The sequence below is a fragment of the Indicator indicator genome, chromosome 28 (assembly GCF_027791375.1).
Source record: "Indicator indicator isolate 239-I01 chromosome 28, UM_Iind_1.1, whole genome shotgun sequence".
Classification (NCBI taxonomy): domain Eukaryota; kingdom Metazoa; phylum Chordata; class Aves; order Piciformes; family Indicatoridae; genus Indicator; species Indicator indicator.
The window spans coordinates 9,861,449-10,000,387 of NC_072037.1; the positions used below are offsets into that span (position 1 = coordinate 9,861,449).

The 138,939-nt window shown below is 48.2% G+C and overlaps 8 protein-coding genes across 8 annotated transcripts in view; 1 reads left to right on the top strand and 7 right to left on the bottom strand.

Annotated features, from left to right (window-relative positions):
- Positions 1-476: 476 nt before the first annotated feature.
- On the bottom strand, positions 477-2,217 carry DNLZ (DNL-type zinc finger). The gene is made up of 3 exons (XM_054393245.1): positions 1,777-2,217; positions 1,341-1,480; positions 477-725 (listed from the first exon to the last, which is right to left on the bottom strand). The coding sequence occupies exons 1-3, from the start codon at positions 2,215-2,217 to the stop codon at positions 554-556; spliced, it is 753 nt and encodes a 250-aa protein (XP_054249220.1). The 3' UTR covers positions 477-553.
- A 422-nt stretch (positions 2,218-2,639) lies between these two features.
- Positions 2,640-10,918, bottom strand: CARD9 (caspase recruitment domain family member 9). Its single transcript, XM_054393487.1, has 12 exons — positions 10,735-10,918; positions 9,252-9,389; positions 8,534-8,859; positions 7,946-8,125; positions 7,593-7,742; positions 7,027-7,152; positions 6,715-6,906; positions 5,961-6,002; positions 5,307-5,352; positions 3,824-3,894; positions 3,437-3,525; position 2,640 (listed from the first exon to the last, which is right to left on the bottom strand). Coding segments are annotated over exons 1-12 (1,545 nt in total).
- A 4,075-nt stretch (positions 10,919-14,993) lies between these two features.
- Positions 14,994-32,000, bottom strand: SNAPC4 (small nuclear RNA activating complex polypeptide 4). The gene is made up of 22 exons (XM_054393246.1): positions 31,805-32,000; positions 30,810-30,850; positions 29,917-30,075; positions 29,245-29,370; positions 28,297-28,375; positions 27,620-27,701; positions 26,489-26,593; positions 25,967-26,039; positions 25,542-25,706; positions 25,161-25,308; positions 24,649-24,755; positions 24,042-24,136; positions 22,857-22,951; positions 21,819-21,904; positions 21,231-21,629; positions 20,801-20,890; positions 20,327-20,555; positions 20,149-20,219; positions 19,737-19,835; positions 19,467-19,494; positions 16,348-18,437; positions 14,994-15,113 (listed from the first exon to the last, which is right to left on the bottom strand). The coding sequence occupies exons 1-22, from the start codon at positions 31,998-32,000 to the stop codon at positions 14,994-14,996; spliced, it is 4,683 nt and encodes a 1,560-aa protein (XP_054249221.1).
- Positions 32,001-32,746: 746 nt separating this feature from the next.
- Positions 32,747-36,920, bottom strand: ENTR1 (endosome associated trafficking regulator 1). Its single transcript, XM_054393248.1, has 7 exons — positions 36,807-36,920; positions 36,433-36,714; positions 35,887-35,960; positions 34,991-35,102; positions 34,041-34,103; positions 33,186-33,325; positions 32,747-32,840 (listed from the first exon to the last, which is right to left on the bottom strand). Exons 1-7 carry the CDS (start codon positions 36,918-36,920, stop codon positions 32,747-32,749), a joined length of 879 nt encoding a protein of 292 aa, XP_054249223.1.
- Positions 36,921-37,208: 288 nt separating this feature from the next.
- PMPCA (peptidase, mitochondrial processing subunit alpha) lies at positions 37,209-43,681 on the top strand. The gene is made up of 13 exons (XM_054393335.1): positions 37,209-37,261; positions 37,389-37,591; positions 37,765-37,844; positions 38,124-38,206; positions 38,474-38,568; positions 38,712-38,812; positions 39,292-39,555; positions 39,878-39,970; positions 40,216-40,334; positions 40,813-40,903; positions 41,025-41,087; positions 41,311-41,455; positions 42,179-43,681. The coding sequence occupies exons 1-13, from the start codon at positions 37,209-37,211 to the stop codon at positions 42,346-42,348; spliced, it is 1,560 nt and encodes a 519-aa protein (XP_054249310.1). The 3' UTR covers positions 42,349-43,681.
- A 1,444-nt stretch (positions 43,682-45,125) lies between these two features.
- On the bottom strand, positions 45,126-53,464 carry INPP5E (inositol polyphosphate-5-phosphatase E). Its single transcript, XM_054393472.1, has 10 exons — positions 52,605-53,464; positions 50,985-51,108; positions 49,804-49,901; positions 48,607-48,731; positions 48,330-48,449; positions 47,853-47,960; positions 47,155-47,316; positions 46,454-46,569; positions 45,865-46,001; positions 45,126-45,258 (listed from the first exon to the last, which is right to left on the bottom strand). The coding sequence occupies exons 1-10, from the start codon at positions 53,462-53,464 to the stop codon at positions 45,126-45,128; spliced, it is 1,983 nt and encodes a 660-aa protein (XP_054249447.1).
- A 2,684-nt stretch (positions 53,465-56,148) lies between these two features.
- SEC16A (SEC16 homolog A, endoplasmic reticulum export factor) lies at positions 56,149-84,015 on the bottom strand. The gene is made up of 31 exons (XM_054393200.1): positions 80,260-84,015; positions 79,255-79,397; positions 75,891-75,976; positions 74,830-74,956; positions 73,505-73,703; positions 71,963-72,140; positions 71,085-71,227; positions 70,248-70,309; positions 69,876-70,014; positions 69,377-69,619; positions 68,960-69,057; positions 68,221-68,302; positions 67,915-68,032; positions 67,561-67,672; positions 67,195-67,300; positions 66,828-66,968; positions 66,610-66,723; positions 65,663-65,867; positions 65,222-65,470; positions 64,502-64,590; positions 63,341-63,388; positions 62,977-63,135; positions 62,665-62,739; positions 62,113-62,169; positions 61,332-61,467; positions 60,913-61,050; positions 60,235-60,335; positions 59,805-59,879; positions 59,104-59,163; positions 58,131-58,205; positions 56,149-57,667 (listed from the first exon to the last, which is right to left on the bottom strand). The coding sequence occupies exons 1-31, from the start codon at positions 84,013-84,015 to the stop codon at positions 57,599-57,601; spliced, it is 7,383 nt and encodes a 2,460-aa protein (XP_054249175.1). The 3' UTR covers positions 56,149-57,598.
- Positions 84,016-95,433: 11,418 nt separating this feature from the next.
- The window catches only part of NOTCH1 (notch receptor 1), a 44,772-nt gene continuing 1,266 nt past the window's right edge, over positions 95,434-138,939 (bottom strand). The window contains exons 2-34 of the mRNA XM_054393592.1: positions 138,067-138,148; positions 119,814-120,076; positions 119,131-119,469; positions 115,579-115,701; positions 115,171-115,404; positions 114,873-115,028; positions 114,585-114,770; positions 114,027-114,140; positions 113,330-113,443; positions 111,952-112,185; positions 111,542-111,652; positions 110,623-110,815; positions 110,235-110,380; positions 109,920-110,033; positions 108,819-108,938; positions 108,347-108,499; positions 107,615-107,843; positions 107,247-107,448; positions 106,945-107,098; positions 106,546-106,730; positions 106,235-106,367; positions 105,662-105,919; positions 105,440-105,552; positions 103,878-104,449; positions 102,488-102,916; positions 101,569-101,717; positions 100,627-100,846; positions 100,187-100,277; positions 99,752-99,917; positions 98,551-98,846; positions 97,706-97,853; positions 97,498-97,595; positions 95,434-97,063 (exon numbers count right to left, since the gene is read on the bottom strand). Of these exons, the coding sequence (XP_054249567.1) occupies positions 95,585-97,063; positions 97,498-97,595; positions 97,706-97,853; positions 98,551-98,846; positions 99,752-99,917; positions 100,187-100,277; positions 100,627-100,846; positions 101,569-101,717; positions 102,488-102,916; positions 103,878-104,449; positions 105,440-105,552; positions 105,662-105,919; positions 106,235-106,367; positions 106,546-106,730; positions 106,945-107,098; positions 107,247-107,448; positions 107,615-107,843; positions 108,347-108,499; positions 108,819-108,938; positions 109,920-110,033; positions 110,235-110,380; positions 110,623-110,815; positions 111,542-111,652; positions 111,952-112,185; positions 113,330-113,443; positions 114,027-114,140; positions 114,585-114,770; positions 114,873-115,028; positions 115,171-115,404; positions 115,579-115,701; positions 119,131-119,469; positions 119,814-120,076; positions 138,067-138,148 (7,604 nt within the window). The 3' untranslated portion in view covers positions 95,434-95,584. The remainder of the gene's footprint in view (positions 97,064-97,497; positions 97,596-97,705; positions 97,854-98,550; positions 98,847-99,751; positions 99,918-100,186; positions 100,278-100,626; positions 100,847-101,568; positions 101,718-102,487; positions 102,917-103,877; positions 104,450-105,439; positions 105,553-105,661; positions 105,920-106,234; positions 106,368-106,545; positions 106,731-106,944; positions 107,099-107,246; positions 107,449-107,614; positions 107,844-108,346; positions 108,500-108,818; positions 108,939-109,919; positions 110,034-110,234; positions 110,381-110,622; positions 110,816-111,541; positions 111,653-111,951; positions 112,186-113,329; positions 113,444-114,026; positions 114,141-114,584; positions 114,771-114,872; positions 115,029-115,170; positions 115,405-115,578; positions 115,702-119,130; positions 119,470-119,813; positions 120,077-138,066; positions 138,149-138,939) is intronic.

Here is a 138,939-nt window from a genome sequence, read left to right on the forward strand (position 1 = left end):
TGCTCGCAGACTCATCGCCCCGAGCGGGATTCCCAGGCATGGGGGCTGATGCCCTCACAGGGACTTTCAGCCCTGGCACAAGGGGCACAGAAGCAAAACTCTGGAAGGTGGCAAAGGAAACAAGAGCAGCAAGTGAGTGCAGTTAGAGCTGCTGATCTGACCCTCTCTTGGCTTTGCAGACTCAGCTGTTCCCCCACAGGTCCCAATTCCACAGTCTCTGGAACCAGCTGCACCCCTGACCCACCTGGGCCAGGCCAAGAGACATCACTAAAGCCTCCAGCTGCAGCTACACTTCCCTGGACTAAAGCAGACAAAGAATTACTGCCTCCTTTCTCAGCAGAGACCACCACCAGGATCCTGCCACTGAGACTCACCTCAAAGTCAGCAAAACAAGTACCAGAAAAAAATATCCACATTCCATCTCCAAAAACATCAGCAAGACAGAGACACATAACAGGGAAAGACCAACACCCAAGTTTATTTTAAACACAGACTGTTGAAATCATGGAATAAAGGTTAGAAGTCTCTCCTGCCATCAGCAGAATGACACAAATCAGGTCTGTCCCTTGCTGCTAGTCTCTGGAGGCAGTTCCCCACTTTGTCCCTCTGAGGACTGACCTTGAGACCCGGTATCTGCCGAGCTTTCCAGAAGCAGTTCCACAGCTTCCTCACCAACCACACGTCTCACCTTCTCCCCTTTGGCAGCCAGGATCTCCTCAATATTCCTTAACAGTGATGTAGAAACCAACAGTGACACCAGAGCAAAGGCCAGAGTGCAGTCCAGCACAGGCTCACTCTCATGTTTTATTCCCAGGATTAACTCTGCACAGTGAATCACAACTGAGCATCACCACATTAGGAAGCTGATAAAACCACCCCAACCTTCTGGGACTATTTGCATCCATTAGGATGAGTAATTCAGCAATTATTGCTAAAAGGTTCTTAAAGGTATGTTAGGGAGCTAAAAATCACTGAGGTTCAGCAGCAGATGGATCTACAAGTTTGAAATGCTTAGTTAGGAGAACCTAGTGGTGATCTGGTAAAACCTGAGGGACAGAAGAACCCCAGAGGCAGTAATTCACCTGCTGGCACCAACAGGGATGTCTCATCACAGCTTCTGCTGCAGCTTCACACCATTTATTCAGACGCCAGGTAATGATGATCAGATTAGAGGAGATTATAAAACTCTTTTTGTGTGCTTTACTGAACAAAACTGAACTGTACCCAGCAAAAACTTTGTTATTATCTGAACTGCGTTTTAAAAGCATCACAGAAATAATCTATCAGCTCAGGAGGAGCCAAATTCCCTTCCTGACCACCAGCGCTGCTGGCACACTCACCTCTTGCCCTCCAGGTCTGAGAACCAGCCCAGGTTATCGGCTATGACGTGGTGATTCCCGCAGCCGGGACACTTCACTATCACCACCCCGTTATGATAGGCCAGCTTGGAGATTGTTTTGGCTGATCGGGTCTGGCAGACCTACAAGGCAAACAAAATGGTTTTATGACCACAGGAACTGAAGCTTTTTAAGAGGTAAAAAAATATATATTTACCCGATTAAAACGTTTTTTTGCCCCTCCCTCACCTCTATCACACGCGGATGATCGCATTGTAATTCCTTGCGGCTTCTGTACGAACGCGCTCCACGGTTCGGCTCCGGCAGGGACCTCTCCGGGATCGGGGCCTGTTCTCTTTGCCAAAGCCCGCAGCGGCCGGCGCGGGCCCGGCCCTCACCCACCGCCACGGCCTCACCCTCCCTGCCCACCCCAGCTCACCTTGCAGGTGTACACCAGCCCATAGTGCGTGGACTTCACCTGCCCCGCGGAGGCGGCACTGCAGGCCGGACGGCGAAGCTGTGAGTGGGTCGAGGAGCGGCGCGGCCGCCATGGCTGCGCGGTGCGGAGCAGAGCCCAGGCCAGAGCTCGCGCCGCACGCTGCATGGCGCCGGCGCAGGCGCACCGAGCGGCAGGCGTTGAGGCCGCGGCCACCATGTTGAGTGTGGGCATATGGCCACGGCTGGTGACAGCAGACCGCCGCAGCGAGTGAGGGTAAGCGGCCGCAACAGGTGAGGGCGGCGGCCATGTCGAGTGAGGGCAACCGCCCACCCCTCCACCGGGAACTCGGCCTTGCGGTCGGTGGCAGCAGCAGCTCCTTCCCCAGCGTCGTAGCAGGGATCTGACTTTGAAGAGTAGCTCACCCTGGGCCTCATCAGCCATGAAGCAAGCGTGAAGCCTCAGGGCTTTAGGGGCACAACTCTTTCATCCTGTTTAATATTTAATCCTAGGGTTTTTTTTTTTTTATATATTTAAACCTGTTTTAATCCACACCTCTCACATCTCTGCCTTTCAAAGAGAGACACGGATGAAGGGATGTCAGATCTTAAAAAAAAAAAAAAACCAGCATCCCATTGAAAACATTAACTTGCCATAAATGTTTGGTTAGATGATTTTAAAAATCTGAAATAGTCCATTGAAAGAGAAATCCAGAGGGTATGGCACCCCCTAGACCAGGCTGGGGTAGCCCTCACAGCTCACTCCTGTTCTCAGCAGCCTTCGGTATCGGTGTTGTCACTGCCAGTGGTGTTCTCCCAGTCTGCCTCATGGTGCTGGTCCTTCGGTACCCTTCTCATTGCTCTTTTTCTGAAAAAGAAGATTAGACGTTAAATTTTTAGAGGTCTTCTGCAAGCAGGTGGTATTTGAATGCTTTGTGGAGTTCAGTGGGGAGGTTCAGTACTTGTCAATCCACTCAGTGTTTTTTATTGAACATCACACATCCAACATTAAGCAAGCACAGGTTAAAAATGGGTCTAAACTGATAAAGGCATCCTTACATTTCTTGAAGTGTGGTGTGGGGCTGATACTCAGTTAAAGAAGCTGAAAAATCCTACCCAAAATCCTTTCTTTAATAAAAAAATAGTATTGGCAACTATCACAAGCATAGTTTACAGTGTCATTAAGAGCACTTCTATTTACTGCTAGAACTAAGGTCCCTGGTTGACAAGTTTTCATAAAGGCAGTGACTTCACCAGGCACTTGAAGAAAAGACCTTCAAAACAAGCATCTGAAGAGGGCAGAGGGTAGAAATCTACTACCACTTAAGTCATGGGAGCATGGACGTGAATGCCAGCAGTATGTCAGATGGACAGTGAGTGTCATACAGGTTTTGCTCCCGTGAGGGAAATCTATCACATTCATCAAATTAGAAATACTTTAGTCCAGAGCTTATGGGATCATTGCTATCTTGGCTACCTCTGGTACTAAACCAGGAGTCTCAACCAGTTCAGCACGAAGCATGAGAACCTCTGAGGGTAAGGTCTGGAATGAATTTATGCCCTCCATGAATCAAGCTTGGGGACAGGGGATGGACAGAAAAGGAGAAATACAACAAGTTCATCAGTCAAGTCACATGAGTATCTTTAAAGTTAGTTCTGTTTACTAAAGTCCAGACCTTCGGTAGCGCTCAAAGCAGTCCTTCATCCTCCTCCTCTCCTTTTCTGCCAGATCCTCGTTGGCTAAGCCACACTCCTTGGAAGTGGGGAAGAAAAAAAAACATCCACACAAACATTAAACTGGAAACTCCATACCCAGAGATCAAGGCCAGAAAGTAATCAGCAGATATTTCTAAGCACAGATGGAGAAATTGCCACCATGAAGTGTTTCTGCTGTTCAGAGCTCACCCTTTTGGGGGGGGTGAATTTTGCACAAAGTGCTCAGATTTTCAAAACTCTGCAGCTGTTTACAGGCTTCTCAAACCATCACTAACAAGAACATAAAGATCACAAGCCCCAGTCAAAGTAAAGAAGAGCCTACAAGATGGTCTTACACTGGGTGACTTTGGAGGCAGACTGTTCTCTCCAGCGTTAAATTGCTGGGGTTGTCCTTCAGGATAATCTTCAGAAAGAAGGAAAAATCACAGCTTTAGTCACAGTTGCCATTGCAAAGTAACTTCCCCCCACCTCCGCCAATCCCTCAAACAGCAACAGTTGTCTTGTACAGCTACCCAGCACTACACAGAGACAACAGCAGAACTGAAACCAAGCCCAAAACCTTCAGGATTCATTCACAGGACTGAGTCACTTCTCATTTCATTTGAACACTGCATCTTGCTCAAGACAATGAAGTTTCCCCATCAGACTCAGAAAGAGGCAGCAACTTTCTAATTTCTGCTTATGCAGGAGCAAAATGAACCTCTGCAAAGCAGCACCTCTGCTTAGCATCATTAAAAAGAGACATGTTAGAGCTTATCATGAGAAATCAAGTTCATCATTATTTTAACCATAATTTGTCCCTGCTCCCCAAAAACTAAGTTGTCCATATCACATCGGCCTGTGTTTTAGTGAAACTCCTTGTGCAGTGATCAGGTATTGAGAGACATATTTTGGATTGAGTGAAGTAGAATTAAAAAAGGCTTTTTGGATCAGTATTGTTTAGCTTTTGTGAAAAATTTCCCATCTTAACATGTGAAAAGATCATTTCAATCTTGCATGAGATCAAAGCAGAAAACTGTGTCTGGTGTGCCAGTTTCTTTCATTTCTCAACATGTTCTGAAAGAGAATTTCAAGTTCTTAGAGGAGCCTGTTCATTGCTTTTTCCCCACACTACTGAATCATTTCCACTGAGGATGCCACAGAAGCAGAACCAGTGACAGCATTAGCTACAAGGTTCTGCTTTTGTGAAAACAGCCTGCAACATAAAAGAGAAGAGGGGAGGGACAGATCCCTGGAGAAAGCCACATGGTCCAGCTGAAATGGAAGGATGTTTGCTCTGTTCTAGGCTCTGACATAAATGCAAGAGGAGTGAGGAGTGAAAAAAGGCACCCAAGAGCTATTTCTCAAAGGCAGCAGGTGCTTTTTCCTGGACAAGTTCAGCAGACAGATTACCTCAAGAAAAAGCCTGAAGGTCCCAGGGATGGTCTAATGATACCACTTCTCCCAGGTCATTCAGTTGCATGAAAGACCCTTTCAGAGATCACAGCAGTGAAAAAAGCCTGTGGAGCTTTTTATCTCAGAAAAGCTTTCCAGGCATTCACTGTTCCCAGCAGCTGAGGACATGTTTTTATAGATGAGGAAGCTGCTGGTACAGCAGAATGCCTTGATTTATGGGTACCTACTGTGAGTCACCTCAAGGAGGTCTTACTCAGTGCCAAGCACACCCCACTGAGAAGCATCACTCCCAAACCAAGTCCCCACTTGGACTGCCTGTTCTTCACTAGAAATAAAACCCAGGAATGACTTTTCCTGTCCTTTTGAAGCACTGAATCATCCTCTCACAAATTTTACTCCACCTTTTCCCAAGCAAAGCCTTACTTTTAGTTGGTTGTGTATCTTCATCTGGATGACCATGAAGAGTAAGCTATGGGACAAAAACAAAGCAAGAATGTGAGAGCTACCCCTTATTGTGAGTGAGCAGAAACAGATGGAAGAATATCAGAAAGAGGACATGCATAGACCTGACCTTTCCCTAGTGCACCTTGGTGTGACCAAACAAGAGACTGAGCCAGAAGTTACAGATCTCCTCACAGATTTATCCTCCATGGATAGATCCTGTTCCTTTGGCCTCATTTATACTTCTAGCCTCCAGACAGTGTGACAATCACTTCCATGCTGAAGCTATGAACTAAGTGAAAACCAATTTTACTACAGATGTCCCTGGGGTGAGACTTATTTAAGTCTCTTCTCCCACAAGGCAGACAATTAGAAGCAACTCAAAATAAATCAAGTCCCCTGAGGTGCTTTGACTCAACAAATCTTGCTGATTGAGGCCATAACTGTGTCCTACCCTTGAAATCTCAGGACACAGGGAGATTCAGTCACTGGTCTGTTTTGCTGCCTCTGTACTTTTTGGTATGACAGAAATTGAGCCTGAGCCATGGAATGAAAACTGCTGTTGCTTGGGAAACCGTGAGCAATGTGCAACCATCCCAGCAAAAAACTAAAAGGTAAACAGGGCACCCTACTCACCTCTTGGGAATCTCTGGAAGAGGTATCATCCAGGTCAGAGGTCTGAAATAAAACCAGCATAAATTGTTGGAACTGGAACAGGTTGCCCAAGGAGGTGGTGGAGGCCCCATCCCTGAAGATATTCAAAGTCAGGCTTCATGGGGCTCTGAGCAACCTGATCTACTGAGGATGTCCCTGCTCACTGCAGGAGGGGTCTGGACTAGGTGACCTCTAGAAGTCCCTTCCAACCCAGTGCATTCTATGATTCTAAATTAGTTGTTCTTTATAAGCAAGGAAGTGGTACTAAGGGAATATACAGCAGACTGAAAGCTCCACAAAACAGAGAAGTGTGGACTTCCTCTCTCCTACACTCCTGTCTGACCACTTGGAGAAAGTACACCAGATGCCACCCTGATTAAAAGGGCCTGTGTATGGAATTTTCTTTCCAGAAACTTCAGCACTCTTAACCTCTGCTCCCATTTCATCCAAATGGCTCACACTTGGTCTCTAAATAGAGTTCACTCTTTGGGGCTTGAGGACCCCCTCATCATCTCTGGACATGCTTTAAACACAAAAGGTCTCAACTTGCATCATCCATGCCTGGAACCAGGGTGATGTAACAGGAACCATCACATCTATCATTATTCTGAACTCAGCATTTGCAAGGAAATGGTCACCCACACAGCTGCCTGCTGACTTCAAACTGAACAGCCAAGCTCTGGCTCCATCCTCAGCTTCCCAACCCACCACACAGAGGACAGCTCCACAGACATACCGGAGTAGGTAGCTCCAGCTGCAACCTTTTCAGTTTGGCTTCAGTAGCCAGTAGCTGACTCTCCTTCTGGAAGAGCTGCAGCTGCAGTTCATCACATCGCTCCCCCAGCTCCCGGATCTGCTTGCGGTGAGCGTCCCTCTCCACCAGGCTCTTGGAGTACTGTGTGTAGAACTGCTCTCGAGTCAGGAGTGCCTGGCGGGAGGGACAGCATGGTGGCATGTCACACAGCAGTACATTCAGGGTAACAGTACCTGCCCCCTTCAGACAGCAGAGCAGGGATTAGCAGCAGCTCCAAAAGGAGCTTTTTATCACCTGGTCTCTTTCTGAAGCCACTTCCTCCATCTGCTGTAAGACAGCTTCGATTCGCCTTTTGTACATCTGGGAGTCCTTCCTCAGAGAGGTGCACTGTAGTTCAAGCATCTCTTTTTCCTCTGCATACTGTTGAGACAAGGTCAAAAGCACTCTGAGCTTTTAGGCAGAGTCTGAGCTAGACTCTCACCACTCACACCACAGATTACTAGGGCCAGACCTCCACGCAGTGTCAACATTTGGCCAGACTGTCCAGTTGGGGAAAAGCCAACCAGAAGGTTGGTCAACATCACTAAGGAGCACTGCTGACATGATGGATTTATGTGTACCTGAGCTGTCAATAACGATAAAAGCTCCCTCTACCCTCCAGGCTGAAGCAGGGACTGTTAACTAACACGGCCTTTAACAGGTAACAGTTAATGCCACAGGCAGAGAATGCTAGGACATTAAGGAGCCTTTTTTCAACAAACTAACACAGACATTAGAGTAGGAGCAACAAGGATGGCTGCTGAGCTGCTCCCCTGCTCCACTGGCAAGACACTGCAGGTTTTCCCCTCTGCTTATCTTACTTTGTCCTGGAACACCTCAGCTCGCTGCAGCTGCTTGCGAAGGCTGTAAATGGTGTTCAGCAGCTCCCGGCGCTCTTCCAGCATCTGGCTGCAGTCATTCTCCAAAGTCTCACTGGAGAGGCTCTTCTCCAAATTCTGTTCCCTGGCAACCTGCTGGACAGGACAAAAAAAAGTGAGATACAGCAGCCATCTAACTGCATAGTAAGTCTCTTCTCACAGACCTACAAGCTCTATTAGACACAGGAGGAGGTGGCCAGGAACAACCCACACGGTCTTGAGTGCAGCCTCATCGCTGCCCTGGCTGCTACAGATAATTGCTTCTCAGGAGTCCACTTCCAACCACTCTCACCAACCTGGAGAGTGTTCTCCAGCTCCTGATTCTTGGCCAAGAGCAACTGCTTCTCCTGCTGGATCTCCCACACCACCTCATGGCTCGGGCGCTGCTCCATGGCGTGTTTCAGTTTCATGCTGTGCTTACGCTCCAGCCGGCAGTCATCCTCAGCCTTCATCAGGCTGTGCTTCAGGCGATCGATCTGCAGGAAGGTTCAGAGCTCATCAGGATCAGAGAGAAAGCTCTGGCAGCAAAAGCAGCTCTTCCTCCCTTCCCCAGACAAAACATGAGACAAGTTTCTCTCCAGCCTTGTCTTCCTCAGGATGCTGTGGTGACCAGAGTCCTGCCTGTGTGCTAAATGGATACATGCTGCTCTTGTGAGGGAGCCCAGTCTTGAATGAGAGGAAGACTTAAATCTCTACAGCATAACTTGTGACACATGGGGCCTGCTGAGCTAGGCACCACCAAGACATGCCACCAGCTAGAGAAGATGCATAGAACCTCATGCTGGACTGGCGCAGACCACGCTGAGCAAAGACAAGTCTGGTGCACAGCACAGCCTTCCAGGGATCAGACAGGAAGAGGGAAGCTTTGGAAAAGGTTGCCTAACCTCCAGCACCAGGTCGCGGTTCTTTATGAGGGCAGCGCTCTTCTCCTCGCTCTGCTTGGCATAGCTCATTGCCAGGCTGTAGTTCTCGTCCTTGCACTTCCGCAGCTCTTTGCTCAGGCTGTCCCTCTCCTCTTTCATCTTCTGTGCCCTCTCCTGGTGCTTGTGGAGCAGGCTGTCCCTCACCCACATCTCTCTGATGGTGTCCTCTTTGCTGTGCAGCCACTCGGTGAGGTCCTGCACCTTCCGCCGCTCCTCCTGCACCGTGCTCTGCAGCTTCATGATCTCGTTCATCAGGAGCTGGCTCAGGCTGGACTCCCCAGCAGTGTCTGTTTGGTGGGCAGGTGTCAGCCCCTGCTGTCCTGTCTGCTCCCCAGCAGCACCTACAGGAGGGGCTCCCACCCACCTATCACTGCAGCTCAGGACCATGACATGCCATGCACAAGCACACAAACCCTGAAGGGGTCTGATCAGCTTCCCCCCTGCTCTGTACCCTTTCATGTCACAGTTTCCCCTGACAGAGCAGGCAGAAGGAACTGATCCTTCTGCTTCTTCCACCCTTCTAGCTCCAGTCTGTGATGCCAGCAGGGCCATTCTGTCCAGAACCCTTCAAACCACACAGAGTAACCTCCTGACTCTGCTCACCAGAGTTGGGGAGAGGCAAAAGGGGAGGTGAATCCCACCTTAATTTGCACAGCACACCAAAGAGCAGAAGCATTACCTATAATCGTAGAGAAAACCCTACTGGGCTCCTTGCCAGTTATTTTCTTGTACAGTTGTGGATAATAAAGCTCAAGACTTTCCAGAAATGCCTCAAACCCCTTGTGTCCTGTTCGCTGAAGAATGTCCAGAAGAACGCCTGAAACAACAGCAACAGGATGAATATTCTGTGAGTTTATTGCTTTCCCTGTTTCTAACATGACAAAAAAATTGCTCCACTTTTTCCACATGCAGATTAAAGTCCCTGGGATTAAATCCCCCCAGCTAATCCTAACCACCCATTACTACACAGAAACATTTTAACCATGAAAGAACAGTTAAAACTTAACCCTTGTACCTAGCACCTACTCAAAAAGGAGATCTCAGAAGAGCACTTTCTGTTACCCTGCTGATAATTACACAAAAGGGGAGTTAAAACAAAGCACCATGGCAGTTTCTGCAGCTCAAGGCTCCTCTTCCATATACCAAAGGCAAACATAGGGAAAAAAGGAGCACTGGTGTAAGAACTCTGCACAAAACTAGAGAGGCAGCAGGGACAAGCCTAAGAGAGCCTGGACTAAAAAGACTTTGAGCTCAGTTTCCTACTTTGGCTAGAAATACTCTGTACCAAATCAAGGCCAGGGGGGTTGCTTTTTTTCTGTGCTGCAGTTTCACAATCTGGAAAACAGGGGAAATAATATTTATTCTTTTTTTCTTCCTCTCTCAATGACCCTCAGTAATTTATCTGTAAGAGTTAATCCAATCCAAAAGATGTACTAATAGCAGAACGCAGTCTTCATTCTCTCTGTCTGGAAGAAGCCCAGGACTGTAAAGAACAGTCACAAAGAGTTTACTTCATGTGCTGCCAGCATTCCCTCAAACCCCAGAAGATAGGAACAAGGGACAATAAATGTGAATTCAGCCTGGAAATCTCCCTCTGCAAAATTACTACACTAGAAAAGCCTTGTGGGGGAAAGCCAAGCAACTCCTACCCTTATTGTAATCAAGAGGTGCAGGGCACCAAAAGGCTGCATACCCTCTGTGCCCAAGGATGCACTGACAGCTTGAACGTAGAAGATTTCAACTCAACATGAGGAGAAACTTCTTTACAGCAAGGGTGATGGAGCACTGGAGCAGCCTGCCCAGAGAGGCTGGGGAATCTCCAACTCTGGAGACTTTCAAACCCCACCTGGACACATTCCTGTGTGGACTACCCTCAGTGATCCTGCTCTGGCAGGAGGATTGATGACCTCTTGAGGTCCCTTCCAACCTCTAATGTGCTGTGATACTGTGATCTCCATTCCTCTTCTCCCCACAGTGATGTGCTAGAGAAAGGGGAGGGGACAGGGGCTGCACAGCAATGCCTCCACCATTTGTGTAATGCTGTGGTAGCCTAGGAGCGATGCGTTCCTTCGGGCCCAGTCCCTTAGCACTCTTCCAGACTGTTCCCAGGAGGTGACAGAGCACGAGAGCATCTAAGGAGCCAGGAGGTGCTCTTCACTCACCTGCCTTCCGTTTGCGCATGACCAGGCTGGGGTCGTTGAGAACCTGCTCCTCGTCGTCGTGGCTGATGACCTTGCACTGGCGAAGGTAGGGCGTCAGGCGGCAAGGGTCGATCACAGAGATCAGCTTCACACGGAACTTCTCCAGGTCATTCCAGCAGGCCTCATCCTTATCTTCCTCCAACATGCTGGAAGGTGAGAAGCGTCGATGAGCAGTGTTGTTCTGCCTTGAAAAACAAAAGTGGAACTGCAGCGAGCAGACTCCAAGCCTCTAAAGCTGTAGGGGATGTGTGAAACCAGGAGTGAACAGGCTGGGAATGCAAAAGTGTCCTTTAGATACAGGAATGCATCTCCCATGCAGGCTTTCACTCAGTGCTTGCAAGTCACCTGCAGAACATGACAGTTGTACCTGATAGAGCAGTGAGGAACCAGACTGCAGGTCTCAGCAGCCATGAGGCTGGTGCCAGTGCTGCTGACACATGTGCAGGAGAGCTAGAAGAAATCCTGAGAAGGCAGAAGTCACCAAAGCTTGATGATTTCCCTCCAACCAGCTGAACATCTCTCAGATCTCATTGCAAGAAGAAAGTGAAACTATTTAGCAACAGGCCCCCTGGTGATTGACAAGTCATTGAGAACCCCATGAACAGAGAGAAATCCAACTAACTCAAGATTCCCAAAGCCTTCCCCAAGGAAGTGCTGTCAAATCTCAGACATCACCATGGACTCTCCAGATGCTCAACTATGCTTAGAATTAACTCTTTAATCCCTGTAAACAACACAAAAAGGGGTGGGACACAACACAGGGTAAGCTGACAGCAAACCAGAGCTTTCCAACTTGAAACTAAACATCCTCTGAAGAAGTGAAAACCTCTTTGAAGTTTTCCTCACCAGCTGGAGATTCTGCTTTACAAACAGGTCATACTCTTCCTCCTTCATCTCTCATGGTTCCAGTGATCCCTGTCTTCCCTCTGACCACACAGTCACCAAATCCAACACCCACAAAAGGTTCTGTGAACCCCCACCAATGGTGACAGCTGCTGGTTTTCTGTATGCAGTAACTTTATCCACATGCAAAGATGGAGCTGTCACTTCCAGTGGCTCAGGAAGGCTGTCAAAAACCTTAAGCAGTCACATTTTTTGTCACCTTGTTAAAGGACCAGGAGAGTGGGAACAGAGTTCTGAGCATGGCTGGAATTTCACACACATCTTACTGCCTCTCTCTCCAAGGTCATCTTAAACCTTCATTGTTTTTCTGCTCCAGCACAGAGAAAGACTCCAAACACCTTCAGCACACACTTGTTACCCATCACACTGACAGGTCACTTTAATGACCTGGAATGACATAGAATAATTATTGCTTATCATGGAGGAAATCCTCTGCCTGACATCAAACCAGGCCCAGCAGGTTAGAAGAAATGCATTCCCCTATTGATAAACACCACATCCCTACCTCAGAGCTGTAAAAGAAAGATATTTTCTCTCTTAATATAAACCATTCTGCATTACAAGGACTGACCTGAGCCTGTGCAGTCAGAACTCTCCTGGTTTCCTCTCCTGGTCTAGCAACACTTGTCTGTGTCCTGTCTCTGAGCAAACTTGTCTTGGATGCAGCTTCCCTCTGTCTAGCACAAAGATCATTCCAGGAGCAAAACTGATTTGAGAAAGAGAAAAGGGGGAACTACTCAGCTGTACTCTGACAGGGAAGGGGTGGAAAAAAACCCAAATGTTTAAAAAGGGGAAGCAAGGACAGAGCAGTTGCATTGCAAGTCAGCAGCATCACACAGAGTGATATTTAGGTTTGTTCTTGCTTTGTTTTCCAATCAGTACAACTCAAGCCACACCTAGGGTCCAGAAAGTTTTTCTTTGTGTAGTAGGCAGAGTAAAAAGACTAAAGGTCACAGCATAGGTCTGGCCAGCTGATTTCAGGGAACAAGTCACTCAAGTGAGAGACTCCTCAAGTGGCCTTTTAGCTGTTAACATCTTTACAGAGGAAAGCAGGTGGCAACAAGAACACTCTCTTGGTTTAGAGCTCAACTGAAAAGGATGATTTCTATAACGATGCCTCTAATTTTGGATGTCCTTAAGCTTCAAGCATAATTGTGACAACTCAGTATTTTGAGGGAAAGGGATTCAAGTCTTGGCAAAGCAAGGAACATAACCCACGATTCCCAAATTACAGGCTGTGGCTCTAACAGTAATTAAAGGAGCAGCAGAGCAAGCAGCATTGTGATGATGTGAAGCATCAACATCATACCTTTGACTGCCTCCCCGCCTTCCCACAGTCCTAGAACTGGAGCTGCAACAAAAACTCACCAACAGTCTTAAAGCAGACTTTAAAAAGTCTCAGGAACATACACTCTCTGATACCATGGCAGCATGACAGATTTTCTCATCAGCTTCCCACTCTCCTCTTTGTTCTGCTTTCTAAGTTTCTGGAGAGTTTCTCCATGTTATCATTAGGAGAGGGGCAGAGATGCTCAGATATGCTTTAAGCCTCTGCTTCTTGTTAGGCGTTACATTAGCTTTAGATAAAAAAGGTACAGTACCTCTGTTAGCTATGCCCTTGCTGAAGGTAATCAGAATGTCTGCTAATTGACCAATCTAGCCTCAGGAGTTTTTTGTTCTGCAGTGACAGCTCACTTTAATCCTGAAAAAGAGCAAAGACAGCTGCTTCTTACAGTTGCACAAAGTTTCTCCATAAGCTGTGAGATTACTAGGGCACCTCTTGAACAGCATTTGTAAAGGGCAACAACCATCTAGAGCACAGACCACATTTACTACCCATGCCTCATGCCAACAGCCCTGTGGTGAAGAGCACAGAACTGCATGGCAGAGCTTCTGCCACCTCTGACTTCCTTGGGAAGACATTATCTGCACTGGCATATGGAATGGAGAGCACTCTGCAAGAGGAAAGCCACTGCAAAATCCTTCCTTCTGCTCCATACTGTCTTGACACTCAGTCACAGCAATGTTGGTGCTCACTTGTCCCCCTGGTCCCAGCTCTGCCTGAACTTCGGAGTGCTCTGAACTCCCCACCTCTGCCATCAGGAAGCTCTGCCAATGCAGTGGGATGAAGCTTTCTGCAGCACTTGCCCACTAGATTTTATCAGCTTTGACTCAGCTAGTCTTGCACCTCTCTGTAAGAGAGAAATTGCTGGGTTATGAAGGAAGAAATACGTTTGGAAGTGATTTGCTAATGTCTATATGGGGCAGGCTGTGGAAGGCTCAAAGAATCCAAGCCTAATTCAATGCATTAGCCACATGCATATTCATTTTCCACACTCTCCCTAGTTTTCAGGCAGCTTGCAAACTTCATTTTTCTCATTAGCAATCCCACTCAGACACACATTTATTAAAAGCACTATTTACCAGGCAGAAAAAACCACACCCCAACACCACATAATTTTTAAGTGAGAAAAATAAAACATCTGTATTTCAACAAATACTCAAGACTCATTTTGATACAAAATTAAGCTGCTGCTTATTCAGCAGCATCCAGACAGTTAGCTATGGAGCAAAACCACTGTCACAGCACTGAAAAAAACCCCAACAAACCCCCCCAGTAAACAATGTATTCTGAATGTGGATAAACATTGACATAAATAGGGGCTGACACAAAAAGGAAATAAATAACTATCATTGCTGCTTCCCCCACATCTCAGACACCTTCCTCCAGGGCAGCCATGGCAGGTCCTAGTTTGAAAGAAGTTTGGTCTGTGCCTGAAAGATTTTCCTCCAGCCATTTTTGATTCACTGTTTGCAGCTTGTCTCAAGGTGCAGACACTTTGTCAGGTGATTGGAAAACCAGTCCAGCTATTTTCCTCTCTTCCTCAGGTCTGGCTGGGTCAGTTTGATGGAAGTGTTAAAAGTGAGTAGTGCAAAGAGTTCTCCTAACTGCTGTGTAGGAAGGCAGAGCTCATCCAAGGGACTCCTGTAACAAAGCACAAATAACTCCTGCTAGCCACAGCACTTTCATGGACCAAAAGGCTACCAGATGTTTGACCTTCAAGCCTTTTGTAATATACTTTTGTCACACAGACATCAACTTTCCCTCCCCCTGGAAGTCCGAGTGTTAGGCTTAGTCTATGATTAATGGGTGACTGCAGAACTCTGTCTCCTAAGGGAACAAAAGTGAGATAATTTCAGTCCTTTCCCTAGAGTCATGATTCACTGTCTAAGCTGTACCACAGACAAATGTTTCAGGTTCTCTTCTCAGGCAAGAAACAGAGGATTCACTGAGTAGCTACTAACACATTTCCTTCTCAGATCCTCCTCCTCTTCCTGAAGCGAGCACTTCTCCTGATCTGTGGAGCACTGCCATCAGCCACATCAGTGCAGGAGGCCAAGGCAGACTGTGCAGCATTCTCTTCAGCTCCCAAGCCCTGCAAGACAAGCAGATCATAAACACCATAACTGCAAAAGAACCCCTTCAGCCAGCTTTTCATTTTAAGAGAACTCAGAAAAATTTCCAAAACTTTCCATTTACCTTCAAAGTTAAGCATGGGGTGACATTGTCACAGTGAGCACAGAACACCCTGAAGTTTCCAGAGCTAAACCCTCAGCCAACATTGCCATTTCTTTCTGTTTCTGCTACCAAAGCAGAGCAATTCCTGCAGTAGTTTTCTGTCTGGGCACAACCATTCATTAGAGAGGTCGTGTGACACTTTAGTTTCCACTGCTGGAGCCAGACAGTGCCCCAGACAATGCAGGTCAGCACAAACTTCTGATTTCTCACAACACATACCCCTAGCACAAACATTTTACTGAAAAGCAGCAGGAGAACAACCTGGCTATGGTGTTAATAAAAGGAGTGGGAGAGAATCTGGTGGCAGATGACACAGGACAGAGGCAGGCAGTGAAGAACTGCTGGTGATTTTGGATAGTTCAGACTACACTGAACTTGCTACAAATGTAAAAGTCAAGAGCCAGAACAAAAGATAAATGCTGGCTTACTATGGGAAAGTTCTGACTTTCTAGGCAGCTCTGCCATCTTTCTGTACAAACAGCCATTTACCTTCTTTATTCATCTTCATGAGTGTTTGGTTTGTTTATTTTGGAGCCACAATGAATTGAAACGCAAGGCTGAGCTTACACAACCCTCCTGGCATGTTCTGCAGAAACAGTGCTGGGCAGTACTGGATTTAGCTTGAAAATCAGGGAGTGTTTTAGGTTGACCTTATGGCTCACATTTTTCCTCATACTCCAGTAATTTCTAGTCATATGGGATGAAGACATCAAATGGCAATAGGGGCAAACATAATTCCCTTGGTATTATTTGGAACTAAAGGACACATCTGATAAAAAATAAGGGCCTGATTTCAAAAACCCCAGAGTCCCTGCAGCAGATTCTAAAGTGTAGGAGGAAAGGAGCTTTGATAGCCACTTCTAGGAAGTATCATGTCAAGTTTAATGTGCTACATAAAGCACAGACATTTACCCTTGAGAAGACTCAGGGCTTCCAGCTGAGCTTTTCACTTCCCCAGTTGCAAAACTGCCTACTCAACAAGAGCACATTTCTGCCAACACTTCAGAACAGTGGGGAGTTCACCCCGGATTCCAGTGCAGCATTTAGCTGGCAGTAACTTTCTACTTTTAGCCTCTGCACCTCTGCTTTACCTGATGCAGTAAATCAGTGTCTTTGCTTCCAGGCGCATCACCAGCTGTCCTATCTGACTGTTCACCTGTGGATTCATTCCCATCACTCTCTTCCTCAGGCACTTCCTTCTCACTCTGCCACTCTTCTTCATCACTCTCTTCATATTGCTTCCTGCTGGTGGACAGAGTTGTTGTGACTTTTGGAGGAGGCAGAGTTGCCAGCACAGCTGGGAGTGTAAAGGCTGCTAGGAATCTGGCTTTCAGCAGGAGGTAAGCAGGGTTATCACCGAGTTTCTGCTGCACCAGTTCTCCAATAGCCTGTAAATCAACCCCAGTGCCCTCAGCCTGACTGGCACCAGAAGGCAGCAGATGTGCTGCTTGCTCTTCTAGAGCTGCTTTCTGCAGAAGCAGCTTCGAGAGGGTTTTTAAGTTGCACAGAAAAGGTGGCAGGTAAGGCAACCTGGTTTGCAGTGATGGTACCTGGACACCTTGTTTCCCACTCAGCCACTCCTTCACTAGCCCCTCAGGTTCCAAGGAAATCAGGCTGAAGTCAAGCAGATTCTTTTCTGCACTGGAAGTGGTTGGCTGGGCTGGACCATCAGCAGGCTGCGTGCTCGGAGGTTTGGAGGCAATAGGTCTGTTTTTCACTGCTTGTGCAGCAAAGCCATCAGAATTCCTTGGGACACTGTTACAGGGAACTGGATTTCCTGGCTGAAGCCTGATCCCTTTTGTGACGATGCTTGGATTTGAAGTGGTACTGGAGTCATGGCTCTTTCCCAAGCTAGTGAGACTCGAGGCACCTTGGGAATCAATCCCTTGAGTGCTGGCAGGTAGCTGTGGTTGTGGCAGCAGCACAGCACACAGGCTTGGTGCATCAGCTGGAGGAGCAGTCTGAGCTGCAGAGGAGTCAGAAGCCTTGGAGAAGCCACCTGAACACACAGGGGCTGCAGAAGAAGCAGTGGCTGTTGTGGCACATCCAGGACTGGCTGAGGTCACAGGCAAGACAGCTGTGGCATGGTTAGCTGTCCTTGCCAAAGGTACTCCTGCTGCTGACTGGGCACTGGGTGCTTCAGTCTCTGCACTGCTGGGCTGAGGCAGATTCACTCCTGCTGGCACAGGAGGCGCTGCTGAGCTTGAAACGTTGCCGTTGGAAATCACAGCGGTCTGACTTGGACTTCTGACAGCAGCAGCTGGCAGTCCTTGGGGAACACCCACCACAGTCTGTACAGCAGTGGGGAGCAAAGCCTGCGGCGTCACTACCCACGTGAAGGGCAGGATGCTGTTGGGAATCAAATGTGAAGCAGTCTGGGGAGTCACAATAGCAGGCAGTAGGCTGACTGCTCTCTGCTGTGGACCATTGCTGCTCAGCTCGCAGGTAACTGGTGCAGAAAGAGACAATTTGTTGGTGCCAGAATCAATGCCAACAGGCAGCACTGTAATCTGATGTGGCACAAAAGCTTGGTTTTGCAACACTACTGAAGCTGAGCTACCAGCCAGGACCTGACCATTGCACCCTCCCTGATTTGGTAGCTTCTCTGATGCAGCTGGATTCACCCCTCCTTTAGCGCTACTTTCCAAAGCTTGCTCTTGTATTTCCTTACTGGATTGTACTTCTGTTCCTTGCAAGGAACCAGGTTTTTTCCCAGTTTCTGGTACTGATGAGGAATGGTTTTCAAGCACAGCAGTAGTAGAAGTTGAACCTGCAACAGAAGTAAATGCTGGCAGTGGAGCTGGTGCACACTGTACTTGGCTATTTGTACAACCAACTGCTGCAGGTTTGCTCCCTGCTTGTGCAGAAGGAATGATCTGCTGTGGTGGGCTCTGGATTATCAGAGGCCCTGAAACCAGCACCTGTGGAGCAACAAATACTGTCCTCTCCATAGCTTTCTTAGCCCGGGATTCCCTGAGCCGCTTCTCCCTCAGCAATTCTGAGACTGTTTTAGGCTTCTGCCTTTGCACTTGGGCTGGAAGAGCTCCCTGTGTGGCAGGAGTGCTGCTCTCAGAAGCAGCAGCTGAAGACTCCCTCACTTTTAAGGCAACAGGTCTCCTGACAGCGTTCCTTGGTATGCCCCTTTGGGAGCTCCTCTGAGTACAAGGTTGGGATGAATTGCCTATGGACAAAGGGAAATAAGATTAAGGACAATTAAAAAGACTGAACAGTATTTCCCAAAGCTTTTCCTTAGCTACTTAAGCATCAAGTACCCTGCTTGGGAAGCAGCAAAATTCCTGTTTGTGAGAGTACCTACAATGCTATAGCCTTGATTTAATCAAGCCCAGCCCTGACATCCTTCAGGTAACTGATACAGCAAGCTTGCCACTTGTTCAGTAACGATGGAATTTCCCCCAGAAATCACACAAGGGCTGTAAGTGCACCTTAAAAGTGCACAGGAGAAACTGTCCATGGACACCTTCACACCAGCCAGGATGACAGGATCTGGGCTTTTGGTTGGAGAGAGGCTGAGAGAGTTGGGGCTACTCAGCCTGGAGAAAAGAAAGCTCCAAGGAGACCTCATAGCAGCCTTCCAGTACCTGAAGGCGGTTACAAGAAAGCTGGGAAAGGACTTTTTACAAGGGCTTGTAGTGATAGGACAAGAAGGAATGGACTGAAGCTTGAGAAGGAGAGATTTAGACTGGAGATTTGAAAGAAATTCTTTAGAGGGAAGTTGGTGAGTCACTGGAACAGGTTGCCCAGGAAGACTGTGGATGTCTCCTCCCTGGAGGTGTTCAAGGCCAGGCTGAATGAGGCCTTCAGCAACCTGCACTAGTGGAAGGTGTCCCTGCCCATGGCAGAGGGGCTGGAACCAGATGATCTTTAAGGTACCTTCCAACCTAAACCATTCTATGAATCTATATTCACTACAACCAGCACCTTGCTGGAGAAACATCTAGCAGCAACAGTCTACAGAACTGGTGGCCCAGTGCCACTGGTCCCCCAGCCCTTCAGTATTTTTTCCAGTCCTTACCAAAGGGTAACATGTTTAGCCAATAACTGAAAGATCCAAGAACTAGGCAAAAGGAATATGACAAATGTAGTTTTGTTCTCCTTCAAGTTCTCCTTCAGTTACACTGGTCATTAATGTAATGGTGAAGAGTTAAGCAAAAGCTCTGGCACATCACAAAATAAATGTTCTGGTAGGTACCTGAAGAAGTCTCCATATTTTGGGAAGCCTGCCAAAAAAATTATATTAAATTATACTTCTGAGATATCTAAAGATCATTAAACCAGGACAGATGTGAATTAAACCCACATCTGCCAACATCCCATACCAGTGGCCAGCATTTGATTGTACTTCTGAGCCAAAAGAAACTGGTGCCACAGGTGTACAAAGACCACTGGCCACACAGTTAAAAATCTCTACTTTACTCAAGCCTTCAGTGGGAAAAGCTTGGAAAGAGACCATGGACAATACCTGCTGAGGTCTTCTTGCATTAGCCCGAAGCAGCTCTGCCTGCCTCATCTTTCTCTCACGGATGATCTTCATGCAGCCATTGGTATCAATCTGAAAGAGCTGCAAGATGAGAATTGCATTAAAATTTAATTGAGAACAAAAATGTTCTGGTAGGGCCAGTGACAATGTAAGATGGATGAGGAAGGCTTCACATGCAAAATTCTGGGGACATTTTTACATTTAAAGTCCTGCCAGAATTAGATTTTGGATGCAGGATTTATGGAAGAACCACCATCCAAAAGCCACGAGGTCAGATTAATCCAGCAATTAGAGGATTTGTTTAGGAAATAAAAGTAAACCATTTATTTAAGCATCAAAAATACTGAAATAAAGATTACCACAGTCTGAAAGCAGCTAATGCTATTAAACCTACCTGAATGAGAAGTGTGAAGAGGGGAGTGCTCACAAGACTAACTGACTTAATCTTTTCTTGGATAGCATCAGCTAGAAAAAGAAATCCAACATTAGAATCAGCTGGGCATTCACTGAGAGGGTGTCAGAAAGCAAGGACAAAAAGTAGAAGAGTCCTGTCCCTGCTGGGTCACCTCTACCTTTTGTCTGACGAAAAGCCAGCTTCCCAGTTTGCAAGGTGCAGGGCAGGAGCACATTGCCCACCCAAGGTGTCACTGCCATGAGAAGCTTTCTGTCCAGGTTCATCCTTCTCAGTCGCTCTCTCTCTTGCCGAAAAGCCTTCTCCGTGATGTTCTGCAGCCCCTGAGGCTTCTGGCCAGGTGTGCAACCTCCAGACAGCTTTGTTAGACTGGCAGGAGGTTTTAGTATCTTTGATTGCTGTGCATGAACAAATAGACAATGAAGAGTTCCAGTTAGGAAGGTTCTACTATAAATTAGTCCCAGGACAAAATATTCATGGCAGAGTTATGAAATAAATAAATGAAGATGATGAGCTTTTCCCCTTGAGACTACAGTGCAAGAAGATTTGTGATTCTATCAGAAAGCACTTCCCACTAAACACAGCCTGGCAGTGCTCACGTCACTAAAGTAGACAAGATAGAACAGCCACTTACAAGTTTCCTCTGGAAGCATGTGTTATGTCTCAAGACTCTCCTCACATCCTCCAGGGTAACCCGCAGCACTTGCTTCCCACATCTCGAAGCCTTAGAACAAAAGCATACAAGAAAAGATGAAAGAGACACCACAATTCACTGGACTACTCTGCTTTATGAAGCTCTGCACAAGTTTTTCCTCTTTGACTCTATGTGCAGGAAAGAACACTGCTATCTTCTAGGCAAGGCATGGGGAGCTAGAAATTTCTGCTTAATGCCACAGTTCAGCTTCCAACAGCTCCACCCAATGGCATAGTGAGAAAGCAGCCCAGAGAGGCATAAAAGAGATTTTGCCATCTCCTCATCACATACTCTCTTTACTGCACTTTCAGGCTGCTCCTGATCTAAGCTCTAGTCCCACCAAGAACAGAGTGAGAATCCCAGGCTTCACCTTGCTCAGGACTTCTGCTGGATTCTTCACAATGACATCTGTTGAATGTGGCCGTGCAATGCCCCTCAGGAGGGTGTTTAGCTCTGATGATTTACCAGCAATGCTGTCCTTGTCTCCATCACATGCTGCTCTTGGAACTACACTGCTGCTGCTCTGTGCCTCAGCACTCACAGGAGAGAAAAGAGATGGAGTTTGGTATCTTCCTTTGTTTGACTCCTGCGTATCTGTCCGTGTGGGTACCCACAAATCAATGCTGGGAAACGCAGATTTCTCCTCCTTGCTTGTTGTCTCCTCCTCTGAGCTGTCTGATAAGTCCAGTTCAATGTCTTCACTGCTGCTTTCTGAAGAGCTGGAACTCTCTTCCACGTGCTGACGCTTTGTTGGCCTGTGTTTTTTCTTCTCAAAGAAAGCACAGACAAGTTTTAACCAGCATTCACCCCTGACTTATCTATCTCCCCAAACAGTTAGTTAAAAAGTCCCATGGAGCAGTATCCTATCAGTAAGGTGTGATAGGATTTTGGTTGCTTTTCCTTTAGAGAACCTTAATTCTAGACATGAGATTGTGATACTGAAGGATCTTGTAAATACCTTAGAGCCAATCATGAGCTTCCACTTGCTTAGACACTGGGAGCCAGTCCGATGTGGCAGTTCAGAAGCTATTTTACTCCAGCGACCTAAAGAGGATGCAGAGCAGAGCACATCTATGAATGCAACAAGGCCTTGCCAGTGCAGAACATTATTCACACATTAGGCCTTTCCTTGTACAAGACAGTTACTATGTGAATGGATCCCAAAGCCTTATTACTCATTAGTCTTTTTCAATCAGACTTTGTGCTTTTACACACTCAGCTCAAAGTTAGAAACTACCAGAAAATGAACCAATGATAAAAACTAGAGCAGAACCACACATGCCCTTGCAGCAGTAAGAGAGCTCTTAGAAGAAAGCCTAAACTGATGTGGAAAAGCTTCTGTTTGTTAAGGGAAGTTGTCTCAGTGTCCTGGGTTAACACAGCCTGCTCTCACAACCAAGCCCCCAGTCCCACACACATAGGGAAGGGAAAGTAGCACAAAGAAAACAACCCTGGGTTGAGATAAGGTGTTCAAGGAGTTCACACTATAAAATTACTTTAGCAGAAGCCAGCAATAAAAGAGTTCCTCCCAGCCAAGCATGTGGCAGCCAGCACTGAGGAAAAGCCCAACACCCCAAAACTGGAAACCAGAAGCAGCAACAGGAAGTCTCTTGTTACAATTTGAACTTCTAGCCCCAGGATACTTTACTCCAGCCAGCACTGCATGACAGCAGCATGGTATTGAACACATCAGCAGATTCAACTCAACCCATGACACTCAGATGAACTAAGAGAACTCTCACAGACTCTTTAGAGGGAACTTGCCCCTCTGACGCCTTCCTAACACAGCTGCAGAACTCTTTACCACACACTCCCTCAATAACTGAATGTCCAGGCACAGACTACACACTACAAGGAAGGCTGCAATCATGAGGAAGAAGCAGAGCCTGCTAGTATCAGCTGCATGGCTTAAAATGAAAGAGGAGTAAAATTAAATGATGAATTCTTCAATAACACTTCTCCAAGCTGCTAAAGATCAAGGCACAGAAACACTTACCCAGGCCATGCTTCTGAACCAGTTCAATTAGCTGCTCCTCTTCCCTTAAGCTCCACTTTCCTTTCTTCACATCATAGTGCAATGCTTTTAAGTATCTTCAAATGAAAAAACATTAAAGAACACTCACTTCTACTTGTAAAGCTCCACTCATCACTGCATACTCTGAAGCTGAACAAAACCAGCATTCCTTTGCAGTCTTTCTTGTGTACAGGGTCCCAGCCCTGCTCCCTTAATTCAACCCAGCTACAGTCACTTTGCTCTCAAAAGTATCAGGCCAGATGATTAAGAACTACAACAAGCAGCTGGACAGCAGGTCACTGAAGTGAGGCCATACTGTACTTGGGAGTCTTCTGAAGTTGAGTCCAAGGCTGAAAACTGCTCAGCAGCTCATTATGCTGTTCAGTGACAAGAAGTGACTGTGAAGATCATTTTCACAGATGCACAGACAATACCCGGATGCCAACCTTCCCTCCCTACATGCACTTGCTCCCCTTTAATGACCCTTCTGCTTTATTTTGAACAACATCCTTCCCAACTTCTGCTAACCCAGAGGCAACTACACTGAGGGAATAGCACTCCAAAGGCAGCAAAGCACATTTTTTGGTCAAACTCAATTTCATCTCTTTCACTTGTGCAACTACAAATGCAGGGTTACAAGGAGGGTCACAAAAATTATCAAGGGGTTGAAATACCTCTGCTATGAGGACAGGCTGAGGGAGCTGGGGTTGTTTAGCCTGGAGCAGAGGTTCCAGGGAGGCCTAGTAGCAGCCTGCCAGTACCTGAAGGGGGTCTACAGGAAGGATGGAGAGAGGCTGGTTACAAAAGAACCTGTTAGGAACAAGTTCTGCCCCCTGAGGGTTGCTCAGGGAGGTGGTTGAGGCCTCATCCTTGGAGATACTCAGGGTGAGGCTTGCCAGAGCTTTGGGCAACCTGATCTAATGGAGGACATCCCAGTTGAGTGCAGAGGGGGTTGGACTGGATGACCTTTGGTGGTCCCTTCCAACCCAACCCATTCTCTATGATTCTATGACAATGTTTGTGACTAGATCTAGACCATAACACCACTTTTTGCAAAGCGGTTCTTAAAGTGAGGCTGGTGTAAGCAGATCAGATGTGTTTGCAGCATCAGGTGCCTCCTGGCTCTGTGTAACAAACATGAAAGCCTGCTGCAGTCGGGGGACTCACCGATCTCTGCACTGAGCATCGCTCCTCCCCGGCACCTCTGTCCGGATTTTGTACCAGTCACGCTCTCCATACTTCTTCACTGCAGCCAACAGCATCTGTGTGGATCAAAGCAGAGGCTGAAATTCTCATCACTCAATCCTAACAGGCCTGTGGCAGAATCAGTTGTATTTGTTTCCACTGTGCTGTAAATCTCTCAGCAGAAGCACTCAGGAGCTTCTAAGCCCTCTAGAGGAGGGTAGATTCAGACTGGACGTTAGGAAGAAATTCTTCCCCATGAGGGTGGTGAGACACTGGAACAGGTTGCCCCGGGAGGTGGTGGAAGCCTCATCCCTGGATGTTTTTAAGGGCCAGGCTGGATGGGGCTCTGTGCAACCTGATCTAGTGGAGAGTGTCCCTGCCCATGGCAGGGGGGTTGGAACTAGATGATCCTTGGCGTCCCTTCCAATCCTGACAATTTTTGTTATTCTGTAAACTGCCCACCTTGGTCCATTTTACATCCCTTTGTGCCACTGTTAAGCTCAGATATATATAGCCATGCAGCAACCCAACAGTTTCACCTCCCCACTTTGGCACCCTGCACTTCTAGGCATCAGACAAGAGAGCTTACAGCATCTTCCTCTGGGGTCCAGGGACCCTTCTTCAAACTGGGGTCGACACTCTTTGTCCATCGATAAATCAGCTGAGCAGAATCTCTTCCTTCCATGTAATAAGCAACTAGAAAATGCAAGGGTGTGTTTTAAAGTTTCTTCCTTCAGTTTGTAACTGTGGCATTTGCAAACAGTGGATGGCCATAAACAGCATTTACATCTCAGCCTGAATACTTAACAGTGGTACACAGAAAGAATGGGAAGAGCAAGGCATACACAATGGGTTGCTGTTTATCATTGTCCATATGAGACACAATGACCCAGCAATCCACTTCCACCAGCAGGGAACTAGGAAAGGTTTCAGCTCCCCTACACATCTAAAAGGTTCAATGTTTGTTGACTCATGGGTGTTAGACTCACAGGTTTGGATTTAGGACTTGAGACACTTAGTGACATGGGAGAATGAAAAGAACCAAACCATCACGGGTGAATGGAAGACATGAAGACATTTTTTCACTTGCAGGTCACTTACTTTTCTTGTATGGGATATGACTTCCTACTCTCATCTCTTGAACAAGCTCTAAAAGCATCTGATCTTCACTTCTGGTCCATTCTTTCCTTTTCAAATCTTTGTTGTAGACTTGATACTTCTGCAGGCACTGGAAAGGTGTCCTGTTTGTCTTAATACAATCAAAACAGAGCTACTCAGATCACTGGGTATTTATGAGGCTAAAAAGCAAGAGAGCAAGGCTAAAGGGTCAAGTATTTTTTGGTATTGTCCTTGAAGTCTTCTCAGAAAGGCATTAACTAACAAGAAATTAACATTAATGTGTTCTCTGAAAATTGACATTGGACACCATGAAGCCAGTTAAGTGACTTCTCACCTCTAGTGTCTGAGCTCAGAAGACCTTACCCCCAGCTCCTGGGCTATTGTCTGCCAGTCCAGATAGTGGTGTTTAGAAGCTATATTCTTCAGCTTCTGTATTTCCTCCTCAGTCCATTCCTTTTTGTTGATGCTTGGATGCTCCCAATTTTGCCAAAATTTCCTCAGCTCATCTGAACTACGTTGTCCATCAAACTAAAAGAAGCATCAAACATCTGGTTGGTCTTATAGATGGGACTGAACATTCCAATTATGTCTTATTGCACTCTTCCAAAATTAAATTAACCTGTGACATCAAATTTTCAGTACTTCTGTGCTTGCCACGTTGAGATCACACAACAGTCAATTTCAAGACATGCAAGATAGGAACAGTGGGTGCAAAACAAACCAGAGCAGGTAATCCTCAAGAGAGGAGACACAGCAGCAGTAATAAACCAGCTGACCTCCCAACTTACATGGATGTTTGAAATTTTCTCCCAGTCATGCTCATCAAATCTGCTTCCCAACAAGTCACTTTCTGGGAGTTTGCTAAAGCAGAAGGTACAAAGAGAAAGAAAGAACCCCATTAAATGGTTCATTCAGCAGTGACTTTGTCTTCTTGATCTTTCTTCATCTTATTCCTCCCACCTGCTACTGATTTCCAAAAGAGCTGAACACTCACTACCTAAACACAGCAGGCTCTTTAACGTAGTGACTTTGCCCCAAACCATTTTACTTCTTGAAGGAGTACCCTACAGGACAATGCTGGTTTAGAAGAAACAATTCATGCAGCATCAAAACACATTGCTCTAGACATGTGAAAGAGCAAAAGCTCAGTGGAGATGAGTTTGAACAGCAATTCATTTTCTGCAAGTCAATATAAATTAAGTTTTCTCCAATGTCCTATCTAGAAGGGCTTGAGAAAGCAGAGAATTTGAAGAGGTAAATGCCAAGAATAAACTCATTTTCAACAAGAAGATAAATGGAAGACATCTCACTTAATTGCCTCTATTTCTTTCTCCACTTCTTTGATTTGCTTTTCCAAGATCTGTTTCTCTGTTTCAGTCTTGACTTTCTCCAGTTTCTGATTCCAGTAACTCATCCTGTTCAAAGACATTTTTATTGTTACTTAACATGACTAGATGGGAATGAGGTCAGTGGCAGCAGAATATACCTGGCAAAGATGATTTCCCCATCAGCACTGTTCCTCACACTTATTTCCACACTACACAAAACTGTTGTTGTTCTATGGTTTCCCACATGGCACACTCATTGTCCTGGTTTTGCCCCTTCAAAGCAAATCAGTGACCCAGAAGAGGTCTCAGATTAATCATTTTGGTATTTACAGAGAGAACCGATGGCTGCTGCAACAACAACAAAGCCAGGCCATAGCAGCTCCAGGCAGAAAAATCTCTCACTGGACACACCATTATCACAGAACCATTAACCCAGCACTGCCAGGTCATCACTAAACCACGTCCCTCAGCATCACGTCTACACAGCTTCTCAATCCCTCCAGGGATGGGGACTCCACCACTTCCCTGTTCCAGGGCTTGACAACCCTTTCAATGAAGAAATTTTTCCTAATGTCCAACCTAAAAATAGCACAATTTCAGCTTCAAGCCCTGTAGGCTATTTAAAGTTCTAACACTGTGTCAGCAGGGAGAAACAGATGGCCACAGAATGCCACAATACAAACCCCAATCTCTCCACTTGCCAGATGCCTGCAAAACAATGATCAAGCAGTTACAACCCAACCTGAATGCTGTAACCTCTTGCTTATGGACAGAAAATTGCAGGCACCCTTTGGAGCATTGCAGGAACCCTTTGGTTCCACGTGCACACACAGATAATACAGATGTCAAGAGAGAACAAAAGATGCTGCTATCTCCAACAGTGTCATCCTCTGCACTGGTGTCCACAGGACAGGGATGTTTGAGATCACTGCTGTGATGCACAGAGCAGCTCTCCCTGGCCCAACACTGACAGTCAAAGTACCTCTGCTATGTTTTGTAACCTTAGTGATTCTCAATCAACACAAGAGCTCACTGAAGGAAGTTGGAATCTCCCCATATATCCTTTCCTTCCTTTATAACATTCTCATCAGGAGATTTTTGCACAGGACTTACTTCAGTAACTTTGGCTGAAGCAGGCGCTGCAAGCGGTCACTCACGACTGATTTCTGCAGCAGTGTCTTCTCCCTGCTTTTCCCTAGCCAAAACAAAGCAAGGGAGCATCAGATCAGTGCAAAAACCACTGTCAAAAAAACGACCCACTGTTTGCAACACCACTATTAAAGCACCCCCCAGGTCTTCAGTACCAGTTCATCAGCTACACAATTTTGCTGGGCAAAGCATCCACCAGAGGGGAGGTAAATTGATCCTCCTCTCCACCACAACGACTAATGTCAGGTCTGACTTGGCAAGTTGCAACTTCTTGCTCAGTTCTAGTTACAAAGTGATGAAAATAAAGCTCATCACCCTGGTGTTTATAAGCATCCAGAGCTGTAAGTGTCCCTCAAACCTCTCTCATCTGAGCACTACCCTTGCACAAGTTCATTTAGTTTTGGAGTGCTCACTGGAGTTGTGCAGCGATGCACCAAAACAAATGCAAATCATTAATCACTCACTGAATTTACAGAGCATCCCATTTACTTTGAACTTTTTTTTTTTCCTGTGTGTGGAATCAAGTATGAACTACCAGAAGTGTTGATGTTTAAGTGCAAACGGGAGGAAGGAATTAACAATATGAACATGTGTTTGTTACAGCTCTTACAGAACGCTGAACAGCACATATTGTAACTCACATTTTGTTGAAATCAGTTGCTCAAAGGATTTTATCCCCTGAGCTGCCTTTTCCTTGGTGTCTTCATTGGAAGGAGGGCCCTAGAGAAGGTTAGAAACATTGGAAGAGTCAGACAGGCAGAAAAGTTCTTCTTAGAACTCTAGTGTGGCCTGCTACAAAAAAAAAAGACTGGCAGCTGAAACTTGTGCCAACTGTCACACCCAAACTGCTCAGCTACCCTTTTAAGCACCGGCTCACAGATCATCAGAAGACAAATACACAAAGAAAACAAATACAAACAGCTCCCTCAGGCAGGTGAATTTGTCCATGGTTACACAGCACTCTCAGCTCAGAGCCAGCTCTGCTCACAGTAACTCATGTGGTTGGTTGAAGAAGCATTTTGAACGTGGTGGGGACACACTTTATGCACAGTGGTAACTACTTACGATGTGCTACCAACTGGAGTAGGATCTGACAGAAAAACTACCAGTCATTGCTTGAGTGTTATATTAATGTATGTATGGTGACAGCTGGAACAGAAGGCATCTCCCTTTGCTAGTGACCCTTTAAAAATACATGACAAAAAGTAGTGATAGCTTCCTCTGAAAACTCTCTTTCAAGGGCAATCAGATTTCAATGAGTACTTTAAACAACTGCATAGAATTGAATCATGGAGATGAAGACAAACAATGAAAGTTAAATTGAAAACCAGAATGATCAAGTGCCCCACGGCTGGAACAGCTCTCCTCAGAACTCACCTGCAGATGTCACAGCCAGACATGGAATGAACAAACCTTTCCAAAAGAGGGTGAGCAAGCAACAAGTGAGGGGAAAGGAAAAAAACAGATTTCCAACTCAGGAGTGAGGCCCACAGTTACACAGCAGAAAGACAACACAGCTTTAACACACTTACAATTTAAGTTTATCATTGAGAGACATATCAGGATGCAACTGAGTTATATTTACTTACAATTCCTGTTGTTTTATCCTTAAAATATGGTTTCATAAAATGACCCAAAAATATATTTGCTGGTAGATTTCTACCATCTCCTGCTTTTGCTATTTTTGGACCACTCAGCTCACACATGAGTTCCTTCTGCAAGACAAGAATTCATTAACCAGTATTAGCATCTCCTTCAAATTCTTCATTGCAGAGAGCAGTGGCTAAGCCACCACAAACATCCCAGGCAGGGTTCAAATCTGCAGCACCAGACTGTACATCACTGTACGTGTTAAAGACAGAATTTGGAACTCCCTAAGTTTATACAATAACACTGCAGTCAAAAAAAAAAAAAAACCAAAAAACACTACCTTGCTACAATGAGCTAAATGATAAGCTATAAAATACCTCAGTGGGAGCATTTTTGGTGATAACAAGGCATGGAACTATCAGTCAAACCACATGAAGGGCCAGACAGTTGACACTGAAGTGCCACAAAGAAAATGAACCTGGTTCCTGGCCAAGCAAGCTGAGTATTGACTGCACCAGCACAGGAACAAGGGACTATGGCTGCTGCAGCTGATTCCACTGGTACCAGTGACGGGTTAGGAATGTCCTGGAAAGTTTTACTGGGCAGGAGAAGATGGCAGATGGCAATCCAGAAAAGCAGAGAAATAAACATTTTACCTCTGTTTCACTCACCTGCTGCTCTCTGTTTTGTGCAATGAGAAGCTCAACCTCCCCAAGCTTTTCCTGGATGACTTCCTGGTAGACGTGGTTCATCTGCAGGCATGTTTCTGGATCCTGTGGCAGGCTACTTTCAGTATCATCATCACTACTCTCATCTTCCCTCTCCATTTCCTTGAAGCAAATAAGGCATTTTAGGGGGAAGGCGGGAACTGCTTGCTTTAGTTGCCTTAGGCACCTGCTTCTAATTTTGTAACTCAACACTGCCATTACCTTACAAAACTCAATTTCAAAACATCTGGAGGATCCTAATTGCTTGTCTTCCCCCAGCAGTTGTTCTGAACACTCCCAGAGGCTGTTCCAGGCCTTGTCCAGCTCCCCTTCACCCTGTTCATTAGTTCAGTGTGCAGCTATTTGAACCAAAGTATGACTCCAAACCTTGCCGATGCCTAGTCTTGTGCCATCAACTTCAAAACTAAGTAAACTGCAAAGAAGCAGCAGCACTGACACTGCAGCCTTTACACTGGAGTCACAGAAGTAATTTTCCCCTCATACACAAACCCAATATTCTACAGGTATGAAAAATAAAAGATTTATTGATCACAAGCTGATGATTTGTTTCTCATGTGCAATTTCTCAGTGACCTCCCCAGAAGGTGAAATTTCCAGTGACAGAAAACAACAAGCAGTAGAACACAGGGCCTCTGATTTTCACATGAAGTCTCTTATTTGAAGTGAGTAACAGTCCTGGGCAGGAATAACTAAATCTCGAGATCTGTATTAATCCCTCCTAGGCTATGGAGCCAAGTCAGCTGCCTAGATTTCTCCAGAAGAGAGTGAAATTCCCCTTCCTCCTGCTCCCTTCAATAGACAAATGAAAAGATGTGCTTAAAAAGAGAAAATGGTTACCATTTCAGCAGGAGAATCTGAGTCATCATCTTCATCATCATCTGTTAGACAACACAAATACAAAGATGCTGACTGCAGGAAGATTAAAAAACAAGCTTCAAACCCAATTAAAGCACACAGAATAAAGCACAAGAGCATCCCAAGCATGACCATTAGAGTTTTTTGATACTGCCAACAATGTCAAGTAAAAATGAGATTTAGTTACACTCTATGCATGCACTTTTTACTATTTTTTTGTCGTTCTAGGGAAGATAAAAAGAGCAGCTCCTGACAACTACAGATCAATGCAACTACATCTTGGTCCTTCACATCATGGCTCTAGGGAGTACAGCCAGGTAAACATTTCAACCCAACAGAACCCAGGAATTTTGTAAGCACCTAGCAGCCGTTCCACCCTCTTCAGCAATATTTGGTTTTGCATTCAGTATGGCTACAGATTTCTAGTATATTTTTCAGACTTGCATAGTCAACACACAGGTAGGCGTTTGTGACAGCAACCACAGGTACAGAACCTGAACTATTACCATCTCCTCTTTGCTTTAAAAAAAATAATTTTAGGAGACACAGGCCGGCTGCAAGATGGAGCGGCTCACACAGCAGAGTTTGTGTTGTCCATACAAACGGCGTGGAAAAGGCTATCTGGGGAGCTGCTACATTTCATGAGTCAGCTCAGTACCACCTGTCCTGACTAGAAACCTCCATCAGGAGGCGTGACAGCTCTCTCCGCCTTCCCGCTAGCCTGTCCTGCGTTTCATAATGAAAATATGCAAGACACCGGTGCAGGATGTTTCTCCCGCTTGCTAAGGAAGCCCTGAGAAGATGCCTCGCCTCTAGTCCGCCAAAATTCATTCTCAGTCCCGCCTGTGCGCAGCCGACTGGCACAAACGGCAGGCTTAACACGAAACCGACGGGAGCCTCTCCCCGCCACACCAGACGAGCCTCAAAGCACCGGCAAAGGTTAGAGAAGGACGAGCCCGCGCCGCGCCGCGCCGTACCTGTGCCGGAGCTGAGGCTGCAGTCGGACACGGCCATCTCGATGTTGGCGCCGCCGGGCTCCAGGCTCCGTTCCAGCTCCTCTATCTCCCGACGGATTTTCTCCCGCTCCGCATTCAGGTCGAGGGCGGCGGGGGACAGCGAGGCTTCCATGGCGGGCGGAGAGCGGGCCCCGGCCGGGCCCGTCCAGCGGGACATGGCAGGACCGCGGCCTCAAGCGCTGGGCCTGGGCCGCGCAGCCCGCCGCTGAGGCCCGCCCCAATCCCTCCGCCCAATCACTGCCGGGCTCCGTCCCGCCCTCAGTCCAATCACTGGAGAGCTCAGCCCCTTCCTCCCTCCAGCCCGCCGGGCTGCTGTGCCAGCTGAGCCCCCTCACACGTGACACCACCCAGCCAATCAGGCGCCCCAGCGGTGCCACGGACGAGCACTCCCCGGTGCCTGTTCCCTTCCCATCCGACACCGCACACCGGCCGCGCGGTCACCTCCGCAAGAACGGTTACACAGCGGCCTGGAGCGGGTACAAACCTCCTCCCCAGGCCGAGCCCCACGAGGACACACCCCGCCCCATAAACACCTCAACCCTTTTTCTGTCCGCGACGAGAAGAGGAATGTGAGGAGGGCCCTAGCCAGAACCCTGGTGGAGTTCCAGGCAAAACTCGGGGTGCTTGGTGAGGTTTCCCAGCCAGAATGTGGGGCTCTCACGGGAACACGAGGTGTGAGGGGAGATGGGTGCGAGGTCCCAGGTGAGCAGAAGGGACATACTGTGATCGATTCGGGTTTTAGTGGCTCTTTGGCTGTGGCTGTGTAGTGGGGGGAGAGCAGAAGCCGATTCTGCAGCAGCACTGAAAGCTTCCCACGTCGTAAAGAGACTCAATATTAGAAACTAACTTTTTAGTAGTGGTTTCTGCATAAAAGCAAAGTTCTCCCTCTGAGACCATTTTGAGTCACTGTCCATCCTCTGACACTTCAGAAATTCTGTCTATTGATTTAAGGAGATCAGCGATGAGCTGCAGCGATTCTGCTCCAGAGACGAGCTGCCTGCAATGTGGGAGAGACAGCATTAGACTGAGGAGAGGATGAGGGAGGCCTTCATCATGAAGGTGTGGATGGTGTTTGCCCATGCAACATGATTTTTCAAGTTTATCTGAAGATTTCAAAGTGAAAAAGAGTCTTAGAGAAGTATAAGAGACTTGGAGCATCTAAGTACAATGGCTTTACCTTAAGGGTAAAACTAAGGCAGTACCTATTTATTTGGGGGAAACATGGATGAGCTGATCTGGCACACAGAAGACCCAAATTTCAATCCTAAAAAATCCAGTGGGGACATTCAGGTGTGAGCTCAGTGATTAGACAAGCATCTGGACACTCATCTTAAACACTCACTTAATGGAGGACTGGGAGTTCGTTATCACTGTGAGAAGGTTCTGGAGGGCCAGGTCTGCATTTCGTTTCACTGCAGCCAGACTCGCCGACTGGCCCAACCTCAGGGCCTCATTTTCTGTCTTGTAGTTCTTCAGCTGAACCTAGAGAGGGAAAAACAGAAACTTCATCTGAAAATAGCTGCACCACTCCAGTAGACAGAAAACAGTGAATGAATATATTTGTACACCAATTTATTAGGTAAAACAACTCATGACCAGATCCTATTACAAGCCTGCCTAGAGAGAAGCTCTTCGCAGCTCTGCAGAGCTGTCCTGGACAAAGACCTACAACTTAGAAGGCTTGACTTAAACTGAAAATGGATGCAGTGTTCTCATGACAGCCTGGCTGCCCTCAAGTCTGCTTGCTTCACAGAACCAATCCAGTGTTGGAGCAGGATGGAATGTGCAGATGGAAGCCTGACACCAACACTATCACCTAACACCCCAGAGGCTCTGCTGAGCTATCTGTAGTATCTCTCAAGCTTCTCCCTCTTCTCCATCAGGCACTTTCCTGCAGCTTAACACCTGTTTCCCCTGTTGAATCATTCCATTCACAGGTCCCCACTGCCAAACAGCATTTGAACACCACATGAAACTTCAGCAGCATTGTACATGAAGCACCACATGGTGCAGAGCTGAAGTTAACAGCCTGTATGGAGCTGAAATCTTCTAGTCTAAAACACCCTTCTGGAGCATTCACTAGGAAAGATGAGGTGTAGTTAAAATTCTCCAGTATCCTTTTTTGCAGGCTCCATTTCCAGATGTAGACTTTCAACCCTGGTACATTCAGCAAGGCCCTGAGGACACTGCTTCGTACCTGAAGGAGCGCGTTCTCCTGTTTCAGTTTTGCAGCACTGTTCTCTGCTTTAACAGCTCGTTTCTGCAATAGAGTAAAGATAAGTTACACCACAGCAGAGCTCAGGGCACAGCAGGCAGCTTGAGCTTCACAGGAACACCTCATTCCAGCACGTAACTTGAAGTGAAATGGGTGTTACACCACCTCGTCTTCTGAATGCTTTATAAGACAGTGTGTCGGTGTGAGCTGAAATTCCCCCCCCACCGACAATAACCAGGCTAGCCCAGTCTGGAAGCAAATGAAGGCTGTATTTACAAGCAGAGTCTAAAATCTACGATGAAATGCAATGAATATGTACAAATATACAAAATTCACAACATTCACAAATATATACAATCAACAGAAAAAGCACAACCGATCTCCCTTTGCTTCCCCCCAAGGGGACCCTCCCAAAGGGGCCTCTCTCTCTCCCAGGAGCTTCCCCCCAGACCTCCCTGGACAGAGAAGCAGAGTTTGTTAAGCAGAAAGTTGTTAACTTAGCTGCCAAGGTCAGTGTGTTATCTTCAGCCAGAAGAGAAGAAGAAACAGCAGCCAGACAGCCCAGCAACTGCCCCCACTGCCGAACGCAGAATGTGCAGAGTGCCTACTTTGTTTTGGGTAATAGTTCTTAAACATTTCTATCTATCCAATGGAAGTGTTTAGAACAATTGTTATTTTGCTTTCTTACACCCAATAGTGACTTATTTACATTCTTTCACTTTCTCTGTTCTGAACTTTGCAAGGAAAAATTAAAAAGACAGTTTCAAACCATCACAGACAGTGACAGTGCCCCAGTCATGTCTCATGAGCTATTTCCTCCTAGTTTTTCCTCACAAGGGTTAAGGAATCACTTCAGCTTCTCTCCCTTTCTGGGGGAAAGAAGGAAAAGGAACCACACAGCTCCCACTAGTATGGCAAACACCCACACTTACAGTCATGAGCTGCAGATTTTGTTCCACGTGCTGCACCATTGCTTCCAGATCCTGTGCTTCTTTCTCTTCTTTAATTTTGTTTTCCTCGAGTTTTTTTTGCAGCTTCTTCATTCTTAAGAACAAACAAACAAACAAATCAAGGGACATTGTCCAGTAAGCACTTGTAACAGGAAAAAAAAACCTAAAGAAAAATTAAGAAACTTTTTTTTGTGTGTGTGTTATAAGAAAAATTAAGTCTTCCCACAGAACTACACTTCCAGGCTGTGGCTCAGGGGATTTCTCTGTTCAACATCCATTACTATTAATGGGAACAATACAGCTGAAGGCAGAAGGGCCCGGCCCTACAGAAACCAGGGTTGTGTACAGTCAACCTAGAGAAGGGTAATTCTGAAACAAAGAGTTACCCCATCCCCATGGAAATACCAGTTTGTCTCACTGGGAGAAACAGCAGAGTGCAGAGGATTAGAGGATTCAGAGGGGAACTTAAGAAATTGCCAGTGTGGCTTCTAGAGCCTCAGTCTCCCCATATCAAATTGCTCACCAGCAATAATAAAAACTTTTTTTTTTTTTTACTTTAAAGAAGAGTGATTTAAATTATTTTCCTAATCTGAAGCTTTATGGAAATGCATCCTGTCAAGCCCTACCCTTTCCCTAACCACCTAAGCTGCACAAAGCATAAACCACACAAACACACTAAACAGATATCAGCTTGCTACTTACTTTCCAAGCCTTTTTCAAGAACAAAACCAAGTTTGTTAAAGCTTTGTAACAAACAGAACAGATTTCAACTACATTTTTTCTCTTCTTTAAAGCTGTTGATTCTTCCCAGTGAGCACCTCTTCCAAGACAACTCCTTGCTTATGTGGTTACTTTCCCCCATACCGTGGCTTACGCACTTGTCTGCTTGAGTTTCAGAGAAAATCTGAAGCTTATTGATCTTGCTTCTCAAACTGGCATTCTCTTCTTTTAGCTAAAAAATTAAAAATTCTCATTAAGTAACAAGAAAAAAATATTCAGCTTTAACTCGAGTGCTGTCTTGCACTACTATATTCATGCATACTTTCACACCGAGGTTTTTTCCCTCTTGTCTTCACTTACCCTGGTGGGGACAGAAACACGGCACCAAAGCGTCAGTACAGAGATGGTCTAATCAAATACTGTTAATTCTAAACTAATAAGACCTCAAGGGGCAAAAGTATGAGGAAGCCACCTGGATCATGCCAAAAGCAGTTGGACAGTTGAGGTGCTAGATCTGACTCATGCTGCAGAGCAGCTTTTCAAACCTACTTCTCTTTCTCAAGCTGTTCTAACAACCTTTCCTGACAGCACACTTTGCTATCAACCTGACGCAGGAGCTTGGAGACCGCCTGACAGCAGGCAGAGCCCGCAGGGCGTTAGTGCCCGCCCTGAGAAAGGTGCCGAGAGGTCGCCAAGATGCTCACCTCCTCGTAGCTGGGCTGCCGCCGGGAGTGAAAGCCCGGCCCTGGGGGAGCTCCAAGAAAGGCCACGGTCAGGTCCTCGCTGCCCCCCAGCCCCAAGCTCTCAGAGAAGAAGGAGCCGGCAGAGGGTGAGGCGGGACCTACAGCGGCGAGATGGGCCTGCTCCACGGCCAAGGGCTGGTAGCTCTCGCTCCACTCATCCTCTTCCTCGTCGTCTTCCGCCTCACCGGGAGGCACTGGATCCGGGAATAGGCTGGGGCCGAGGCTGGCGCCGGGCGGTGCAGCCTGCGGACGGGACGGGAGAGCAGAGCTGAGGTGTGCATGGGGCGGACGCTTCAGTGACGTGGGGCTCAGATGCGTCTCCACCTCGGCCCTACCTGGCAGGCGCCGACCACTTCCTCACCGCTGCGGGCCTTGCTGCGGACGAATTCGCGGAAGGAGAAGGGGTTGGGCTCGTCCGGGCTCGCAGCAGGCAGCTCTCCTGCCGCCATGACCGTCCGAATTTACACCCCCAGCACCACCGACAGCCGGACAGGTCCCGCTCTGAGGCAGGGTCCCGCCTGCCCTTACAACGGACCAGTGAGCGAGAGGCCACTACGGCCGCACCCAATCGCGGCTGCCTCCCAGTCCTGCCTTCCAAGTCCCGCCTCCCACTCCTGCCTTCCAGTCCCGCCTCCCAGTCCCGCCTCCCTTCCCAGGGGTCACCGCGGCCATGCAGTGGCTGCCGCCGCACACGTGATCCCGCGGGGGCGGTACTGAGGCTCCCGGGTAGCGGCAAGATGGCGGCCGCCATGGCGTGGCTGCGGAGGGGCGCCTGGGCCCCGGCTCGGCGGTGAGAGCTCCCTCTCCCACCGTGGGGGAAATTGGGCGGGGAGGGGATGCAGCGCCCCGTACCGATGGTGGGGCAGGTGCTGCCGGGGTGTCTGGCCTCGCTGATCGCCTCTCCCGCTGTCCTGCAGGTGCGGGCTGGCAGCCGGCCGGAGCTACAGCGGCGGCGGCGCTTACCCCAACGTGTCGCTGACCTGCCCGCTGCCAGGCGTGCCCAAGGCGGTTTTTGCGGCAGCGGAGGGCCGGGAGCAGTTCGAGACGCGGGTGACGGTGCTGGAGAATGGACTGCGTGTTGCCTCCCAGAACAAGTTCGGGCAGTTCTGCACCGTGGGCAGTGAGTATCCGTGCATGGCAAAGAGGGGTTCTGGAAGGGCACCGGTCCTAAGCTGGCCTGGCTAGGAATGTGGCGGTGACACTTCACCTCCCTGGGAGCCGGAGGCCTTCTCTGTGTGTAAGGACTGGAGTGCAGGTAAAAGACACGCTGATTTCTTGTCTTCTTAATGCTAGTTCTTATCAATTCGGGATCAAGACACGAAGCAAAATACCTCAGTGGCATCTCTCACTTCTTGGAAAAGCTGGCCTTCTCTGTGAGTATCCTACTTGGCACAGCAAGGCCCTGGGGGCTGTGTGAAACAGAAATTTGAGCAGTTAAGGAACCGAGAGCAGCTGAGCCACACTGTGATCTGATCTGTTTAAATAGATGGTGGTAGTGTTCCTAGTTAATTATTGTGACTTAAATTACATTTTGAAACTGTTGTGCTTTCATTTCTAACCTTTGTCAGTGTAAGCAAACCATTTATAGAATGTAGAACATGCTTGTTCTGGGCTACACCGAAAGATTACAAAAAGATTATCTTCTTTCTTAGTCCACAGCTCAGTTTGGCAGCAAAGATGAAATTCTCCTCACGTTAGAAAAGCATGGGGGCATTTGTGACTGCCAGGCATCGAGGTACAGTGCTCCTTCCCTTGCTGTTACCTGAGTGGTTTTAACATTGACAGATTTTGAGTTGATTTTTCTGGTGTTTGGCAGTAAAAGCCACTTTGTGCTTCTAAGGAAGACAAACCCATTTGTGGTGGCTGCTAAAAAAACTATCTGAAAGGGTTATAAAAGTTCTGTTTGCTTCCAGAACCATTTAGTAAGAGTCAAGAACTTTTGTATTTCCTGAATGATCACAGAAATGAGATCTCAGTGCAGATTCCTCTGCTTGTGCTGCAGGGACACCATCATGTATGCTGTATCTGCTGATGCCAAAGGCCTGGACACGGTGGTCAACTTGCTGGCTGATGTAGCACTGCAGCCCAGGTTATCAGGTCTGGTACATCAGCCTCTGCCTCAAAAATAGACTCCTGACACATCTTGCTATTAGATTTCAAAGTTCTTCAGTAGGCTGTGCTCATTGAGATGGGGTATTTTGTGTGGTGGTTGTCATCTCTTGCTTTCTCTGTCGCTACAGACGAGGAGATCGAGATGACTCGCACAGCTATTCGGTTTGAGCTGGAAGACTTGAATATGAGACCTGACCCAGAGCCTCTGCTCACAGAAATGATCCACGCGGTAAAACACAGAGTTCTACCTTGGGTGCATGCCCTCTATGACACATGCTGCCTTCTCTTCCTCAGTTCTTCCTCACCCTCAGGGTTTATATTCCACTGTTCTAAAACCAGATTTTTCTGTTATTCAATTAGATTCCAGTGGTGGGAGAGGGAATTTTGCTGTCTTGTTGTTTTGAAGTCCTACACACATGAAAGATTTTTAACTTCAACTGTCTAGAACTTACCTTTGTTGACAGCTGGAGAAACCTGGTCTGGTGGAAGGTGTCCCTCCCCATGGCAGAGTTGGGTTGGAACTAGATGGTGTTTAAGGTCCCTTCCAACCCAAACCATTCTGTGATTCTATGAACATGTTGAGTTAATTTCACACGTCTCATTCATGCTCACCCTTCCCTCTCTTACATGTCTCAAGCAGGCAGAGAAGGTTTAGATGGAGGAGGGTGAAGTAATATTTGTTACTTTAACATCTCCTTTTCTTTTTAGGCAGCCTACAGAGAGAACACAGTGGGGCTGAACAGGTTCTGCCCCGTGGAAAACACTGACAGGATCGATCGTGGAGTCCTGCATTCCTACCTGCGCAACTACTACACTCCGGACAGGATGGTGCTTGCTGGGGTGGGAATCGAGCACGAGCAGTTGGTGGAGTGTGCAAGGAAACATCTGCTTGGAGTGGAGCCAGTGTGGGGCAGTGGACAGACCAAGGACGTGGACAAATCTGTGGCTCAGTACACCGGAGGCATTGTCAAGGTAAAAGGGAGGGGGCTTTGTGCCTCTTTGTTGGTGCAGCAGGTTTGGGCTTTGGCTGCTTTCTTTATAGACTTTGCTTTTCTGTTCAGGAATATGAGCCCCAGCTGGCCATGTTGCTCTGGGCAACCTGATCTAGTTGAGGATGCCCCTCCTTACTGCAGAGGGAGTTAGACCAGATGACTTTTAGAGGTCCTTTACAACCCAGACCATTCTATGATTTTATGACAGTTGTTTGGGTGACAAGTTAATTATTGGGAATGCATCAAGCTGGATACAGTGGAGGTGAAAACTGGTCCTACTCATTTGTCTGCCCTTCCCACAGGTTGAAAAAGATATGTCAGATGTGAGTCTGGGCCCTACTCCCATCCCAGAGCTCACCCACATCATGATTGGGTTAGAAAGCTGCTCGTTTTTAGTAAGTATCAATCTAAAATGCTGTGTTTTGGGTCCCCTGTACTTGAAGAATCCCAGAGCATTGTATCTCAAATATTGGCACTGATGCTGCATGTACAGACAAGCAGCTTTTCACTGGCACTCTGATGAAGGTGCTGACCTTCACACTCTTCTTGTGCCATGTTTCGGATTCTTCTCCTTTTTTTACTCATCCCAGACCACTGAGTGTTCTGCTATTAACTGATTGGATTTTTTGTTGTAATTCAGGAGGAAGATTTCATTCCCTTTGCAGTATTAAACATGATGATGGGAGGTGGTGGCTCTTTTTCAGCTGGAGGGCCTGGCAAGGGCATGTTCACACGCCTCTATCTCAATGTGCTCAACAGGTTGGTTTGGCTTTCTATTTAAGGGATAGCAGAAAGTCGTCTTAAGAAGGTTCACATTGAAGCCTTCATCTTTTGATAGCAAGCAATGGCCCCAGGTTGTTGAAAGGTGTAAGATTCATCAGTGGGCATTTTGAGAGGGTAAAAGAGCAGGAATCCTGTGTTCCTCCACTAGCCCAACACATCCTTTAATCAGGGATATCTTTCCACCTTGAGGTAATCCATAAGACTAACAGAACGGGCAGTAGGTACCAGTGATACAGCTCCATATTGTTTTGGGTTTGGTCTCAAGAATGCAAGTGGAGGGAAGGAAGCAGATGGCACATACATAGGAATGGTCACAGGCAGGAATTGATGATTCTCATTGGCATTGCTTAGTGTCCTGGAGGTGTTCTTGGAGGGGACTTGCTGTCCGTGTTTGGTTAAATTTGACATTCAGTTCAGCTTTTACAATGTTTAAATACTCTTTGTGTACTCACAGGCACCACTGGATGTATAATGCAACCTCTTACCACCACAGTTATGAGGATACAGGTCTCCTGTGTATACATGCCAGTGCAGATCCAAAACAGGTACAGAGTCCTGCGTTCAGGCAGGAGTCCTTCAAGACTAATCACATCCCTTGTTACCAGACAGCAGTGGTAACAGAATAAGCATTGTTCTCATCTTCTTTCAATGACCTGTCTGTCCTAGGTTCGAGAGATGGTGGAAATCATCACCAGAGAATTCATTCTCATGGCAGGAGCAGTAGGAGAGGTCAGCAGCATAACCTGCAGAAGGTCTTTGAGCTGAAATATTGCATTGCACTGGCAATGAATTTTTGTAGATGAGTATGTTACGTGTTTCTGTAACAGAACACAGTCGTTTCAGCCACACCTTCACCAAGAGGAAGGTGTTTGCAGAATTCTTGGGTGGTATCTTGTGTTAGAGAGCAGCAGCCAGGCTTCTTTGAACATCTGTGTTTGCTGCTCATGTACAGGTAGAACTTGAGCGAGCGAAGACGCAGCTGAAGTCCATGCTCATGATGAACCTCGAGGCTCGGCCAGTGATCTTTGAAGATGTGGGAAGGCAAGTGTTGGCCACAAACACAAGGAAGCTACCTCATGAGCTCTGTGCTCTGATCAGTGAGTAGATGATGCTTTTCCTCCTTGCCTTGAACTGTAGGTACAATGGGGTGGGAGGAGCAACCTGCAACCTCTTCCTGTAACACAGATGAAGTACCTTAAATAGCCTGGGGCTGTTACAGAGAGATATTTCAAACTGCTAGTGCAGTGCTTTATTTTTTTGCCAGTAGGAAGAAGTATGATAAAGAAGGTCTAGAGTTAGTGATTGGTTTTCTGAGCATCTGGAGAACAGGTCTGGTGAGAAATGCTGAGGGAAGTGGGCTGTTTAGTCTGCAGAAAAGAAGGCTGAGGGGAGACCTCATTGCTCTTTACAGCTCCCTGAAAGGAGGTTGGAGCCAGGTATGGGCTGATCTCTTATTCCAAAGAACAAGTGATAGGACAAAAGGAAATGGCCTCAAGTTGCACCAGGGGAAGTTTAGGTTGGGCATTAGAAGAAACTTCACTGAAAGGGTTCTCAAACACTGGAACAGGCTGCCCAGGGAGGTGGTTGAAGCCCCATCTCCGGAGGTGTTTAAAAGCCACAGAGATGTGGTGCTGAGGAACATGGTTTAATAGCAGTCTTGGTAGAGTTAGAGCATGGTTGGACTCAATGATCTTAAATTTTTTTTTCCCAACCAAAACAATTCTGTGATTGTATGATAATAAAGCTTCTTCTTGCTGTTTCAAATGTAGTTGCTACAGCTCTGGTTTGTTGGTTTTGGTTTTTTTTTTTTGTCCCTGCAGGTCAGGTGAAACCTACTGATATCAAGAGGGTGGTCACTAAGATGCTTCACAAAAAACCAGCTGTGGCTGCCCTGGGTGACTTAACAGACCTGCCCAGCTACGAACACATCCAGGCAGCGCTTTCCAGCAAGGACGGGCGGCTGCCTCGGCTGTACCGGCTCTTCCGGTAGAGCAGCACATCCTGCACACCTTGGACAGACTTGGCTTCTTTTTTTAAGATGTTTTGGAGGTGATAATATTGCTACAAGCCCTTCCCCTCCCCACCTGTCTTTCCATACATCCTGTGCAAACGTGGAGCTATGCTACGGCTGAACAAAGCTGCTTCAGGACTCTGGACCGTGAAGAGGACTTAAAATGCCAACCTGGTTCTGGATGAGGACTTTGACCCTCTGAGTAGGTTACAAGGGAGGATGGGTGGATACAGCTTTCTCTTGGCACTGAGAAAGGACAGGGCCAGCCAAAACACCCACCATAAAACTGAAAGCATGTAGCTGAGGTCAGTCACTGCTGTGTGTTACCACTTCATCGTGTCAGCAGTAGGAGTGGAGCTGTCACACTGGAAGTCCTGGTGTGCGTCCATCCTGAGGAATGTGGTGGCCTCTTAAAATCTTGGCTTATATAGCTGAATTCAAAGGATATTTCTAGTTGTTACCAAGGTGAACAAAGACTTGCTCAAAGCACATGAAGAAAACACTAGTTATTATCCATGTGAAGCTAGGCAACAAGCTTCCTGCAGTCCAGGTCTTGTTACAAGCATCATGGATCTGTTTCATCAGTGTAATTTATCATCTGTAGCACTGTACTAGAAGTCACATGTCTGGAAATAGCCTCATAATTTAGCCAGAGCTCAGAGAAAAGTAAACCTATAGCATGACTTAAGATTCTGTGGACTTCATCTACTCTAGAATGGAAATGATCCTCTTCTTCAGGTTTTTCACTTGCAAGTGAACTATGCTAAAGAATAAAAGTTCATCTACTCCAGAACTTATAAACAAAGAAAGTTACTAAAGTAGTTGCTGCTGCTGTACCTTACATTCATCCACACTTTCTTTGTTGTCACTCAGATGAACTTAAGACCTTGAAAAAAGAAGATGGTCACACTTTGATGTTCCTCAGCTAGAAGTGAGGATCCACAAAATGACAACATGTAGAAATGTTATGATCTGGAAAGTGACTGACCCCATGTTACAGAAGGACACAAAGCAAAGTGCCATAGACAAGAAATGGAGACCCAAAAGAGGAACAAAAAATTTGATTTAAATAATCCCTTTACATATGGGCTTAAAAAATGTAGACATCTGCATTGCAGCCCTTGATGTGCAGTGTAAGAAGCAAGCAAACTGGGAGCAGAACTCTTGAGGCAGCTGTTACCTGCTTTACTCCACACCTTTCCTCATGCAATGAGGAGAAAATGCATTGCATTGCTTCTTATGGAACCCGTGGTCTGGAAGAGTCCTGTGCAGTTGTGTATGTTTGTAAGAAAATAAAAGAGACCTCTGAATGACTGGAACAAGTAGTAAGAGTTCTGAAATGCATCAGCTAACAGCTGAGTTTCTTGAACTGGCAGGTGAAATGTGCTTTGTTTCATGTAAGTGATCCCAAAGAACTCTATCCCACTTCCAGCTGAAGACAAATGGCTCAGGTCACCCCAACACTTAGCATGTACCACCCAAAGAACTCTCCAGTAACAGCTAGGTCTCATTTCAGGTATTGCATTAATTTATTTTTTTCTTTATTCCTTTAAAAAGAAAGGAAATCCAAATACCTGATGGCTACAGACAGGTCAGTGCCAGAAACATTTGTACCGCAGAACAGAAGCTCTGTCTTGGACAGGTTGCATAGTTAGCAGCACTTCCTCAGAGTTTGCACTGTGGTTTAGGTACTAAGGTGATTAAAGATCCAGCCAATCTGTGCCTATGAAGAGTTTTTAACTGTTTAGCTGTACTTGACATTTTCCCAGTGCCACACTGTGTAGTATGTTTAGCCTTAAGATGATACTACCTTAAAAACAGCACGGTACTCACAGTTGATTGAATTGGAAAAATAAACCCCAAAGGAATTTACTATCATCAGAGGTAATGGAACTGAGCTGATGTGCTGCAGTGTCTCTGCATACTTCCCTAGTACTCCCTTTGGTGAAGCATTACACAGTGGCTGTACTTGGGCCATTATTCCCAACTCCAATGTCCTGCTGCTGAAGGCAGGTGGTGGTTTACCACCCCTGGGGAGGGTGGGTGAGTTAAGGAAGGGATTGTTTCAAACAGTCTCAACAGCCAAATACATGGTGTGAGAGATTAACATTTACCCCCTTAGTAACAGAAGGCCTGTAAAATAATTCTTGAAAGGCAATGTTTCTACACTTCCAACGTACAGTAGTACTTTCACACACAGCTTGCTGTAGAGGACCAAAAAAAGCCCAACAGGGGAGCACCATCCTTGCACACAACTGCTGAAGTCCCCTAACTGGTCCCTCTTACACATTTTACACAGTATTGGAACACTTGGCTACAGGTAAGGAAGAAAAAAACTCAACCCCACAACATACATAAGCAAACCAAATCAAACAGATAGACAAAAACGTTCACCTTTCTGCAGGCTTTGCTCAGGTCCCTGATCATGCCAGTTCCAGAAGCTGTGTCCCCTGGGTGGAGTCATCTTAGAACCAAGAGACTGCATCTGATGGCTTCCAAAGATAGTATAGTTAAAAATAAATCCACTTAACATCTGTTGAGATGGATGTCCTAAATAAGGGACTCTGTTTTCTTCAGCAAAAGCACTTGAGCTACATGGATTAGCTTATGCAGATGAATCCAGGCTGAGGTTTAAGACATTCTTCACAAGCCACAGCAACTGCCAGAGGTTCTTAAGCAGACAATTCCCTGCAGAGTTTGCCATGGCCTGAAATCCTCTTTTGGGGGGCACCTCCAACACAAGCAGAGTTCTCAGCTCAGGAAATGCTACAGATGCTGCTGGATCTTTGGTCCTTTTGCTCTCGCCGTTTCTGAAGCTCCCTTGTAATCCGTCTCTTTATTCCAATTAAATAGAGTTCTCTGTCAAACTGCCCTGCAGCAAGTGGAATGCTACAATACAAACACAAGCAGTTAGAACAGGGCACAAAAACCTTCTTCTTTGCCCAGTATTTCCCAACTAGAGCCAGACACCTAGTTTTTAATTTCTTAATGCATTCAGATACTGTTGTGGGAGAAAATAGGCAAAACAAAGTTGCTCTTCACAGCAACAAGGGTTTTTTTAAGGAGGAGCTGGGGACCTGGCAGCAGGGATTTCAGGTATGAAGTGGACAGTTTAAGTTTTCTTACTGCTTTCACCGCTGAGATGAGGGAGAGAGGTTGTGAAGTCTCCTTCTCTGGAGGCTTTCAAAACATAACTGGATGTGGCTTGCCCTAGGTGATCCTGCTTTGGCAGGGAGGTGTTGGACTTCATCTCTAGAGGTCCCTTACAACCCCTAACATTCTCTGATTCTGTGATCTCTAGAGATCCCTTCCAAACTCTAACATTCTATGATATTTTAGAGAGCATATATTGGGTAAAAACCGAACAGGCTGCAGAGAGCTACACAGGATAAACTAATTCAGAGACTGCCCTGAGAGGACAAACCCCAAGCAGGGGCATAGCCTCAGGATGACAGGAGCACGCGCAATCATAGAGTGAGACAAGCAGGTACTAACTTGTCTCTGCCAGGCCTCACTTTGACACGGAAGAGGGCGAACACAGGCCGGTGGTCGGAGGTTTTGATGACAGGACACGAGGAGTACCTGACAGCCTGGATGTCATCTTTGTACCGACTGCGGTACACAACTCGATCCTGGGGGGCAGAAAGACAGGGACACTGGTGGAACTCCCTTTGCACACCCACCCTGGAAAGAAGCACTGGTTCACAAGAGACAAATCTATTCATTTCTCACACTCCAGTCAGCAGAATTCAGCGTCTAGGACATGATGAATGTGAGTCTGATGCCATAGTGGTTCTGTGCCCACCTCTGTGCACAGGGTAGAATGCACTGCCCAGGATGTAATGCAAGCAAAATGAGATTAACAGCCCGTGCCAAACTCTTCCTGTGCTCACAGATCCAGCAATCCTTTCTTCCAAACCAGTTCAACACACCCATTGCCTTTAAGCAACCAATCTCAGCACGACTCTATCTCACACAGACCAGCTCTGGAAGGCAGCTTTTTCTCAGAAGTGAGGACACCTTGTGGAGGCAGCTGTCAGGCTGAGCAGCCTTTAGGAGCACCCTGCTCTATAGCATCCCTTACCGTGTAGGAAGGAGTCCTTTGTTTGGAAGTGGTGTCATAGCTGTCCTTTCCTATGTCAAACTTGTATGAAGGACGGAAATGAATGTCAGCCTCTTGGAATCCTTTGAAAATAGAGCCTGCAAGGGGAGGGGAAAACAGCATGAAAAAAAAATCCCTCCTTTCTAAGAACCAAGCATACCTTCTGCTTTTATTCATCACTGTTTAACTAATGCTGGCTAGAAACAACAGCCATGTACATACATGACTAGAAAAACCTGGGCTTGGGCTCCAGAAAGGAAGGAAGCTCAAGTTCTTACACAGTCAGGATAAAATTAGTCAGTGGCTGTTTAATTATTGGCTACTAAAACAAAGAACACTTGGTGCATGCACATCTTATCCAACTGAAGCTCATGATGGTCTGCAAATGCTAGTTACATATAAATGCCCAAGACACTGTGAAGGAAATGCTGCCCAGTTTATAGAGGAGTCAGATGAAAAAGCAGGAAATTACTTGGGAGCTTACACTAACTATAGCAAAATGCTACAGCAAAATGTCCCTTGTAGAGACTCCCACTGTACTTGACAATTGCTGACTTCCCTTTTTTAGAGAACTTAAGAGAAAGCAGGAAAGGTCTCCAGGAAATAGGGATTTGGCTGCGATGATTTCTGTGTGTAGAGATCTTTGTTCTTGGTGGCTAAGGTGAAAAGTAGCTGTCCCTCACCTCTGCTCATTTCACTAGTGAGTTGGTCATAGGCCAGGAGCCTGGACACATCTGTTCCTGGGTTCTGGTTCAAGATGGAATCCACAGTCTCCCGATCCTTATTGAGTCGGAAGTTGAAGTCACCAAACCAGAACACTTCATCAAACCGAGTTGTGACATCATCTGCAAATTGAAACCAGAAGTGTCAGCGTAAAGGTGAACAACCTGAAAAGTTCTCAAAGCAAAAAAGGGATCTCAGCCTTCTCTTCCTTGAATCTCCTTTTGAGGAACATGAAAGTTTATGTTGCAGCTACATGCTTATTAAAATGAAACTCACTTAATTCTTTCCAGGTAAGAGCTGTATGATGCATAGCTTGCTGAAAGTGCTGCTAGGTATGTGCAAGGAACAGGCATCAATTCTTTCCTTTTTACTACCAGGAGATACTATACTTCATAGAATCCTAGAATGGCTTAGTTTGGAAGGGACCTCAAAGATCATCTACTCTCTACTAGACTTGGCTGCTCAAGGCCTCATCCAACCTGGCCTTGAACATCCCAGGGAAAGGGCATCCACAACCTCCCTGGGCAACCTATTCCTGATACTGTAGAACTTCCTAAGATCCAGTCTAACCCTACTTCCCCTCAGCTTCAAACCATGCCCTCTTGTCCTATTGCTAGGCACCCTATGGGCTCCCACACAAGCATGGTTTCACACTTACTGGAACTGGACCGATAAGGGTTTGTGTCTGGAACGTTCTTGGGGAGTGTAAGGGCTTGAATGGTTTTATTGTAGTCCAGTTTCCTCTCATTCACCTTACTGTCCCCAGCTGAAAGACAGAAATCCCATCACTGCCAATGATGCATCATTTTCATTCCGTTACCACTTCTGGTTAGCACAGGACATCAGACATTTTCCACATGTAAAATGTAACACTCTGACCCAGGAAGCAAACTGAAAAAGACTGGCAGGAAGTATGGCAAAGGAGATCCAACTGTGCAGAGTTCATTTCTGTTTTCTAAACACAGCTCTTTTGCAAGTTTGCTATAAAAAAAATAATTCTCCCTTATTGTTCTCAGCTCAGCAAGTCCTGAGCTTTGACTTCAGTCTGTTCTGCTCCTCTGCAGCTTGTTTTTTATCTTTGTTAAGCAACCCCCCTCCTCCTCCCTCAATCAGGACAAGGTTGTAAATGTCTCACATGTAAAGTGGGAGGTGATGAAGAGAAAGGAGGTCCCAAAAAACGTGAAGCAGATTCCCAGAGCTCCTTTGGTTTTGATCTGGGATACAATCCGAGTTGTCACCGTGGCATACTCCACTTCTGGAAGGAGAGAAAGAAGCTGCTTTTACCCCAAAGCGTTCAGAGACAGCAAGCAGGGAAGTCAGGCAAAGGGCAGCCCTGGAGAACAGGACAAGACACCCAATAGCAGCAGCCCCTTCACACCTCCCCACTCTCCAGCTCTCACTGGACCACACACCTGAGCAGAACCAGATCAGGTCCCTGCGGATGAAGACTGACATGTACAGCACCCCATGCGCAGCGGAGTAGAGCATGACGTAGTGGGGGCCCAGCGTCTCTTGCAGGCGGATCTCCCACTCCCTTCTGCAGGGAAGAACAACAGCTGGATCACAAGGACAGCACAAGGGACAACAACCAGGAGAGGAAATCAGTGTGGTGAAAAGAGTGATCTCTCTGATAAAGAAAATCAACCTCCAGTGCCACAGCAATGCTGCAGTGGAGGCTGGTCAGTTTGATGTGCAGCTCCACGTGTGCCGTGCAGCCAGCTCTGCGTGGTGGTGAGACAGTGTGACTGCAAATCTGAGAGGCCCCCTGGGAAAACACCCTAAAAAAGCAGTGGAGGCCACAAAAATTATCTGAGGGCTGGAATCCCTCTGCTGTGAGGACAGACTGAGAAAGCTGGGGTTGTTCAGCCTGGGGAAGAGAAGGCTCCAGGGTGACCTTCTGGTGGTCTTTCAGTACTTAAAGGGGCTGATCAGAACACTGGGGACAGACTTTTTAGCAGGGCCTGTTGTGACAGGACAAGGAGTGATGGTTTGAATCTAAAAGAGGGAGATTCAGACTAGAGAGAAGGAAGAAATTTTTGATGCTGAGGGTGGTGAAACACTGGCCCAGGTTTCTCAGAGGGGTGTCCTATCCCTGAAACCATTCCAGGCCAGGTTGTCTGGGCCTCTGAACCACCTGCTCTATCTGCAGATGTCCCTGCTGACTGCAGAGGGGTTGGACTAGATGCCCTTTAAAGGTCTGTTCCAACCTAAACCAGTCTGTGATTCAATGAGGCTTTAAGCTGCTCCTCTGGGGTTGGCCAATCTCGGACAGACTTGAAATTTGCAGCAATGCACCACTGATGAGCACGAGGCTACTATGGCTCACAGCCAGCCCAGGAGACAGCTCACAGGCAGCTCACAGAAATCAGGCCAGAGTTTTGCTATTAGCTGCCTGGACAACAGGACCAAGTTCTCTATTTACAGACTTTTGTGACATTTTCCTCTAAAAACCATCTCCCACACATGCTCATGCAATGGAATTGAACCTTATGAAATGAGCTGCTTATGGAAAACATTAAGAACGTGATGGAGACTATTTCCAGACTAATTAAACCCAAAGTAATTAGTTAACAATAAAAGAGGATGGTTCATTACATTGTTTTTGCTACCTGTCTGGACAGCCTTCTTGAACCCCAATGACATACATGTCCTGGGCATAGTCAGGATCTGTTGGTAATAAGAAGTCATCCAGGTTTACTGGAAGTTCCTGTTATTAAAAAAAAAAAAAAAAAAACAAAAAAGGCAAACCACAATATTAGTTATGTAAAAATGTACTAGAAAAGACCAAGAAAAGTCCAGGTTAAGCTACCAATTCCATAGCACATGCAAACAATTCAGGCTTCAAACAGCAGGCTAAATGATAGCACTAAAACTTTTCCTTCCCAGAGGCAGACTTTGACTGCTGTGGCTCCAGCAGTAACCAAGATTCCACAACTCAGCACTGTGATGTTTGTAATTCTCTGTGACTTTTACCAAGCTCATAGACTATTCACTGAACACCCCAAGGGTTGCTTGTGTTCCTCCAAGCACAGCTTCTAAATCACCTGGTGGAATGAATCTGGAATCCCCAGGCTGTGTAAAGACATAGGCAGGAGGCTGTGTTCCTTATCAGAGGCATAAACACTAAATTGTCAGCTACCTTCTTATGAAAAGAAGACCTTATTGTGGCCTTCCAGGTATCTTAAGGGGACCTACAAGAAAACTGGTGAGGGACTTTTTAGGATGTCAGGTAGTGATAGGAGGAAATGGAACAAAACTAGAAGTGAGTAGATTCAGATTGGATGTTAGGAAAAAGTTCTTCCCCATGAGGGTGGTGAGACACTGGCACAGGTTGCTCAGGGAGGTGGTGGAAGCCTCATCCCTGGAGGTTTTTAAGGCCAGTCTGGATGTGGCTCTGAGCAACCTGCTGTAGTGTGAGGTGTCCCTGCCCATGGCAGAGTGGTAGGATCTGGATGATCTTTGAGGTCTCTTCTAACCCTAACAATTCTGTGATTCTGTGACTTTTAAGTGCAACAGAGCATAAAGGAGATGCCACAAAAAGCCAGAATGGCACAAGCAAGCTCACTGCTTTCATACCTAATGTCTGAGGAACCCCATTCCAATGAGTCACTAAGGTGAACAAGCAAGAGAGAGGGCCTTGTAAAGAACTTGAGTTGATGAAGAACAACCATAAACAAACTCACACAAACAGAGCATAGCAGAAGAAGCAGCACATCACACCAGTCCTTGCAGTAAAGCTGGGGGAACTTTACCACTGGCAAAAGACCTGGGGAGACTTCTGTGCACATACCTTCTGACCTTGCATGTTCCAGGTGGCCACAAAAATTCCAATATTCCGATCAGGGAAATATCTGCTAAGTTCTTCTGCTCCCAGTAAGGCACCACTTGCCAGAAGGCTGCCTTCCAAATAGCTTCTGTGAACAGAAGAGCAGTAAAAGAGCATCTAAGGAAAGGGAATAACAGTTGGAATGGTGATTTGTAACACTTGAGTTAGTCAGGAACATACTTTTAGCTCAAGAAAATGGCATTTAGCATTTATGTGCTAAATGTATATCCCGTGTGACCTTCTCTAGGTGATCCTGCTCTGGCAGGAGGGCTACACTAGATGATCTCTCAAGGTCCCTCCCAACCCCTGACATTCTGGGATTCTGTAATACGTTTCTCTGCTTGCCTTAACCTTCTGCCTCTCCAGACAACACACTGTTTATAAAACCAAGGGGGACTGGCAAAAGGGCTCCAAGTTGAATAAGCATTTTTAATCTTGCTTAAGCTCTGCAAAGAATGATGACAGTGTGATGCCAGGGGACACTCTGTAACACACTGCTTTACCCAGAGAACTCCAGTAGCTCTGCAGAAGGAAGTGAAAAATGCCTCATGGCAAACAAGTAACAATCCACTCTCGGGGCTGTCTTACCAGGCAGTAACTTTAATTTATCTCAGAATTATTTCCCCTGTACAACTCTCACCTTTCGGATCAAGATCAGATTTAGCCCTCAAGGTCTTGCAGGCTGTTGTGTGTCTGAAATGTACAGCCTTTAGCTGAGTACTCGGTGTGCTTTGCCTTTTAACCTGCTTCCTGACCTGCAGGATTATCAATAATAATTGTTGCAGTGCCTGTGCCTCAGTTCCCTCTAATCAGTCATCTAAAAAAACTACAAACAATGACAAATGAACAACCAGAGCAGGAGGTCAGGGCCACACTGGAGAAACTGCTGAGATCTGAGTGGAATCACACTCTTCCTCAAAAGGTTCCTTGAAAAGCTAGGGCAGAAGACCTCCTGTGGGAGACTGAAGCAATTCATAGAACATCATTTCATCCTGCCAGAAGCCAAACAAGAAATTTGTCCCCATGTGGGTGGTGAGGCACTGGAACATGCTGCCTAGAGAAGTTGTGGAGGCTCCAAGCCTGGAAGTGTTCAAAGCCAGGTTGGATGGGGCCTGGTCTAGCAGGAGGTGTCCCTGCCCATGGCAGAGGAGTTGGAACTAAATTATCTTTAAGGCCCCTTCTGACCCAAACCATTCTATGATCCTATGACTCCTGACACTAAACATTTCAATTTAAGCCCAGTACATTGTTAGATATAAAAAATAAGAGCCTTCCCAACACTTAACATGTACAGCTAGCACTTCTTCATTTTCACAGCAGATTACGTAAATATTATGAGCAAGCTGACAGAAAATCAAACTTGCATTTATGAAAACCAATGCCTAGCTGAAAGGAGCAAATAGAGAGCATCTGCACTAACCTTCTCCATCTTCACAGTTTCCAGTCTCCACAGAGGTTAAACAACACAGACCAACTCCTGTGCTTTACTGACAGCTCCCACCCTCAGCCCAGCAGGATCCTGCAGAGCAGCTGGCTCCCTGCTAACACACCCCAGACTTTGCCACAGGAAGGTGAGGGACCTACCTGCTTCTGACATCCTTGGAGCGAATGGGAGTGAGGAGGCTAAACGTAGATTTCATGGAGTCTGTGGAGCAGCTGTCACAGACCATGCCATTGCCATGTAGCCTGGTGTCGCTCAAGCTGCTGCTCACCCTCCCAAACTTGTGCTGAGAATAATGTTGGTAATCCACACAATCTGAGTCAATCCTATTAGCTGTCCTCAGCGTGTGAGAGGCCACATTGAGCTCCAGGGGTGGCAGAGGTCGAGCTGGCAGTATTTGGGCCAGCCGGGGCTTGCCGCCTGCGAATGCCTTCCCCCGCAGAAGGCCACCAAAGGCACTGGAGATCTCAGAAGCTCGTTTCCCCAGCTCGGAGCTGCCTCCTCCTCTGCTCTTGCCCACAGGACTGGCTTCTGAGGCATCCGCTGAACCACTGTGCAAGGAATTCTGCTGGCAGCACTGATGCCAGGGGCTCGCCCTGCCCCTGACGGGAGGGCTGAGGGATGCTTCCTGCAGAGAGCCATTTGAGGAACTTGTCTCATTGGGATCAGTCAGGCTTTCCTGGCTGGTCCTGAAGCGCCTCCACCTCCTCCAGCTTTTCTCATCCAAAGACGCAGCGCGCTCTAGCCGGGGCTTCCGAGGAGGCCGTGGAGTGATGGATTTAATTTTCATATTAGCTTTGAGTTCACCTGGTAGAAGCTTTAAGGCTTCATTTAAAGATGTGCCTACCCTTGTAGGATCTTCAAAGGTAAGCAGCCCATTGCCCCCAGCCTCCTTAACTGCTTTACCAGCTTTCTTAGCATGCAAGTCCTGCACTGCTCCACCCTCCATGCTCCGAGTAACATGTGCCCCTGAGTGCAGTGGAAATCCATTTGGAGTAGTCATTCTCCTCTGGGTACCAGCTATGGACACTGCTTCACAGAAGTTACTCACAGCATAGCTTCCTTCCTTTGCTTACCCTGTAGGTTCACAGGGTTTTAACCAAGCCAGAAGGACATGGAAATTGAAGACAGCTCAGTCTTTGGTTGAAGATGAAGAGCAGGTGTATGTGTGGGCAGATGCATTGTCTGCAGACTTCTGAGAGGTAGGATCCCTGGATTTCCCCAAGAGAAACACGTTGAAAGTTATTGAGCTGCAAACTCTGCTCCTTATTCACAAAGCAAGCTCCTCACAGGACCTCCCTCTAACACAAATCAAACCTTAATGTGACCTTGTTAGAAAACCAACATTGTTCTCCTTTTTTTTTTTTTTTCCAAGAGCAGAGCTGTGACTTGACTTCCTTGCTGCTATCAGCATCATGGCTGTGTACAGACCTCTTGAGAACAAGGTTGTGCATACTGTCAGCATAAAAGGAGATTAAAACTGCACATAAATCACAGCTTGTTCTCCTTGCTGTGCACTGACTCACAGCCTCCAGCCTGATCACAGCACTCAGCACCAGAGGCCAGGAAATTTCCAGTGGTCTCAGCTTCTTCCCCGATCCCATAGCAAGGTGATTGCTGCTACCTTTTCCTGCTCAACACCAACCTCTGGCCACTGCTGCTGAAACTGAGGGAACATCTGAGGACTAGTTTTAGGGATACAGAAACTGGCTTCATAGCAAACTCCATCCTGGAGGGGAAGCATCTCATTACGCTGCAGTTACTGCAAACCAAACTTCCCACACTGTGCATTTTCATACTGGAAACACCAAGTCCCGTTAAAGCACAGTGGAACGCTGATTTGGTACCCGAGGGGAAGCCGCCCGTGTTCTGACCGGACAGGAAGGATGGCTTCCACAGCCCTTTATACCTCCGTGTCCCACCGGACAGGGATGGCTCCCGCAGCCCCTCACACCTCCGTGTCCCACCGGACAGGGATGGCTCCCGCAGCCCCTCACACCTCCGTGTCACACCGGACAGGAATGGCTCCCGCAGCCCCTCACACCTCCGTGTCACACCGGACAGGGATGGCTCCCGCAGCCCCTCACACCTCCGTGTCACACCGGACAGGGATGGATCCCGCAGCCCCTCACACCTCCGTGTCACACCGGACAGGGATGGCTCCCGCAGCCCCCCACACCTCCGTGTCCCACCGGACAGGGATGGCTCCCGCAGCCCCTCGCACCTCCGTGTCACACCGGCCCGCTCCGCCACCACGACCCTAAGAGCGGCCGCACCAGCTCCAGGCGAGGAGCGGAGGGCCGGGACCCGTCACGCCATCGGCCACCGACACGGGCAGGCCCCGCAGCCGCCCGCCACGCTCAGCACTGACCTCCCGGCCCGCGGGGCTCGCTGCCGCCCGGCGAACGCTGGCTCTGGTGCGGCGGCCGCGGTAGCGCTTCACCCGCTGCTGCGGGCGGGACCCCACCAGCTCCAGCCACCTTTGTCCCCACAGGACCTCCTCGGAAGCAGGCCCGGCAGCCGTCCCGACCCAGGCCGGCGCGGCAGGCGGTAGAGGCCGCCTCAGTCCCGGCCCCAGCTCCAGACCCGGCCGGCCCCGCTGTGCGCCCGTGGCAACGGCGGCCGACATACGCTGGGCCCACCCTGCAGACGGCGTCAGCGGCCCCTGGCGGCTGGAGGACCGCATCCGTCACGATCCATTGATGGTTACGGCGGCGCCTAAACAATCGGTGTTGAAACATTTCACCCTTCGAAGTGCTTATGTTAAGTGTACAGCTTAAATGTTGAGCATTCCACTGAAGATATACAGCATGGAGATCATAATATCATGAAGAAATTGAGAGCATCCCTGCAGAAAAAGCCTTGGGGGTGGTGGTGGACAAGAAGCTGGACATGAGCCAGCAATGTGCACTTACAGCCCAGAAGGCAATCACATCCCGGGCTGCATCAAAAACAAGGGGGGCCAGCACGTCGAGAGGCAATTCTGCCCCTGTGTCTCAGCTTGAAACGGGAGCAGGGTAGATTTCAGTTGGACATAAAGAAGTTACTATCAATCAGAGTGGTAAAATACTGGGGCTGTTGAGCCTGGATAATAGCAAGCTGAGAGTGGAATCTTCTCAAAGCTCAGCAAGAGCTAAAGGGTGGCAGGCAAGAGGATGGGGCCACACTCTTCTCACATATGCCCAGTGACAGGACAAGAGGCAACAACAATAAACTAGAAAATAGATTTAACTTAAAAAGTGCTTTGCTGTGAGGGTGGAGGAGTGCACTCAAGAGATGTTGTGGAGTCTCCTTTTCTACAGACTTTCAAAACCCACCTGGACTGCATGATCCTGGTCAACCTGCTTTAGCAGAGGAGTTGGATTAGATTATCTCCAGAGGTCCCTTCCAATATCATGCCAGTTCCAGAACAGAACACCTCTGGTCAGAGCCATCACTCTCCACCTCCCTTCCTTTAAATGGATGATTTCCAAAAGCAGGTAAGTTCCTTCAACCCACCTCACTAAAGCAATAACCACAAGAAGTATTAAAATGTGAAAGTGCTCCAGAGCGCAAAATATTTTATTTAAGAATTTACAGTGTCAAATCTTACACTTAGGAAAGATAGCCGCTCCCAGCTCAAAGGAAGCCTTCTTGAATTAAGTTGTTTGGCAGTCTCTACTGAAAGAAAATAATCAGCAGCCTGGCTGGACTAGAGAAAAGCCAAGTGTCTGACTGGATTTCAAATATAGAAAAGTAAACCACAGACTGCTGCTGACCACATCTGGAATCAAGTATGGACCATTATGCAAAGGTTTCTAATCCCCCCCAAACCAGCATTTTGCTTCAGCTACATACAAACCTTTTAGGACATATGTAAGGTTATCAAGATCTCAGAAAGGTGGCATTATTTAGGAAAAAAAAAAAAAAACAACAAAAAGACAATCAGGGACCAACACTGGCAATCTCACATTCACGTTATTTCTACTCACCGGGCAGAAAATTCAAGTAAAATCAAAATAGTTTTGGTGGCAAGTTCTAAATAAAATATAGCCTAACCATTTAATAAATATTTAAAAAGTTTATTTCTCTCTTTGCAGGTAATTCAGATCCTTCAGTGAACATGAATGCTGCTTATCATGGTTTTCAAGATTTCCTATATTAAACCTAAAGAGATTTTTGAAGTCCATCGGTAGAGGTCTAATTCTGTCTACTTTCAGTATGTCTGAAATTCAGCTGTTAGCTATTTAAGACCTTGGTTATTTTAGTAATGGAAATTCAAGAAGAGAGTATTATGCTGATTCTGGCACTCAACAGGAAAAAAAACAAAACAAAAAGAAACAACTTTCAAGCTGTTATCACCTTAACTGTACAGTGCCAGCAGTTTGAGAGAAAGCAAGGAACCGTATTGCACTTAAAAGAACACTCACTCGTCAAATAGTACAGCATTGGCTATGATACAGGAGCTTCTGCCAGACTATACAGTTTACTTTACAAGTAGTCTAAACCACAAACTACATACAGACTAGGTAAGAGCCAATCAAATTAGTATTAGATTACAGTCACAGTTTTCATTTGATATAGGTCAATTTATTTGGATGAGCTGTGGCTCCCCGCCGCCCTTCAGGGAACAAACCAACGCGAGGCATCTCCCAGAGGAACATTTCCCATTCCAGTCCTGTTTGCTGAGCATCACAATTGTGCATGGTCCTCATAAGGCCACAGAGCATTATGTTACAATGTGGACACTTTTTTTTGCCCCCACTGGGAGGGAAGCATCCTTTAGAAATTCCCTGAAGCTGTGTGTCTTTCAAGGTCACACTAAGAGGTTTAAAATAAACTTCAGGAATAAATTGCCAATGCAATTTACACAGAGTTTTTGTAACAGACAGCAACTACCTCCCCTCCCTCATGTCTATTCTTTACCACAGCAGAGCTATTTCTAGCCAGGGTTTTTTAAACAGGAAAAGTTACCCAGATTTCATGTTTGGTAATGATTTGAGTAGATGAGGTGCAGGTAGGGAGACCCATGGGGGAAAAAAAAAAAAATCACCCATCATTAAATTTCTGTTATGTCAACCTCAGTACTGATACCACATCCTGTAAGATTGAAGAGTTCTTTGTATACTCAGAATTCCAAGTACAAAGTTCTTGTATTCTACTTCAATGTTGGATACTTCCTCTGCCCAATTCTTCCCAATCTTGAACTTCCAGTGACTGCAGGAGACTGGTAAAGAACAGAGATAAAAAAAATAAACTACAGAATCCCAGATTCAATCATGGAATGCCAGATTGGAAGGGACCTGAAGGATCATCTGGTCCAACCTTCCTAGATGCTAATGTAGTTTAAATGAACTTGCCCAGCACCCTGTCAAACTGTCTGATGCAGGGGAATCCATTGCTTCCCTTGCAAGATTATTCTAACGTTTAACTTTCTCATGGTGAAAAATTTTCTTCTGAAGCCCAATCAGAATCTCCCCAGCAGTAACTTGTACCTCATATCTGCATAACTGTCACAAGACAGAAGTTGGCAACAAAGTTTTAAACCTAAACCTGTTAATCAGGTGCTAGACAGGTCTCTGTATACATCTAAGAGTCTACATGCAACAGCCCAGACTGAGGTAATAAAACATAAAACCCTGAGTTGGCTCAACAGTTCTGTTTAAAGTCAAGACAAGGCCTTTACTCACTTGTGCAAATTGCGAGGGGTTGTAGAATGGTACTGCTCCTGCTGCAGGTCCCCCCGAGGGTGGCACAGTGGCAGGCTAGAAAGTAGAACACACTTCAGTTACCAACTGCAGAGCTCCACTGCCTCTCAGAAGTGGTGTGCTTAGTCACACAGAGCCAAATATTCACAGGAACAATGCCAACAGTATGGACAGCGCAGCATATTGTAACGACTGCAAGAGCTGCTGGCATGGTTTGCATCCACGTCTTTCATAGTACTGCTCAATGCAGGAACTGGCAAAACAAAGGCACATGCACCAACTGGAAACAGCTCTGAAAATCCAAAGCATGCAAAACCAAAACACAAGACACCAGTGTGGCTTCACTCAATTAGTACCTTCTGCTCTTGTTAGTAGACCTTAGGACTTGCCCCCAGCTAAACATTCTACGTCTTGGCAAAGAAATACCAGAAAGTTGTGTCACCCTGTTATGGTGACCCCCAATAGTGGAACATACAGCAGAGATGAAGCATTCCTTTAATTCCTACAGGGGCTTTTGCAGATGAAACGGGCTGTGGCATTACTGATTTGAGACTGGCAGCAGTAAAATGACAAAGTTTTGCTTGTGAGAGGCTTTTTTAGGAGTTTGTTTTGTTTCTGATTGTTTAAAGTTAAATGACATCTTTGGTATCCCAGGAAAGAGGTGATCAAAATTATTAAGTGAATCTCTTCGGAACATGAACAAAGAAAAAGCATGCCTGGATTACATGCACTTTGATAAATAAAAGAACTCTGAAGTCCCTGTTTGAGTGTTAAAAGGAACACTACATCATGAGTTACTGATGATGTTACTTCTGTGAAATGAGAAGAGGGGGGAAGAATGACTAAAAGTAGCATTAGTAAGTATTTGAGCAAATGCAAAATAAAGAAAGGGGGTGGGGAAGGGGAGGAAAAGTAAATAAAGTGAAGATAAATGAGAATGGCCAGCCACATGTACCTGATTAAAATGCTGGCTTACTTCACGTGATAATGAACTCATTGAACTAGAGCGCGAAAGCTACAAAACAGCAAGAACACACAAATACAAGAAAAAAAAAGAACACAAATAAAAGAAGTCGTCATGCATGTCACTGCCCCAAGCTTCCAGTCGTTTTATTTTCATTTTTAAAGTTTCACTGCCAAAGGTTAAACCACCTTCAAGTTAAAAAAATAAAAATAAAACCAAACCAAACATCAAGCTGGAAGTTAGTTTAAATCAAAAGGGCTTCTTAAAAGCATAAAAATTATGTAGATATAGAAAACATTTAGTAGGAACAAAGGTAATGTTACTCTGCCTGGCACATAGCAATCTGCACTCCTTGATGTGTTTTGCACTTTATTATTAGTGAAATTACATGCATGCATGGAGGCAAGAAGAGATCCTCAAACTGCTCCTGACGTTTTACTCTGAAAAAGGCTTGCAGAAGTCTGCTTATAAAGAAAAAGATCTCAACACAAGATGTGGGACACTGAGACTGAGCTTCTTGGACAGACTTAGAGAGGTCTTTCCAGAACAGCAATATGATTCCATCTTGGCTACTCAGCAGCATCTGAGTCAGCTACTTGTTGTTTTAGATGGCCCATGTTAAGTCCACTACAAATTGACAGTTTAAATATGCTGCAAAAGTCATTAGTTAACTACTTCAACTCAAGCCTTACCTCTCCTGACTGGGAGCCATCAGGATTAGAAGCGGGAAGTCCAGATCCAGGAGGAAGGATTGCAGGGTTTAAATACTAAAGAAAAAACAATGCACGTTGTTTAGCTTGGTTACTATGATGCTACTTTGTATTTCTGCTAAACTGATGCAAATGAAACAAAACATCACAATACGCATGGAGCCAGGTGAAACATGTAATATGTAGCTCTTCCTGTATCCTTGCTCCCTTCCCTGACAGACTGCACCCAAAGAACCTGCAGCTATCAAAGTAGGAAACAATTTTCCACAGGCTTCCCATTGTTTCACTTGCATTTCCCTTCTTTAACTACAATGTTATACACCAACATGCCTTCAAACCCCTCTTTGGAATCACGACTGGTTTTGCAGTTCCAATTTCTGATTAAAAATACAAGGCATTTTTCCTAACCCACCTCTGCTTCAACAGCTGCAGCAGGATCTGTGTTGGGTTGATTTGCAGCTGGTGTGTGCTCTGCTGCACCACTGCCTTCCAGTGGCTGGGATTCCCCTGGAACTACAAAGGAAATAGGATTTAGTTCAAACCCACATTATACCAGGGTGTTTGATTCCACAGAATGCGAAGCAGGGACATCAGCAGAACTGGATTTCTACAATACTGATCTTCTCCCAGGAAAAAGATAATTTAAAGAGGGCAGCATCCTTGTCTCATGATGGCCCAGTTTTCCTACAAGTAGGAGATGCACATAGATAACTTTGGTGCAACACAGCATGTAGTGAAAGCAAAAAAAGAAAAAAGATGGGAAGCAAGTGTGCAGGTAAGACCTGGCCCTTTCTTTTGGAATCCTGGAACTAGGAACAGGTGTCAGAAGTGAGCATGAGATACTGAGTAGCACAGGAACACATCACATTTTGCTGTTTGGAAAGCCACGCTGCAATGGGGAGAAAAAAAGGCAAAAAAACCCCACACCAAATCCCTTTGTTTGCAGCATGCAGAGCTGGGCTTTACTAACCCATTTGTTTTACTGCGCTTCCAGGACTGATTCTACTTTTAACACAACACATCCAGTGTCAAAAGCAACTCAGATAACCACACAACCTCCTCCTCATGATGTCATCCACTCATGACACACCTGAGTTTGGAACAAATACATTTGCAGGAACTGGCATTGGTGCCAAGGGGGCAAACAGGTCTGTTGGTGCAGGGAGAGCACTGCTTGACTTGGTTCCACCTGGATTCAGGACATCCACGTAACGGGCTCTGCTTCCAGCTGAAACAGGAAAACCAGACTTTAGACAAGTGAGCCTCATCTCCATGTCTGTTGGAACAGTTTGCTGGTTAAAACCATCTCCCAGCATCAGAAAATAATGCTCTAGGGATAGACACAATGATGGCCAAGTCACAACACACTTGTGACAGCAATCACAGTACAGAAAGCTAGGCAACAGACACAGCTCCATGATAGCACTGAGCTGCCAACTGTTCCCAGACAACTCCAGAGAAGCTAAGACTTCCACCTTCACATTTTCAAGCACCAATGTCACCTCTTACCTGCTCTTCTAGAGAAGATGTTGACAGGGGCACCAGGTGGGCCTCCTGGTCCACCTCCTGGTCCACCTCCAGGTCCAGGTGGAACAGTCTGAGGAACTTTAGGAAATCCTGTTGGAGGTGGTGGTGGAGGCTTACTCTGCAAGGAGAACAAAATAGCATCCAACCACATCACTGACCAAGAATTTTAAACCAAGTATCCATCTACTTCTCCTTGTCTTCTCCAGAGCACTCAAAACTGGGCATACAGACAGACCTCACCTTCCACCTGATAACTAATGCCAGGGCATTTCTACAAGCCACCTACACTCACTCTGAAAGAAAACATTTATAACAGTGGTTCTTATTTTGAGACAGATCCTTGAATAAGAAGGATGGACAGGATGAGTGACTTGCCTTGCTATACAATGCATTGTACTTTTAAAACTATAGACTCTTCCTACCTTTCTCCACCCCCCATTTTCTGCTTGCAACAATTCAATTGACAAGCAATTATCTAGATGATGGCAACCTCTATGAAGAGATACACTGAACTAAGTTCAAAGCAAATTCCCTTGTAAATTCAATTGCAGTTGGGGGATCCACACCAGCAGCTAAAGATACAAGAGGTTCCATAAAGATGCAGGTTGAGAACATGCACCTTGTTTATTAGTTTCAAAATGTTCATTTTAATCCAAATTGAGCAAAAGAGGAGCTCTGCAGAGCCAGAAACAGGTTAAAGACTATTGTTTGCTAGCATAGATTTTAGCTTTTGGCTTGGAGCAATGAGTACTCAGATTTTTACCTCTTCTTCTGGTTCATCCAGATTAACCCAGCGTTGCTTCTGTTCATCCCAAACAATCTACAAGAAAATGGTAGTCAAAGATCAGGAGTTCAAAGTTGTTAAGACCAAAAAGAAATAGCTGCAATTTGTTTTCAGAAGTCAGATTTGGAATAAGCATAATCTTTAAAGCTTTACTTATTGCTTCGCTTATCAAAACAGTATTTGTTTGCCATCCAGGAAAACTTTTCAGAGAATCATAGAACTGTCAGGGTTAGAAAGGACCTCAAAGATCATCCAGTTCCAACCCCCCCTGCCATGGGCAGGGAGACCTCACACTAGATCAAGTTGCTGAGAGCCCCATTCAGACTGGCCTTAAAAACCTCCAGGAATGAGGCTTCTACCACCTCCCTGTGCAACCTGTTCCAATGTCTCACCACCATCATGGTGAAGAACTTTTTCCTAACATCCAATCTGAATCTACCCACTTCTAGTTTTGCTCCATTCCCCCCAGTCCTATCACTACCCAAACCAATTAAAATGATATATAAAGATTTTTGTGATTTGGGGCCTTACTGATTTGTTCTTGTCATCTGGAAGGTGAGCTTCGTTCTTTTTTCCCATCAGCCAGCGGAACCAGTTGGCACCAGTCTGAAAAGAAATTTATCTGTTGAGTTAATTCTCTCACCACTGTCTTTACAGGCAGGTTAAAAAAAAAACATTCATGCAACAATTAATTTTCTCTTAGAGACTCCAACTCTGAGCCCAAAGTTGCACCCACCAGACTGAGAAAGTTTAGTCAGGCCCTCTCAAATCAATACCTGGACCAGGAGTTACCACATGTACTAACAAATCTCCAGCTACAGACACCTTTCTTAGAAATTTTACCTTCCTAGGTGCTGCTTCCTTTTTAGTTTCTTTTTTATTCTCTTTCCCTGCAGGAACAGAGGGAGGAGGAGAGGGCTGCTTTACTGCAGAGTTGGATCTCTCTCGTCCCACAGAATGAGCAGAAGACTCTGAAGTTGTCCTGGACCTTTGCCCATAGCCCTGGATTACAAACACACAGGAAAGTATGAAGCTGTTACTGCTGGATTGATAGATTTACCTTTCATCTTGCTAAACAAGTTCCCTATTTGCAAAGTTAGTAATAAGAAGAGATACAAAAGCACTTAAAAAGGAAAAAAAAATAAAAAAAAACACACATAAGTAAGAATGAAGACTTAGTGAAAGAAGAAGCCTGCTCATGGCATACCATAGCTGCTGAAGACTGAGATGCAGATCTGGATCTTCGTCCTGGTGCCTGGTTAGATATAAAGCCAGGACATGCATAATAAGCAAGCAGCTAAATATTTGCACAATATTCAATTTTATCAAGAATTCCCACACAATTAAAGATATCCAAGCTGGTTATTTGGGTCCCTGCATCTCCTCTGGCATGTAGGAGGTGCAGAAAAAGAGCTGAAGTCTGGCCAAGTAATTGCACTATGATGGAACTGGTCCATTAAAGAGTTTCATCAGGGCACTGCTGTGCAGATTAACCAGCCCACAAGAGGAAAGAGATTAAAAATGCTGTACTAAGGGAGTAGTTGCTGCATTTTCTTTTCCCCTCCAGCATCAAGTTGTTCATAAAGCAACTCAAGCTTAAAATAAATAATAATAAAAAAATCCAATCCCTGTTTCTTCTGTAAGCATGGTTAATTTCTAGTTTACAAGTCTCCACATCCTTTATCAGTTGCCAAATGTATCCCTGTTAAAAATGTTTATATCACAGAATCAGAGAATGCTTTAGGTTGGAAGGGACCTTAAAAGGTCATGCAGTCCAACCCTCCTTCAGTGAGCATGGACATTTTCAACTAGGTCAGGTTGATGAGCCCTTTCAAACAATTGTCACTTCAGGAGACTAACTTTCAAGGAGATGCCAACTCCAGGGTCGTTTAAACAGTGAAAATACTAGATGGTCTAAAAAAGGAAGTTGGGATTTTGATAAAACACCTTCCACACTTCCACTCCTGAGCAATCAGAAGTCAACATTGTGCTTTTAAAACTCAAGTCATACAACTGCTCTTTAGGGCCTTGCTTGCCTCATTTGCTGATGCATGCTATAAGTTCTTCTGGCTATCAAGAATCAGTCTGCAAGGTGGGAGAGGAAGGCAGGGCAGAGAAAGAAATTAAACTTTTCAGACAACAGCCTGATATCCCCCCTTCCACCTTTAAAAGAAAAATCATTCTTTTTAGAGAAGAAAATTATGGATAAAATTTTCCTCTTAGTTCTTCGTTATTTATTCTATTGAAAGGGAAAGGAAAACTAAGCTTCAAGTCTCACTGAAGAGCAAGACAGAGCCCAAATACACTCTTGTGTTTGCAAAGATGTGCAATGCAGCTGCCAGTTGAAGAATGTGTGAAATAGAGGTACCATGCTAGCCATCCTGCCATAGAAATCCTCCTCTTGCTGCTCAGGGAAAGAGCCTTGTGATGGAGACTCCGGGGCCATTCTCTGCATTCCTTCAAAACCAAATTACATCATGTTAGGGGGGGACACAAAAACCACCAAGAAAATAACCACAAAAAGCCCCTAACCCCCCCGAATTTTAAGGCAAAATTTTCACTAGTTCTGAATTTTGTGCTAGAAAGAACCTTTTAACGAATGGCAACTAGAGCTGCTTTGATTTTTTTCTTTTCTCCTGCACAGCTGTGATGTTTGCTCCAAGTGCAGGTCAGGGAAGGCTGAGGGATGCAACCACCAGTATGGGGAAATTTAAGGCTTTTCTCACCTCTACTACAGCTTCTGCCCACCTTCACAGGGTCTGTGACACAGAATTAAACTTAGTCAGAATCCCAGAAACTGGTGTCCAGAGGCTCCATTCTAAACTTCCAATCCCAGTGCACTCAGTGATGATCTGTTCAGGGTCTAAACCATCATCTGCTGAGGCTGACCTCTCTTTCAAACTAAGCCAAAAAAAGCAGAATGGCCACTGTAACTTTCCTCAGATCTTTCTGTACCATCACATGGTGTCTTTATGTTTTTCTACTCAAAATTTGACTTATTCTCTAAACACTGATGTATTTTGTATTATTCCCCAAAATACTTCCTTTCCCTTGTAAGGACAGAAAGCTGTTCACTAAGAACCCTGACCTGTTTCCATGTTTGTCTGATCTTCTGACCGTGGCTCAGTTTCTTGTGGTGGCCCTCCTGGTGGCAGTGCTGTCCCTAAATACAGTGGTGATGGTTCAGCACCATAGGCATTTGAAAATCCTGGAGGTGTAAAGCCAGGTCCTGGACCAATAGGTTGAGGAGCCACTGGGTAGAAAGGAACACTTCGGACAGCTTCCTGGTCACCAGGAGGAATCATAGCAGCTGATCCATCAAGGACAGCCTGAGATACTGCAGCACAAAAAAAGAAAATAAGAGCCATAACTAAAAAAAAAAATTCAGTTTATGAGCATTTTACCTTATAAAAAGAGAGGATGCAAAGATGAATTCTCCCTCTGTTTCTACCATCCTCGTAAGTGGTTTCTTATACCAGAAACCTGAAACATTTCTTTTATGTAATGAAGAAGGATTTAAAACACTAACCTGAAGGCATCAGTTGCACACCTTGCATCTGTTGAGCCATGCTGGGCAATATGGATGCTAACAATGCATTTTCAGCACCTGGACCCATGTCACAACCAGCTCCTGCTCCATCACATTGGCTGCTGTGGTCCAATTCAGAGCTTGGTGTACTGCATGCATATGGTGTTGGGGTGGATCTGTCTGTGTTATAAGCTATTGCACCCTCCTGCACAAGAAAGCAAGATCTTACAAACTGTACAACACTGGGAACAGACAGCAAAGGAAATTTTAAGAGTGAAAACAGCACACAAGTTTCAGTCAAAAATGAGTTGTCAGCCACTTGCAGGCCAAGTTTGACCAAAATAGTTTTTATTTGTGGAGGTTGTTTTTGTTTGGTTTGGGGGTTTTAGTTTTGGTGGGTTTTGTGTATGTGCGTTTGTCTTTTTGTTGTTGCTCTTGTGGAAGCTTATTTCATTACCTCAGGATTCAAATTTCTAACAGATCTCTTTAAATAAATGGCAATTATTTCCACAGTTCCAATGTAGCTACACTAATTCATACAGAACTCTGACAAGCAGATTGCAGAATACATCAAGTTGGAAAGGACCCTCAAAGGTTATCTTGTCCAAGCCCCCTGCAGTGAGCAGGAACACCTCCAATCAGATCAGGTTGCTGAGGGCCCCATCAAATTGTTCCTCTGCTTGCAGCAGGAATTACTGCAACATAATGAGCCTTGCAATGCTCCTTGCATTATAGTCCTAAGAAAAGTCTCATAACATACAGCACCTCTGGAGTATCAGGGTGCTAAAGTGTGGCAAATCCAGAGTTTAAACCATACCACTTGCACTTCATGCCATGAACACATCACAAGGCACTTCATCTGATTCTCTAATTAGCAGAGTTTGAAAAATTGGATTCCCACTAATCCTTAGAAGAGAATACTTTGTGTTGAGAAGTGCAATCCGTACCTTGATCTGTCCATCCACATGGCGCAGCCTCACTAACCAGGAAGGCTCAATCAAAGACTCCTGTTCTGGTTTCTCTTTTATCTGTGGGTCAAAGAGGCGTAGCTGGGATGACATCTAGAGAAAGGAATGATGGGGAAGTTGACCAGGCAGCAAAAAACAACTGCATCTACAACTTTCCACCTATGATATGAAACCACAAACACTTAATTCTTTGTTACCTGGATGAGCTGGCCAATAAGTACAGGTGAATAGTAATGTGGGTCTTTAAGGACAGTTCTGGAAATCACCTCACAGTAATGGAAAGCCTGAGCAGCAAGTCCCATTTCAGCCAGGCGACAAGCATAGATGAATTTGAAAACCTGTGGAGGGCAAGCAGATAAAATAAACCAATTGGTCAGAACATTCTTAGAGGTATCACAAGAAAGGCAGTCTGTCATTTCAGCTGAAAGCTCAGATATCTTATCACATCTGTACTAAGCAGGGGAAAAAAATGAAGGGGGAAAGCTTCAGTTCTCTTCTTCCATCCAGTGTATTCAAGAAATTACTTATTTGTCTACAGTAAAGCAGAAAGAAACAGCTATTCACCTGGAAATTGGGCAAGCAGCCAGGCTGAGTTCCTAGTGACTGGGCATATTCATAGGCTTCTGTTCTCTGAATGGCTTCATTGGTGGCAAACTTAAAAAAAGGCAAGCTATTGGGAATGGGAGAAGAAAAGTATTATTGACGTTGAGATGATATATGCTGACAATAAAGGATCAGCAATAAAGTCAAGAACAAAGCTCCATTAGGTACATAATACCAGTAACCCCCCAGACAAGAACAGGGCATCAAATAATTGTCTCCAAACCAGCTGTGGCTAGTGACAAGGGGAGCAGCACAGTTCTCAAGTCATTAAGGTTTCATTTTTGCATCTAAAAAGTTGTGTTTAAAAAAAAAAAAAAAAAGCCAAACCTGTGATTTGATCCAATTAGGACAAGTTTTGTTGTCTTTCTTGTGTAAACTCCAAAACCAACTTGGGCCATAAGGTAACAGAAATGAGCAGCATCCAGCAGGCCTTTAGAAGCTGTAGAGAAATAAGGGACAGAACTCAGAGGATTTCCTCTCAGTGGCACACTGCCATTCAGTGTTGTGTGTTGTTTTGGCTTTGCATTCAAACACCTTCACAGCAGAGACACACCCATATAAAACTGTTCCACTTCATGTTTTACAAAGCAATCCTTGTCGTCAAAAACATCAGCTGAGTAATTAAAGCTCTCAGGAAGCTTTTCCTTCAAGTCATCACCCTGTTTATTCCCCAAGAGTTACCAAGAGTGTCTCCCATGGTAGCAATGGTCCTGGATTCCAAGTCCACATTATTGGTCAAGTTGGATAACACCATTGCTAGATGAGGCCTCCAGTCTCCCCATTTCTCATCTCCACAGCACTAAAATTAGAAGAATTACTTAAGTCAAATCAGTGACTGGAGCTCTGCATGGGTAAGTGTTTCAACCTAGAAAGGATCAAAACAACTTACTTGGAAATTCCAGGCACAGCACACAAAGATCACTGCTGTGACTTACACTACTCACTGCAGCACTTTAGTCTCAGCTGAAGCTCACACTCAAATCTTACCGTGGATGCAGCTGGCATCCTTCCAGACATGAGCTGGTAAACAGTCTGCAGAGGGTCATTAATTGGGAGACTGTTGGCAAATCTACAGAGAGAAAAATAGAATACAAACATGATGTAAGAAGTTAAAATGTTCTGAAAGCAGTTAAAGCCTCAGTGGAAGTTCATCTAGCTTAGTTTGAGAGAAGGACGTACTGTTAGAAAACGCTACACCGCATAAGCAGTTGTCCAGTTCACAAGCAAAACATTACTGGGTTAACTGGATCTGCCACTCTGCCACAGCTCAATCCAAGCTGGGAAAAGCTTCAGGATTCTCTCACCAGCTGACTAGACTTGGTACATGATTTCACAAGCTCAGTAAGCTGAAAGGTTTTCTGTCTATAAACAAAGCAGGCACAACAACATCTGCTTCTTTCAGGCAAGCAGAATAAAGGGTACAGAGTTACATGGCTTCAACCAAGCTGGACAGTTGGGTTTTTGCACAAAGTGACTAACAGCACCTCTCAAGCAAGCCCACATTGGTCAAATAGCCATTACAAGGAACAACTGGCATAGAACAACTTCTCAGGTTTAAGTTTATGGCCAGAAGGCTCCAGAATATAAAGCAACAGAATACACAGATAAAGTTCAAGTATAATTCTTCCATAAACTACTAAGAATAACTCATGATTTTGACATTGAGGTGCCTCTACCTCATTAGCAGAATAAGGAATCACACTGGAATCAACAAGCTAAACAGTACCTGGTCATAACTCTTGCATGTGTTCTGCTGTCCATTTTGCTGGCAAGCAGCAGAGCGTGACCCCACAAACCATGCTTCATGGCAGACTCCAAAGCATCCTAATGAATACAGAAATCAGTTTCTTGGGAACAGTTTAACACACTGCTCAGATAAACAATGACTGTTTTACTGTAGCACTGTGAATTTTAAAATGCTTGTTTAGATCAAATGCTAATACATCAATGTAATTTTGGTTTATATTAACTGCAGAGCATAAAATTTTTCCATCTCAGTATAGTGCACTGCCATGATATATTATAAGCTCTGCAAGTTGCAAAAAAAGATTTTTAAGTGATGCCTAGAGTTCTAAGATTTGTGAAAAATAAGTAAGCAAAGTAAGACACATCAAGTATTAGGAACAAGAGTGTAAGCACTCACCTTCTTGCGTCCATAAAGCAGCAACTCTCTGAATCTCTCTGTCTCCTTCTCAAGGCTGTCAATTGTGGTTATAAGACTATCAGTGAGAAACGAGAGCTGGGCTTCACCAGATTCCTCTTCTACTCGTTCCAAAGCCTCATTAGTGAAATCAATCAAGTTTGCCTCGTTAGGAGACTTCCCAGGAAGCCACACTGTTTTATGATCTCGGAGCAAAAGTTCAGCCAGGTCTGTTCCCACAACAGTCTGAAGAGGAAAAACAAGGCCAAAAAAATCCTGTTGTTCCAACACTGCCTTCATTTTATTTGTCACTTCAACAGCAATGCGTTAAAAACAGCATCTCTGAGCACCTGAGGACAAGTGACCACTTCACTGGATCCATCAATCCATGAACTATTCCAAGATAAGTCACTATGGACATATTATTGTCTTACACAAATACCCTTTTGTGTAGAACATAAAATGTTTTGGGAGAGATAAAAATTCCAGCAGTGAGACATACCCCATTCTGCCTGCACAACAAGACAATAAAGTCCCAGAGCAGACTTGCAGATTCTTTGTCAATTAAGTTTTCATTCTTAAAGCACTGTGTAGCTTTATTTTGTGCAAAATTAATAACATCCACTTTATGGGTGTCATCCCTGTAAAACAAAAAAGGAAAAGAAAGAAAAAAACCAACATTTTTAATGAGACAAATGTAAACATAGAGGTTATTATTATGATTAGTATGAGGAACAAATTTAAAGCTCATGTATTATTTTGGTAGGTGAAAAGCCACAAGTAGCTTAAATCAGTTTAATCTGCAGACAAAAGTTCAATGAAGAAATAAATTCTGAATGCATGAAAGTTATTTCTGAAATCTGTAAGAACATACTTGGCAAGAGGACCAGGAAATGCTCTCATCTCTTCTTGCTCTGGAGAATGTTGTAACATAGTCTGAAATACAAATACAAACCATAAGAAATTCTTGTAACTATGAATTTTGCTTTTTATCAACAAAGCCTCCAGACCTGAACATAACCTGTACTGCAGTCAAGGCTATCCCTCAAACAAAACACATGCTAACTTGCAACCTGCATAAGGATAATAAATGATGAAATATACTTTCCATAGAAGTCATCCTGTAGCATAAAAAAAATTTAAAAAAATCATCTCTTTAATCAGAAAATCACTTAGGTGGGAAGAGACTTTTAGATCAAGTCCAACCATAAATCTAACACTGCCAAGTCCAAGTTTTCTTGATGATGTTCTAGTGCTTCTAGACAATTCTGCTCCCTAGGATTTCATCAATTAATTCTACCCTTACCACTTAAGTCTCTCCTTCCAGATTTTACATCACTTGTGTACAGCATTTCTTTGTAGGGGCACAAGAAGAATGAAAATATACTCAAGACATTTAATCCCCAGTCCTTGTAGATGACAGGCAGCCCCCAGCCCTGCAGAGGAGGTATGAGGACAAAGTTGTCTCTATGAACAGCAACAGAGACAAATCAACACAAATCCTTCTAGGATACAAGGATTCTACCTGAACAAAATTATAAGGAGCTGAACAAGCCGATGATGACCACATCATCTCTCACAGAAAACTTTTAAATTAACTGATCACAACCCAGACTGATAAAAGATAGATGGTGCTGACATATAAAAAAAGTCAGCAAGTTCCCTATTCCCCTTCAAATGCAACACTTCCCTTTCTCCTTTTGAACTTTACCTCCATACTGTGTATTTCAACCAGAGCTGGCTGTCCTTCTGAAGGCAGGTTTGGTAGCACTTTAATTAAGAAGCCCCCAGGACCAAACCTAGCACAGATATGAGGCACTGAAAATTTCTCAGGCGTTGAGGGCCTTAAAGGTGCTGAAACAGAAGGAAAAAAATAAAGATAAAATAAGGACAAATAACCTGTCCTGCAACTGAGCAAACTTGCTGATGCATTTATCCAATTCAGTAATCCTGCAGTATTAGTGGAACAAACCCTGCCATTCAATTTGGCTAAACATTCTAAGCCACAACTAATCAGTTCCATTACAGTCCTAAAGATCTACAATACCAAGAAGCAAACTAGACCTACAGAACTTTAAAATCCACTGTTTATTTTTCAGTGCAGGAGCTTTGCTTGTATCAGACACACATCTGTAACCTCTGTACAAATATATCTTTAGAGCTAATGATATACTTCAACATACTTTGGGAAAGCTTTTCCAGAGAAACAGCAAAATGGTAAGAAAAAAAAGAATGGAAAAATCTGGTTTGAAGTTAAAACTTCAGTCACTCCCCATGAAGCACAAGCAGGGCAGTTTACAAATCTAACTATAATAAAGGCATTTACAGAGGGGAGTATGCAGCATTTAATAGCAAACTGCCCAGCTACTACTGCTCTGTGACCCACCCAGCTTTCAGCAAGTTATTCTTACACTTAAAAGGAAACAAAACTGTTCATGTGCACGTATGCTGCAAAACAGCTTTTCTCTCCTGTTCACACAGGAAAGGCATCTCACATACTACAAACACTAACAGAAGGGCAACCTACTACTGCTAGACACCCTCAGAAGCACAGCATCTTCCCTCCTCCTCCCCCAGTGGTGCCAATACCTTGCTCTACAGCTGACCATCCAGCTTCGGTCGGGTAGCCATAATCTGCATAAGGCTGCTGTCCATCAAAGTTAGGAGCATATCCTCCATATGGATAATCCCCGTGGAGTGACACTGCCTGTGCAGTAGTTTCATAGGTATGAGCTGTTAGATCATGATTGCTTCTGTACAGCTGGCTCTAAATAGATCATATTAGTAACTGTTAGCAGAGCATCAGTTACACAGAGGAAGCAACACTGCAAGCATGCCTCGAGACAGTCAGCATCCTCTCAGCTTTGAGTCTTTGTAATGTTTACAAATCAGGGTTACAACATCCCTGCATTTGAGAAAACTAACTCCACAGGACACGTGCAGCATCAGGGTAGAAAAAACAGTTAACAGATCTTAGTGCTCTCCCTCAGTGTTTGTACTACTACTATTTAATCTGTTCACTTCCAAGTAAGTTCAGTTCTCACACAAGAGTGTCTGTGCTTGTGTGAAGGTAAAACATTACAGGATGAGTTACAGGTTTGAGTGTTGCTGTTGAACTCTGCTGTGAGGGAATCTCAGCTGATCAAACCTGAGGAATGCCTAAATGACTTCAGGTGCCTAAAGATAAATGCCTAAATGATCACAGAACCATGAAATTGTTTCACTTGGAAAAGACCTCTGAGATCATCAACTGTCAAACTAAGAATACCATGACCATTTAACTATGTCTTCAAGTGCCATGTCCACATGTTTCTTGAACACCTCCAGTGATGGTGACTTCACCACCTCCCTGGGCAGCCTGTTCCAAAGCCTGACCACTCTTGCAAGTAATTTTTCCTAGCCTCCAACCCAAACCTCCCCACAGCACAGTTTCAGGCCATTTCCTCTCATCTGTCACCTGATAGGAGGGAGAAGAAACCAACCACCATCTCACTACAACCTCTAAGACTACTTCAAATATTACTGAATGAATTAGAGGTCAGACTGGAAAGAAACATGATGAGCTGACACATGAGACTAGAGCTAAAATGACACATCCCAAAGACCTTAGCTCAAAAATAACCTAAACAGTCTCTGGGGGTTTCATGTACTTGTATTATGGCATAAGTAGGTGAGCAACCAGCTGGATTTGGGTTTTGCTTTCAGAGTCAAAATAGCATCATACAAATATGGAGTTAGTCTTTTGACAGATTCCAAGTCCAGTAACATGCTTGTGATGAGAAAAACCACAGAACACAAAGCCAGGCACATTATCAACTACAGCCAAGCACAGGAAGGGCGAAGTTCTCACAAACAGCAAATGGATTCAGTAGAGGAAATTTTCCATTTCTCTGTGTGTGGCAACTTGCACAGCTGAATGCTGATTTTGGTTAAAGTTCTCTTGACAACTGTGATAAATATTAAGTTCAAAACTGTGTTACAAAACAGCCTGAACTCACAGAAGAAACGTTTTCAAAAGACATTTCCCAAGCTAAGCCTCAAAATATTTCTGTATTTCTAATGCTTCACCCACCCCTAAGGTTGAGCAAGACTCAGCTGAAAGGATACTTGATGTGACCATTGGAAACTCACTTGCTGAGAGCGAGAGCTGAAGCTGCTCTGGCGACTGTGAACGCTGCGGGAGCTACGGAGGCTGTGACCGGAATGCTCACTGTGGACACTGCGCCGGTCAAACTCATCTCCATAAGGATCTCTGTGGGGTTCAGACTCATCATCAAAGCTTCCAGCAAAACGAGGATCATACCTCCAATTATCTTCGTATCGGTCATGCCTGAAGAACAATGAAATCATAGAATGGTAGAGGTTGGAAGGGAACTCGAGTCCAACCCCACTCCCATAGCAGGATCTCCCAGGGCAGGACACACAGGAACATATCCAGGTGGGTTTTGAAAGTCTCCAGAGAAGGAGACTCCATCACCTTTCTGGGCAGCCTCCTCCAATGCTCTGTCACCCTCACAGTACGTACAGAAATGCCTCTTCATGTTGAGGTGGAACTTCCTGTGTTCCAGCTCATACCTGTTCCCTGTCCTATCACTGGGCACTACTGAGAAGAGCCTGGCACCTTCATCTTGACCCCCACCCCTCACATACTTACAGACATTCGTTAGATCCCCTCTCAGCCTTCTCTTCTCCAGACTAAACAGGCCCAGTTCTCTCAGTCTTTCTTCACAGGATTCAAGTCCCTTCATAGGGTTCAAGTTCCTTTATCATCCAAAGCAAGTCATGATAGCTACTCATAACCCTAAGAGAAGTGACTTCACCAGACACTCATCTAATTTCAGAAGGGCTTTTGAATGATTTTCTAGATTGAAGTCTTCATTGCAGTGAATAACCCGACATTTCTTCAAGAAGTTAATCCAGAATATTCATGATCAAGACCAACATCATATTCTAGGAAAACCCACAGAACATTCACCTGATCTGAAAACAAGTCCTGCTGCCTTAAAGCCTTTTCTTGAGTGACATAACAGCTCATCTGCTTTTTAATCTGCTAAAGCTACAGAAAGGACTGGTAAGACGTGTCTGTGAAATGTGCAACAGTGCACTGTAAGTCTGTCACAGGATGCATGAGTACTGAGAGGATTTTATTTACAAAGCTGCAGGATACCCTGAAATTCTGGTGCCTGATAAAACTATCACAACAGTTCATGAAATCTGAAGGCTTTAGGGCAGATCTTCAGCAAATAAAAGTAGCATTTCTGCTAGTGCACAAGCAAAGCCTCAGCCTTTGCCTTCACACTTACTGCCATGATTTAATTTTCTGGTGACACATTTCACTATGTGGGACTCAGCCCTGAAGAAACCAGGTTATCCTCCCTCACTCTGACATACAGACTGGTTCTTTGATGGTCATCAGCACCTAGGCCCTGGAAAGATTATTAAGAAGATGGACAAACCTGTTGCCATATGGATATGCTTCTCTCTTCTGGTAAGGGTTGTGTTCAGCATCATACCAGTAGCTCTGATACCTAGGATCTCTGTACCTGGGGTCATATGCTGAGTAACGTTCCCAATGTCTTGGGTCTTTGGGATATAAAGAGAGATGGGTCAGGCATTGAAAAGTATTACCTTTAAACCTTCCTTTTTCCTACTGTTTTCTCTTTAGTTACATCCTGATTTGCTCCTGAAGCATAATGAATAAATCAGAATAATGTACTTAAAGCTATATAAGTGTCCACTCGCTTTTTGAAGCAAACAGAAAAGACAACTGAACAAAATCCATTTCACACCTTTCAGAGAAACTTAGTTATTACAGTTAGCCCCATACTCTTGAAAGAGCAGTGTTTCCCACCAGAGAGAGAAATCTGCTCCAGCAGCTTTAAAACATGATTATGGAATGAGAACTCAACAAATATTAACAAAATCTCTGTGATAGTATCATGCTAATTGCTTCAGGATGTGGACAGATGTTGTTTTAAACTCTCCCAGGCACTCCATGAGTCATTACCCTCAGATTTCCAACGTCAGTCTATCTCTGGGAGCATTTAGATAATCAAAGACCAAACCAAATTCCAGTCATGAGTCAATTTCTGCTTACACTCATCTAAAATTTACTTGAGCAGTCCGCCTGCAGGTTGCACACCAGGGATACACCCCAGTGAATGACAATTTTGAACACACTGAAGAAAACTATCCTGTAGACTGACAATGGTGTCTTTCACAATAGGAAGATGAATTGAAGTATGGTAAGGAAGGGAAAACTTAATTCAATTTCTTTTTACTATTCCGATTGAATAAAAGCCATACAGGAAGGCTGGCATGGTATTAAGAACTGAAGCAAGGCCAAAGATCAATTTTCAGCAAGCAAAACTTAATTCTTGCTGGTTGTGAAAGAAACAGTTCTAAATAATATGGAAAGCCAAAACAATTCTCTGATCTTAAAGTTTCTCTTCCCCATAAACTTTTGTTTAAACTTGCAATTTTATACAACCAACCAGAGTTCATCTTGACACCTTACCTCCATAATCATATGAGTTAGGGTAATAGCCTGGATAATAATCACTCCATCCACTTTTTCCATAATATTCATCAGGATATCCTTGCCTGAAAAAGAGAATATAGATATAAATATGTTATTATTCCTCCTGCAGCATCTTCTGAAGTCAGCAGAGGGATGAACTATGAGTTTCATACTTAAAAGAACTCATTTACATGAAAGCAGGGAATCATAAAATGAAACTTTACAAACTAACATATCACTAAACTGATGTGTGCCATAAAAAGCTGGCAGCTCCCACTATACAACAACTCAGTGGGTTTTGTTAACTGCTTTGGTGCTAAATTTAGCTACTAACAGATAATTAATCATGAAACTACTGCTATTAGCATCCTTTGAACTGTCTTGACAGAGGAGTCAGCAACTTAAGTGACGAACTAATTGTCCCTCAATTTGAACAGTGCTTTGTTGTACATCTTACAGGGTTGAAAATAGGACTACAGTCTGGAGAAGGACTTGTGACAAGGGGTTAGGACATGAACTGCCTCTCTCATAGATAATTCATAGAATGGTTTGGGTAGGAAGGGACCTCCAGAGGTCATTCAGTCCAATCCTCCTGCAGTCAGCAGGGACATCTTCCACTAGATCAGGCTGCTCCAAGCCTTGTGAAGCCTGACCTTGAATATCTCCAAGGATAGGGCCTCACTACCTCCCTGCGCAGCCTCTTCCAATGTTCCACCACCCTTATGGTGCACAACTTGTTCCTAACATCCAATCTAAAACTCCTCCTCTCTAATTTCAAACCCTTGGCCCTTGTCCAATCACTACCGGCCTTCACAGCTGCAACTCGGTCTGTTTGAAAGGACAAAGAGCAAAGCAGAGCTACAGAAAACAGCCTGTAGAAGGAAAAAGATCCTGCTGATGTATCTGGGCAGAGGTTTCAGCATTCAGGGCTGCTACTGTAGCCTCTGGCACTAGTATGAAACAATTACAAAAGAAACAAAACCCAAGCACACTGTAACTCTGTTGACTACCTGGCTGAAGAACTCAATATTCCAACACTTGTGCTGTGGCTGGCAGGCACACAGCACACTAACCCTGCAGGACCAGCACTGATGCAATCCCAACGTTTTATTTCCATTCTCTGCTCAGTCTGTTTCTCAAGCTCAGCTTTTCAGCAGAGGCAGCAATGTTCTGAGTGCCTGCACATCATTACATTTAACACTTCAGTGAATAAATGAGGCATTAAGCTGCAATTTTAAAGCAGCACATTACTGCAGAAATACTTTCAGACTGCTAGGTTTAATAACCTTCTCAATAGGCTCAGATGAACAGTAAGAAAAGGTTGGTTCTCATTTGAGCAATTAGAGGACTGATAGAATAAAATACTAATTTACAGAGCCCATGTGAGAACACTGATTGTCCAAATAAATAAAACAAGCACAAGAACCTGATTAAAACCAACACAGAAGTGTGAGTGAATACAATACTTTTAAAAGGGAAGAGAAAGATGTGGCCTTTGCTTGAAAAATTATGAGCCTTTATGGCATACTTTGAGGACACCATCCCACAACTGAGACAAGCCAGAAGATGAAAAATGTAGTGCCTACATATACACATGGAGAGAGGCTTATACATTTATGTGTATGGATAGACATGTGTGTAGGCATTACCAAAGTGTGCAGGTTCTCACAAGCACATGTACACATATGTGAACAGGAGGTCAAGATAACTAATGTCAGTGTGGGATGATGGAAACCTTCAGGCTTCTCTACAACTCATCATACAACTCCAAAGTGGCCAAGCAAGTTGAGTGATGTTCCTCCCTGGAATATGTGGGAAGTTTGTTAACAGAGCACTTACTCTGCAGAGGAGGAGGTTTGATCTTATCAGATCAGGTTTATCCACTCAAACAACCTTCTCAGTCTCCTTCAGAATGATTTTTTTATTCTCCTCAAGCAGAATTTAAAAAGCTGCATCATCAGCAATGCTGCATCAAGGGCAAGTTTCAGTCATGCTATCACACTGACTTAGCCACTCTTGGACTCTGCTGCCCTGCAGTACCAAACCACAGTCCACAGCTGCTTGCAATGTCACCTCACACATCAACTGACAGAGCTACTCCTATCAGGCTTTGATCTTCCCAATGCCACTTACACGGATTTCAGGCTCTTATAAGAACAGTAGATAAGAGCAACACGCCCCAGGAAATGCTCCCAGAACTTCTTATCTCATTACAAGATCTCACAGTGCACTTAGATCCCCTTAAGATGATGGTAAAGGTTGTCACACGCAGCTACAGCCACTGTTCTGTACTCCTCAAGGCAAATACACACCTCCCATAATCTTCTGCAGGTGGTAAGCAAAGTGGCACATTTTTAATTTGAAGGCTGCCCCATGAGTGAGCTGCTAACAACAGGCAAACACTACAAATGGTTTCATCATTTCCAGAGAGATAACTTTAGTTCTCTCTGGGAAACCTGCAAGCCCATCCACCAGATAATGCAACAGGAATATTTGTCATTAATCTGAGGTTCATACAAGTCATTTATGCAGTAATCATCAGAAAGCAGTCATCCCTGGAAGGTAATTTGCTGCTTCTTGCTTGAGAAATACTAGAAATTTCATTTCTGCTTTTGATATTTACAAGGAATATCTGAACATACTCTTTTCCTCTTTTTTTTAATTCCATATAATCAGACAGACTGAGGCTTTTAAGCTTCCTCAACTCATGTGCTATCTGCACCAAAACCCATGGTGTCAGCGTGTGAAACACACCCACAGAGCACCTTAGCTGCATGGACTGGGGGTTCTGTGAGAAAGTTCATCCACCCAGTGGAAGCAATTATCAAATTAACCTGACAGCACCAGGATGTGTCCACTTGATTCACCATCTCTCTTCCCAATATCTGAACCATGGGTCAGTAGGTCACACACACAGCCACGCTTGTGAGGCAAACCCCAGATGAAGGCACTGAATGGCTGCTTATTAAAAAAAAAAAATTAGGGCCATGGCTCCAGTGCCAGCCAGAAACTAACCCAGTATTGACTGACAAACCCACAGCCCACACTGCTACTTCACAGCACGTGTGGAAAAGAGCTAACCTCAGCACTGTGTCCACCACAGTGAGCTCCTGCCTGGCAGAAACACCAGCAACCACCCAGAGAACTGAATGAAAGGAAGAACAAAGAGTTAGCAACAGAGAAGGCTGCAGAACCATATCCTTTTCAGCCGTGGCATTTGATACTGAGCGTTCCTGTGGCAGCACACAAAGAGCTTTTGAACTTCCTCACTGCTGCTTGTGCTCTGAAACTCCCAACAAGCATTGTGGCACTCACTGCTTCAGGGCACACCAGATCTTTACTCAGTTCAGGCACTGCATACCTAGAAGAAGGTCTGTCAGAGCAGTGACTAGCTCTGGAACTAGGACGTTCAGGCTCCGGATACCGATAGCTCCCAGGCTCCATGTAAGCAGCGTTGGTGCTGTCGTAGTGTCTGTACCGTGGGTCATACTGTCCATAGCTATCCTGCAAAAGGGATTTGACATGTAAGGGCAGAGGCTTTCCACCTCCAAGAATAAATAAACCTTTAAAACCAAACAAGCAACCATATACACCACAACTGTGATACCTATAACCATAGCACAGCTTTTCATAGCTGTTGTGACAAGTGATATTCGAATCTATTAGTATCCTAAACTTTTAGGAAAACAAAGTATGACACCTGGACTAAAGCAGCTCCACCTACTATGCTTGCCACTGCTAAACTGTTCAGAATTCAGGCACCAGATAGGAAGCAAATTTGAACAGCTGGGCACCTAAGACAGTTATAGAATCACAGAATCTCCAGTCTAAACCTCCCCATTTTAGTTTCAAACCATCACCCCTTGTCCTGTCACAACAGCCCTGATAAGAAGTCTGCCCCCAGCTTTCTGATCAGCCCTTTAAGCACTGAAAGGCCACAAGATCCCCCCAAAGCCTTCTGTCCTCCAGGCTGAACAACCCCAACTCTCTCAGCCTGTCCTCACAGCAGAGGGGGCTCCACGCTGTGATCATTTTTGTGACCCCCTCTGGACCCACTCCAACAGATCCATGTCAAGTTCAGGTTTGTGGCAGTTGTAACTGCCATTTTGTTTCCAAAGAACCAAATAAATGGCTCTCAGCTGACGTCTGTGACAACTGCAACTGGCATTAACAACTACTTGAAGTTTTTATAATCTTTGGATAGTAAGTTTTGTGACGTGAACTTTGGATATTCCCTACAATTAAATACTTCACCATGAATGCTGTAGTGAATGTTGACCATGACACCACTGCTTAAACTCATAATTCAAAGATGAAAATTCTTAAAACATACTGAGGAGGGTGGGGGAATGAAAGAAAATTTTACCATGTAATAAAGAGCTGCTGCTCTGGGGTCTGCAGGGTAAGGTGGTGGATACGGAGGCTGGTAAGCATCATATGGATCTCTGTAGTAGCCATAAGGGTTCTGAGGTGGACCAAAGGCATCCTGAGGAGTCTGAGGCAGGGATGGACGCCGCAGGTCTTGCTGCACGCTTGGCAGGGCTGACTGACCAGTGGTGGTAGAAGGGGCAGTGGAAACTGGAGCACCTGCTGGCTGTCCAGGTGCTGGCTGCTTATCAGGACTCGTCTGATCGTACCTTGCTGTGGGCTGTGCTGAACTGGCCTCCTGGGGACTCACAGCTTCAGGATGGTTATTCAGCACCTGGTTCTCATGCTGCTGGGATGCTGGCACGGCTTTAGTTTGGGAATTTGAAGGAACTGAGGACTGCCCAGATGTTGGCTGCTGCATTTGAGCTGCTTGCATTTGTGGTTGGGATGGCAACACTCCCTGTACAGCTCTGTCTGACACAGCCTGGTGCTGTACATCTTTTGTCACCTGTTGATAGAAATGTTGTTGGTCATGCATCTCGGGACCCACCTGCCCAGCACCACCAGCAGACTGTTGAGGATATACTGCACCTCCAGGAAGTGACTGGTTATGCACCTGCACAGAATTACTTGCACTGTTTTTCTCCAACGTCCGTGACAGGGTGAAGTCAAGCACTCCAGCAGTTTCTTCATTGTTATTTGGATGGTGTGCAGAACTAGCAGCCTGCACTACAGAGTTATCAGGGGGGACCAGTGCACTTCCACTGGGGAGATTGGTCCCAGGAGAAATGGATGAGCTAGACCCTGGCTTGCCAGCAAATTCAGGAACAAAACCTTCCAGATTAGCATTCTTTTGCCCTTCTGCAGCCAAACTAAGTGGAGTTTTCATAAGCAAGTTTGCAGGCTGATTAGAGGCAGAATCAGAGGAATTAACAGGGCTTTGTAACAGATTATTTTTTAACAGATTAGTGTTTGGAAGTGCATTAACTAACAGAGATCCAACTTGCATCACAGGCAATGGCATGTTCTCCCCAGAAATGATCCCACTAGCATGTGAAGTTTGGAGACCCATTGCAGGCTTGTCCCCAACCCCAGAGTCCTTCACTGGCTGATTGTTTCCATTGCTGCTTAGCTGATTTGACAGAGAAAGAGAAAAATTAATTGGCTGAGCCAAGTTATAGCTTTGATTAGGCTGAGCAATCAGGATAGGCTGATTTTGCAAAGACTCTGTAGGTGGAGAAGACAACAAACTTGCATAACCAGAACTTGCCTGAGACTGAAGTGCCTCCTCTTCTCCCATTTTGGGAGGATTCTCAAGATTTTCAGAAGATATATTTCCATCTTGGGCAAGGTGCACAGCAATAGTCCCTGGCTTACTTGGCTGCTGATTAGACAGGCCTTCTTCTGGTGGCTGAATGACTTCTACAGTTTGTTTGGCAGGTACATACACTGCAGGAGCAGCAGGAGCTAGAAGAACATTTCCCCCAAAATTAGGTAACTCATTATGAGCCCACAAAGTTGTTGCTGGGCTGTCACACTTCTTAACTGCTCCCTGAGCTCTTGTTGAGGACCTTCTCTCAGATACTGATTGTATGTTTTCCACAACAGGACCAGAGTGCAACAAATTTCCAGCTTCCCCAGTGGCTGCAAGAGGCAATGGGTGTACCTGAGGCATGAAAATAGTTTCCAGATTATCTGGTGGCTGTTCAAGATTACCTGGGGATGCAGCCAGCACAGCTGTATTTTTCTTGATATTCTTTTGGTTTGAGTGGTTCTCTCTTAACTCAACCACCATCTTTGCTTGGTCAATCTCTGCAGGTTTTATACCAACTCCGTGGGACCTCACAGGTTCAAAAGAGCTATTTGCACTTGTCTGAAACACTCCTGTAGGCTTAGGAGGACTTGGAGTTGGAGGCTGGGAGAGATTAGCATGGTAGTTCTTGCTCAGGTTTAGCTCACTTGAATCACCTCCTAAAGGAGAGGAGTCAATCTGTTTGAAGAAGCTGGCAGAAGATTCTTCATCGGGCTTCCCACTTTCTTGCTGAATAAAGGTACCGACCTGCTCATGAGGTCTTGCTGAGCTAGAAGCACTCCTGTGGCTAACGTTGCTATAGTTTGAAGATACACTGTCTGGTCGGACAGGATGAGGTAATGGATCAGGCGCCTCCAGATTTGGTCCTCCTTCAGCATGGCTCACAACAGCATTCTTCGGAAGCACCTGGCCTGGAAAGGATCCATATCGGTACAGATCAGGGCCTGCAGCAGGGGATGAAGCACTGATGTTCTGTGGTTCACTTGGCAGCACCTCCTGATTCTGAATGCACTCCAGGTTCTCCACATTTTCATACTGTGACCCTCCATTCCCAGACATGTCACCCCCAAGTGCCTTGTCATCACTACTAAACAGAGAGTGCTTAGAGGCCTGCATCTCCTGCTGGCTTACAAGTTTGGGGAAGTACTGGACATCCATTCCTTTCTGTACCATCTCACTGGCTGAACCTGCCCCCACCTGCCCCTGAGAGAGAGCATTGGTCACTACCCGCTGAGGAGGCGCTGTCTGACGATACAAGGATGCTGGATTTGGCTGAGAAGCATCGAGCTCAGCTTTCTCCACCATGTAATCTTTGTCAGATGAAAGGATTTCTTCATTTTCCGCCTCATCCCCTTTGAAAAACATGGAGAGAGTTCCTGAATCTCGATCTGTGGGATAAGGTCTGCTTGATGTTTCAGACATATCTGGAGGTTGGGTTTGAGGGTGGTTTTCCTGAGGTGCAGGAATGACAAAATTGGAGTCTTGGAACAGTGGCTGTGGGTAGAACTGCTCCTGGTATGGTTGATTTAGCCAATTGTTGGGCATTTCTGTGTTCTGCCTAAACACATTGCCAGGCTGGACACTGTTCATGTGGTGACTGCTATTCACAGAGCCACTTTTCCCATTCTTTTCACAACCAGCTAAAGGTGCTTGCATGGTGTTTTGTGGCATACCTTGGTGTACAGGGCCTTGCTGTAAATTTGTCTGTGGAGGAGGATGAGAAGCGCTAACAGAAGACTGAGAAATGTTATGAACATCAATCTGAGAAGATGGTTCAGGATAGGGCATAAAATTCCGGACTGGGGACTGCAGGTTACCTTGAACAGGCCTCCACTGAGACACAGGCTGCTGAGGAGGTGGAGGGAAGAGTGCTGCTGTATTGGGTCCTGGAGGAACATCATTTGGATCTCTATTAATGTCTTGCCTACCTCCAGGTTTGTTTGATGCAGACACCATTCCAGGATGCACACTGAAAGAATTTTCAGCTGCTGCTCCTGTATTATAATGCCCATGTAGTCCAGGATCTGCATTTGGATGCACTTCTGCAGTATTATTGATAACATATCCAGGGGACGGTGAGGGAACTGGAACATTAGAAAAGGTACTGCTGTTTATTCCTGGCTGAGATACAGGAGCTGATAGAGATGGATGCAGTCCATGAGGATTGTCTGCTGCACACGAGGGTGAACTCTGCAGAAACATGGCTGGGGGAGGGCTTTGCATCAGCAATGCATTGCCCTTGGATGGATTATCTAAAGGGGGACCCTGGGGGGTTTGTCTGCCAAACGCAAAAGGGTCTGTGACAGGCTGCACGGGGGCTGCTGCTGCTGCTGCGTTGGCTCTTTTGCCCAGCGGGGTGTTTCTCCAGTACATGTTCCGAGCAACGCCGGCAGGAGGTGGGGCTGCTGCTCCCGCGGGAACAGCCTGAGGAGGCTGCTGCATGATGGCCTTCCCCCAGGGTCGGATGCCAGATGACAAACTAGTAGCGGATGCCACAAAGAGATTCCTCCTTCTGTTCTGTCAAGGCAAAACAGACAAGTCAGTTGCTTCTCTCACAACACAGGCAGCACTGCAGTAATTTTTATTTTAGAACCAAAGCTACTCGGAGAACTTGAAGGGAAAAACTTCTCTCTTGTCTCTAAAACTTACACCTGACATTGCATTCCTAAATCCAAGTCTAGTATTAAGGAAGTTTAATGCTGTGTGGTGACAATGCTTATTAGAGGGCTGGAGCACCTGTCCCATGAGGACAGGCCTCATGAGAGTTGGGGTTGTTTATCCTGGAGAAGAGAAGGCGCTGGGGAGACCTTAGAGCAGCCTTCCAGGATTTGAAGTGGGCTACAGGAGAGCTGAAGAGGAATTTGTTACAAGGGCTTGCAGTGACAGGATGAGGGGTAATGGCTTTGAAGTAGAAGAAGCTGGATTTAGATTAGATATTAGGAAGAAATTCTTCCCCATGAGGGTGGTGAGACACTGGAACAGGCTGCCCAGAGAGGCTGTGGAGGCTCCGGCTCTGAAAGTCTTCAAAGTCAGGCTGGATGTGGCCTTGAGTAAGCTGGTCTAGTAGGAGGTGCCCCTGCCCATGGCAGGGGGGTTGGAACTAGACAATCTTTAAGGTCCCTTCCAACCCAAACCATTCCATGATTCTTTAACCATATTAACAAACAGCTCCAAGAGTAACTAAGCACAGTTCAGTCCTGCACAAATGGTAAAATCTCCAACTGTTAAAGCACTGAGGGAGTTCCACTGTTGTATTTCCTCAAGTTTGTTTCAAGCAGAAACATGCATCATAGACACTGCACAGAAGCGGTCAGCAGACAACAGAACCTGCAAGCACTACAGCAAGCCCCATTTCATTATAAAGAGTTGAGAAATTATCCAATTCTATTACAGATGATCTTCAGCTCTGTTGCACTGCTGCTCATATGAATGGCCCTTTTCACAGGTAAGATGAGAAGCACCCCAAGGATGAATTCATCAGATGTTAATCCCCTCAAAAGAACACAGTCTATTTTTGTTCCAATAAAGAAAACATTGTGTAGGGCTGTGGTGTTATTTATTGAGTAAGGCACCTTGGTTTTCATCAGAAATATGATGAATGCTGCATAATAGCCAAACTGCATTTAATAATATAAAAGAATCAACTCCTCCCCCACCTGTTAATTAATCAATATTCTTGCTTTCACACTAGTGGGGACTTTGGCACAGTATCAGTTACAGCTGTGTTTCAGGATGGAAAGAACAAGCACAGAAGCATTCCAGCTCTGCATCGAGAACTCCAAAAATCACCAGCTAGGAAGCTGATACACAGGAAGCTCAGTAAATTAATCAAGAACACGTATTTTGATTTTATCACCTCTTAACAACCTTGTGAGAAGGGAAACTGGGGGAAAAAAAAAAAAAAAACAAAGAAAAAAAAAAAGAGTTCTTCCTCAGTCCTTGTCCAGTTTAGCTCAGTGAAGCTTTCGCAACATGTGATAGTCTTGTTCCCTAATAGTACACAACAAATATGGTTTATATCATGTGGAGCACCCACAGCAACTGTTTTGTACCAGATGCACTTCTGTTTGTAGAAGACAGATAAAAGCTGTGCAATTTTTAGTTGGAGGATTTTTTTTAAAGCATTCAGCTTCTTGTCAGGAAGAGTAATAAAATGGGAAGCCAGAAAAGTCAGATGTTTGTAATCAAGCCAGAAGTTTGCCATAGAGAAGTTCAAATGCAAACTACTACTGGGATTTGGTTAGCAAAAACACACATTGAGTGAACATTGCAAAACTCTGCCTTTCATACAGATTTATAACTAAATAATTTCATTAAGATGCATACTGAAATGCATCACAGCATGATCTATACAGGCTTTACTGGACATCAGGACAACCTATCCTAAGAAAAAACTTCTACTCATCACTGCAAAGTCCAGCAGTCCTACATATCACCCAGCTCACTCTTTCAGAGAGCCTTAGCCAAAAGACTGAGGCTCTCAATTTCTCCCCTCTATCCCTCAGCCTTACCTGAACTTTGGGAATGAAGATCAGAAACTGACTTCAAGAGAAAAGCATTAAGCACAAAGCTTCATCAGCTTCATGCGTTACTTGCATTTGTCTTCAACATCCTTTTAATACCACAGCTATCTGTCAAACTCCTCTCAAGGAATATTTACAAAAACCTTTCAGTGCTTTGCAACCTTTTCTTCTGATACCGAAGCAAAGGTTTTCCAGCTGCTTACTGCCAACCACGCTACAAGGAAACCCACAGGCTGAAGAACCCCCAGGACCTCCCCACTTTTCTGGGAATCCCCACTGATTCTTCATCATGTTCTTTACTCTATTAACCGAACTGCAAGAACTCCTCCCTCCTCTTCAAATAAACTAGTGGGTTTATGCCACATACTGTGAAGTGGGGAAGAAAATACCTTAATTAAAACATCTGCCAGGACAGTTACCTCATGGAAAGGACTAACCCATGTCAGCAATGTTGATACCTACCTAGCAGTTCTGTTCTTGACATAAAAAGCTGTTTCTGAAACACAGCTGAGCACAAAACCTAACTGCATTTACAACTTAAATACCCACTTCCACAATTCTAACATGGACACCCCTCCTTAGTGTCTTATCAGATGTACACAAAGAAAAAAAATCCTAATGCTTTACTATATTTTTGTAACAACCAGTACCTAGCTAATTAAGCAGAGAGTTCTACTTAAAAGCCCTGGCTGGCCATTCCTCTACTATGATCACTGTTGCTGCATGACAGAAGTTCAACAAGAGGGTATCAGCTTCCTTCCAGAAGGCAAGTTAATATTAACAGACTGCATACAGTAGTAAGAGCAAGATCTGAAGAATTAAGTCCAAATAAAATGAACATGGCCCGTGTCAGGTAATTTAAACAGAAGATATCAGCCCCGTGACACCAGTACTGGACTGGGGGCAGGGAGGGCTAACAAAAATGCTGATTTGAAAACAAATTATAGAAGAGAAATAACTACCTAAATGAAGAGCAATCCATCCCTGCTTTGGAAAGTCTTAACTTTCAGCTGGGATATTAATAGATAATACACAGCAGCCTGCTCCACGTTAGTCACCAGAAATAACAATTGCAGAAGGTGCTTCCAGACATGCCAAGAAAATCTAACCAAAGAGGAGAAGGAAGGCAAAAAAAAAAAAAAAAGATAAGAAATACCCTCTAAACAAGGCCATCAATAAATTTCACCTGATGAGCCCTATAGCCAAGTTTAAACTCCCCTGTGAAAATTTATCTGCATGAAGCAATAATTTCTTTGGGAGGAATTAATTTAATCCTATCCCCAAGGGACTTAAGCTAAGTAAGTTGCTCTTAAACATGAAAAAGCATCCTCACAAAGCATGTTACAGAGCATGAATATTCTCATATGTGCCCATGCATGTATCAAACGAAAAATATGTTCAAGTACATGACAAAGAGAATAAAAGCCCTGCTGCAACCCCAAGGACATGAATAGCTAGGGAATGAGCTTTGCATCTTTAAAGTCAGTATCTGGGACACTAGTTTTTCAGGTTTTTTTCCTATCCAGACTGCTGCACATCTGCACACATGCAAAGGACACCCAGGACTGGGCACACTCTACTTCTTTAGTACTGCAAACAGCTTCCTGTTGGCCTTCTCATAAACATCACGTGTTGTTAGAAGTGCTATACAGTGAAAAGAGCTCTTTAGGAATCAAAGGCACAGGGTTTAATGTGATTCACAGGCAGCAGTAGCATAAAGCATTCCCATGTGTTTTGTAAAGCAGACTGACTAGCAGTCCACCACACCAGCAGGTGCCAGTTTCAGGCAACTGTGCTCCTGAGTCAGCACCAGTTGCTGCTCCACTAAAGCACAGATCTACGACAAGTAACAAGTAGAAACAAAAGCCCCTGAGTTGTGACAAGTATCGGGTCTTGTCAAAGAAACACACGGCCACGAACCTCAGGCGATACTTCTGACCGCAGGATCTTTTTTTCTCTTCCCCACCCCATAAAATATTACTCGGAACACCTGCAGTGTGCGCCTCGTTGCACCATGGCACTCGAGACGACCCACGACAACCCGAACCGCGCCGGGAAGCCGCCCCGACGGCACAGCCCCACTGCCTGCCGCCGCATTTCACCGCTTCGCCCCTCCTTGCGGCACCACAACCTACCCCAACCGGGGCGCCCCGGGACTGCCACCGCCCCACCGCCTCCCTGCGCTGCGACAGCCAGTCCCGGGGGGTGCCACCGCCCTAAGGCACAGCCCCACTGGGCAGCCTCAGCCACACGGAGAGGGGCTCCAGCCCCGGGGCCCTCACCTCGGGCCCTGCGTTCCTCCCGCAACCCACCCGGGATCCCGCAGCCCTCCGGCTGGGCACGCCCCTTCTCTCAGTCACCCCTGCGGTACCTGGCAGCCTCTCACACAGAGAGAGACCCCTCAGCAGCAGGCATCATCTCCCCTCACGGCCACCGCACCGGCCCCCTCCGCCGCCGCCATCTTGGAACATCCGGCTCTGGAGCTGCGCCGCCGCCGCCGCCGACGTGTCACGGCGCGTCGCGCGATGACGTCACGACGCGTGCACGGCCCAGCGCCGCGCTCAGTTGTTTGTGTTTCTCCTGCTCCGCCCCCCCCGCGTGGCCTTACAGGGCGAAAGTGGCGGAGGGGGAAAAAGCCACCGAGGGCGGAAGTGGCTTCACAGCGTCCGGCGCAGGCGCAACGCCGCTCCCGACCCTAAGTCGCGGGTTCGAGTCCCACCTGGAGCAGGCTGTGCTCACCGGCCCTTGTCCACTGCTGACTGCACTCCCAGCGCTCGGGGTGTAGTGGGGCGTGCTCCGCGGGGGTACCCCTCTCCTCAGGCAGCCGTTCGGCCTAGCTTGGAACTTCCGAGCCCTCGGGGCGGGTGCAATGGCGGAGGTGGCCACCAGGGCGGGACAGAGGACCGCGGGCCCCGAGCCCAGCCCGCGGCGGGCAGCGGCCGGCGCCCGTTTGTGTCAGTGTGGGAGCTGCAGGCAAAGGGGTCGAGGGAGCTGCCGGGGGCTCAGCAAACAAGAAAAATCGTGGGAGAGGAAGCACAATATAAGAGATTGTTACTTGCTCCAAAGTGAGGTCCCTGAAGGCTTAATATGTGAAGGGACACTGATGATGTGAAGGGGCACGGATCAAGCGAACACTTGGAAGGCTGGTGTGGAAGCGCTGAAAAGCTGCACGGCATAGCAGATGCCTCAGTTCAGCCTCACTGCACACAGCTATCCCTGGGATGTGTTAACTCAAAGGCTTATAAAAGCACTCTACTCCCAGAGAAATATGTATTTGTGTGGTTTGGGTTTTTTTTTTAGACAAGACTTGTAGCGTGGTATCAAACACGAGCATGTCCAAAGGTTTTTGCTCCACTTGGCTCTGTGTCAGTTGAAAAAGACTTTTAAGATCGATTGTGTCCTAGCCATTACCTACCTCTACCACGTCTGGTGCTAAGCAAGACTTGGCTTGTCGTAGCTCTCTGTTGAAGGGCTGTTCCATGCAAAAACAAAAAATGAAAAAAAAATTTATGGGGACTCACTGTTCAAACATAAAACTTCTGATAGGTAAGTGCTGGGTTAATGGTTGGACAGCATGATCTAAAAGCCCTTTCCAACCTAAACGATTCTATGGTCCTAAGAAGGCTGTGCCTCATTTACAGGCACTGGCCACTGCACTGATATTGTCACACTCTGTACCTGACAACAAACCTCGGAGGGGAAAATACAAACAAACTAAACAAACATCTTAATCAAGGGTCATTATCAGCACAAGAGCTGTTTCTGCACGCTTGATCATTAAAGCAGGGTAATATCCTCAAATCCCAGTCCAAGCAGGGGAAGCAGCACTTTGATGCTGGTGTGGGAACCAGAGGCTGCGCTGTGATTTTTCAAGTGCCTTTCATCTCCCTCTTTTGTAGGAGCATTCTTGTAACCCAGCTTGTCAAGTACGATTTCCCAACACAGGCATGAACTACAAATAAAGCCCTGGTCCTCCCTTGATATATCCCCCAATGTGTAATTTGAGAGAACATGATTTTATTTTTATTTAGCCTGATTGTCGTTTTAAAAATGCGTTTGTTATTCTGTAAATCCCAGCAACTGCTTACACCTGTAGCTATAGCTATATTTAACCTTTTTTATACATCTCTACACAGTGCAAATGGCAGTGGTGAGCTCTCACCTTTGCTGTTCTCCTGGCAAATCTGTGATTGTAAAGAATTGCCACATTAAGACATTCAGCTCTTTTTACCCTGAAGCTTCCTAACTGATCTCTTGTACTCTGGGTCTGGACTGGAGAGTGACCCACTACCAAAAGAAAGGCTTGCTGCTGGGAAGAGGACAGCGTGTGTTCTCTCCTGCTCTATCAGCTTACTTGGGGTGCAGCACAAAATGATACTGACCTTTCCCCATTAAATTCTGATCATTTCTTCACCCTTCAGGTTGCAGGTGACCATAATCACAGCCCAGTCCTAGGAGATTGCTGTTAAAAGGATCATTCTCTGAGTTTAGAAACACGGGAAATGGCTAATGGAGAGTATTGGTACTCTGTATTAGGTTATATCCTGTATCCAAAATTGGACTGGACAAGCTGAGCTTTATTTATTTACTCATTTAGTTGCTGTGATTATTTGATCTACCCCAGCCACATTAACCTGTGTGTAATTCCACCTCAGATGAATTTGGCTCCTTTTGTACATTCTTCAGAGGGTGATTTGAGCTGCAGCAACACTTCAGCAGTCAGGTTTCAAGCAGCTGTTAGCAACTTTCTGGGCAAACACCGGTAGCCTGGAGGTAAAAGCAATACAGAGTAGCAATTTCTAAATGTCCCATCTAATTGAGCAGGAATAATGAAAACAAAGAAGAAAAAACCCAAGCCCTCCAGCATGTAAACAAATAGTTCAGATGTTGATTCCTCATAGCATCAACACCATCGGAATAGCTCGGTGCTAGTCTTGTGCAAACACTTCTGAACCCTTCCCTTGGCATGGGATGTAGTTTTAGTGCTTCTCAGCCTCTTTCACCTGGAATGCTAAACCAGCTGTGCTTACCGTGACCCATTCATTCCTCAGCAGCTTCCCTTGACGTAAGAGCCTGAATCCCACCATCTTTACCAACATGAGGTAAAGATAAGCTTGTGGTTGGACAACAGAAAGGACAGCTTGTGGGATTTGGAGAAGGCAAATCCTTCTGAATAAAGAGCTGATGGGAAAACCCTAAGTGTGGGTTTGAAACTGGGGGCATTGCTCTTGTTTCTCATTGAACTTTGCCTCAGAGTCTCATCTGGGGATCTGTGGCCCCACCATCACCTCTGTCAGGAGTTTGTGGGTTAGCAGACACCTTCATAAATGTAAGAAACCAGACCACATCTTTACTCCTCTACTGCTTAGAAAATGTTTTCTGAGTTCTTGTTGAAATTACCTGGTGGCAAATTTGTTACTTCTATTCATGTGCCAGTACAGACCTTTTTAGTTTTCCTCTTTCTCTGGTATTTAGCCCCCTCTTTCCTCATTCTGCCTCTCTGACCCATCCTGATGGAAAATCACATGCTTTGCAGCCCCTCACTTCCTAAACGATCCACATATGTTTAGTTCCCTCTTGCAATGTTGTATTATTTGGTACATCCTCATAATCCCCCTTTTTAAAATCCATTCCAGGTCAAATTCCCACCTTGACCATGGAGCAACTGAAGTGTCACACACCAGACCAGATAGGAGAGAGTCTTATCAATGCCCCAAGCAGGCATGAGGATCTTCCAGTCTCAGTAGTGGCACCAGGGCATGCCCTGCTTGCAGCCAGCCATGGATACAAGCACTGGGATGTGTCCATGTGGGAGAAGCCTGGAAGGATGGGCTGCATGGGAACACAGCTGGATGTTCCCAGACATGATTCATGGACAGCACATGTGTGAATCGTGGTGAAGGCAAACACACTTCATCTACTTTACCCCAGATGGGATGCAGCAAGACACAACTTGAGGGAAAAGCACGGCTCAGGAAGCTCATCTCCAGGGTGTCCCTTGGGGTAACAAAATCCTCACTACTGAACCACATTTTGCAGGGAGAAGAAGGATTTGTCCTCAGTTAAAATACCTCTTCCCATGGAGTCTGCAGGGAGCACAGACTGGCATATCTCTGAGCTTGGAAGGTGCTGTGCTTCTGCTGGGTGGCACATCAAATGCCAGTGCTGCAGCACCAGCTTCTGACTGCTTGTACAGCAAATATCTGGCAGCCCTGACTCTGTCTGGGGCTGGATACCAGGTACATGTACACACATGTGCACTCCCTCCCTGGCCACTCAGTGGAAAATACCAGCATTCCAGGAGTTACCAGGCTTATCTGGTGTGGGAGGAGGTCCATGGCTCAGCTATTTATATCCAGTTATTTGGGGACTTTGCTGCTGCATTTGGACTGTGGAGTCCCTGTGGAGAAGAGAAGGAATTAGATTAAATTAAATTACCTTAAAAATCAAGAGTACAGAAAGGACAGCAAATGTTTCTGTGCAGTGTCTATGCCCAGAGTGAGGATGTCTCTTGGGTGCTGCTGCCCTTCATGAACTGAGAGTTGCACTAGATGACCTTTAAAGGTCCCTTCTAACCCAAACCATTCTAGGATTCTAGCTGCTTCCCAGCCCCCAGCCCCCACATCTGAGAGCCCAGCCATATGCTCAGTGCTGTGTGTGAAGTAGGAGGCACTATCCACAACCCTTCACACCACTCATAGAGGGCTGTTTCCATAGGCACCATGTAATTAAAACCATGTGGCTATGTTTTACCCTTGGCTATCTCATCAACCAGAGAATGCTCCAAAAAAGCTGTCAAGAAAGTTTTCAAGTGACAGAATCCAGTACTTTGAACGTGCCTGAGTGGCATTCTTTAAAACAAGACAAACAATGGGTTCAAGCTTGAATATAGAAGATTTCACCTCAAAATAAAGAGAAACTTCTCTACAGACTGCCCAGAGAGGTTGTGGAGTCTTCTTCTCTGCAGACTTTCAAAACCCAGCTGGATGCATTCCTGTGCAGACTCCCCTAAGTGATGCTGCTTTGGCAGGGGGGTTGGACCCGATGATCTCTTGAGGTCCCTTCCAACCTCTAATGTACAGTGAAAAAGGCTTTTCAGTGTTTCCCCTTTCAGATCCTGACCTAATGGCAGAGGCCTGAGGACACCAGAGCATCCACAGCACAGGCAAACAGAGGCAAAGGGCCACCTGGGCAGAGCCCATCCTGGCCAAGAGCCTTGCACAGCTCCTCCTGCCTTGCTCAAACCAGCTGCCTGAACTCCGTGAGAGTTTTGCACAACTTAAGGAGAAAGTTTCATTGTGCAAAGCCCTGCTCTGAGCTTTGACACAGAGGCTAAGACGTGAGGAAAGTGCTGGTGCTTTGTGCCAAGAGGCAACCCAGCAGTACAGCAAGACAGCAGCAAACACCCAGCTACCAACCCAGCAATAACAAAAACACTAAGTTCCAGTTTTAGTAAAATCTAGATGCCCAGAAGCATCATTTATTGCAAATCAGTTAACCAGGAAAACAAAACAAAACAAAACAAAAAATACATCATTTTTGCAAACTACAACTTTGCATGTAGATAGCTTTATTACAGAAGATATCTTTTTTTTTCTTTTTTTCTTTTTTTTGTCTCTTAAACTACAGCTCTAGTTTATAAAACATAGGAAGATTCAACACCACATGATGTTTGTATCACTCAAATTAGGCATGTCACAAGAACAATGGTCTGAAATGTTAACTAAGATGAGTGCTCAGCAAGGCTTTGTGCCTTGAGAAGTAGCTGTTTTATTTGGTGTTCTAAGAAGAAGGAAGGAGGCTAAGAAACCCTTTCCTTAGGTTTTTCTTGATTAACTGCTCTCTAGTTGCCTGTCCCATACACATAATCTAGTCTTAGGGTGTCTGCTTGCCTCTGCACCCGAGTGAGTGATATTCCAACACCTTATAAGGTGATATATTTAGGATATATTTTTAAGACTTGCTCATTTAGATTTTTGAAACAAAATCCACCTTTGTTTTTCTTTTTCTTTTCCTTTAAAAAAAACAACCCACCAACCCAAAACATATTTACAAACATTAAATCTGCCACAGGCTTATACTCTATTTTACATGATACACAGGAAAGAGTGTAACATCAGTATTAAAAAAAAGATGCAGCACTCCAGACTAACAAGAACAAAATGTTAAGGTTTCACAGCACAGACCAGGCTGTGCTGTCCTTCACCCTCCTGTCTGAACCAGTCCAGCATCCCCCTGCTGACACAGACAGTGATAGAACTGCCAGAGGAGCCGGCTGGTGGCAAGCAGGGGGTGGTGGCAGTGTTCTAATGCTTTGTAATCTCACTCAGGCTATCTGCAGTACCAGACACGCCTTCTGTAGAACAGGCAAGCCATCCTTAAAATAAGGATGTGTTTTTTACACATTTATATTGGCATTTATTTCTCAAACAGTTACTCAAACAACACAAAAAACAACAATAACAACAACAAAAAACCAAAACAGTAAAGATATTCAAAGTAAAATTAAGTCTCCTTTGCTGTATAAAACTCCACTGTTATGGGTTTGGTATAAACTCCATAGTTATGGGCTTGCTCTCTTCAAAGTTTGGCAAATACACTTTGTTTTCTGTGGTTATTTTTGGTGGGGGGGAGTATTCATGTTTTGTAGGTTTGTTTTTGTGTTGTTTTTTTTTTTTTTAGCTTACAACCTGTTCTTACAGGTCTGCAATCTTGATTTCTTTTAGCTCATAAACATTATTTAAATATATATATTTTTATATATATATGTATATATATATAAACCCAAGAGAGAACAAAACAATTTCTATTATCAAGGCAAATGTACAACTATATAATACTGAAATTTAAACAAAGATTCGTGACTGGTACCATAAAATGTCCTCTCAGATATAACAGCAAAGGAAACATTTTAAAGTACATTACAAAAATCTATCCATATTCATTCCCCTTCCCCACCCACCCCCCAAGAGTGGTATTTTTAGTCAATTTTTCCTTCCCCTTTTATTTCTCACCTCTCTTTCTAGGTTGAAAGAGGAAAAAAAAATAAATTAATGGCATTTCAGAATCACAAATTGCTGCTTATAGCTTTACATAAACATTTCCTCTCAAATCAAACACAATGAACCCTCCCACACTCCCAAACAAAAGAGAATGTCCTCTAAGAACCTAATTGATCCCTTGAAACACAACTGGTGTCCCACATTGAGTTCTTAACAATAGAACATATAAATAAAAAAGGCAGTGTTTTCATGTCAAATAAAAAGTACATAAATAAATACTAAAAAAAAAAAAACAAAACCAAAAAACCCCAAAAAGGAATTAATTTGTCTTTTAACTTTTTTCTTTTTTTCTTTTTTTCCTTTTTTATAAAAACATATTTAAAAAGGATCCTTTAATAAAAGCATCCAAGGTCCTTTTAGAAAAGATCTCCCCTCTCGAGCTTCTCACTCCCACTGAGCACCAGCGTCTCTCAAACACTGTCTCTTTTACTTGAAGGCTTCAGGGATGTGTCCCATCTGTGACTGCATACTCGTGGGAGGGCTGGAGATGCCCTCAGACCAGTCGGACACATTGGAGTGAGGAGAGGAGCTGGACCATTGGTCCGGTGACTCCGGAGATGGCGTTAGGAAAGGGTGGTCAGGCACCTGGAGCTGGTGGCTGGGGGTGTTGTCCAAGGGGGAGGAATAGCTATGCTGGGAAGGTGGAGTTAGAAACTGTGTGGTGGTCATGGGCTGGGCGAGGGAGGATGGCAGAGACGTGGGCAGCATCTGGGAATCTTGAGGCAGGATGGTGTGGACTGCCATGGTAGTGCTGCTCACCGGCTGCATGTCGGGCTGGCTCAGCTCGGTACCAAGGAAATTCTGGCCCATGTGGCCGCTCCCGTTGGAGCTGGGGTTGTGATGCTGCTGCGGCTGCTGCTGCTGCGGCTGCTGCTGGGGCTGCTGCGGCTGCTGCTGGGGCTGCTGCGGCTGCATGTTTTGCTGCTGGAGCTGTTGCTGCTGCATCTGCTGGAGCTGCTGGCTCTGCATCAGGTGAGGCTGGGAAGCCAGCCGGGTGTTGGGCATGGCCTGGTAGCTCATCATCTGCGACAAGCTGGTGGTGGGCAAGCCGTTGTGCAGGGAAGTCATCATGCCATGCTGGAGGTTTTGCGTCTGCTGATGCGCTCCTGGCTGCATGTTGCCTCTCATGGGGTTGTACTGGTTCTGGACCATGCCGTTCTGCAGCCTGGTCAGCCAGTCACACTGCCCGTTCAGGCTGCCCGCTCCGCCGACAGAGAAACTCATCGGGGCACTGCTCATGGCGGTGCTGGGGCTGGAGACAGGCAGGTGGGAGAGGCGCGGCGGCACCGAATCAAAGGCCATCCTGCTGGAGTTTCCCATGGCCATATCCTGCTTCCCCGCCATGTTTAGGTGATTGATGCTCAGGTGGGCATCGGGCATGCCTGGCAGATGATTCAGAGGCATGGAAGGGGACTGCTGGAAAGGAGAGGTCATCAGCGGAGGAGAAGCAACATCTGACAGGTACCCGTGGGGTGACTCCAGGGAATCCACCGGAGACAGCACACTGGAGTTGTCCAGCAGACATCCTTTGCCATCTTGCGACTTTTTCCTGCGGGCTTTGAGGTCTTTGGCATCCTTGCCATTGCAGCTCAGGCCCTTGGTACTCGGCTTCCTGGCCTTCTTGCCCTGGACGGCCGGTTTCAGGTTGCTGATGTAGCTGTTGGGAGAGCAGAGCGGCGGGGACAGGGTGGGTGCCCCCAGCGGGCCGTTGTGCAGGGGTGGGCTGCGCACCAGGTTGTACTCATCCAGCAGCCTGACGATGTCGTGGTGCATGCGCTCCTGGGCAATGTCCCGTGGAAGCCGGTCCATGTGGTCTGTGATGTCACGGTTGGCAAAATGGTCCAGCAGGACCTTGGCAGTTTCGTAGCTCCCTTCTCTGGCTGCGAGGAACAGTGGAGTCTCCTCCTGGAAAGCCAGCAAAGATGGTTAGGTTTAAGTTCACAGCTTCTCCTGGCTGTCATTACCCTGAGCTCCATGCCCAACACTATGCAGTTGGGTGGCAAGAGGCAGTGATTGCCTCTCCTCTTTGCTGCTGCCTTCTCCCACCCTTGTGAGCCATGTCCTTATACTGATATCAAACCAGCAGCCCTATGAGTGACCCAGAACACACAAGTAGAAAGCCATGCAAATGCTTTATCATAGTGCTCACCAAGCACTGCATGGCCCCATAGGACCTAATCCCACAGTGCTCCTTGAAGCTAATCAAACAGCTTCATGCATGACATCAAACAAATCAACAACTGAGTGCCAAGCAGTGCTGTATTTTAGCCAAAAATTACCCTTTAGCAGACTCCCCAAATGGTTCTTCCCTTGCCTATGTCAGCGCAGAAGACTCCTACCTTATTGTTCTGCATATCCTTGTTGGCACCATTCTTCAGGAGGACTACTGCAGCTTCAACATTATTCACAGCAGCTGCCCAGTGCAGTGCTGACTTGCCTGCAGAGGAACACCATGAAATACAACATGCATTAGTGAGTGGCAAGAGTAACAGAAAGCAGCCTTTTCCTTCCACCTCTGAGGTAGCCTGTTATAGTTGCCTGCAGTACCTAGATCATCCACAGCATTGACATCTGCATGGCAGTTGATGAGATCGTCCAGCATGCCCTCCACAGCCAAGCGAGCAGCCAGGATCAGAGGAGTGGTCCCATCGTGCATTCGGGCGTCGAGATCGGTTGCCCTGTTCCTGATCAGGATCTACCACAACAAAGACAAAAGCATAGGAAACACAAATGTTAGGAGGGGCAGACAGCAGATGCTCCAGGTACCCAGGTCTCAGGACCTGCAACCACCTCTCCAGAGGCTGGTCATAGAATCATAGAAGCTTTTAGGTTGGAAGGGACTTTTCAGATCACGTTCAGCACTGCCAGGTCACCACCAACCACGTCCCTCAGCACTATATCTACAGGGCTTATAAATCTCTCCAGGAATGGAGACTCTACCACTGTCCTGGGCAGCTTGTTTCAGGGCTTGACAACCCTTTCTATGAAGACATTTTTCCTAATACACAACCTAAACCTCCCCAGGTCCAACTTGAGGCCATTTCCTCATCCTATTGCTTGTTACAAGAGACTGACCACCACCTTGCTCCAACCTCCTTTCAGGGAGTTGTAGAGAGTGAGAAGGTCTCCCCTCAGCCTACTTTTCTTCAGGCCAAACAACCTCAGGCCCCCTCCCAGTCCAGGGCTGCACATCCAAGGGCAGCTCTTGAATTGCTGCTTTGCTGTGCCCTGCCCTAAGCTAAGAGGGGCCTTAGTTTTCAAGACTCTCACCCTGCACCTCAGCAGCACAAACTGAAGCCCCTGGGATAAGCTCAGCTATGTCACCGGCTCAGCAGGCAGCACCAGCGCTTTCCCCAGAAAATCCTTAGAGTGGTGGCAAAAGGACCAATCACCTGGAAGACTCCTTGGGCATCGGCAGAGACAGCAGCATGGAGAGGTGTCCTGCCCATGTTGTCCTGGATGTTTGCATCAGCACTGGCTTCCAGCAGGCGCTTGGCAGCGTCGGAGCGTGAGTACCTGGCAGCCAGGTGCAGAGCGGTCTCGCCGGTGCGGTCAGTCTGGTTGTGTAAGCTGGCGCCTTGGTAAATGAAGTCTGAGATGACGGCAGGAGCATCGTCCTCCTCTTCGCTATTGCCGGTCTCCAGCCCTCCTCCGCTGCACGAGGCGATCATCAGTGGGGTGAAGCCATCTGAAAAGCACAGGGGAACTCAGTGGGAAAAGGCTTTCCACCCTCCTGTAATGCAGGAGGCTCAGCGAGATGCTCTGTCTGCCATAGATGTTTATCCTCCTGGGTGCATCAAGCTCGAGTTCCTTACTGGTTCTAAACATCAAACACGAATATCCTTCCTCTGATATGGATCTGAAATTCCTCAGTGGTGTCTCACCACGCACTGCTTTTCCTATTTCATCTGCTGGCTTCCACATGAACATGTGAGGAGCAATTTCTAAGGAAGGTTGCTCAAAGCAAACTTGTGTATGCTACAGACAATTGTATGGACAACAACACAGATGTGGAGGAGACCAAATGTGTGTAATAATTTGAAAGCCTATTAACTAGTAATATAGTTAAAAACCTAAAAAGAAAATTGTGAAATGTGCAGTTTGTTGGGAGGAGAAGAATCTAGGAGTGGCAGAGAGGTAGGATGGATGATTCTTCACTGTGAGGGTGGTAAGACACAAGAACAGGTTGCCCACAGAAGCTGCAGAAGCATTTAAGACCAGGCTGGATGAGGCTTTGGGCAACCTGGTCTAATGGGAGGTGTCCCTACCCATGGCAGGGGGGTTGCAATTAGATGATCTTTAGGGTCCCTTCCAACTCAAGCCATTCTATGATTTCATAGGTACTTCTTCTGTAATTCTCTGATTTCCAGCTCAGAGATTGTGCACAGAAAAGATCTCATGGAAGGCAGAATGGGACAGGGTCTGTCTCTAAATCACACACAACAGCAAGCACACAGTGCAGAATGGCTCCACGCTAGAAACAGAGCCAGGCAGGGCTGGCTCTGCCGGTCTGGAGCTGTTCATCTGCAAGGGGTAAGGAAGGGTTTTAGTTTAACTGACAAGCAGCCCAGAAGTCAAAGGAGTCCAGCTTACCAGGGCCTCTGACGTTGACATCCATGCAGTCTGCATCAATTTCCCCCTGTGGTGGAGTAGGGGCCATGGAGGATATGCGCAGGTCAGCAGCATCCAGGTGCTGCTGGGTCCACTGCCTGTGATCTGTCTGATCGTCTGTGTCCGGCAGCATTGCCTGCTCCTCGAACTGAGGAACAAGAGGGAGATGAGCACTGAGCAAAGCACCCAGGTCAGGCTGGGAGGAGGGGGCTGAGCTCCAGCCTGGGAAGCTTGACAGGTCTCAAAGGTGCATTTATCACAGGCAGGTTTGCAGAGGAGCCATAGGCAGCAATGTGAGCTGGGCCCGAGGGTCCCTCTGCTCTGCTGCGTTCTGCAGTACTATGCTCCTTCTTCATAAAACCGGGCAAGTGACTGGCTACAGAGCAGCACAGGAAGGGAATGTGGCAGTGAGCTTACCCTGAACTTCTTGGTGTCCAGGGTCTCCTCATCGCCCCACTCATTTTGGTTGTCGTCCATCAGCGTGCCATCCGAAGGATTTTTGAGGGGTCTTTGAAAACAAAACCATGCAACAAATTAGCTCCTCTGCAGGAACTAGTCCATGATGGACGATGTTTATCTACATGCACAAAGAAGAATCAACAAGGCAATATCCAGGAGGCTCCCCCTAGAGCTACCTTTCATATTTTGACCAAGTGCAAATGGACCACAAAGCATTTAAAAACCTCCTCCAGATGGGAACAGTTTTCCCCATGCAGAACTTTAAGAAACCTGATTTTTCTCCTCCCCACTACACCAACATGATGCACTAGAGAACAAAATTCAGGTGGCTCCTTTCCAGAGAGCCCCAAGCAGCCCTGCTGCACTGTGTTTAATGGGTTAGCAAGCAAATTACTCACTTCAGTCCAACAGAATCCTCCCCAAGTGGTTCTCGTCGCTTCTTCTTGCTCGACTCTGTCACTTTGAAGCCTTCTGGGAACCAAAGCTGCCCATGCTCCCTGCGCCGCTTCCGAGACACCAGCACTCCCACTCCAATGAAGGCAAGCAAGACCAGCACAGCCACCCCCACCACGTACATAGGATACAGCTGGGAGTTCTTTGTGGGCTCAGCTGTTTCACCTACAAAACAGCAGGGCACAGAGAGATGCTGAAACATGAAGCTGCATAGCAAACCAGTGGCAGAGTGGAAATGAAGGAAAATTAGTTAATAGAGGTTCCTAAGTCTGATCTAAGTCAGTTCACCACACCACACCACACTCCCCCCACTTCCCCCCACCCCCCCAAAAAAAAGAAAAAATAAGGTCATTTTATACGCTATTAATCAGAATTGCAAAGTATCGGCAAATTCTCGGCTGCACAAGCCAGGCTGCATCAGGAGACAGCTTCACTTTTTTCTCCTTTAAGGAAAAGGATTAGCAAACTTCAAATCATTGCGCTTGCATTGAGCTGTTAAGACAAAAGGATTTAGGGGGGATTTTCAAGATACAAACTTCAACTCCTTGCATGTCTCTGATTGATTGGAGCTGGTTGGGTTTGCTTTTTCTTTTCTGCCTTTTTTTTTATTATTAACTTTTATAGTGATAATGATTTTGAAATAAACCTGAAATAAGCAAAAAAAAAAGAACCCAAACAAACCCAAACAAAACCTGGTTTTGCCAATTGTTTTAAGAGCTGACTGAAAAATAAAGATGCAAGGTTATCAAACCCAGGCTGTGCTCAAACACTGACATGGATAAGGCTGGGAAGTTTTGGCTGTTTCTCCTTCCCAGCTGACCATAGAATCATAGAATCATCAGGGTTGGAAGGAACCTCAAGGATCATCTAGTTCCAGCCATACTTACTTTTAACAGCTTCTATTTTGTAGGGTATGTTCAGGTTGCCAAGAGAGGCCAAGGCACCCAGGAAGGCTGCCACATCAGTTGCACTCTGGAAGCACTGGGAAGAAGACTGGATGCACTGGCGGTTATCGATCTCCAGGTAGACAATGGACCTATGTGAGAGAGGATTCAGTGAGGAACATGAAGCAATGACCACACTGTGAAGGCAGATGAGCCCCAACTCCCTTCTCCCCTCAACGGGAACCAGAAGGTGGGAACCCAACTCCCTGCTTTCCTGTCGCCCAAGCCCTGTGGCTCACACTCATGGTCTGTTAGATTTGCCTCAATGAATACTGTGAAATCTACCTCCTCGTCTACACGAATGGAAGGGAGCCTCTGCTTCACAGCATTGTACAATCACTCAGATGCTACAGTGTCTTAAATAATGCTGTTTGGGAGCCTTCAGTTTCATATCAGTTTTGCTTCTCTAACTCCTTTCCTTTCAGTGGCTTTTGATTGAGCCCACAGAGAGGGGGAAGGTTAGATCTATATGTTTATTCCAAAGATCTCCAAACACAGTTTGCTGTAATTGAGTTTTACAACAAAGCTGTAGAAAGCATTTCCCAGGGAGAAACTGAGGCTTAACTTAATGACTTCCTGAAGTCAGACAGTCGGCCAGGCCAGCCTCTGCTTCCAGGTCCCACCCAGCCCAGCCCCAGCTCCCAACAATACACAGGACTCCTTCAATGGTGAGAGTTGGTGCAGCATTGTGTCCGGGATTCCTGAGCAACCACTCGCTCTTCCCGCGTGAGAGCAGAGTCCGGTTTCTATTCACACAGAAAGCACCATCCAAATACAATCATCTGGCCTACATCCTTCCCATTGCAGCAACACACAACCCAAACCCTGCTCATTGAGAAAGGAACCCACTGGTCCCCCTTACCCTCTGATGTCCATCTGATCAAGTTCTCTCTTCTGCCTTCTGCCAGCCCTGGAGTAGAGGCTGCTCTTCACTTTGTTGATGACAGCACTAGACATATCTGACCAGTCCTCTGTTGACCTCTTGATGTAATGCTTTTTCAGCTCCTCCTCATTGCCATAGTAAGGGAAGATCATATACTCTCCCTTGGGGTTCTTCTTGAAGACCACGTTGGTGTGCAGCACGCGGCTCAGCTCCCGCAGGAAGTTGAAGGAGTTGTTCTTCAGGTTCTCAGGAGTGATCAGGACCACCACCACCAGTGTGCCATCTGCAAGCTTCTCTGGCATGTTGTTTGCACAATCCAGACCATCCCACTCACACTCAAAGTTATTGCAGCCCTGGTCACAGTGACCATCTGAGAAGTGATCTTTGCAGTACTGATCATAGAGAGGGCTGGGCAGGAGAAAAAGAAAGGCAGAAAAATGAATTAGACCAAGCACTGCACATATTGCCTGGCTGCTGGGAAAATCGGTGGTGGCCCACAAGGACCTCTCTTTTGTGTAAATACTCTTCATTCTGATGGACACTCATCCACTTTACATGGAAGGCCACTGTTTGATGCAGTGCTGTGAAGCATTCAGCACTAGGGGTGAAAGCAGCTGTTGCAATTTAGATGCCAGAAAATGGGACAAAATTACTGTGACTCAGACACAGGGACAAAGAACAATTACTCAGACCAGAGTTTCTCCAGGAATCTGGGATTAAGCTCCTGCTGTTGCCAAAGACAATGTTTGGTAAATGTCTGGATGTTAACATCATTATGATGTTTTCTGGCTGCTCTTCCAGCTGGGGTCTCCCTCCGCTGAAACTCACTGTGTTACTACTCTGAGTGGGAGAATTCACTTCTATGGTGTGATATGGGGAAGCCATCTGCAATGAGCCAGACCCAGAGAGCTTCCAAGTGTGTGTAAACTCAGTAAGACCTCAGGGAAGTGTGGTTGCTTGAGTTGCAGCCCCACAGGCAGCGGAACAGAATGTAGGGAGTGAACAACAGGTCTGTACTTAGGAGCTTCATGAGATGAAACCAGAACATGCCCCTAGATGACCAGCACAGAGGTCACAGAATCACATATGGGTAGGGGTTGGAAGCGATCTCTGAAGATCATTAGGTCCAACCCCTCTGCCAGAGCAGGACCACCTAAAGTAGACCACACAGGAACACATCCACCTAAAGCAGGCCTTGAAAGCCTCCAGAGATGGAGACTCCACCACCTCTCTGGGCAGCCTTTTTTAGTGCTCTGCCACCCTCAAAGTAAAGAAGCTCCTCCTCATGTTTAGATGAAACTTTCTATGTTCAAGTTTACACCCAAGGTCCTTGCTTTAAAACAAGAAGGTCACTGAGCAAGTCACTTACTTGCATTGCCCTTCATACTTCTGGCAGTCAAAGCCATCGTAGAGGCAGCCAGCGTTGTTGCACTGGGAGTCACACTTGCCATCGTTGAAGTACTTCCAGCACTGCAGAGACTGGGAGCAGTTCTTCCAGGGGTCGTTGAAGTTGAGGGAGCAGTCGCCCCCATCCCAGCCACAGGCGTGGTTGTTGCATTTCCCATCGCAGATCTTGTTGCCGGCGTACCCCGTGCACACAGCTATCTCACACTTCTCCTCAATTTTGGGTGGGATGATGTCCTGCCCGATCCCACCTTGGAAATCAAAGTCGAGGATATGGCAGTTGAGGCCGTTGAAGTTGGCCGGACAGTTGCAGCGGTAGTAGGGAGAGGCATCGCTGAAGAACTCGCAGGTGCCCCCATTGTAGCAGGGGTTGGAGGTACAGGGGCTGCTGGCTGGGTACTGGCACTCAGGACCCGTGAAGGCTGGCGTGCACATGCACTTGGAGCTCTTGTGGATGGAGATGCAGGTGCCACCATTCAGGCAGTGCAGGTTCCCACAGGTGCGGGAGTCGTTCTCACAAGTGGCACCCACGAATCCCTGGGGAGGTGACAGCAAGGAGGGAATCAGAACCAGCAACGCTTTGCTAAGAGCAGCCTAACACATGTAGGTGTTCTGGGAAACTCAGCACAGCTCTGGTGTGTCCTCTGAAACTAGTGATGGGCAAGAATAATCTAGATGTAAACCCTCAGAGAGTGTCCCTCTCAAAATGAAGGCAGCTCTTCTCCACAGCTGCTGGCTTCACCTTTATGTGGTGCAAATAATGGTCAGCCAGGCAAGTCTGTCCTGCAGAGCTCTGCATCCAACACGTAGAGCTGAGCCATCTCCTTCTCCCTGATCCTAACCCAGTCTTACAGAATCACAGACTCCCAGCATGGTGAAATTTGGAAGGGACCTCTGATCACCCATTCCAACCTTCCTGCTAAAGCAGGTTGCCCAGGATCACAATGTCCAAGTGGGTTTGGAATGTCTCCAGAGGAGACCTCTCTGGGCAGCCTACTCCAGGGCTCCAGCACCCTCATAGGAAAGAAGTTTTTTCTCATCTTCAGATGAAACTTCCTGTGTTCCTTGTCCTACTAGAATAGGTGGGGCTTTGACCAACCTGGACTAGCAGGAGATGTCCCTGCTCATGGCAGAGGGGTTTGAACTAGATGATCTTTAAGGACCCTTCCAACCCAAACCACTCAACAGCTGTTCTATGATTGTAGTATCACTGGGCACCACTAAAAAGAGTCTGGCCCCAGCTTCTTGTCCCCTGTCCTTTAAATATTGATGAGCATTGAGAAGATCCCCTCTCAGTCTTTTCTTCTCCAGTCTGAACAGCCCCTTGCCAGTGAGGAGGGTCTGCCTATACAGATGTATCTCCATCCAGTGAGCACCCACAGCAAAGCATCTTCCCCTCCACGCTTACCCCTGGCTATCCCAGCTGGAGCAGCCTCAGGGGCTAAACTGTCCCCTTGAGTGTCCTTCTCTGCAAGGGACTGACTTGCAGGTCCCATGCAACATCCTGTGCTGAGAGCTGGTACCTACCGGGGGGCACTTGCAGATGAAGCCACGGCCAGTGTTGCTGGCGACGGCGCAGGTTCCCCCGTTCCTGCAGGGTTTGCCTTTGCAGCCGTCCACCACGGTGTCACAGCGCCGGCCTGCCAAGGGAGAGGAGGGCATGAGGGGCAGAGGAAGGTGTGTGAGGTGCTGGGGAAGGCTGAAGGCTGCAGGGCTGAGCACTGGGGGGGAGGAGGGCGCGGTGCTCACCTGCATAGCCAGGCCGGCACTCGCATCGGTAGTCGTTGACCCGCTGCACGCAGTTCTGGGTGCCGCGGGCGTCGCAGGGGTTGGACAGGCACTCGTTGACGTCTCCCTCGCAGCGCTCCCCTACAAAGCCAGGGGGGCAGATGCAGCTGTAGCCACCTACCCGATCCGTGCACTTGCCATTGTTAAAGCACTTGGGCCCCAGGGTGACGGGATCAAAGAAAGGGCTGCAGTCATCCACATTGATCTCACAGTGCACCCCTAGAGAAATGGGGGAACAACCCACACAGCTCATCAAACAGTATCAGGGGGCCTGGTGGTCCCTCGCGTGAGCCCTCCCTGAGAAGGGGCTGAGCCTGCCCAGCTCAATGGCAGCCTGAGCCGCCGCTCTGGCAGGGGGCATGCAGCACCATGCAGCTCTTGGCCAGGCTTACCTGGCCTTGATGGCTAAGCTCATGAGCAAACACAACCCTCTACCTCTGCATTTGCTTCTGCTAGCTCGAGGAGCTAATGAGCAGATATCTGAGGATATCAGTGCTCAGCCCACTAATGCCCCAGCCTGGGGAATTAATTTACCTTGAGTTCCTCTGGGGCAGGAGCATTTGTAGGTATTGATGAGATCGATGCAGGTTCCTCCATTCTGGCATGGGTGGGACAAGCACTCATTGATCTCCTCTGAGCAGTTAACTCCATGATAACCAGCCACACACTGTAAGGAGGGAAGAAGGAAACTATTAGGGAGGTTCACTCAATTCTCACAAGGCTGCAGAGCTTAAGCTCAGTAAAGGGGCACCAAGCCAGTCTGAAGCTGGGGCATCTCCATGCACAGCAGAAAGGCAGTTACTGGCATTTTCACTCTGTGCATCTCTGCCCCCCACAGCACTCACCTCACAGGAGTAGCCTCCTAGGTAGTCTGTGCAGGTGGCTCCATTCTGGCAGGGATTGGGGGAACACTCATCCACCTGCTCCTCACAGTAGCTGCCAGTGTAGCCGGCCTGGCAGCGGCAGAAGTGAGTGTTGCCAGTGTCTACACAGAGCCCTGAATTTCTGCAGAGATGTGCCACATCGATGCCTGTCAGGGAGAGCAGAGTAAGATATAGGGACCTGGATGACATCCATGCCATCACACATCCCACTGAGGACCACAGCCCTGGAACTGCACATTTCAGCAATCCTTGAGGTCACTCTGGTTGTGCCAAAGACCACCCCACAAGAGCCTATCACACCACAGAGCCATTGGGAGCCCTCCCTGGCCCTGTGAGGCCTTACACATGGCAGGGACTGACCTTGCTGCTTAGCAGCCACCTCACAGGAGACGCTGGGGACGTCGCAGTAGAGCCCTGTCCAGCCGCTGTTGCACTCGCAGCGGTACAGGTTGTTGGTCTGCCAGCACTTGCCTCCGTTTTTGCAAGGAGAGGAGTCACACCAGCGCACCAGGTTCTGGGGGGAGCAGAGCAAGAGATGGGGGTCATGACCCGGCAGGGCTTCTACAGGAGTGGAGGCTGCAATGATCCCCCCTGAAATCCACACCGCCAGCACACACAGATGGACACTGGGGTCAGTGGCTGACAACCCAAGGCTGCTCTACCTGGCAGTTGAGCCCAGTGTATCCTTGGGGACAAGTGCACTTGTAGGTCCCGTAGCTGTCCTGACATGTGCCTCCATTCAGGCATGGCTTGGAGTCACACTCATTAATGTCATGCTCGCAGTAGCTGCCTGTGAAACCAGTTGGACAGATGCAGGTGAAGGTGTTGATGCCATCCACACAGGTCCCACCGTTGAAGCAGGAGCTAGGAACACAAACATCACATTCCAGTGAGTCACCGCTGGTCAGACTCCACACCAAAGTCCCCCCTGCCAAACCAGCCCAGGGCTATGGGGCAGCGCAGGGACCTCAGCCCCTTGCTCCAACCCAACAAAGGCTGTGCCCACAGCAGGAGCCATGCCAGGCTGTACCTCTCTGTGCAGTCAGGTGTGTTGTTCTCGCAGTGGATGCCACTGAAGCCAGAGGGACAAGTGCAGGTGTAGCTGTTGACGCAGTCGGTGCAGTTGGCACCATTCTTGCAGGGGTTGCTGGCACACTCGTTGATGTCCTCCTCACACTTGGGCCCACGGAAACCAGCCAGGCACTCGCAGAAGAATGTGCCAATGCCATCAGAGCAGGAGCCACCATTGTGGCATGGATCTGGAGAGGAGGGACATAGAATAGAATCATAGAATCGTTTTGGTGGGAAAAGACCTTTAAGATCATCAAGCCCAGCCATGATACGTGTGTGAAAACGCAATGGGGCCAGTCCTAGTGCAGCAGCCCTGCCTGGGAGCTGCCCCACAGCACTATTCCCGAGGGATGCGACAGAGCCCACAGACCAGGCAGAGGCCAGGCCAACTCCACCAAGTGACTGGGAACAAGGAGGGCATATAGAATACACTTGCTCACTGCCTGCACATCACTCTCCCTGACTCCAGCTCCTTCCTGCCAGCTCCCATCTGACCTTGGACTGATGCAGCTCAACTGGGACATGCTTGAGGTGGCCCAAAAGCCCAAGCAGGGCTTGCAGCATGGCCCAGACTGAAGCAGAAGCTGAGGCCTGCCCATGGGGAGAAGGATCCCAGCCCCAGGACTGGCAAGAGAAGCCGAGAGCTCAGGACCAGGCAGAGCATGGTTTGCAGAGCAGCCTCTGCACTTACTGGGCTTGCAGTCGTCGATGTCGGTGTCGCAGTTGCGGCCGCTGAAGCCGGTGCGGCAGGCGCAGCGGTAGCTGCCATTGGTGTTCTGGCAGGTGGCTCCGTTGCGGCAGGGACTCTTCACACACTCATTGATGTCGATCTCGCAGGTCTGACCTGGGAGACAGAGACCACGTGAGCTGGAGGTGCCAGGGAGAGCTCCAGGAATGATGATGATGTCATGGCCACTGCTCGCCCCCGGGCAGGAGCCGTGGTAGCAAATTGCCCTCGCCCAGGGGTGCAGGTGACGGCAGTGTCCTCTCCACCCAGCTGAGCCATGGGGCAGGTTAGGACCCTCCCTGCAGCTGGGCATCATGGAGATGGGCAGCCACCTGCCCACTGCTCCCTGGCCATGCTCCCTCCCCTCCATCTTCCAATCCCTAAGCAGCCAAGGAGATCAGGGTGTGCTGAACCCCAAGATAGGCCATGCCCCTACCTTGCCAGCCAGGAGGGCAGCTGCAGGAGAAGCTCTCATAGTCTTCTGACTCCTGGCACTCACCACCGTTCTTGCAGGGGCCACCAGCACAGGGGGCCAGCACATCCTCACAGGTGGCTCCTGCACAGACACAAGCACCCACTGATACTCTCTCCAAAACAACAGGTCACCCAAGACCCCACTACTCCTGTTCCCAGCCCTGGGGCAGGCTCTGATCTTCTCCACCACCCTGGGGCAGCCCCGCTGGGGCTGTCTCCTCTGTCCCTGGTCCTCTGTGACCCCAGGCCCTCCCACAAATCCTTTAGACTCTGGCAATCTGGGCTGCATTAAAGCTCTGCACACTTCCTTTGGCAGGGAAGTGCTGTTCAGGCTGTCCTTCCCCCCTTACACTCCCCCCTGCCCCTCTCAGCCGCTTTTCCTGTTTACATCCAGCTGAGGGACACGTTCCCTCCAAACTCTTATCTTCCCTGTCAGCCAGTATCTCCTCAACTGGCCTTTGCTATTTTCCAGAGCCTTCCCCTCCCTGCCTGCCCCGTTCCCTGTCCCCCTCCAGGGGTTTCTATGGCCACTGCCTAGGGCAGGAAACGGCTCATGGCTTCCTGCAATTGTGCACAGACTGCTGCTCTGTGCGAGCGGAAGCTGGAGGCCAGCAAACAGGAATTGGCTCAGCAGAATCCTCCAGCCCCTCGGCCTCAACTTGCTTTTTCCAGCACAGGCATCACTGCAGGAGAACAGAGCTACCAGCAGTGCTGACCCCCCAGGGTGGTGGGGTGTGAGTGAGGGGTGGCTGCCCAGTACTGCTGCCACGGGTGCAACCTGTGGCCAAGTCACCGCCTTGGTGCCTTTCAGGAGGAGGAGGAGGAGGAGAAGGAGGATGGAGGAAGCTCTGACTAGTTTCTCAAAGCTCCTCTACATTTCCTCCAGCTGTACCAAGGCACAGGGAGGTGGAGCTATGGCCACGACCAGCCCCATGGCAGGGCGAGGGAAGCCTCTGTGCTTGGTGCTGGCTTGTGCATTTAGAGGGAGCCATTTGGTGTCACAGGTGAAGCAGCAGCTCCACAGAGCCCTGGCAAGGACCTGGGCATGGAGGGCTCTCCTTACCTGTGTAGGGCAGGAGGCAGTTGCAGGTGTAGCCAGCAACATCATCGATGCAGGTGCCCTGGTTCAGGCAGGGGTTGGAAGCACATTCATTGATATTGGTCTGGCAGTTGGGTCCTAGATAAACATCAAAAAGAGGCTGTGATGGAGGTGTGCTGGTGGGAGGGGGTTGAAGCTATGGTGGAGATGTGGTGACAATAGCAATGTCCCACCCATCACCCTGAAAGAGCCTCCCACTCTCAGTTCCAGCTATAGGCACCCAAAGTCAGCCCACTCACAGCTCCCACCAAGGCCCCAGAACAGTGGCTGCACCCTTACCACTGAAGCCTTCCCTGCAGGTGCAGATGTAGCCACTGGTCATGTCCTTGCAGGTGCCACCGTTCATGCAGGGATTGGATTCACACTCATTGTTATTAATGTCACAGTTTGTCCCACTCCAGCCTGGGTCACAGTCACACCTGTAGCTTTGGGGAAAAATTGGGGCATGAAGCACAGGATCTGGCCCAGCTTGGCCCTGTTGGCTACACCAGTCACCATTTACTCAGCAAAGCCCAGCTCCTAATTGTGTCCCTGCAGGGAAACCTCCCCCCAGCACTTTGTGCAGGGCATGGATAAGCACTGGAACAGGGGGGACCTCTCCCCACCCTGCCTTCAACTCTATGGGATCCCCCTTTGGTTCCAGCAGCCCCCACACCCTCCAGCCTACCCATTCAGCCCGTCGTGGCATTTTCCATGGATGCAGGGGTTGCTGTTGCACTCATTCACTTCAGACAGGCACTTGGGATCATGGAAGCCTTCAGGGCAGAGGCAGGTGAAGCCGTTGATGCCATCCTTGCAGGTGCCCCCATTGTGGCAGGGATTGCTGGCACACTCATCGATGTTGATGTTGCACATGCGCCCTAGGGAAGGGGAGGGTGAGGAAATGTTATCCCATAGGTTGCACAGCATGGTGGGTACCCACTGGGCAGGTCCCCCTCCAGCCACCCAGGAAATGGCTTCTGGAGGCTCTAATCTCTGGGAACATGTGTGCCAGCCATGTCGGAGAGGGCTGCTCCCCAGGCAGGGAGGCTTCACACCCCTGCATCGCTTGCCTGGCTTAATTAAAGGTGACTGGAAAGAGGCTGTGCCCTGGGCTCATTTGGTCCAGGAGGGAATAAGGAAGGGAGCCGATTTCAGCCTGTAACCCTACCTGCTGCAGCCGACAAAGCCAGGCTTTATTGCGGCTCCCGGTGGGCAGGAGGACAAGGGGCCACAGGAGCGGGGAGAGGCGGGGGCTGCTCCCATCAAAGCCCTCCGCCATTTCCAGCAGCCATCAAACAAACCAGTTGGACAAGGCAAGCAACCTGATACCCATGGGAGTGGGCGCAGCAGGAGTTGAATTCACAGCACCAGACACCTCTTTGATTTCGGCCTGAGCCGAGGTCACCCTCCTGAACAAGCAGGAGCAGTGGAGGGTGAAAAACCTCTGGCAAGTGGGACGGCAGCACCTTCCCTCACCCTGGCTGCATGAGGCACAATCCCTGCACTGCTGCAGGCACAGGGGACGTCCCAGGGCTACTCAGAGCAAGGCTGGATCTGGACCAGGTCCCCAGGCTGTGAAGGTGGCCACTGTGCCCTGCTCTCACCTGTGTACCCCGGCTCGCAGGTGCACTCATAGCCATTGATCTTGTCAATGCACTTGCCATAGTCGCAGGGGCTGCTGGCACAGTCATCCAGGTTGATCTCACAGTTGGGCCCTGAGGAGGAGATTGGTGCCATTAGGGGGTCCCCAGCCTTGCTGACAAGGCAAAACAAAGCCTGACAGCACTGATCACTGCCACTGCTCCACACCTCCGCCAGAAGCAGCTCCCCGGCCCCTGCTGGAGCCAGGCACCAAACCGGGAGAACTCGCCCACACCAAGGATGCCCCAGGCCAGCCCTGGCACCGGGGAGGCTGCTGGTGGAAGCCCAGGGCCAACCCACCCAGGGATGGGACCAGGGTGCCACGCAGCATAGCCAACCTGTGTGGAGCCCTTGGGAGCTCCCTCCTGCTCACCCGTGGTCCCTTTGAGGCAGAGGCAGTTGTAGGCATTGTTCCTGTCCTGGCAGGTCCCCCCATTTTTGCAGGGCTGGCTCTGGCACTCGTTGATGTTGATGTCACAGCGGTGGCCTGTGTAGCCAGGCTGACAGAGGCAGGTGAAGGAAGCAATGCTGTCCTTGCAGGTCCCATAGTGGCATGGGTCGGGGTCACACTCATCAATGTCAATTTCACAGTGAGCACCTGAGAAACCTGCCAGCAGAGAGAGGGACACAGGGTCAGCTTTGGGAACATGGAATCAGGATGGGGGATATGGGGTGAGGATGGGGGACGCGGAGTCAGGATTGGGGATTCAGGATCAGGATGGGGGACATGGAGTGAGTATGGAGGGTGCAGATCCAAGGATTGTGGATGTGAGATCAGGATGGGGAACCCCACCCCGGCCAGGTGTGAGACAGTACACCAGGGTGGCTTGACCTGTCCACCTGCCCTGCTGCAAGCCCTGAGACCGCCAGGAGCAGGGTGCAGGCAGGGGAGCACCCTGGTATGCCGGCGGTGGGGCTGGTCAGACCCTGGCTTGCAGGCTTTGTCCCAGGGCGCACAATGACCTGCATTAAGCTGCCTCAGCTCAGGAGCGGGGCCCCGCGCTCGCCCGCAGCTTGTCCTGGAGTGTGTGTGGGGGGGGTTGGGTGGAGGGGGGGTGGCCACAGGCACCCCTGAATAATAACCCCCCCTCGGCAGATCCTATTCTCCTGGCCCGCTCCCTCCCCACAGAGTTTGGGGGTGGAGAAGTGAGGACAAAGTACAGCTTTGACTAGACCCCGCCAAGCCCACATAGCAGCTTTTCATCGGGGCTTGGCATTAGCAAGACACTAATTAGAGGCCATTGAGCTGGAAGATTTCTGGCGGGAGCTGCTCCACAAAAGAGCCACTGTTTGCCATCGGGGCTCAAGTCATCATTTTGTGCAACCGCTCCTTGGGTTTCGCTCGGCGAGCCCCCGCAGCCCTGCACCTTGCGGCCCCATAGAGGCAGCTTTATTCCTTCCTTCCTGCCTTCCCCCATCGCTGCCGCCTGCCGCCGAGGCGGGAGCACGGCGGGACGGCTGCTGCGGGGCCACACCTAACGAGCGCTGGGCTCCCAGCGCCCGGCTCTGAAGCCGGCGAGCAGCAGGGCTCGATTCGCTCCACCGATACCTCGGAAAGAGACAGTACTGCCCTATGGGAGTCACAGCAGCAGCGACTAATCCCACTGCTGGGGGTTCAAGGACAGCCTCCATGGCAGGTGGGCACTTAATAGTATTCAGCAACTTTGTGGCTTTATGGCACACCACAAGGCAAAAGCTGGCTTGTTCCTGCCTGGCAGGGCAGGAGTCCCAAAACCCCCAGGAGCCCTCACCTTCAGTGCACTCGCAGCTGTAGGTGTTGGGGCCATCCACGCACTTGGCTCCATTCTTGCAGGGGGTGCTGGCGCACTCATCGATGTCAAATTGGCACAGGTGCCCGTTGAAGCCTGGAAGGGAGGGAGAAGACATGTCCCTGCATCCCGGCCAGACCCAACAGCCTCCCCCTGCCACTTGGGCAGCTCCCGACAGGCCCCCCACGTCCCGGCCGGGGCGCCGGGTTTCCATGGGGATGGCTGCTGGGGGCCCTGAATGTGGGGCTGCGACCTGCCATTGAGAGCATCTTATTTACATCTCTAGAGGAGCAAAGTCTCTGAACTTCAAAACCTCCTTTCACAGATTAACCGTCTCCCAGTTCTCCGCTCCACCCCGTGACTTTGACACCGTATTCAAAGCCGCTGGTGCAGCCCCCCCCAGCCCCCAGCCCTCCTTCCCAAAGAGAGGCCTTTTCAAGTGCAAAGCTGTGGGGTTTAATCCTCCTTCCCGTCTCCCATGGGCTGGACCCTGAGCAGCATTGCCTGAGCAGGGCTCAGCCCCGCGCTGCATTGGGGAACCTCCCACCCAAAGCACTGAGAGGTGCTCAGTCCCCTTGCTCCAAACTTTCATGAGCCCACTTCAGCTCCTTCTTGGCTGACGCTGGGATCCATCATGGCTTTGTGTGCACCACAATGCAGTGGGATGGACGCCACATACCAGTGGGACACTCGCAGTGGAACTCATTGATCTTGTCCAGGCAGTTGCCGTTGTGCAGGCAGGGGCTGCTGGCACACTCATCCGTGTTGATCTCACAGTAAACTCCTTCATAACCTACAGAGAGACCCAGGGGACCATCAGCACCATGGCCTGGGACTGGCACAACGCATGGGATGGGCAGCTTATACCAGAGCACGTCTGGTCCCCTCATCTTTACAAATGCAGCTCAGGAGCTGTACTACAGGTGGTGGGATCTGATGCACAAGCTGCCCCATGGTTGTCTACTCCCAATCCCTCTGCCCTTGGCTTGACTCAAGCCAACAAGGTCAACAAGAGGAGTCCAGTGCAGAGCTGATGATGCCCAACTCTCAACTCTTGGTCCCACACCACTACAGGAGTCCATGTAATCCTCACCAAGCTCATTTTTCTCAGTGCTGTCCCCAGGCTCTCGTGGGTCCACACCCAAACCAACACCAAGCTGAAGCTCAGGAGCCCCCAGAGCCCTCCCACCACCCAAACCCAACAGCAGGGCAGGTGTCTGCAGGGCTGCCCACCCACCAGGCATGCAGATGCACTGGAACTCCCCGATCTGGTCCAGACAGGTGGCGTCGTTCTGGCAGGGGTTGGAGAGGCACTCGTTGACATCGATCTCACAGCGAGGACCTGAGTAGCCCTGCAAGCACTGGCACTGGAAGGACCCCTGGGTGTTGATGCATTTCCCTGCATGCTCACAAGGGTTGGCTCCTGCAAGACACAAGTGTGGCTCAAAGGACATGCTCCCAGTTGCACTGGTGCTTTCCCCAGCTACTCCTCTGCCACTCGTGCAAGGTCAGCCCCAGTGCTCACCCAGCGAGCATTCATCCACGTCCTGGTTGCAGGCTGGCCCCATGTACCCTGAGGGACATGTGCAGATGGCTTTGCCATTGACAGGGTTGGTGTCACAGTTGGAGCCCTCGTTGCAGGGGTTGCTGATGCAGGCATCATCGAGGTGGCACAGCAAACCTGGGCAGCAAAAGACAAGTGCATGTCAAGGGTGCTGGGCACACAAGTCATCACACACCAAGACCTCAGCTAGGAGCCAGGGGACATGTGGGGAGCTGTCGCCCTGCACTGCAAGCAGGGATAAGATGGCAAGAGAGCTCACCTGTGCGGCCATGAGGACACTCGCAGTAGAAGGAGGCCACCCGGTCATGGCATGTGGCCCCGTGGAAGCAGGCAGCCATGGCACAGTCATCAATGTTCTCACTGCAGTCCTCGCCCGTCCAGCCATTGACACAGACACAGTTGTAGCCACCATGGTTGTTGTGGCAGGTGCCTCCATTTTGGCAGGCATTGGGCATCAGCTGGCACTCATCCACATCCTCAGTGCAGTACTGACCTGCAAGAGGACAGGGCACCTGCATGAGGCTGGTGCTGCCCAGCTCCCACAGGCTCCATTAGCATCACTGTGAAGCAGGAGAGCTCTTCCCACCTGGTCCTCAGCATCCCCGATGGTAGGACCTGTCCTCCCAGCCCAGCCCCTTGCCACCCTCGCTGTCATCATTGGCATTACCTGTCCACTCAGGAGGGCACTGGCAGTTGTAGGTGTTGACACCATCCACACAGGTGCCCCCATTCTTGCAGTTGTTGCCTGGACAGTCATTTATGTTCTCCTCACAGTTCTGACCTGTGAAACCTGCACAGAGAACACATGTGCTGTGATGCCAACCAGCTGTGCCACTGCCTCAGCCTCCTGCCACCCCCAGATTGATGGCATGTTGCTTGTTACTGGGTGCCGAGATTGTGCCAGGCACTCCCAGCACAGCTTTGAAGCCACCCAGATTCATCCCTAGCCCCATCTCACCTCTGCTGGGGCTTGGTTCTGCTGCACAGGTTTCCCTGCCTGGGCACCATCACCACAGCCTGGCAGGTGGGGCAGACAGGGCATCCCCAGAGCCAGGCTCGCCTGCCAAAGCCCCCAGCTCTGGAGACGCTCGCCCTGAGCAGCGGAGGATCTGTCTCGGCAGCAAGCTGGGCTGCAGCGGGGCTGCTCCCACGGAGGCTTGTGGCAGCCAGTGCTGAATCACTGGTTTTTAATTTCCCATGTAAAGAGCCTCAGCAGCAGCACTTCCCCCAGAGGGGGATCCAAGTCCCTGGCAGGGTGAGCCACCACCCCACGCAGCGCTGTGCCCAGCCCAGCCTGGCTCCTGTGCAGTGAGCCTGGGTTTGGGTTATCATCTCCACCTGACAATGCAGTAGGCATGGAAAGCCTGCCACCCCCAGCCTCTCCCCGCTGTGTCTGCAGCAGGAATTAAAAGGCCAGGCCCTCCTCAAGGCACCTGCCATGTCACCCTATCCCCCTTCACTTGGGTGAAGAGCTGCATTTACTGTACCCAGCTGCCAGCAGGCATCACCCTTCCCAAGCTTTTGGGGTGAGGACAGTGATGCCAACCCACGGTGCTGGCATGCACCTGCAGCTCCCCTAAACTCCCCAAGGCATTCTGCAGGTCCAGACTAGGCTGCTCACCCGCACAGGCAGCTCACCACATCACCTCCTCCTCAGTGGGGAAGGAACCAGGTGCCCAGGCTCACCTGTGGGACCCCAGCCCCTGGCCCAGCTTGTTTTTGTCTTCCTTCCTCTCTCTCAGTGTTTCCCTCTCCCCTGCAGCCTCAGCCTCACCACACCATTTGCAGCGAGAGCTGTTTTACGATGGCTGGTTGGAGCCCAAAGCAGATAACATAGATTTGCGCCTGGCTTTTAAGCAGCTGGGCTGCGACTGCACAGCACTAACTGGCAATGTCCTAGATAGCAGGATTAACTCATTTTGAACCATCCCAGTGAGTAATTAGTACTGCAATTACTTTAAACTCAGGGTTACATGCTACAGTGATGGCATGATAAAACAGCCCAGATTCGTTTAACTTGGAGAAGCCCAGCAGGGCCAGACCTCTCGGGGAATGAAAAGGGGACATTGTTTCGGGTCTGCTGCGCTGCATACCAGCGTATCAATCACCTTCTTATCATGAGAAACAGCACCCCCCCGGCCCTCCTGCTCCTGCCCGAAGCCCATGCAGCTCCTGCAGCGAGGCAGCGGTGCCATGGGACCCCCCCTCATCCCCTGGGAGCGGGGAAGGAACCAGCTCGTGCAGCATGCAAATCTCCTGGAAGCGGCCCACGAAGCCGCAACTGGGTGTGAAAGCGCCGATCCCCCCACAACAAGGATGCTCCCCCAGGGGCATGCCTCACCCCAGCGTTTGGGATGCTGCAGATAAAGTGCCTCATCAGCAGAATGGCAGGGCAGGACCAGGACCGCTCCTCCTGCCCCCTCCACCTGCCTCTCCCTGCAGCGGTGCCGCTTTGCTGAGATGGGACTCGGAGATGCTCCTGTGGAGCATTGCTCCAGGGAGCTCCTATCTGCACTAGCTCATCCTGGATGGTAAGTCTTCCTTCTCCAGCACTGCTCTCCTGGTCAGCCTCAACATCTCACTGTCCATAAGGCCAGGAGTAGGCATGGAGGGCAAGCAGAAGATCCTACAGGGCTCTAGCTATTCTGGGTGGTTAATGAGTTCCCTAGGTTACCGGAGCCACCAAAAGCTTTGGGAAGGGGACTGAACCCCTGAGTTGGTGTCAGAGATCAGGGTGAGATCTCCCACACTACCCCACAGGGATTGTGCATCTTGCCTTGGCACTGGGCTGGGTTCCCAGCAGGATGCAGGTACATCTGTGCCAGCTGGGAGACCTTACAGGGACAGGCTGAGAGACCTGAGGATGAAGAGCAGCCTGGAAAGCGATCTTCTCAACGCTCAGTGAGAGATAAAGGGCAGGAGCAAGAGGATGGGGTAGACTCATTTCAGTGGTTCCCAGGAAACAAACTGGAACCCAGAAGGTTCCATCTGAAGATGAGGGAAAACTTCTTTGCTGTGAGGGTGCTGGAGTCTAGGAGCAAGCTGCCCAGAGAGGTTGTGGAGTCTCCTTCTCTAGAGAGATTCCAAACCCAGCTGGACATTGTGATCCTGGGCAGCCTGTTGTCTTTAGAAGGGGGTTTGGACTAGATGATCTCCAGAGGTCCTTTCCAGCCCCCACCATGCTGGGACTGTGTGATCCCCACCCCAATGCCATATCCCCAGCAGTGGGGGGAGCAGGAGGCTGGAAGCTCCCTGCAGTAATGCCAAGCTGCAAGCAGAGCACAGAAGCTAACTACCCCTGGCTCCTGCAGGATTACAGGCAACCAGAAGAGATCAAAGCAATCCCATGAGAGACTTCTCATGCAGCTCAGCACTGCCCACAGCTTCCTTCCAAGGCAGAAGGCGGATGTGTCCCCTTCATGTCTGCTGCAGCTGGCCAGCATGACTGGCAAGGGTGAGAAATGGCACCCACTCTCTGGCAGACAGAGCCTGGTGTGAGCATGGTGCTGCACTGGGTGGCTCTGGGCTCTGCTGGCAGGAAACTCCACTATTTCATTTCTCCAGCCAGCACAGAGAGGGTAACACGAGGCCATGCTCAGCCCCTTCCGCTCCCTGCTCTGACCGCGCTGCAGACCACAGCCCAAGGGCAGAAGTGAAAGGGCTCGCAGGGGTCAGGGGGCCCTTTCACAACTGCTTTTCTTTCCTCTGGCACGCAGGGTGCTGTGTAGAGTGCTGAGCTCCTGTGCAGGGTGCTGAACTCCTGGGACAGCCCCCACTGGGCCCCCTCCTGCAAGAGCCCCTCATTTCAGAGGCTGTAGTTGGGCTGGGCTGCTTGCTGAAGGGAGCAGCAGTGAGCATGCAGAGGGTCTCCCTTCCCCACATTCATTTGCACTCGGAAACTTTCCAAAATAGCTATTCCGGGCTAATTATTCCACTCTGGAAGTGGATTAAGCTAAAGCGGAAAAAGGCACTCTTATTCTGGAATATGAGCATCCGCAGAGGGGACTCTGATGAAACAGTTGGTTTGGAGGAGCTATTTTGATGAATCACCAAGTGTAAAAAGCCCCCAGATGACCTCTTTGGGCACCATCTTCTCGGTTTTGCCCCTCCCACAGCCACAACCTGAGGGAAGATCAAGAACTACTCGCTTAGTGGGGACAAAGGTGCTGCAAGAAGGTCTCCTAACCCTGTTCCCCCAGCTCCTCCAGGGATCTCCTACCTGGCAAGCATGTGCAGTCATAGGTGGTGTCTCCAACCTGGCGGCACGTCCCCCCATTCTGGCAGGGCGAGGGGTTGCAGGGCACGTAGAGATGCTCACAGTTCTGCCCAGTGTAGGCTGACTTGCAGGAGCACTGGTAGGTGCCCACCTCGTTGGTGCAGCTCCCACCATTCTTGCAGATGGGGGGTGTGATGTTGCACTCGTTGACGTCCTGCTTGCAGTTGGCCCCGTGGAAGCCAGCGGTGCACCGGCAGATGTAGTGGGCGTCGAAGGGGACGCAGTGGCCCCCGTTAGCACAGGGGTTGGAGGCACAGGGGTCGGCCTGCTGGCAGGTTTTGCCTGGGGAGGGTAGGGAAGAAGGATGAGGATGCAAAGTGCAGCTCAGACTCTGGGTGGGAGCAGCTTTTTGCTCAAGGACTGGATTTGTGAGGGTTGCAACTAATCCCCCCCACCTCTGCCCCTGAAGAACCCTGATCCACACAAGAGGCTTGTGGCTCACCCAGCCAGGGACCCTCCTAGCTCCAGCTCTGGTTTGCAGACCACCCCCCAACCTTTCCCCCAGGACCAGTGGAAGCTGAAACGAGAGCCAATGCCCTTCTCACCCATGGAGGTTTGCCGGGACCATCCCTCTTCCCCACCAGCAGGTCGCCATGCCCCCATGGGGCAGGGTGCCAGGGCCTCACCTGACCAGCCGGGCGGGCAGCGGCACTTGTACTCGCTGAGTGTCAGCAGCTCACAGGTGCCGCCGTTGCGGCAGGGGTTGCTGAGGCAGACGTTGTCGCGGGGCGTCAGGCAGAGCTCGTCGCTGAAGCCCAGGCGGCAGCTGCAGGTGTAGTCCACGGTGCTGCCACGCACCACCGAGGTGCAGGTGCCGGCGTTCTTGCAGGGGGAGCTCAGGCAGGGGTTGGGCAGCTGGCACCGCTCGCCCACGTAGGCACTGCTACACCTGGCAAGGGTAAGACACACTGTCAGAGGGGTCGGCCCCAAGGGGATGGTGGGCACGCAGAGACGCCCCAGGGAACACCTCCCTCTGCCCGACTCCGCACCGCAAGCTGGCAGGTCAGGTTTGGTGATTGCAAGGCCCTGCCCTGGCTGAGAAGAGGAAGATGAAAGAGGTGCCAGGAACAAAGGTGTCCCCCATGGAGGGGCCTGCACTGACTTGCAAAACCACAGCCTCCAGTGCCGACATCCTGCTTCTCAGCACAGTGTGTGTTTGGCACCCCTTCATCTCACTGAAGAGGAAACCAGGGCACAAGGGGAGATGTGGTGGGGCCATGAGGGGCATCCCCATACCAACACCCAACTCAGGCCACCTAGAGACCCCATGGGAGAGAAAATCCCCCAGTGACCCATGGGGACAATGAGCTCAGGGACAGCCCTGCACCCCTGCCTTCACTAGCTTGATTTTTATCCTCCTCCATCTTAAGAAATCACTCAAACACAATCAAACAGGGACTCAGCGTTGGTTGGTAGCAGGTGGGACATGTTACTGCTCCTCACAGCAAACTGAGATCTTCCCTGAAGATAAGCCCTGCACAAGGAGGAATCAGTGGCCCTGGCTGCTGCATCTGCAGTCCCTGAGAAAAGGCCTCCCAATGTGGCCACCAGCTCAACCATCTGTCACCATGAGCTGGAGCTGCTGCAGGACTGGGACAGGTGACAGAGACATGTTGCTAGGGTGAATCCCATCAGCCATCATGACAACACTGGGCAGCATGTGGGGCCAACAAAGGACCTTCCAGAGCAGGGAGTTGCCCCCCAGGAAAGGGAGGACAGAGCAAAGTTGTGCACAGAGAGAGCAAGGGCACCTGACAACAAAAGAGGATCCTGGGGATGAGGCACCTCCCCAGCACAAACCCTTCCACACAGCATCTCTTGTATCACATCTGCAACATGAGATGCCACACGTTGTATCCCCAACCAGCTCTGCTCACGTTACACCAGCTCCAGAATGGGATTTTCTGCCTTGGCTGGGCTGCACCAAGCTGCCTTTGTGAGCAGGGCACAGGAGGAGTGAGACAGTGCCGGCAGGCTGCTGTCCCACACCACGATGGCAGTACCACTGCAGTATAGCAGTGCATGCCACGCTCAGCTCATGCTGGGCTGCTGCCTGCTATCAGAGGCCTTGAAAGCAGAGATAAATCTGGGGGTGGTTCCACATACTGCTGCAAGTTCAGGGTATGGCAACCACCACTGGAGGTGATGGCTGGGGAAAACAACACCACCCAGACACTGGGGGACTGTGGACACCACTATGCTTTGGAATGTGCTCAGAGCACCTGCCATGTGCCTGCACTCATCGCCCCTCAAGCTGGTGGGACCTTGTTTCCCCAAGCTTTGTCCATGGTTTCTTAAGGCTCCCATGGCAGGCAGCACCCCTGATGTGAGCAGGGAGGGTCCTAGGGAATGCTGCAGCCCCACCTACAAACCCCCAAATGAGAGCATGGGGCTCCTCCAGTGAAGCAACCAGCAAACCCTCACCCTCAGCCAGCCCCAATCCAGAGCCATGCCAGCAGCAGGACCATGTTTGGGCCCTGCTCCCCCTCTCCTCTTCCCCTACTTTTTTTTTTTTTTTTTTTAACCCAATTCTAATTTCATTGTTGGGGATTGTGTGAGAATTTGTCAGGATTCTGAGACATTTTGAGTTAATGAGACGGCATTATCCAGGCCAAATGAAAAAGAAAATGTGTATAATAATAAATCAGGGCATCTGCTCGGCACACAAAGGGCGGCGGGGAGCAGGTGTGCATCCTAATGAGGCAGAGCAGCTGCCGGCGCCCGCGGCCCGATGCCCGGCTCGCCGGCGGCTCCGAGCCCGGGGCGCCGCGGCCGCGGGGCGACGACGACGCTTCTGGGTGGCTGCGCCGCGGCCCCGAGCCGGGGAATGCGAGGGTTGGGGCCACGGCCGCCTTGAGAGGGACCATTGTGCGGGGTTGGGTGGCCGGCGCAGGCACGCCGTCGGCAAACCGCTCAAGTGTGCAGTCATCTGTTAAAGGCAGCGCCGGCCCCCGCCGGCCCCCGCACCACACACGCTTTTTTTCTTAAAACAATCCTCCCGGCTCTTGCGGGCGGCTGGTAGAGAGGGAAGCGTCACGAGGTTCTCCAACGGGAGAAAAAGGCGGAAAAAAAAAAAAAAAGAATAAGAGAGAAGAAAAATGATGCTGGACAAAGAGCCCCGAGAGCAGCGCGGGAATTGCTGAGCGCACCGAAAGCACCACGGCACTGGAACTGCCGTGGCTTGGAAACCACCACGGCACAGGAATCACCACAGCACGAGAACCACCACGGCACAGCAACCACCACAGCACAGAAATCACCACAGCATGAGAATCACCCTGGCACAGGAATCACCAGAGCTTGAGAACCACCGCAGCACAGGAACCACCAAGGCTCAGGAATTGCCACAGTTCAGGAACTGCCATAGCTCAGGAACTGCCATGGCTTGGGAACCATTGTGGCCGAGGAAACCACGACACAGGATAACCACCATGTCTCAGAAAGCACCATGGCTTTGGCTTGCAGCGGTGCTACCACAGGCAGCCAGAAGTGGAGAGTGATGCTCTGCATCCCAAGCTGAAACGGGATTAGGGCTCCTGCACCGTGAGGGACTTAAATGAGGCCAGGGCAAGGGGCACAGAGCTGAAAGCCCTCCCACCCAACTAGTTATGAGACCCTTTCCAATTTCGGTTCAGGCAAGTGGTGCTTTGAGCTCAGGGATGGGAAGCCAGAGCAGAGACCAGCCCAAGGCATGGTTATTAGCTAGGAGGTTAATTAGTGATTGGAGGAACTCCCCTGGGGGTTGAAACCCATGCCTGGCTGGGCTGCCTGGGTGCTTTCCAGGCTTTTGCTTCAGGAAGTCCCTTAAGTTTCACAGAGTTAGCAGATATTTAATTTTTTTTTTCATAGCTTCTGATTTGTTTGTTTGAAGAGCTGGTTTATGGACACAATCAGCTCAAGAAGCCAGGAAGGTGCAGAAGACACCAGGGAAGGGCTTGGCATGGGTCTGCCCTGGCTAGAAGGGACTGAGCTGGGCAATGGGCACACATGGGCAGGTGGGACTAGAGTACACTCATGCATCATACCTCATTCCTGGAAGTGTTTAAGACCAGGCTGGATGAGGGTTTGAGCAACCTGGTCTAGTAGGAGGTGTTCCTGCCCATGACTAGGGGGTTGGAACTAGATGATCTTTAAGGTCCCTTCCAACTCAAGTCACTCTATGATTCTATCATCACATTTCTCCTCCCTGCAGTGGAGGCACTCCAGCCACTGAGAAGTGCTGGTGAAGCAACTCTTCAGACAAAAAAAAGCAGTATCACACAGGCACCACTAAGATCCAGTACTCACCACTAGAACCTGCAGAGGAGGTTGCACCCTGCAGAGCTGGGCTGTGCAGCAGACTCTGAAAATTCCCAAATCACAATCACAACTGTGACAGGGACAGAGACTGGGCCAGCAATCATACCCACTGCTCCCAGCTCAGGGAGCCCTCTCAAACTCCTTCCTAGAATCAGAATGTAATGGTTCGAAGGGACCTTAAGGATCATCTAGTTCCAACCTCCCTGCCATGGGTAGGGACACCTCCCACTAGACCAGCTTGCTCAAGGCCCCATAGAATGGAAGGGTTGGAAGGGACATTCCATGGCTTCTAAGTCATCTCAGTTTCTCTTCAAGGTTTCAGAGCAAAAGATCTCTGATGTTAGGGATATCACTATCACGATATCATGACAGTGATACTGCAGCTCAGCAAGAGCATGAAAACGCTCAATGAAATCATGAAAGAGCTCTGGATGCTCCTCTGCTCCACACATGGCAGTACTTGGACATGTACATGGGCAACTTTACACCTGGTGGCTTCAGCACTGTTCCTATATCATCTGAAGGCACTTCTACCCAGAAATGATGCTATTGCTGCCCACGTTTCCAACAGCAAGTCTGAGAAAAGTAGGGAAGAACACGGCTGCACAACAAAGCCATGGGGATGAACTTCACTCTTTCCTCCCTGTGCAAGTCCCAGAGCTCAGTCAGATCCTGGAGTTGCATTTAAAAGCCCAACAACCACAAGAGCTTGAAAGTCCCTGCTGCAGAACAAAGCCTGGAGACAAGCCTTGCATGCAAACCAAGAGATCAAAAACCAGGTGAAGAATAAGGCCAGCCCAAGACGCAGTCATTGTTCAGCTGTCTCAGGTTTGGAAAGGCTGGGCTCAGCAGAGCCAGCTTCAGCTCTCAGCTGTTCTGCAACCTCAGCATGTGTCGACCTACTTCTCCAGGGGCTAAAAACTTCTCCTGAAGTTCAGCCCATGGAGCTAAGCTTTATAATATGTAAAAAAACAGACTGGCGGGCGGTGGCGTCAGGGCTCCCAGGTGAGCAGACATGGAGGATGCGACGTCCCCGCAGGCTCAGCCAGGTGAAGAGCACCTTGTGGTTTTTCCTTTGGCATTTCCCAAGCAAGGGCTACCCAAACCAAACCCCAAGCGGCTTATGGAAATTATCATAAGAGACATGAAAGCTATGCTTTAATTATAGATATATGTGTTGGCAGAGGATAGGGCGGATGCTCCACGATCAAAACAGCTCAGAAGGGCCATTAGAAAGCAGCTTTGAGGCAGTGAAAGGTGGCTGAGCTCCTGGTGACCTGAGGAGCCTCCACAGCATCCCCAGAGAGGCGAGTGAAGCCATAGAACTATTGAGGTTGGAAAAGATCTTTGAGCTCAACCATCAACCCAACACCTCCACAGTCCCAGCCCCACTCATGACGCATGCCCCATTCCCGATCTGGGCAGGAATGGCTAAAAATATCAATGTCTGTCCTTCCCCTGAGCATGCAGCTGAGAAACGTTTCCGTTGACTCAATAACCTGCTGAAGAGGCACCAAACACTCCAGCTGTGACCCACCCCTCCGGTTTGGATGGTGACAGGGAGTGATGGCATCCTGAATGCAGTGACGGCCAAGCCAGGCTGGTGCACAATGCTGCCTCTGACAGCACAAGGAGAAAGTCAGAGAGGAGGGTCTCACAACCCTTCAGTTCTAGGATATTTTCTACATGGCATAACCAAAGGACTGGGGCTGTCCCCAAAGCACCAGACAGCACAGGGGACAGTGATACAGCAGTTGGTCCCCAACCCTGTGCCTGGGGATACTGTATGTGCTCCTTGCAGGTATGAACACACTGATTTACACTCCTCGAGTGTCTGGAGCTGCAGTCCATCCTGGTGGCTTTTTGTTTTGGGGGGTCAGGCAGAGGCTGGGGGTTGGATTCTCACGACACTAGGCTGTGAAGCATCTTCCCCCTCCACACCGGCCCCGAGCGAGCTCCCGCGCCCGGAGAGCAAACTACTGTGAGGGGGGAGCGCCATTAATCATGTACCATGCTCCCAACCCATAAATCTCTGGCACGATTCACGACTGATGTGAAGGGTGATGGAGAAGGCCTTGTCCAAGGTCAGACAGCGAGTCCCAGGGGATGGCCTGGGAACGGGAACAGCGGCCCCAAATTCCCACCCTGCTCCCAGCGCCCAGCCCAAGCCAAATCTGGATCTGCTCAGCGTGGGCACGTGCATTTGTTGTGTCTGTTGCACATCCTTCATGAGTTACAATGACCCAGTGCTGAAGTTAGCTCAGCAAGGCTGCAGAAAAGTGCTTGACATCACAGAACCATAAAGCATTGGAGTAGATGATCTCCACAGGTCACTTCCAACCTCTCCTCAACTGAGCTGCAGAAATACCAGGGAGCCAACAAGCTCTGTGCCACGCTGCTGCCCCAGGTGTGCGTGACACATCCTTGCCCAGGCAGCATGGCTCTCAGCACCTCCCCACACCCCATGAGCAGTGCTGGCAAAGCTGAGGTGCCCATCCCAGCCCTGCCACAGCCCCACTCTGGCTGCTCCCTGCGTGCGTCCCCGTGCACACTGCCAGCCCTTTGTTTGCTCCCTCCTCGCTTGCAGCGTGCAAAGCTTTTCCTCCAATCCACCAGCAACAGGTTTTGTCCCTCCGCAGCAATGCGGGCACTGAAAGCATCCCGAGGCAGATGTTTCTGTGACCTCTGACCCTAGACTAATGTTTTCCTCTCTGTGCTAAGCTGCCATCTGCCACAGCTAGCACAGATGACACCCAGGCGTTCCCGCAGCCCACCCCGCCCCAGCATGGCTCCCGCATGGCAGCACGGGGGCTTTGTTCAAATTTGGGATGTGTCAGCCCTGCACCAGCACAGCCCAAGCTCTGAGGGGTGTTTCAGAGGTGCTGGGTGCATGGGGGAATGCCCTGGATGCAGGAAGAGGTCCCAGACTGCATCAGCCCACAGCTGAGAACAGCCGAGCTCCCACTGCCCAGTGCTCTCCCACTTGGCCCCAGGGTGTCCCCCCCTAGGGCTGGGACCATGGCAGGGTTGGAGACAAAACCCACTTTAGACTTAAAAAGCACAAAATAAGCCAACAAGCAAAATGCAAACCAGGGGTAAGCTGAAGCATGGCCACTGGACACTTAGGGGCTGTCCCCCATCCTCATCCCATGGATGTGGGCAGGTCCAGGGAGCAGCTGTGGGAGGGGACAAGGGACTGGCAGGGAGTCCCATGCTGGCTGCTGGCCCCACATCCAGGCTGCCTCTTATCTGCACTGCTATCACATAACCTCTTCCTCACCCGCGTCTGCTGGAAGCATAAAGGGCCCCAGTCGTTTTCCCCAAGGTACAAGCACCGTGGGAAAGCAGAGGAGGGGAGGCTTGGGTCTTTACTCAAGCCCCATTTTGGGGTTACGTGAGACTAGTGGGGCTAGGAGAGTCCCCATTGCCTTTGGGGCAGCAGCAAACCCAGGCCCCCACCCTGACACCTGTCCCCAGGAGCAGGCTGGGCTGTGGGGGATGCTCTGTGGTGCTCATGGCCCAGAGCAGCCACCCCAGACAAGTCATCCTCCTTGCACCCCAGGGTCCCCAGCAGAGCCACCGCAGCACAGAGCTGTTTGAGAAACTACAACTGTGACTTGCGTGGTGCAGAGGGTCCCCACCAGGGACCATGACACCCACAAAGCCCTCTGCAAATGCTGCATGACTGAGTGGATGCCTGTACCAGTGTGGTCTGGACCCCATGGAGTGAAGCAAGTGGCCAAACACGAGCAGAACACTCAGATTTCATCTGTTTGCTGGCAACAGCTGAGGGAAGGAGAAATCACCAGCAGCAAAGTTTCCTCACAGGACCACAGCCACTGCTGCTCCCAGCTGCAGCATGGTGACACCACCCAGCCCCATTGTGCCCACACCTCTCAGGGTAACTGTCAGACTTCCTTAGGCTGATGAAGGGGAACCACAACTGCCTCCTTTCACCCCTTCCCCTGCACAGCTCCAACAGCTGCAGACCCTGGGCGTTCAACTTGCTTTTCATGAGGCATCCACGCACAAGAGTCACTTTTCCAGTTGTGCCACTGGCTTCTCATTTGGCACAGCCTGGAAGCAACACCCCAGCTTTCTCCTGCAGTTACACCCTTTCCCCTAAGACATATTTGCTTGGTGCCAGCCTGGAGAATCCTGATCTTCCACAGCTCCAATCCAACCAGAGAAAGGGCTGGTGCTCTGGGATATGTCTCCATGTCACTAAGATCTGCTCCTTACTCCAGCTTCCCAACCCATCTTATTCCGTTGCCTCCCCAAGAGCCATGGGTTCCTGCATGGAGCACCATTGGGGACCACTTTTGCGTACAACTGACTATGGGATGGCTTCTCAATGTCATCACCTCACCCCAGATATGCCTCACCAAGTGTGAGAGCACATTCCAGAGCCAAAAGGCCTGGAAAATGGTCCCCCTGGGAAAGCAGAGCTGGTCCCATCTCTTGCTCAGCTCCTGCTGTGGCATCGCCAACCTGCTCAGGGTGGCAAGGCACTCCTGAAACTGGCAGGACAAGATGGGTGCAGGGAAATGAGGAGCACTTTTGGACACTGCTCTGATCTGGGACCTTTAGGACCATGGATGTCCCTCCTGCTCTAATAGCCAGGGCTAAGGGAGGCACTTGAGACCCCTCCCAGCAGCAGGTATGGCCAGGCTCACCACACCTCACCTGCAGCTTCGCTCTGTGGTTTCTAGCACCCGTTAAGAACCCAAAGGCTTCACCACAGCTCATAGGAGAGCCAAGGCAGGGGAAGCAGAGCTGCCCAGCTCCCCACTGCCCCCACGGGGCACCCCAGCTGGGTGATGCATCCCAAAGCTCTCGGCGCCAGCATGGCCACACAAACATCTCCGCCAGCCATGACGTGTCTCCCAGCACCAAAACCCAGCACTAAACCAAACCAGTGGGGTTTTTATGAAGTTCTATCCAGGCTCTGCTTTATTAAACACTCTGGGACACCAGCCTGGGAAAAAAAAACATAGTTTCACACTAGGAGGGTGGTTGGCAAAGCAGCAGGTTACTTCAAGTGACACCAGGTTTAATAAAGCAAGAGCAGATCCCCAGTCTTGTTTAATTAAAAAAAGCAAACTGCAATCCAAAGTCTTTGATGTTGGTTTGTTTGGGGTTTTTTTGTGTTGTTCCAGTTCATTTTTGACCTAGCCCAAGCCATCTAATTGAGATTTTAAGACCCAGACTTTCATCTGGAGAGAAACTAAAGGAATTCTCAAAACTGGATATACTTATGGACAGAAGGTGGGGGAAAAACCTGCTTAGAGCCTTGTTCCTCCTACCAGTGTGAAGGGGAGAGAGAAAAAAAATTAAAAAAACCAAAACAACAAATGGCTTTGTTTCTTAGGGCAGACATTAGTCAGGATGGTTTTGGAATCAAAGTTCCCATTGTAATGAAAAACAATATAATCCCATTACTAAGCAAAGTGGCCCCGGCTACCTGGGAAGGAGCTGCCTTTCAATGGAGCTTCATTCACAATAAACATGAAAGATGTCTAAGGAAGAGACCAAGACAAAACTCGCCTCATTCCCACCCTCAACAATGGCTGCTATGAATTTTTTTTTCTTTCCTCCAGTGGATGTTTTTTACATCCTCTCCCGGTGTAAATATGCACAGCCCCCATTGTTTGTGGGAGGAGGCTGCCCTGTGCAGAGCTCTGCTCTTCCCACTCATCCCAGTCCCTTGCTCCTTCTCCTGGAGGAGACTGTTTATGGGGTGACTGTGAAGGATGAGCTTCCAGCAGAGGATCCCCGGGGAAAACAACCTGGCTGAGCCTGGCAGATGTTTCTATGATCTTCTGTGGTCCTGGGGCAGGTCTTCAAGGGGGTGCCCACACTGGTGACACCAGTAAGGTGCTCAGCTCTGCTTTCCCCCCATGGTGCTGCCCAGCAAGTACTACATTCCAGAGCACCCTCTCCAACTACTCCCTGCCACAATTTTTCATCTGTAAACATTTTCCCCTTTAAGAATATTTCATTCTTCAAGCCAGCAAAAGGAAAAGTTGGAATTTGGGGAGATGAGGAATTTCCACCTCCCCAGCTCATCTGCCAGCCCACCACTGACGGTGCCCAAGGCACCTTACCCTTCTCCATCCTTTTGGGGGGTAAATTCCCATTTTCACCCACTCTGGACACAATGCTGCCCACACTCACTGCCTGTGTGGGGTGAATTCACTCTGCCATGCTCCCAGGAGCTCTGGCATGCAGTGTTGGTGTCACCATCTCATTACATGATGATGAACTCTCTCTTTTTTTTCCCCCTTTCCTCCCTCAAAGCAAGTTTTGGCTAAACATTGCACTGCCAGAGAGCCAAATATGGAAAACTCCCACCCAGGACACGCGTGACCCTTCCATCCCACTCGTCTAATCCTGAACATAAAACCTGAGATTAGGATCTGAACAGCCACCAAGACTTTAAACAAGCTATATTTAGCTCTGATATTTATAAACAGGAGGAGAGGGGGGTTTGGCAGAGCACAAGGGTGCCCCCACAGCACAAACCCTCCGAAAGCCAGAGCACTTCATGCTGGGGCTGCTCTGGTGGGATGGTGAGTGGGCAAAGATTGCAGTGGCCACTGATGGATAAAGCTCTCCCAACCTCACAGCCATAAAGCTTTGCAAGCAAAGCAAAACTCCCCAAGTTACAACAAACCCCCTAGCTTCTTGGAAACCACAGGCTGAGGGATGTGAAGGACCTCTGAGCTGGAGGGGATGTGCTCCCAGGCTCTCTATCCCGGGATTTCTGTTGCTGGTGAGTTTAACCAAGGAAACGGAGAGGGAGGGAGGGAGGGAGGGAGGGAAGACTCTGCCTGTGACACCTTTTGCCGGCAGAAATCCTTGTGTCAACATGACGCCCTCGCCGAGGGAGCGGGACAATGGTGGCGGCTCTGCCCTCCGGCCGCAGCCCGCATTCCTGCCCCCCTCCCCTGGAAACCCTCCTTTTGTGGGGAGCAGCAGGCCCTGTGAAAGGCCCGTCTGTCGCCCTGCCTTTTGACTTGGAGGTCTGTGTCTAACATTTTAATAGGGGCTGGGGGCCGGGGAGAGTCGTGTCCCCCCTTCTCTGGGACTGCTCCTCCGTAGGGTCACTCTCCCAGCCCGCCCCAAAGCCGACGCGCAGGGCTCCGGCTACTGATGGGCAGCGGCTGCGAGGGTGGGAGCTGCACATCCCGCCATCGACAGCCACATTCCTCCACTTGCCCCAAAAGGAGGTGTTTGGTCGGTCAACCTGCCATAAGTGCCTCTGGGAGGGTCTTTTTTTGAGGGTCTTTTTCTGATCCATCTGCACAAGGCTGCAGCAGTGGGGTGGGACCACTGGAGACCTGCTGTCCTCCATGGCTGCTCATTGACAGCAAGTAATTTCCACGTTAAAATAAACCCCTGCATGCTCCCAAACACTCAGTCCCCCAAGCAGTGATGCTGGTAGAGAGTGGAAGGTCCTCAGGGTTCCCATTGCCCTGCTGATGCCAGCTCTCTTGGCATGGAGAGCAATTGACAAAGTGAAGAACCTCCTTTGATCGCTCCTCTTGAGGACAGTCATGGTCACACCACACCAAGAGCCACTTAGGAGGATGCCCTCTCCCTGGAGGTGTTCAAAGCCAGGCTGGATGGGGTCTTGAGCAACCTAGTCTAGTGAAAAGTGACCCTGCCCACGGCAAGGGGATTGGAACTAGATGATCTTTAAGGTTCTGTCCAACCCAAACCATTCTGATTCTGTGAGGAGGAATCAGCAGCAGAAGGCAAGGCTCAGAACTGCAGCCCCAGCCCTTGCAACACACTGTGACTGATCCTGCACAGGTCCAAGCACAGCCTGGCACCATTGCTCTCAGCTACTCAATTTCAGACCCAGCCCAAGGCACCACTCTCCCACCAGGACCCAGTCTACCCAGTCCTGCCAGCCCACCACCATACGGCTGCTTCCCTGCAGCATGCCCCTTCTATTAAATAAGGGCAATGTTATAGCATCATTAAAACTTAATAAATCCATTTCCCATATAAATACCATTAAATTCAGATTTTGGGGAAGGGAATTAGGGTGAAAACTTGTTAAAAGAAAATGACTTGGGCGCAAATAAATTTTTGCAACTTGACTGAGCGTGAAAGTTTCCCATTAAAATGCAACCCTGCTCCCTTTGCTGGAAATGTGCAAGAGCCTAATAACCAGCACCTAAACATTAACTCTTTAACTGGCTCTTCCAATATTAACTCCAAGCTGCTGTGGGGGAAGGGGAGAACGTGATGGGTGAAAGCTTCAAGTAGACATTAATTACTGCTGTGCAAGACAAGCTCACCCGCAGCCAGCACAGCTCACATCTCACCTGTGTCCTGCTCCCAACAGCCCTCTGCAAACACAGATGTGGGACATGAACCCCATTCTGCTTGGGGTGCTGAGCAGGATGCTGCCCCATCAGATGGGCCAGATGATCATTGTAGGTCCCTTCCAGCTGAGAATCACAGAATCCCATAGCATGGTGGGGTTCAGAAAGGACCTCTGGAGATCATCTAGTCCCTGCTAAAGTAGGATCACCCAGAGCAGGTTGCCCAGGATCATGGGTTTGGAATCTCTCCAGAGAAGACCACAACCTCTCTGGGCAGCTCCAGGACTCTGGTACCCTCACAGGGAATCTTTTCCCTTATGGAAATAAGCTATTTGTTCTGTATTATGGAACAGAGCTCCCCAGATGGATCAGCCAAACATCTCTTCCCCATTCCCAGCTCTTCAGAAGGGCTTTAATTGTGGTCCTGATCCTGCACCTCTTGCACCAAGCACTGCATTCACCAATGGGTGCCTCCCTCTCCCAGTTAACCTCCACAAGCCAGGATATGCCTGGAGGGTCCTGCTGCTCCAGCTCATACCAGGATAGATTTTGTTCAGATAAACAACAGCAAATGGAGGAAACTGAGGCACTAAGCAATCCTTGCTTGACGTATTTGGAAACCCCAACACCATCCCATAATGCAGACCCCTGTCCATAGGTACCTGCCAACACAGGGAGGTGAGGGAAGAGGACCTGATCTGCCAAACACATGCTAGATTGGTAGACAAAAGCCTTCCAACAGGCCCCAGTGCCGCCAAGCAGTGAGGAAGGCATGGTCCGGTGTCACTGGGACCAGGGTGCTGCAAGGACTTCCCAACACAACACACAATAGATGTGCAAAGAGATTTGTGCTATTAAATCCAACTAGGACTCCCTCAGCCATTCAGAGCTCCAGCTCTGCAGCCCTGATCAGAACCTGCTGCTGCTGGTGGTAATAAAGCAGGGCGCTGGTCCTCACAGGGCTCTGCTCCTGGAGGTCTCCATGTTCTGACACACTAGAAGTGAAAATGCAAGGACCCCCTCAACACCAGAGCAGCATTTCTGCTGCTCGTTCTGGATCTTTGGCTGATGTGAGTAGCTGTAGTTTTCCCCCAGACCAAAACAAAAGCAGAGCACCCAATACAACACCCATGGCCAGCAGCCCTTGGATGGTGGCAATGCCAACGTGCTGCCACTGATATCTCTCCAGGCCAAACCCAAGGAACCCAGCACTGCAGGATAGAGCCTTTCCATGGACAGATGGACTGGGAAAGTTGGGATGCCTCTTCCTCACAATAAATCCAGGCTCATGAGGGCACCATGCAGCAAGGCAACTTCTGAGATCTGCAGAATTTTGGCATAGGCACTTCCAGGCACCGAGGCTCAGAGCTGTGTGCCGAGGGCATGCAATAGGGTGAAAATGCCATTCAGCCTTTGGAATCACCCCAAACTTTCACCTTTCCAGCCTGATGGTCTTTTTAGCCCTGGACCCCAAAGTGAAGGGCTGCAGGAACCCAAGCTTAGCCTGGGGAGCAGCAAGCAAGCAGCCCAAGTGCCCTCTGGCAAGCAGGAGCCAGCTGAACAAAAAGCCACAGACTTGTAGTGAAGCAGATGGACCCCAACCACCTTTTTGGCTCCTAGGATAGAGGCAGGACTCAGCTGAGACCCCACTGCAGGTCTACTTTCCCAGGGGGGATTAAGTTGTGTCCCAGAGGCTCTTCCACTCCACAGCCCCAATACGTGGTCTAAACCCTTCACCTGGAGTTTGGCAATGTGTTAACCATGGAGAAGCCTCCATCCAGATCCAGAGCTTACCAGCTCCTGGTAACTGCACCCCGAGGCTACTCCCTCGTTAAACACATTGATGCTCTATAAATTTCACATTCCACTCCTGTACACACGCCGTTACCATTTGGGACACCTACCAACACGAGCAAAACAAGGGGCACCACCCCTCCAGGCCTGGAAAGAGCAGGTTAATTTCCAAACAATGTTATTTTAAAACTTGCTAACTGCCTCCTGATTATGTTATCCAAGCCCTTAATTGGTGAATAGCTTGGTCTTGCAGTGACTTATACGTGTCTCACTCATGCTACACACAAAAAAACCAACAAAGCCTTGGAGGTGAGATCAGGGCATGTAGAATCAGCTGGAACAAATGGACATATTGTGGCTTCTGGCAGGTAGGAAGACATCAAGTCAGGTGCTTGAGATGGAAGAGGTTTTGGTGGAATAAAACACACCCTGAATGGCAAAGTGAGTGACCTATAGAAGCTGTACATGGAGCAGAGCCCCATGCACTGCATCACATCTTTAAGAGCTACAAGTACTTGGTGGGGAACAGACTCTCTGATCTCAGGTGATGATGGCCATTGCCAACTCCATATCCCCTCTGCATCCTTGAGAGTCCCTGAGCAAATTCATTTCAGCAGGCGTCATCCTATCTCTTCTGAGGGACCTGCAGAGATATCTCCTCTTGGACATGCCAGCCCCTGCCTGAACACAGTGCAACTTTCTGGCCACCACAAGTATCCAAACCATGAGAAAAATCAAGCAGAAAAAACCCTCAGTCCAACCAATAAAATCCCCAAGGCAAGTTAGCAGGAGGCAGTGGGACCACCTGAGACAACTGATAACCATCAAGACGCGTCACAGAGAGATGTAAACAGAGATCCTTCTAGAGAAGAGCTACAAAACCCTGCTGCTGCCCCAGTGACCTCACCAGCTGGACTTCTCAGCTAAGTTTCTCTTCTACTGGAATCTGCAACAGGTGACTCTTTTGTATTTTTAATCTCCCCTCTTGCCCATTTCCACCTTGTTCTTTCCGAGAATGAGATCAGACTCGAAAGAACCATCAAGAGTTCTCAACATGGCTGAATCACCACTCGTCTACTTCTTTAAGAGCTTCCTCTGGCTGATTGTTCAATACCCCACCCTCTTCCTCTCCAGCATGGAGACTGCATTTTTTCTTTGTTATTATTTCATGGAAATAATGTTGGGTTAAAGCACATGAGAAAAAAAACCCAAACCAGAAGGAAACTTCCGCCCTTTACAACAAGATAACAATGACTGAGCAGTTGAGTAACTTAAAGGGCAGCGAGAACTGCAGGGCTTAGATCCCTTCTTGGTCTTCCTGATTGTCTCCTGAAAGAGTTTTGAGCTAAAATAATCATCCCTTCCCCACTAAGGTCTCCCTTTGAACGTTTCGTCCAATATTTCTGGCCCGCTGCCCATGGAAGCTGGTGGTGGCAAGAGGCACCAGCTCAGGAGCCATTGCCTGGCTGAACTACAACGCTGTGCTGATTCATAAACAGAGGAAGTACTTTGCTAAAGGCGACTTTTCCCCCTTTTCAGCTCAAGCCCAGTGATTAATTTAACTTATTCTTTTCCTTTGCCGCCTCCTTTGCTCCTCTGGGCAAGAGCACGACAACCCAAGCATAGCTCCTCTGATTTCAATGGTGACAGGCTGGTGGAGCAGGGTTGGAAGCTCAGCCCTCTTTTATGCCATCTGCTTTTAGCTAGTGGAGCAAGGGAGGTCCTGGGAATAAACGTCACATGGCACAGCAATCTAAAATCAGCCCAAGTCATTGCAGGGATGCCAGTCAAAACTATGGTTATCCAACAGTCTAATTAGGAGCTATCAAAAGTCAAAGGGACCTTCTGGAAAACCTTCTCATTTTGTCTGGGAAAATACTGTAGTGAAAGGCAAGGGCCTTTTTGGGAAAGCCACAGCTCCCCAGCTCCGTGGAACCAGACATCAAACACCCCAGCAGCCACCGCCTGCCAACCAGACCCTTCTGAAGCTCCAGATCTGGTGCAAGCGCCACACGTGGGACAGAAACACCTCCTGCCTTCAGCTGGGGTATGGGCAAGATGCACGAAACTGCTGCTGCTGCTCTTCCAGCACTGAAAGACCCAGCTACCTCTGCCAAGATGGGAAGCAGTTCCAAAGGCTGCTTAATTAGGCTGTTTCTGTCGCTAGCCCTTCAGCCCATCAAATGCTCAGTCCTCTGCATTCAATTACAGCCCTGTGTGCCCTGGACAGCCTGGCAGAGGGACAAGCAAGATAAGGCACCTGGAAATTTCACACCATCACGGGGAAATAATCCCAACAGAGACAGCTCCTCGTCTCACCCCAGTGATTCCCTTCCCGTGACGGGGCTGATAACTCAGATTTGGGAGTTATCAGAGTCGTCTTCAGGTAACCCAACGAGCTCCCTCCCGCCACAAACGCCTGTCCACGGGAGCAGCGTCTCCCTCGTACGCTATTTATTTCACTCCACTTTCTAATTGGATTTGTGGGGGCAGCACAATGGGGCTTTATGGCCAAACTTTGTTAAGTGCCAGGCCGAGAGGAGATGTGGCCAGCAGCCAAAATGGTGCATTTCACGCAGGCGCCAAAGGGCAGTGCCAAGCTTTTCTGCGTCTGGTATCTGTGTTCTTGGCTCTGCTTTGTTTAAGGAGCTTGGAAGCAAAACTCCTCGTAAAGAGATATTCGAACAAGTGAAAAACCAGGAGTTTGCTATCAGATACATTGGAAAGCTGCACCTCCTCCAGTCTGGCAGGAGCTCTAATATCAGCTCCCATCACTTGCAGAGCGTACCCTGCATGGGACAAGCACCGAGAGCGCACACCTTGGCTTCCTGCAAAAACAACTCTCACATGCACTCATGAAGCCATCCTGGCATCAGCAGCCAAGGCAGAGGTAGTTATTCACCGCTAGCAACGAGGAAGTTCTTCAAAGTTAACTTTTTCCCTTAAAAAACAACCTGCCCCAAGCCTGCTTTGGAGGCTTCTCCTCCAAATAGAGCTCGCACACATCAGATCTAATTAGATTCCATCACCATCTGCACATGAAATGTAAATCAGGAGTTGCAGAGACTTAAGGAAAAAAAGGGAAGAATGACCACAAGGAAAAGGAGGGGTGTAAGGTTGGGGAGGGGGTGGAGGGTTGGGCATTCTGGGAAGCCATACATGATTAGTCACACAGCATTAATCTGCCTCCCTTAACAATAGCTGCCGAATTTCGACCGAATCCCAGCTGTCGCTCTTTGAATGAAAGAAAACAAGATTTAGAGCGTCAAGCGTTGGTAAGGGCTTCTGTGCAAAAAAAAAGTGGCGTGCATTCATTAGTGGCTCACAAAGGGACCCAGCCTTTGTCCATTAAATTGCTCATGTGCCTGATTGATTTGCTGATTTATTTGCACCAAAGGGTTGGGGGGCTCTGCTTGGAGAAGGGGGTGGGAGGTGCCCAGCTACTGGGCAGAGTAACGGCACCCAAGGCGGATTTGCAAAAAAGCAACAGACATTGTCAAGGGAAGCTGCCATTCAACAGGTTGGGATTGGAAATGCCTTCAGGTTCCTCCGTCGAGGACTTCCTCTTTGGAAATTTGGGGTGGGTGGGAACGTCTCCCCGCCTGCTCTCAGCTCGGGCCACGTTCAACAGGCAGAGGGGAAATCTGGCCGGAAAACAGAGCCTTGCCCATTCACATTTCTTTTATGGAATAGTTTTAAAAAGGGAGCTGGAGCCTTATTCATTTCTCTTGGTTATTGTTCCCTGGGAGCCTGGAGTGAATCGGCCATCGCTGCGGTGGGTCGGTTGGTCCTTCAAAGAGTCCCAACGCTTTACACATCCGTTTTCCCCACAATCGGCTTGGAGAAAGCTCCTGCCTGGGTGCCAGGTCCTGCCAGAAACGCCAGGCTGGACTGCAGCCTGGCACCAGTGCCAGCAAAGCTGTGGGTGGAGGTGATCGTGCTCCCTTGCAATATCCCCCAGACCCACAGACATCAACGGGGCAGCTCCATCAGCCAGAGCCATGCCACGAAACTTCTCTTGAAGGTTTATTGGAGGTGTACTGGACACTGCACCACAAACTGCCAGGGTGCAAGGAACTGAAAGGCAATGCTTCAGGGCCAGGGAGGGAGCAGCTGGAAGACAGACAGACAGACAGCCTCCCTCCCCGCCCGACGGTCCAACAAGTGCTGCAGGCTGGCCCTGCCTCCTGCTCCATCAGCAGGGCAGTCTGCATAGGTTACCACCAGCAAAACGTGGCCCTTTGCCCATGTTTTTCCACCCAGCTAGGAACAAAGCCCGATCCTGCCAAACTTGCGGCGACTCCTACACAAGCAGGTTATTCTTGCCACTCAAGGAAAGAAAACGCATCTTGCCCTATTAAATCCAGAGCCTTCAAAGCAAAGTCAACATGCATGTCAATACTTTGGTCGGAGGGAGATGAAAATCCTCTGTCTCTTCCATACTTACTGGCACACCTCTGTCCCGTTGAGAAAAGTTTCACACTTGCCCCCGTTGAGGCAGGATTCAGCAGGCTGCGTGCATCGTAAACCTGCAAACAGAAGGAGGGTGTTAGCCACAGTGCAGGTCCTGGGGGGGAAGCAGAGGGGGCTGCATCCTCTAGTGTCACCTGGACCAGGGACAGGCTCGCTGAGACCCCTCAGCCTGGTCCAATGGGGGCTGCATCCTCTAGTGTCACCTGGGCCGTGGACAGGCTTGCCAAGACATCACAGCCTAATGAGTTGGGGGCTGCATCCTCTAGTGTCACCCAGACAGGGGACAGGCTCAGAGACCCCCCAGTCTGGTGAGATGGGGGCTGCATCCTCTACAGTCATACAGACCAACAACAGGCTCACTGAGATCCTGCAGCCCTATGAGATGGGGGCTGCATCCCTTGGTGTCACCTGGGCTGGGGGTGGGCTCGTCAAGACCCCACAGCCTGGTGTGATGGGGATTTGCAGTGCCCAGTGGTCTCCACCCGCAGCATGATGGAGGAAGGCAGGGAACACATGGCCTCAGCACAGAGAGCCTCACCTAAAAATAAACTTGGGGTGGGCTTGAGGGCAGGCTCTGCCTTCTCCTCCAACAGGAGGGCTGACAGAGAGAAAGCCCAGATCAGGCCCTTGAGTGACAAATGCCATTTGGGAAACCATCCGCCCGAGGGCCCACGAGTTACCATTAACTCGGTAACGAAATGAGTCGCCCGTCACAACTTGCTATGAGTAAAGGTTTCATTGTCTGCCCTCGGAGCCTGAATCTGCAGTTACCCCAGCAACTTGCTGAAAGCACCAGAATCGCTTCGGATTCCCACCCCAGCTCGCTCTTCCCTTTCTATCCCACTTC

Bases quoted from the DNA above. Each gene is read 5' to 3' on its own strand.
- INPP5E (XM_054393472.1), bottom strand. From the start codon at position 53,464: ATGACTACTCCAAATGGATTTCCACTGCACTCAGGGGCACATGTTACT. The intron at 49,902-50,984 runs GTATGTGCACAG...TTTTAATAACAG, and splicing joins GGAACATGCAAGGTCAGAAG to GAACTTCCAGTAAACCTGGA. The intron at 48,732-49,803 runs GTAGCAAAAACA...TCTTCCCTGCAG, and splicing joins CAAGAAGGCTGTCCAGACAG to AAGGGAGTGGGAGATCCGCC.
- CARD9 (XM_054393487.1), bottom strand. From the start codon at position 10,918: ATGTTGGAGGAAGATAAGGATGAGGCCTGCTGGAATGACCTGGAGAAG. The intron at 7,743-7,945 runs GTTGGTGAGAGT...CCTGTCCAGCAG, and splicing joins AGCTGGAGAACACTCTCCAG to GTTGCCAGGGAACAGAATTT. The intron at 6,003-6,714 runs GTATGTCTGTGG...GTTTTATTTCAG, and splicing joins AGCTGGAGCTACCTACTCCG to ACCTCTGACCTGGATGATAC.
- ENTR1 (XM_054393248.1), bottom strand. From the start codon at position 36,920: ATGGCGGCAGGAGAGCTGCCTGCTGCGAGCCCGGACGAGCCCAACCCC. The intron at 34,104-34,990 runs GTAAGTGTGGGT...ACTCTATTGCAG, and splicing joins AAAATCTGCAGCTCATGACT to AAACGAGCTGTTAAAGCAGA. The intron at 33,326-34,040 runs GTACGAAGCAGT...TTCCCTCTCTAG, and splicing joins AGGAGAACGCGCTCCTTCAG to GTTCAGCTGAAGAACTACAA.
- SEC16A (XM_054393200.1), bottom strand. From the start codon at position 84,015: ATGCAGCAGCCTCCTCAGGCTGTTCCCGCGGGAGCAGCAGCCCCACCT. The intron at 63,389-64,501 runs GTACCTCTATTT...ATATCTAACCAG, and splicing joins ATGGCAGGATGGCTAGCATG to GCACCAGGACGAAGATCCAG. The intron at 62,170-62,664 runs GTAAGGCCCCAA...ATTTTCTTGTAG, and splicing joins CAGATGACAAGAACAAATCA to ATTGTTTGGGATGAACAGAA.
- SNAPC4 (XM_054393246.1), bottom strand. From the start codon at position 32,000: ATGTCCCGCTGGACGGGCCCGGCCGGGGCCCGCTCTCCGCCCGCCATG. The intron at 30,851-31,804 runs GTACGGCGCGGC...GTTGTCTAACAG, and splicing joins CAGCCTCAGCTCCGGCACAG to ATGATGATGAAGATGATGAC. The intron at 21,630-21,818 runs GTATTTACAAGA...GCTTTCTTTGAG, and splicing joins AGCTCATGATTGGCTCTAAG to AAGAAAAAACACAGGCCAAC.
- PMPCA (XM_054393335.1), top strand. From the start codon at position 37,209: ATGGCGGCCGCCATGGCGTGGCTGCGGAGGGGCGCCTGGGCCCCGGCT. The intron at 38,207-38,473 runs GTACAGTGCTCC...CTTGTGCTGCAG, and splicing joins TGTGACTGCCAGGCATCGAG to GGACACCATCATGTATGCTG. The intron at 39,556-39,877 runs GTAAAAGGGAGG...CCCTTCCCACAG, and splicing joins ACACCGGAGGCATTGTCAAG to GTTGAAAAAGATATGTCAGA.
- DNLZ (XM_054393245.1), bottom strand. From the start codon at position 2,217: ATGGCTGATGAGGCCCAGGGTGAGCTACTCTTCAAAGTCAGATCCCTG. The intron at 1,481-1,776 runs GTGAGCTGGGGT...TTTGCCTTGTAG, and splicing joins GGCTGGTGTACACCTGCAAG to GTCTGCCAGACCCGATCAGC. The intron at 726-1,340 runs GTGAGTGTGCCA...ATCACTGTTAAG, and splicing joins TCAGACCTGGAGGGCAAGAG to GAATATTGAGGAGATCCTGG.